Genomic DNA, 138,278 nt, shown 5'->3' on the forward strand with positions numbered 1-138,278 from the left:
ACAATATAAATGGGAATGCTCTGACCTGTTATTAAATATCCAGAGCATCTTCCATGGTACACAGTGACTGTGCATAGCAGGGGCTCAACATTTCCCCTTTTCTTTACCCAGAGCTTTCCCCATTTAATTCAGTCATTTGAAATCTGATTACATTCCACAAGGAACAGGAAAGGTAGGGGAATGATGATTCTTAATTCAATTCCCAGGTAATGCTGATGTGAGAGCTCTAGAGAGGAGCCAAATGCATTTAGAAGCACAAATGCATCAGCATCTCTGATAACACTCAGCCAAGGCTTCTTTACAACCCCTATTCATGCACGATTGCTAGAATAGGAAACAGAGGGAATATTCTGGTTTTATTTAAAAGGGTGAAACAGGGCATGTTCTCCCTGTCAATGGCTTTTCTATAGGAGTTAAGAAAAATATTCTGAGGGCATACCATGCTCTTAGCAGTTCTGATCAATAAGTATGATCAATAGTCTAGTAACTGTACATTCATAATTATTTTATGATTCTATTACAAAGGCTATTTAGGTATTTTTATAGTACAGACATTTCATTGAAAAAAATATTTTATAATCCATATAATCCTCTCAGACTTTTATATTATTCTTTGACTGGTTACTTTAAATAATCATGACTTTGAGATATTTAACAGTAAAATGTGGATGCTTATGATGTGAGCTAACAGCAGGTGAGGAGCAGGATTTTCTTCATGAAGCACTCAGCTTCACTAGGAAAGTGTTTGGATACCTTGTTTCCATAGGATGAGAATCAACATTGATCAGCAATGACTGGGTCTTACCTCTGAGCCTAAAAAAAAATGTACCCGAGTGGTGACCTGCAGGAAAAGTATTCTCAGGGATGAAGGGTCACTTTTTTAAGGGGAAACACATTTTTGAAATCATAAAGTGAAAGCTGTACTATTTTCTGGAGGAAAACTGACAGTGATCTCTGCTGAAGTTTTATGAAGCGGGAGTGACTGGGTCAATCAATGGAGTTTATATGACAGAAGTAATAATTGAGGCAGGCCCTTAATTTGGAAGGAATGTGCATTATACTCTCATTAGTGCACCATCTAGTGGGATCTTGGGGGAAACACCCGCACATGTAGCAAAGCTAAAATCTTCACTAATAAAATAGCCTGGTAAAAATAGATTGGCTATGTATACAGCATTCCTGCAGCAAAAATACATATCAGAACAGCTTTTTTCCTTAGTAACTTCAATTCATGAAAGGAATAAAATGGCACTTCCAAACAATTAATGTCAGAACTCTATATAAGTTTGGGAGACTATGTTGCCTCTCCTTTCAGCATGCTTTGAGACCCAGCAAGAACCACCCATGTGAGGTAAAGTGTAGTCTTGCCTATTTCAGGCCTTTAACTTGACACTCCATTGTGTCTGCAGTTTATTAGACTTCTCTGTTATTATTGGGTTAGGATGCCTAGTGCATTTTTCACTGCTTCAGCTATTTCTAAATTTTAACGACCGAGATCTATGATTAAGCTAATAGATCTATGATCTATGATTAAGCAGAATTAAGCTTGCAGTTCCCAGTTTCTGCAGCTCTTGCTCAGGCGAGGCTGGGCTGTGTGGAGGAGGCGGCATTCCCAGCAATCGGATCTGCGGGCTGTTTGCTCTGTGCTATTTAATGCGCACGGGGGTATCCTGCAGACGCAGCAGCTCAGCCCCGGGGCTCTGGGGAGCGTCCCTGTCATTGTCCCTTTGAAGAGGTGGGGAGGGTGCAGAGATGCCTTAAATGCTGTGCAGGCAGCCTGGAGGCTCAGCTGTCACTTCTCAGGTAGCTGGGCCAGGAGGAGCCCTGGTGCTGTGGCTGCCGCATCCTCCTTGTCCTCCCGAGCCCGGTACTGGCAGCCGCGTGAATTCATCCTTCGTTTTTCGTGCTCCTGGCATCGCTTGCCTCCCATCCCAGCTGCATATTGTGAATCTCTGCATTCAAAGGCACCTTTAAAGAGATCTACAATTTACCACGCACTCTCTTTGAATTGCCCATTCCCCTTTAGAGGAGAAACAACCCAAGCGGAAGGCAGGGCGGGCAAAGCAGGCTATTAACAAAGTAACGCCGTATTTTTCACTGTAATATTGTATCCTTGCCCATGTTTTCCCCTTGCTTCCGGATGCAACAGCAACCATGCAACACCCTGAGGGACACTCTCCCTGCCCTTCACTCTCACATTTTTCAATCTCATAGGGCTGCGGATGCCGGGGCTGCCCCTTTCCCCTCGGCAGCCGCCGGGGCCCGGCAGCAGCAGGGTTCCCCGGCAGACCCGGGCGGAGCCGCCCGTCAGGGACCGCCCGGCCCCCCCTCCCCGCCCTGCGCCGCCGCCGCCCCCAGCCGCGCCCCGGGGAGCTGGTTCGCCGGGGCCGGGTAAGACCCGCGGGAGCTCCGCTGGGGCGATGGGGGTACCGTCCGCTGCAGGCAGGGGGACCTGGGCGGTGTCCGGCCAGCCGGGACGGGGCTGTCAGGCGCGGGGAGCCTGTCGGAGGGCGGCGGGAAGGGGCTCGCTGGAGCCGGGGCCGCGCCCCCGTGCCCGGCTCTGGGGCGAGCCGGCGGCTGTGGGCGAGGCGGGGGGGGCGGGGCCGGGGCTGCCAGGGGAGCGCGGTCGGTCAGCGCGGTCGGTGGTGCCAGCAGCAGCTCCTTTCCCCGCACCCTTCCCTGTGACACCCACGGTACCAGGGCTTTGGGCTTGGCGATGCTCTCGGGGCCTACGGCCGGTGTTTTATAGCAGCTGGTGTGGAGCTGCAGGGTAGGACGGGCACCCCGGCCTTATGGAAATGCTCCCCTTGCTGTTCCAGGTCCGAGGGGAGCATGTCAGCGGGAGAAGGGGACAGTATAAACGTGGCCGATGTAAATAGTGAGCCCGGGCCTGGCGCGCCGGCCCCGGCCCGACCTTATCGCTGTTTTCCTGGTGAATCGCTCGGCGCTGCCTCAGAAACGGGCGCCTCTTCTAACTCAGCAAGTCAGTGGAAGGTTTCACTCCGCTTTTTATGCAATGCAGGGCACTACATCTTAATTGAAGACGCCCGGTGTTGAAATCTCAGGATACTTGGGCAGAAGCAATGTGCTCCTGTGCTGAGATCCCCTCCACAAGCCGTTCAAAGGCAGCGGGCTGTGCCAGCAGGGCGAGTGGAGCCCTCCTGATGGGTCATTATACTGTACAGGCTTGTGCTTTGCATAAGGGCAGTGCAGCCCTGCTGCTTGGAGCCTGGGGTTTGTGCAATTCCTCTTAATGGAAAAAAAAAAAATAAAAAGGGGACAAAAAAATTAGTTAAAATATGTCAAAATTAGAAGAAAGTGGTGCTAAATGGTGGCATTGTTATAACCTGTGTCTGTGTTTGCTTCATGACGACCCCTTTTGTAGTCTTTGGAAGAATATGAGGTAGCACTCTTCTTGGTGGCTTACACTGAAGTGAAACCCTTGAGAGAGAAGAAGAAAAGAGACCATGAGCTATATGTAGTCAGTAGCACCCTGGTAGGCCTCAGAGAGACTTGGTATGTGTTGCAATCAGATTTTGTGCAAAGGTAACTTCTCCCTCTGTGCACTTGATCTGTTGGTAACGAACAAGCTACCATGAATCGGGCTTCTCATCCATCTTCTTTTTCCCATGAAATATTGTTTGCCAACCAGCTGCACAAGAAACTCGGCACTTTGAAATGGTCATCAGGTCCATTTTCAGACTTCCCATTCCCTCTCTTCCCCCATAGTTCCAGTTCCCAGTGTTCATTTTCTTATTCCTTGCTTCGTTGTAAGGCTTTTAAATGCCTTGTGCGCTCCTAGGAAACATAATTCTCTTACTTAAGGCATTTTGCCAAACACTAATATGTTCTCTTAGGCTTGTGAAAGCTATGCACTTCCTTCACCGAGTTCATCATAAATATCAGTGTGGATGAATCAGACAATTGTAAGCATGTTAATTTTTATCCATATATGCTAAGCTTTGGTGATGCGTTAGGCCAAATAGAATTTCAGGCTTCTGTAATTTAGTTTTTCATTCTGAGCAGTTTAAATGCTGCTGCTTTAAATTGCATCCTTTTTCAACAGAATCATTTTTAGGAAAAATTACTAAAACACTGACCAGTGTTACAATCTAATAATTATTTCAGAAAACTCCAAACATACAGCTGTTAGATGATGTGAGATTGCTTTTGGTAGGTTTCAGCATCAGTAATGTGGCAAGGCTACAGAGTAGGTAGGCAGTTACCTTTTGACATCTTTTCTGTTAGTATTGATGCAGTTTTAAATAAATTTTGCTTTTTTCTACCATAAATGGATTTAAGTTTGACTTCTACCTGAAAGTGGAGGTTTTAAAAAAATAGTCTGGAAACTCTTCTTTTAGGAAGGCAAGAAGAATTTAATTTTGCTGCTACTTTGTTTGCTTATTTCTTATGCTCCACAGTGGATTTTGTATTATGGGGGCCTACAGCCTGCCTGTGGACCAGGATTTCAGCACATTAGATGCTGTAAAAGCAGAAAGTGGGAAATGTAATATCAGTCTGGGTTTTGTATTATGGGGGCCTACAGCCTGCCTGTGGACCAGGATTTCAGCACATTAGAAGTTGTAAAAGCAGAAAGTGGGAAATGCAATATCAGTCTAAATATTTTAGCTGAAGTATAAAGGAAAAAGAGACATAAGTCCAGGAAGAAATGAAACCTCCCTTATCCCCTAGCAAAAATAATGACAGATTTAATGCTCACCTGTGTCTTAAGTCAATTGCTAAGAGAATCCCTCTGTTTTGAGAGGGACTATTCTCTCGTATGAGAAACCCTCAGGAGCTGTAACAGGAGGTCCTTATCTTTTCTGTAGCTAACATTGTGACTTGCTGAAATTTTTGTCCAAGTTTTTCAGCAGTTCATCACTTTTGCTTGAGTTTTCACCCTGCTTGAAGAATTTTGCACTTTTTTTTTTTTTTTTTGGGAGGGGTAGTTTATAAAGGAAGCCACATATTGTTTAGGAGAAACTTTGTTACTGTGACCTTTATTTAGGGAAAAAAATATCCTGTAAGGAAAGTCCCATGACTTGTTTCTGGATACTTAAAGGCATAAAATCAGGTCAGATTTAAATTTTCAAGTGTTCTATGGAATGCAGTATGTATTTTTGCTTTCTGAAAGTTAGGGGTCCGTGTAAACATTCTAGGTCCTAATGCTATAATATTGCTCAAACAGTAAAACTGTTGCTTAAGGGTTCTTATCCTAATGTATCTGGGTAGATATCTGTGAGAAGGAGAATTCCTCAAATATCTAAATGATAAAATACAAAATAGATTAGGTGCTTATTAACTGTATCTTATTGGAGTCTGCAAAGTATTTGTGTGACTGCTGTGAAATCTGACATGTGCGGTGCTTGTCACATCACTTCCTTTTGTCCTGATAGAGCTTTCAGGAATGACACTGAGGAGCTGCTTAGATATGGAGACTTTCTTGTCTCTATATTCATAGCCAATGGGAAGGTGGATTTTTTGCCTGACAAACACCTTTCTAGAAGATATGTTGGTACTAAGGTTCATTTTTTGTTTTGGTGTGGAGTGACCATGTGATATAGGATCTAGTTAATGCAGAAATCATTAAAAATATATTCAGACCTTTGTAGTCTTTAAACCTCAATGTACAGTGAGGTCCTGCTTAGTTAGTGTTAATAAAATGTTCTGATTTCTCATTTCATTTGTGCCTGTAGACTCAATTCCTTGGACTTTCTACAGTAGCTTGACTAGCTGAATTGGCACTAGATATACTCCCATTCAGAGGCAGTGATGTTGAGCAGAAGATAAAATGTGCAATCAGAAACTCACACCTGACTGAAACTTTTAGAGGAACTGAAGACTATCACAAATGCAGCTCGGTTCCAGTTTGAAGGAGAAGTGTACTTCCTGCAACTGCAGCAGGCCTTCAACTTCCCTGTTTTGTAAGTTGTGCAGCCAGTCATGCCAAATACATCACGACAGAGTAGTTAAATGCTGTGAAAGTGAAAAGGTAATTTCTATGGAAATTCAGTGTCTTGATGAATGCTCCTATCATGGATGGAAAGAAGTGCTTGGTGCATGCCTGTTTTGTTTCCTGGTGGTTGAAACCCTGACCTTGTCTAGGTCATTAGCAGTTGACTTTCCAAGGGCGCAGCTTATCTGTGTTTTCAGAGGAGTTTGAGTAACTCAGCACTCACAAGTGAAGGAGTTGTGAATGGAAGTAGGGTGGTCATCTGGTTCAGATGCCCGTGTTATGGTGAGAACTAGAGGGAGAAAGTGTGGTGAAGACCGGGAGGTGATGACAGCTGATGGCTGTCCTCTTACCTCTCTTTCTGTCTGTTCCCCAGACAGTCGCTTACTCTGTCACCTCCCTGTTTTATTGACATACTCAGGAATAGCTCTGTTAGCAGAAGAATGTGCATGGAGTAAGCCCTCAGTGAATTTATGTGGCTATCCTACAAGTTTACTGTAAGTCTCAATTCTTAAGTATGTGAGTATGATAACAGCTCTTAAGAGTTGTTATCATACTTAATTCTTAACTATGTGAGTATCAACAATTAGAGAGACCTACATGTGCAGATGAAAACCTGAACTATAGCCTGTGGATTTGGTACTCTGTTATCTGACCATCTTCTTGCTATCTATTGTGTTTGGCTGTAGTAGAAAGTTGAACAATTCTTAAGTCTTATGTATTGAACAATCTGCATGCTTGTCAGTGTAGTGGAGTGTAACTTCTTTAAAGATACTTACAGTTAGCTGTAGAAATTTGCAAGAAAAAAAAAAGCAGTAGCTACTTTTGTCAAGACTTGGATGAAATATTCAGTGTATATCTCTTGATTGTAAAAGTATTCCTGAGAACAGTGTTACAGGCATCTGTTTGGTGAATAGGAATACAAAAGAAGAAAAACCAATCATGAAATATTGTTTCAGTTAATTCTACACAAGGTAGCTTGGTCTTTTGCCATCTCTTCTCCTTAGCAGTGGCATTTTAACATTACTATTAACCATAAAAGTTAAACAACTTTTAACATTAACTATAATATTTAACTAAAAAGTTTTTTAGTCAGTAGCATTGTAGTTAGCTTGATACTAAGGTATCTAGAAATAGCAATAACTTTTAAAAAAAACTGTCAGCAGTTCTGAGAAATCTTTTTCAAACTTAGTTTTAGGGTGGTTTCTTTGGATTTTATGCCTACTATTGTATTTTTCACTGAATTGGTAAATTTCCTTACTTTGTCAATACACTAAGGTATAGAGCCATTTATTTGCTGTAAAGGTTGCATGGGCTTGCTCTTGCAATACAAATTCAGTTGCCTGGAATTTCCAAAAAAATCAAGGGTTGTAATTCCAGTCTTGGCCCAGATAAGTGGGACTTAGGCTGGCTGGCTGACTGACTCCAGACTTCAGTCAAAATAACTTGAATCTGCATGTGGTACAGACAAAGGAAAGGACAGTGCAGACAGTTATCATGACGCTCAGGCAATGGTGCAGCAAGTAGGAGAGTGCAAATACACTCCCTGTGGCCTCGTCTGCAGGCAGGTTGTTCATTACTAGGCCCTGAAGAATCCAAGCAGGGCTTGGGATGGTAGTGAAGCAGCCATTTCAAAATCATGCAGAGTTTGTCTTCATAGTAGCAGCAGCTTTTTCATGGGGCACAGGTGATGTCACCTATAGGGCAGCCGGGGTGGCCCTGACCTCTGTAGTTACATCCCTGGTGAAGTTTTGGTGGGATGTACCTTGTCAGGACCAGTACCATGTCTTGGTTCCACTAGAGATCATTTCATATGACAGAGATATGGAATCAGTTGTGTTTTAAAACAGCCAGGGTATTGCTGCCTGTATTAATACAGGCATTTCTAAAGGTGAAAGGAAATATCTGGCAACAAGGACTGTTAATTGTTTGTATTTAAAAAAAAGTTTTTAAGGACTTGAGTTTGCAAATTGTAGCACAGCTGCTGTCATACTTGACAAATCAGTTGGCCTTTTCATTTCCTTCTTTTCACACAGTAAATGTGCTTTCTTTTCCTCTATACATGAAACTGAGTTTTAATGTTGTCTCTTAACCAGAAGCTGATGGGCCAGGAGGAGAGGACATTGTTTGGAAGGCACATAGTTTGGGTTGAGCAGTGGAAATGTGGGGAAGTGGTGAAGTTAAAATGTTCAACCTGTGAAGGTTGTGTGCAGGAAAACGCAGCCTGGATGAAATTGTGGGATTGTGTTGGTTGTGTTCCACTTGATTATTCTGCATTCTCACTGCAGAACAGATAAACTACCAGTTTTGTTTTGCACAGGTATTGTAATCTATGTCTTGTTAATTTCTATTTAGGATATGAGCACATGAGCTTGTGCTGAAATCTGATCTGTATGGATGGAAAAACACCCCTAAAAATGTTTTTGAATATCCAAGTTGTTGAAAAATTAATTCATATCAACAAACACAGCAGCTGAAACAGGATAAAGGGCTAATTCATAGAATTTAGGTGACACTGGATTAAACTAAAACTGAAGTTGATACAAATGATTGGTGTTTGGAGAAAACTGGTTGCTGCCTTTTTTATGGTGTCTTGTGTGATATCTGCTGAGGATTTTTTTTCCAGTGGTTACTTATGCTGGATTTTATTGGTGGGATGGGTGATATGTGGTATGTAAATAACAATATAATTGGTTTGGGATGAAATTATTCAGAGGGTTTGGCAGTTTCAGATTAAACATACAGTTTTTTTTACTGGAATGGTCAATGCAATGAAACTTACACTCTTTGATTACAGTGGGGAAAATATATAAGAAGTTTGACAAAGAATAAACTCTATCTTTGAAGTACAGTGCTTTCAGAGAGGGTAAACATTAGTATGTGGAGTTTTCTTTAATTTTCTCCCATGTATTCTTTAAGAAGATTAAGACCTTTATAATCCAGTGACCAAAACATAACTATTGTTTTCTGTAGGTAGAGACTGTCTGTCATTTCCCTGTTGTGGATGACCGTGACAGCACATCTACTCAGCCATGTCGTATGGACCAGATTTTGGGGATCCTAATCAACTAGCCCAACGCATAACTTCTAACATCCAGAAGATCACACAATGCTGTAAGTTGCATTTGTGCATGTTTTGTGTAAAATTTCAGTAATGGTGATGGCTCCACTCGAGGTGCGTGTCTCAGATTCATTCATGGGAATTAACTCCGATTCTGCCTACTCATTTGGTAGGTTAGTGGCACCCCACACACCATGGCCATTCCTTCCTTTATGTGTATTGTTAACAGTGATCTGTTAGCAAGTACAGATAGTATCACTCCGTATTCACCTGTTTTGTCCTGGCAGCTAAAGGACACTTTAAGATAGTAGGTTGATGTGCTTGCTGAGCAAGGATTGCATCAAGTATTCACTGAAGCTTGAATTTTTTAGCAGGGACAGAAGCTGTGGCCTTGCAACTTCCCCTTGTCCCTTGTATGTCTTTGATATGTAAATAAGATTCTGCAGGTTTTAAAATACCAGTGCTTATTTTCATGCTACTTAGTATTTTTTAGCCACCTAACTAGGGTATTCAAGCTAGAGGTTAATTAGGCTGCTGGGATTTTCAATCCTATTTTCCTTTTTTTTTTAATGTGTATGTATACAAAGCAAATACAACCTGATTCACAAATTATGTAAAGTATATGATTCATCAGAAGGGAGGTAGTCATGAACAACATGTGGCTAGTTTTGGTACATGTGTTTTATGTTGTGCAGGATGCAGAGTGCATGCAGAAATGACTATTTCAATGTTAAAACTTCTAATGAATTCTGGACAGTAAAGTATGTCAGTTATTATTAAAATTTTGATCTTTGTTTTGCAAGACAAATTCTAGAAGTTGATATTTGTGGCACAGGTTAGTGGCACAGATTGGGTTTTTTCCTATTTTTCTTCAGTTACATTTTCTATTTTCTTCCAGAAAGAATTTCTTAAGATCTCAACAGACAGGAACAAAGTTTGCAATTTTGCCTTATTGAAAAGTTTCTGTACTTCAGGGTGGTATTTCCACAACCTAAAGTTCACAAACCAACTCTCTAAAAGTTCTCATGCTTTATTTCCTAAAATCTACTCAGTGAATTCATTCAGTCTGATGCTTCTAACTTGGTCTTCCAGAGGCAGCTGTCAACCTGTGACAGACACAGAGGCTCCAAGATGTAAAAGGGTTTTCTGTCAGATGAAAACATAAAGTCAGTGATTGAAACTGGAGTATTGTGAAAGTTGCTGAACATAAGTAACTGTCCTGTGCTGGACTCAGTGATTCCTTAGTCTCATCTTTCCCCTTCCGTCCCTTCTCTTTCTTCTTCCGTGTCCCCTCCCCAAGGCATGCTAACAGCAAGCTGCCCATGCATAGATAGGAGATGTGCCAGAAGAGTTATCTGCAGTCCTGCTGTCTTTTGTATTTTGAAATTTAGATTGCTAAAGTTGCTACATGCCAAGACCCAAGTCCAAATGTCTCTTAGCCCCACTGCTGCATGGCATCAGAAACAGGAGCTTTGCTCTGAAAAGCTCCAGCCAAGCACTTTTCTAGTTCTGGTAGGGAGACAGCTGGATTCCATCCCTTGCTCTTCTGTAGATCTGACTGAACTGAGTAATCACTCAGCTACTTTTGCAGTCCATAGATTTTTATGAGGGTCTGGATACTATGGACATCTTGAATGTGTTTCCTGAAATGAGGTCTCTAAGGACTTATGGACTCTTTTCTAGCTTTTTTTTTCCCTGTGTGTAATACCTGTCCAACTGGGCAGGTTGGACATGTGAAATGAGGTCTCTAAGGACTTATGGACTCTTTTCTAGCTTTTTTTTTCTCTGTGTGTAATACCTGTCCAACTTCCTATTGGAATGTGTGAGCTGCAGGAACTTCCTGGTCAGATGGGAAGAAACTTGCAACCTTAGACAACCTAGTGCTAGTGAGATGCTGAACATGTCTCCTGGGCTGCAATTTATCATCTTGTTTAGGAAGGTGAGGGAAGAGAGAGGAATCTTGACCCTAAATGTACGTGTTTCCATCTAAGCAGTTGACTTGGTTTTGCACTTCTGCCTAGAAATAAGCATTTGTGAGAGGCATCAACACATTTGAATTCTTCTTGGTTAACCTGGAGGTGTGTAGATACTCTGGTTTTCAGAATGAGATTAATAGAGGAAATTAATTTCATTTCAGATCACGAGGCTACTTCAGGAGGTACCTCAAAACTGGTTCACACTTCTGCTAACGTGCAAGCAAAGTGGGAATACTACTACGGACATGGAGATGAGATGCAGATTAGTTGAAAGGAAACTGGCCCGTCCAGCTACAAGCTGGCCCTTTAACTTGTTGGAGAAATACAGAACTTCCTATATTAGATGACATTGTGCAGCCAAGATTTCGTAATATACCAGAGTTTATAGGAAGTAGCCTGGATGAGAACAAAAATCTTGAACATTTCTTCAAGATTGAATTATTACATCCTCGCTTTCCAAGTAATAAAACTGATCTGTTTCAAGAGAAAATACTTAATATAAGTACCTCACTCATAATGCATGGGCAGGATGCTGCTCTTGTATTAATACTGTCATTTCTTTCCTAGTTCATCTAGCCCACTGTTATTGATTGGCTAGGAAAGCTCCTCTCTATGCTAGTTTAACACACTGCTTCAATAATTGTATCAGTTACAAGATAACTGCAGTTTCCATTAACCAGAACTTTTTGGTTCTGGGTAATGGAAAGACCTACATTTGTGTTTGGTAACATCTTGGTTAGCCGTTTAACTTTAAAGAGCAGATTTTTTATCTGTTGATGCAATCATGCCATTGATTGTGTTGTTGAAGGTGTGTTGAGAGCTATAAATCACTTCTGCCTTGTACAAACCTTTGTTCAACTACTGCAATAAATGCTATCTGTACTGGACTGTTTGAGTTTCTTTGGAGGAGAGGGTGCTGGTGAGTCCTTTTTAGGACCTTGAAGATTGAAATTGAGCTAGTTAATGGGAAGCAGCTTCTGCTGCTGCCTGTCTGGTGAGTTCTCTTATACCTGCCTGTTTTGAGATCCCCAGCCCCAGATTATTCTGTGTGTAGAAGCTTTTCTCAGCTGTTCTTTAGAGAATGATATGCTTTGTTTCACTTTTCCAGCATTTCTGCAGAAATAAGTGATTATAACATCACTTAACATCTAGAGAACAGTCTGCTTTGCTCAGCATGAAACTCACATTTTATCAGCAACATATCTGAGCTGAGATTTAGGGAACTAGTTTGTGGGGTATTTCTCTATTACTTTTGTTACAACTGTTTCACTGAAAAGCTGGAGTTGCACAACTTAAGGCTGCTCTTGACATGCAAAGAGAGTGGAGGGCCTGAGGCAGGAGAGGGAGAGTTAGGCTCTCAGACCCACTCTTGGAGTTTTGGAGTATCCATGTGACTCTGAGCAGTGCTCTGAAGTCTGGGGAGTCTGAATCACATGTGCTCAAATGAGCTGCAGTGTTGTGTGCTGAACCTCAGTGAGGTCAGCAATGCCTGCAAGCCATGTCTCGCTGGTTTGGTTTTGGGTCTGTATTAACAGTGATGAGAAGCAGATCTGCAAACAGCTAAGGGAGCTTCAGAGTCAAATAATAAGGCCAAAGAAGTGTTTAATGAGCTAGACTTGGATAGCTGCTGAATTTCTGTCTTGCTAGAACACAATTGATGGTTAAGGTTTGATGGTCTGTCTGGATTCTAGTCCAAAGTAGCTGTAATTCTCATTCCAGGCCTATATTATATCTGTTTATAAAATCTAGGTGAGCTACATTTCATACTTTAAAAGTCTGTTGCTTTTAAAGGTGGTTGAGGTTTGTCCCTAACTTTCTGAACATGAAGAACAAGAATATGGAGGAGAAAATATGTGAAAGAATATGTAGGATGTAAAGCTCCAACCTGTCTGGCCTTTGCAGAGAGAGAACCTGTTATCAAGGTGGTTTAATCAGTTTACTGAAGGAGCAGTTGTTCTAGAACTGGATTTCACAGGTAGCACTCTCACCTATTTGTCAGCTTAATGGCAGTGCTATTAACTTGAGACAAATCTGAATGCCTTCCTTCAATATTTGCTTGAAATATTTCCTCTTGTTTGCTTGTCTACAGCAGCTGGATAGGCAAGGAATGAGTGTGATGCACAGATACAAGGTGAGCTATCAAAATATATTTGTCTGTGACAAAACAAATTCTGCCTGCTTAAAAAACTGTATTTCTAACAGGCATGTTCATTTACCCTACTGGGATATGCCTAGGAGGATGAACACATTGAATCCATATGTGATTGGTTTCTTTCTTTTTTTTCCCCCTCTCCCTGTCTTTTGGAAGGGCATAAAATGGTATAAATCTGATCTTCCAACAAGTGGACAGATGAAAGTAGCTTAAACAAAAACAAAAAGCCTAATTTAAAGACTTTAAAATATGTAACTTTAAGACTTTTCACAACTGAAGTTCAGGGGGAGCAGTTCTTTGAAATCTGACCATCTTCTATGTTTTAAAGAACTGATTCTCTTTATGTGGCTAAAAGAGGGAAAGCAATTTATTTAAAAATATGCTTCCAAGAGGGAGAAATTCCTCTTGCATTCCTCTATAGGAACAACTTCATAATTATAAATGTAGGAAGGATACAATTAGAGGAGTAGGTGTCTCTTCTGTTCAGCTGGAAAGATTTGACTCATGTCTCTGACAGGAACTGTGCAAGAAGTAGACAGCCATGCTTGTTCCTCCCCCCACATACAATAATTCTACTGCGTGTGGGTCACCAAGGAAGCAGGCTAGTATGCCTTTGTTTTGCTTTGTAGTTAATATTTTATTTGTAGCTACCAAATATGTTACTTGGAGCAGTCCCTGAAGAAAAGCAAGAGCAGTGCAGGCTAGATTTGTAACTATCAAGTCTCCACTGGCATCCTGAGCTGGGCTTTGGAGCTAGCAATATAGAAACAGTTTAGAATGCTGCCTTTTCTTGGGAACGCAGAACAAAGCCTGATATTGGTAAAATATACCCAGTCTTTGGGTTTTAAAACATTTATTTTAAAGCACTTTTTTTTTTGTTTGCAAACAGTAATCAAACTAGAGAACCTACATTAACTGTGGTAATGGATTCATATTCCTTCCCTACCAAACCCTTCCTTCACTTCCCAACTCCTCCAGGTTGTGTCAGCATTTTGTGTAGAGTTGGTTGCAAAGCCAGTAAGAGTGGCATAATCTAACCTTGCTCAGTGTTGGTTTGGCAGGTCACTGATAGAGTATTTGACTTGTTTGTTCACACTGAAGATCAGCCCAGCTCAACAAACACATTCTCTGCATGCTGCAAGGTAACACAAATAAAATAAAAATAAAATTCAGTAGCCACAATCCACATATGATTGGAAGGGACTGGCTGACTTTGAGAGATTCTTTCTCATAGGGACTTCTGCTTTCTGCTGACATCCTTTGCTGTTTGTTAAGGCAGCACAAGTATCAATTCATATAGAGCACATTCCTGGAAGGTCAGCTTAAGCCAGCAGTGATCCCGCTGTCATGTGATACCTGTCCTGTGACAGGAATTTTGTTCAATTTCTTTTGCATCTCAAGTTTTGTGTAAGCTACTATTCTCACTGAATGTTGTTAAGATGGGAGTCAAAATAGATCAATCATATGACTTCACCTATAACTTTATCTAACTGTAGAAAATAATAAATGTAGATTAGACCCTAAAAAATATTAACACTTTCAATGGATGCCTTTATGTTGTGGTTTAAGCCCAGTAGATGTTCTGCTAAAAAGGCTGAAACATTCACGAAAATCTGTATCTGTCACTATATTTGAAACACCAGCAGGTTCGCATGATTACTCTTGGCTAAAGAAGAACACAAGAGGGGCACATGAAAAGTAAATGAGATCACTGAGGTGTTGAAATCACAGCCTGTATGAAAAGAAAATTCTGTTTTGTCTATATATAAAGTGTGGCTTTGTACAGGTGTGCTTCTAAAGAAAACAGCCTCCCAGTAGAGCTTGTTGAGGCCTCTAACAGTGGTACTGTCAGAACTTTGTGGGAACATACCAGTTGAAACAATTTTTATATTATTATTGTTGCTGTTGTCCAGAATGTTTCTTGGATATAGAATGAAGTTTCTATAAAACCTGAAAAAGGCTGGTTATTTAGCGGTTTTCAGCACCATTGTATCCTTCCACATTTCGTTTTGTGGACTTCTTCCAAGGCTGAGAAATTGAGGAGAAAGTTAGTTAATTTGTGTCTTTCTAAATGCTTGTTTTTGCAATGAGGTGAAATTATGAAGCTCACAGTTCTTGTAGAAATAAACTATTTCTCAAAATAGAAATAGAAAACCTGAATCATTTCCATGCAATTCTTAAAGGCTTTTTTCTATGTAAGATAGCATATACATTTAAGGAAGCATGCCTCACAGATTTGTCTATGAATCTGGAAAGTTTTTTAATCTTTTTGTGTTTTGTCTTGTTTGTCTTTGCCTTATTTGGATGACACTGCACAAGAGGAACTGGGATTTATTTATGCTAGCAGCAGAATAGACTGAAAAAATGGTTTTTCCATGTATGCTCCTGCACACTGTTTGTGTCAATATATGCAGAAAAGGGAGAGTTTTTCCTTGACTGACGTTGTATTGCATTGCATTACAATTATTATAAACAGCAAGGTGTCCAGTGAAGATATCCACAATTTTACTGCAACTGTTGCTTTTGTTGATGGAGCAAGTACAAATGGACTGGACTCACCTTGACAAGGTAACTTTTGCAAAACAGCCTGTATTTGCAGCAGAGGAGAAGGGATGTGACCAGAGTCCTCATGCTTCTTCCTGTCTTTAGAGTTGTTTTTCAGATCCTCTCTAAGGTACTTAAAATGCCTCTTGCAGCTCAGTTTTGTTGGATTTTCCTCCTTGTGGACAGGAGACTGCATAGCAGCTTGATTACACAGAGAGCCCTCTATCAAACCTGCTATAAAACTGCTGTGCTGGGGGCTGGACACCTGTCAGGGCTTAGAATAAACCCAGGTTAGTGATCGATTGGGAGAGACCCTGCAGTAGCAGCTACTTGCTTGTGTTGACCAGTCTGTGGTGGTTTTGTCTCCTTCCATGTCAGCTCCTGAGGATGCTGCAGTAATGAGCTGGCTTCTTAAATACCAGACTTCCTTCATGGAAGTGGGTTGGGTTATGGTGTTTGTGCAGTTACTTTTACTGCAGAATTATGCTTCATTTTCATAATTTAATAAGCAACTGGTATTCTTTAGAGAAGTGCTCAAACGTCTGGGTTTCAGGAAGTTACCAGGGGCACTTTAGGATAAGAACATAAAGTGATTGATTTAATGACTTCCCCTTGGCTGAGCTGTAATAATTGATTTCATGATCAGTTATTGTGCACTATAACAATGTGTGTTTAATGTGTTCTACACCCACATTAGAAGAACAGCCAATACTTCAATCCCTCTTCACTCTGTCCTTGAAAGACCATTATAGATGGGAGTACACTAGAATGAAATAATTACAACAGCACTGAAAAAAATTAGGGCAGATCCTGAACTTGAGACATTGTTGCTGGTGTTCCTGGTCACTCTGGGGCATGATTGTATTTAGAAATGCCAGAAGCTGTAACAAAATGTAAAGAAAAGGTTACAAGATTGGATGTTTTCCCACTCTTTCAATCTTACTGAGTCTTTAGTCCTTAGAGCTCAGAGGACAACCTTCAGGCCCATCCTCACTTTATTTTCTCCTTCCCACACATACATCAGTTACTGTTTTTATGTGCTGGTGCATTCTCCTGTTTTAGAATAATCAGTATTACACACTGAATTAAGACAGAATAAAGCAAATTACTTAAAACCAAATGATTGAAATTTTTGGATTTCATTCCAATTAGGTGAGTTGCTGGGGGTGCTTTTTAGTATAAGCTGGTATCTTTTGACTGGTGTCCTGGATTTGATTCCTCTGATAAACTGTCACTCTTGGTTAAAGTAGAGTTAGCAAGATAGCACCGTGGCATTATGATTTATGTAAAATTTGCGTGAGTGAACTAGATTAATAGCTTTAAAGAGGGTCTTACACAGAAGGCTTACATCTGATGAAGATATTGCAACCAAATCAGAATCATCGAGTCATAGAAAGGCTTGGGTTGACAGGGACCTCAGAGTTCTTGTTTCAACCCCTGGCCATGTGCAGGGATGCCACCCAATCTATTGTGTTGCTCAAAGCCCCATCCAACCTTGTTGTGAAAGTTTCCAGAGATGGTCCATCCACAGCATCTCAACTTGTTCCAGTGCCCCATCACCCTTACAAGTAGAGATTTTTCTTCTGTAAACCTGCTCTCTTTCAGAATGAAGACATTCCTCCTTGTCCAGTCACTAGGTGCCCTTGTAAATGGTATTTCTCTTAATTTTCCTTGATCTAGGAATGTTTTCTGCTTTCAGTCAAGTACCCTCAGCTGAAGTGCAGAAGGAAAACACATGGAATTGGATTTTAATAAATTGAGGAAGTCTGTTGTCCTCAGGTAAAAGCAGTTTGAACTGGTGTAGTTGTAACAAATAATTCTTTTGTTCCAATAACCTGCTCTGAAAGGACTCTGAAGTTTATTGAATTCCACACAAATTAATCTGTAACTGGATGTGCTGTTTGTTGACTCACTTGTTCAGCTGGAAAGAAGTAGGAGATTTCTTCATAGTAACCCACCCGGTTGCAGCATGTGTGAGGTATTTGAAAAGCATTTCTGCAAGGTGACTGTGCTGGTGCTGTTGTCACTGCTTATTTGCCTTATGAAGCCATAGCTGGAGCATAAGGCTCACATGGAGCAAATAAAATCTTGTGTTAGATGTACACAAAGGAACACTTTGCTGATTCTGTTTATTCTCCTTCGGCTCAGGAATAAGGAAAGTGACTGAAAAGCAATGTCTTTAAATATCTGTTGTTGCTATAGCCCTGTGAACCTCAGACAGTAACTAAAACCCTGTCTGTCACTTTTTAAGTATAGGATGGCGACATAGGTGGGACCATTACAATTAGCATTCAGGAGGAGCTGTTCTGCTCCTTCCTGTGAGGTCCCAATCCTTGATGTTTTGTAAGGCAGGTTTCATTGTGCTTGCTCTTCCTGCTTGTCTGGTTCTTGTCCTCTGCAGTGCAGTGCCTCGGTGTTTGTTGCTCATGTTGCTGTTGGTGTTTCTTCCATGCACACCCAGTGAGTGCCACATTTTCTGTGCAAGCATTAGACCATAGCTTCATGAAACTGGGCAATGTGGTGGGTCTCACTGAAGGAAGCTGAAAGAAACAGCTGCTGGATGACTATAAAGCAGTTTTGTGTGATTCAAGTAAGAAGTGAAGTTGCTGCAGTGGGGTAATAAGCAGCACTCATTAAACACATTTGCCCTCAGTTTCATGCTTCTATATTGAGATATATTTTTTAGAACTCTCAGGATTTCGTTGATACATGTCATCTCCATCTGTAAAGCTGCAACAAGCTTGGTCCTGGCCACTTGGGGTTTTAAAGTTTGGTTTTCCAAATGTGAAATAGAATGAAGTTTAAAGCAGGAAGACAGCTGATTGTGGGTAGCTTGAGAAAGCTTCACTCCTGTAGCTGAAGTTGCTGGTAAGCATTGCAAAGTAAGACCTTCCTCAGTTTCCTTTGGCTAATGCTGTATATGAGCATCAGTAACAGTGTTTGGACACTTCTCAGCCCTGCCAGAGGAGGTAGGTTACCTCCACTCTGTTCTTCCTTTCCATTCTCTTAGTTGGTGCATTGTCTTTCAAGCATTAGGATTTTACTGAAGGATTTGGGTGGGATTTTTTTACCTTTTCTACTGCAGCAATGCTGTGGTGTTACACTTTGTACCGTTATTACTAATTCACAGTTTAGGATTAAGATTATTTGCACCCATGGTATTAGAGGAAAGAAGTTGTTTTGGTCTTCATTGCATTAATTTATTTGTGCCTGTATTTTAAGTTTTAAATTTCCTATGCCACCTTTTAAATGTTCTGATTTCAGGGACTGGAACCATCAGTTATGTGAACATGGATTTACTTGTAGTAATGAAACAACTTTGCAAATCTGGCTGAAAAACAAGATGACAAGGAAGGAAAGGAAACTTTCTTTGCTTGCCAGCCTAAAGCAAGGGTAGTTGTGTGATCCAATATGTGAAACATGGTTTTATCTATGAAAAAAATTGTATGTATTACAGATCAGTCAGGAACATGTTTCTGAAGTACTCCTACTTGTTCAACATTGTAAATATTTCCACTCCAACTATCTCTACTTCCATGACTCTTGTAGAGAAAAGGAGGTCTTGTATATCAGAGACTACTACTTTCCTTTTTATGTTCTCCTTAACTAGAGGAAGAGCCTTCCACTGACTAGAAATGGAATGACTGTTTGGCTTAGTAAAAATCAACATGAGCTGACTCTTGAATAATTTTCCCTGTAGGAATTCAGGTTAGGTCTTAATTGTTTCTCTGGCTCATCATTAACCATGTCTGACCTGTTTCTGAGCATGTGACCAGCCTTAGAGAAGCTGAGTAGCTTTTATCAGCTAATAGTTGTGTATTGTGAGATCTAGATCAGGAAGGCTGCAAAGACAAGTGAAAAGTCTTCTTAATATCATGGTATTGCTTCTTTCTAAGACAAGACTAATTTTCAAGTGAAAAAAATGGAATTACTAGGCATGCAAGACAGCAGTTTCCTGGGAAAAAATGCATTTTTCTTTCATGGTGTCATATACTCTGCTTCCTGCTCTGCTCAATTTCCAAAGTGGACTTGCTTTCTTATATTGCCAGCCCACAGTTGGCAAGGTGCTGTTTGTGCCAGTGCAGTGTGTGCCCTGACAGAGCTGTTGATTTCCATTCTATGCAAACATCTACCCTGATGTGCAGTGTGAAGTGGCTGCAGGAGTTTGCAGGTTGTTGCCATACGCCAGTGACTTTGGTAAAGAATGCCTGCATGCACATGTGGTGTGTGCCTTTGTGCAGCTCCTGAGCAAAGTCCAGCAGCCACCTGTGTATGCCAAGGAGCCTATGTGCTCACGTGAGCCAGTGTCTGACTTTGCACTGAAATTAATTAAAATCATGCACGAGACCCAGTCAGTCTCTGTGGCAGGATCGGTAATTCCAGGACAGGAGGGACCTTGGATTACTCCTGTCTTTTGGAACTCTTTGGGATGTTTGAAGACTTGGGAAACTGGGGAAGGGAAAACCATAAAGAATAAAGTTGCCTAGGAACCTGTTAAAGCTGTGCTGTGGTCTTGGGTCCCTGACTGTTATGAGTATGTTTGCAGTGCAGTGCTAGGGCTTTGTGATCTAGGCCTGAGCCTTTGGGACACTTGAGTACTACTGATGGACTGAGGGGACCGGAGCAGATGCTGTGTGCTGTGATCTGCCAGCCTGAACTCCCTACACAGGGCTGAAAAGCTGGTTTAATGAAGGAAGGAGGCTGTACCCTTACAAATACAACCATCAGCAGTGAAATCAAGAATTGAGGAACTTAGGTTTTCCAAAGAGTAATCCCAGGTTTTCAGCAGTTTTGCTCTTTATTGCCTGCTTGGTTCTTCTCCCTGCTCGTTTCACAAATGGAGCAGTGGAAGGAGCAAGCAGAGATATTTCTGCAGTCTAACCTTTAGTAGGAGATGCTAAGCTACCCTGCTTTTCCCTTGAGGAAAGGAAGAGATATTATCCTATGATCTAAGAAATTGTAGAGCTAGTTTTTGCTTTTAATCAGATTCTGTGAGACCTGTGCGTGTGGATGTGAGGGAAGAAGACCCTTTCCCTCTGTGATCCCCATGGTAATATCTTAAATCCTGTTAAAAACTTTGTTCATGAAACTATCACTATAAACTGAATGTCTATAGTTTAGGTGGCTTTGTGGTTATATGTATAATATATCAAATATTTGAATGAGAAGTAGCTACAGTGAGAAATCAGTAAAAAGAAGCCAAACTAAAAGAGTTAGAAGTCTATAAAGAATGTATTTTTTAGTCTGCATACATGCCAACATATTTCTATTAATAAGGAGTACAAAGACTGGATTTCTTTAACTTGTCAACCTGTAGGTATATACTGTAAATCAAGATTTCAGGAAAGTCAGCTTCTCCACTTCCTTTGTTGTACTGGCCCTACCAACTTGTTTTTCACTTTTTTATGAAGCATCTTCCGGAGTGCTGCTGAAGCTATTGGCCAAAATTTACTTTTTCTGCTCTGCCTTTTTTTCTATTTATTTACTCAAATAAGCATTTTCATTTTCCTATGAAAATATTTTTGGCTATACTTCATATAAACAATAATTTATTTTTTTCAATAACACCCATTATTGTGAAAGTTTAAGGTGGAAAATACTGAATTACAGGAAGCATAGAAAAAAAAAGCTATTATTTCAGTCCTTAGGATTTGTTCTCTAATTTTTCCCCTTGTGATTTGAAGTCCTATTAGAAATTTGCTATTTTTATGCATACTTACGGACTTCATGGTAAAATGTGTTTTAATTTTATGCTAAATTTTTGAATCACAAGACCTGAACTGCCACAAACTCTGCCTCTGGAATTGTATATCTGACCAATTTTGCAGTGTTGGCTTTTAATTTTCTCTCAGCTACCTACTTGTGTTCAGCTTTAGAAGCTTGGAATGCAAATATTTTAAGTATAGGCCATTTTCGGTGAATTTTTATTTAAAACACAAACCTGCATTTTCTTCACTTGCAGTTAAATAATGCACCCCTAGGTGGCGGTAGGACTTCGACACCGGGACTTTTTCTGTCTGTTTTGGTTTCCTTTTTACTCTCCCTTTTAAAAGCAGCTACGAGTAACCGTGCTCCTCGGCTCTGGAGTCAGAAGGCAGAGCGCTTTGGAACAAATATAGGATAATTAGTGTCCAGTTTTATACATATTAGAACTCCATATTCTTGAAGATAACACTAGCCAGTTATCTTTTTGTTTGTTTTAAAACAATGCATTACACGGGCCATGAAAAAAAAAAGAAGCGTAATTACCCCGAGTTCGTGTTAATCAGTGTTTGTGAGCAGCTGCAGCTGCCCAGAAGTGCGGGAAGGCGGACACTGCCTCGCCCAGCAGGCAGGGGGCAGGGAAGGGCTGGTCCTTAGTAGCCAAAATCAAAAATCTTCACTCATGGTTTGCTGTTTTTCAATTCAATTGAAACACAAGCTGCATGAAACCCATCTTACAGGGCTACTCCCCAAGGGAATTCTGCTAGCAGTTTATGCCATTCAGTTATCTCAGAAACACTTGCCTTAAGTATTTGATTTTTTACCTCATGAAAATGTAACTTTCCCATTTTGATGTATTCATTACCTGGGTGTGCATACAAAGTATTGGCTGTAGCAGTTGTCAGCATTGGGATGTTTTGTAAAATAGTGTAGATAATCCAGTATCATCTATACAACATTTACTGGAGATTTGTTATGCAGCAAAGATCAGAATTAATATTATTAATAAAAATGCTTTAAGGAATTGCAGTTTTACCTAACTGGTCAACATAACTCATAGCTTATTTTCTTATTTTACCTGAAGTTCTGTTTCCTACAGATCACTTCCATAGTGAATAGAAATGTACTCTCTTTTTTAATATGTTTTTCTTCCTTATGTAGAGTTGTCATTTAATGAATTTTTAACTGTGTTTAGGAAAAACAAAAATAGATAGTGAGCTAATGAAGTGAGGATCTCACATAATATTGTATCATATCTGTCTGTGTGGTAACCAGTCTGTCTGGGGAGAGCCACAGAAATACAGGGAAACTAAGTTTTGCAACGTGAAAAACTACCTATCCCTTAAGTTTCTGTCCATTTTTCTCCTTGCTTTCTCACATGTCAGTAAAATATATTAGGCTGAAAATAAGACTCAGACAATATGTTGCTTCCTGCCATTCAAAACTAATATGTTTAATGAAATACACTTAAAAATCACTGGCAGTTTGTATCCCAGACTTAAAAACATAAGATGTTTAAAATTACAATTTAAACCTGGACACATGAGTTTTATTTCCTTTTTAATTGTACTGTTAATCCATGAATGCTTTATTGCTGTCTCTTCATTGATGCATGGATTCTGAAATGTTTGTGTAAGGTTATGTTATAGAAGTCTTCCATATGGATTTCCAAAATTATATAAATAAAATAAACCAGAAGTAGAATGGTGCTGTTTATTAAAAAAAAATAAATCATAAAACCCCTGATTTAGACTTACTATAATGAAATAATTGACTAATCTTTAAATTGCCTGTTTCTACCTAAAGATTTTAATACATTCCTATCCTTCATAAGAAACCTCATGTTTTGTCTTTGACATGGCAAAAATCATTCAGTAGTTAGTTGTTCTGGGACTTACAAATGGGATCTCTGTAGTAGGTTGAAAAAGTCCTGCATATCTGTTTCTGTCAATTTATTTATATGGCTTTAGAATTGTCAAGCAAAAATGCATTAAACTGAATAGCAATTGTCTCTGCCCCATTCAAATTTTTCTTCCTCTTCACAAACAGCTGCTGAAATACAAAGAATACTCCATCAGCTTGGAACACCACAGGACACGCCTGAGTTGAGGCAACAGCTGTGAGTACTTCACATCATAACACTTCATTTCATTGCATCGTAAACAATCTCCTCTTAGGTGATGAGGTAGATTTCTCTTAGGCAGAGCGCTTGATTTCCTTGAGAAAGGTGAGCATAGAGAAAGATTTGAAACTTGGATGTTGAGATGTACTTTCTAAAAGTAGGGTAGACTGTAAACTCAAATCAGCTGATTTGCCCAAGCACATTGCCTTCAGTATCAGTACAACTATAAAACCTGTGCTGTTTGTTAGCAAAGTGGCACAAACAGAAAGCAGTATCACTGCTCAAAAACATACTCCCACACCCTTCCACCACTCCAGTCAATGCTTCCAATCTGCTTGAAGTGTCACAAAGTAATGAATATATTGGGGTGGGTTTTTTGTGAGGTGGAATACTGGGAGAGGAAGGGGAATGTCATTTTTAGTGATGAAAGCTACAGTAAGGGGTGACATTATAGAATAAATACCTACCAGAAATAGTAACATAACAGAAGTGAAATCAGACTCCAAGGCAGATGCTCTGCTGGAGTTCAGTCACCTAAAGGTGGACTTTCTCTAATATGCCTCTAGGAGACACTGCCGCTGCTCTCTGCTTCTCTGCATGGTCTTATGAACCAGTATGATTTTTTCATTAGACTCCTTTACCACATTAATCTCAGCATCACAAATGCATGTAAGCAACATGTGCTCATCCTGGCATTTTTTGTGTGTTTCATGCTTTGCTGTGGCCATTGACTAGTAGGGGGAGGTGTGTGTTGGACCAAAGTTGTGATGTTCATTTTGGTGAACAGCCAATTTTCTTCATAATAGCCTGAGTTCAGGGCCCATAACGTTAGTCAGGTACAATCCACAGGGATTATTCTACTTGGGATGGGAATAGGTGAAGAGCAACATACATACACAGTTGATGCAATAACCCAATGAGATCTAGGCATAAATTCATACCTAAACAGCACAGAAACTGTTGTTAAGGACATGCTTCAGACTCTAATTGGGATAATTGATGAATATATAGTCAACTTGCTTGAGTTTTTATCGGTCTTTCACTTGTCTGAATACTTGGCCTTTCCAAGAGTTATTTGATTATTTTAAATATTGATGCTGATGGCTTGATAATAGCTTTCCAGATAAAACCTTTTTATATATACTGGATGGGGAAGATGCCAAAGCAGGTAAAGAATTTGAGTTGCTTCAGAAAAAAATAAAAGTGAATATTGGTAAAGGATTGTGTGATAATATCAGAAGTATATTTAGATATTCATAATGACTACAAATGTATTACTGCACACAAATAGAGGAAACCTAAGGACAAAAAAAAAAAAGTAATTATTAATTATGCTGTCACACTGCAGAATACACCTTCTTCAACACCTGTCCTGCCTGGAATCCATTATTTTGTGCCTTTACAGCAAAGAAAAGACTAAAGTTTTGTGTGCTTCAGAGATGTTTTTTTGAGAATCAGTGAAATTCAGGAAAGTAACCTGATGGTCTCTAATGAAAATTTGTATTTGGTTTTAGGCAACAGAAGCAGCAGTACACCAACCAACTTGCCAAAGAAACTGACAAATACATTAAAGAATTTGGATCTTTGCCTGCAACAAGTGAACAGGTATAAAACCAAAAAGCATGGCTTGTTTGACTAATATGTTGACTCATGTGAAGTATTTGATCTACTTCAGTTCTTTATTCCTGTTTTCAAAGCACTGTTTAGTTAGTTAGTCAACACATTTGCACAATGTGGGAATACACTAAAATGTAAGAATATTTTGTTGCCGTTCAGACTTGTCCCAAACTTGTTTTTATGTATCAGGAATGAAGTAGTGTGACTGAAGTAGTGGAAATCAACGCAATGTGCTGTGCCTTTCTGTTTTTTCAGGTAGCTGGACACTTTGTAATCCATTGCAGTGATGCTGTATCTGACTCTGCCAGCACTCTGAGTGCTTCCAGGGTCAAGGAGTTGTGTGCCAAAACACTGTTCACTCACTGTCTGAATAATTTGATTATCACAGTATGTCTGTTCTGCATCACTCAGATCAGCATATGCTATGTCTTGTCACAGGCTTTTCTATTCTCAAGAGGACTAGACAGGAGCTATTACTAAATCAGCCTTCTTTCTGAGGCCTGTGTAAAATCTTTCAGTCAGAAACATGTGAAGTGGCTGTTGTGGTTAGCACAGTCCTGACTGCCCTCCTGTGGTTTCTTATCCTAGCAAAATCTGTCACTTAAATAAGGGAAGAACAACAGGATCCTAGAAAACATGGATTCAGGTTATTGTCACTTAAACCACTAGCTTCTCTGTGGGTAGTTACTAAGGAGCCTTTGAGAAAGTGACATTCTTGAAATGCTGAGTTCAAATGGCAGGCCATGTGTGCTCAGCCTGTCAAGCTGTAAACTTCTAACAGCAGTGTTAAAACTTGGGCTTGGTATATAACCTCTAGTTCAGCCAAAGAGTCTTTAGCTTGTTGAGTTTTTTTTCTGTTTGCTTATCTTGGAGTTGAAAAGTTCACAGTGAAATGCTTTACTGTTTAATTTTACCCTTTTATGAAAGCTATTTCTTAATGAAATGCATAAATAACAGATTCATGAATGGCAAATGACAACCTTTCAGATATTTGTAAGGGTTGATGAATGCATATAGTTAGGAAAATATGGTGGACGCTCTCCTGAGTGCCCAATATTCCCCTTCCCTTCACTGCATCTTAAAAAAAAAACCAAACCTGAAAGGTTAGAACAAATATTTCTGGATCTGTTCTAAAGCACTTAAGGGGGTATTTGAACCCACTTCTGGATTCATTTCAATATGTACGTACAGAATTTATGTAACATACATATGAAGTGCTCTGTTCTTTTCTGCATGCTTTCTCCCTTCTATATTCAGTCACCTCTGCATATTTTTGCATTCCTGGTGTCAAAATATTTCACACCAAAGCAGAAGATTTTACAACCAGCAGATAATAAGGAAAGTAGAAGTTTTCTAATCACTGCTCATTTCTCATTTCCAGGTGTTAAATGAAAATAAATACATTGATTTCCTCTTTAAATGCCTTAATTGTGTGGTTATGTGATCTCAGAAGGAAAGAAGGTTTGTCCATGGAATTGCAAATGGTTTTGTTGACAGCCTTCCCTTATACCAATTTAGAAGAAAGGGTATATATGCCTTGGTATTTAGCAGATTGAAAATAGTGAAGCCTTGAAAAGCCTGAGCTCATTTGACTTGGTAAAACTTTTTCTCCTACAGCGTCAAAGAAAAATACAGAAAGACCGTCTTGTGGGAGAGTTCACCACAGCACTAACAAATTTCCAAAGACTCCAAAGGCAAGCTGCTGAGAAAGAAAAAGACTTTGTAGCCAGAGTAAGAGCCAGTTCAAGGGTGTCTGTAAGTATCAGAAAATGTGCCTCTATATTCTTTACATTGGTGTTAGTGGTGTTCTGTGTCAAATCTGCTTCTGCAGTGCTACTTAGTTTATAGCTGAATCTAAATTCTTCAGAACATGTGCTGTATGATTTTATAGTAAAGGCTGCATCAAGTTGTAATAACTTTCCTGGACAACTGTTACTTTTTCCTTTCCTTTGTCACACAAAGGAATGAACTGACCCTGTGTTCATGCTGTAATCTTGCAAAAGCAACTTCTAGTACATTTTGAAATGTTTTTGCTCTACCTTTTCATATCAACAGATTTTTTTTCCTTTGGGGAAGAATGACTTGCCAGATTTCAGGGGAGTATTAAGGTGGAGAAGTGCTGAGTAGCTTCAGATTTTCCTTGTCAGTATATCAATTTTGCCTTTTCACTCTGTGCCAAATACACGTTCTGTACTTGTAAGTTGTAGAAGGCAGTTACTGAGCTGAATGCTTTTGCTTGTATTTCAGCCTTATGCGTACATAAAGAAAAATCAGGATGAAAACGTGTTGAATCATGTTTCCGTTTGACTTACTAGAAACATTGACTCCTTACAGAAATGCTGCCAGTGCTCTTTTCAGGGCTATAATGTTTTATTTATATTTTTAAACACTGATCATGTAGGGTGGGGCTCCAGAAGATAACTACAAAGAAGGAACACTTGTCTCTTGGGACAGGTAGGTTGAATTACTTAATATGCCTTTTCCTAACTCAGAATAATGAACAGCTTACAGGGAAGCAAGCTGCCCGTGATTTTTTTGGTGTTTAGAATAAAGATACTTTGATGGCATACACTGGGAGAAAAAGAAGCAGTTCACATAATGTACCTCCTTTTTTCCTGATGCTTCAGCTGCAGCCATGTCCTTTAGCTCCCCTAAGCTGCATTGGGGTTTTCTGGGACCCAAACTTAGGGAAGAAGAGTCCAACTTGTTGTGATAAGGGCCCAGTGTTTACTGGGAACTCCCACTACTTCCATATTCTTCAAGAACTGTTTCTTAGTCTCAGATTCTTTTTTTGTGGCTCAGATAGATGTAAATTCTGCAGTTGATAATTCAGGAGGAACTTTGGCCTTGTATTCATACCCAGAATTTCCAGTCAGTCACCTGCTCTGTGCAGCACTGCTCCAGCAAAAGCTGTGATGGTCATACAATTTCTGTTAGCCAGGGACAGACAAGGGTAAAACCACACATTTTATTAACTGATAATGTAAAATAATGTGCTATGCATTTAACTGTAGTTTTATCCTTCTGAATAATTTCTCATTGTATTCAATTCTGCGTGGGTATTGGTTTTGTGTTTTTTGTCTGATAGTCAACCACAAGCACAAGTGCAAGATGAAGAAATTACAGAAGATGACCTCCGTCTTATTGAGGAGAGAGAATCTTCCATTAGGCAGCTTGAAGTAAGTATAAGTGGTTTTAGAGCAGAACATGCTTTTGATGTTCCATAGAAATAGCATTTTTAAAGGAGCATGAGCATTAATTGGAGACATGAATCTTGAGGAGTTTGGGTTTGTCTGTGGTGTGGTTTCTCCCTTCAAAACTGCAAATATTGTCTTTAGATGTAAATGTACATTTAAAATCTACTGTATGAAAGCCCAAGTTTTTATATACTGTGTTTAACTTCAGTGGTTCTGCTGTGGAATAAGAGTGCTCATGTGATCACAAGAAAAAGTACTTGCAATTTTTTTCCAATATGGGCATATTGTAGAACCATTTTAAACAGTGAATATAAATGTAGCAAAATTATATCTCTCCTCACATGTTGTCCCAATGTATTGTTCAACATGTTCATTTTTAGGTGGATTTTTTTTGACATTTCTGGAAATACAGAGATTTTCTGTTTCATTTAAACTTTTGTAAAGGTTTCCTAAACTCAGTCTCAAAGTACCAGAAAAACCTTCAAAATAAGCACATTAAGGTTTGTCTTTTTTCATCCTGTAGTATAATGAGTATAATGATGCCCACCCTGGAGGAGAAGGAACAGTATTTTTATCTAAATGCACATAGATGCTAAAATGTGTGATGTACATTAATGATTTCATTTTGCAGGCTGATATTATGGACATCAATGAAATTTTCAAAGATCTAGGAATGATGATTCATGAACAGGGTGATGTGATAGGTAAGCCCAATTCAAATATTACCTCAATTTTTTTTTATTCCATTTCTCTGAAGAGCTGCAGTGTAGAACTCCCTTTTGCTGGAAAAATTCCTCTAATGACACTACCAATGCTAAAGCAAATCAGATACAGCTTAATAATGGGTAGACTGGCTGAGATGATTGGGAATAGAGTAAGAAAGAGTGCTTAAAAACATGTAATTTTCCATGTCTTTCCATTTCCTTTAAAGTAGTTTTTAGAACTGTTTGGACATAAAATGGGAGTTTATGTGGGACATTTTACTGTATTTGCTAATGGATCTAAGTGTGCAGATTCAGCAGAGAGTCCTGCTTTGCCTGTCATGCAAACAGGTTTATTGTTTTAACAAATTGTGATTGGAGAATCCATTTTCTGTGTCAATTGCTAAGCCATGCTCTTATCTATGTCCAGAATATATTTTCAGGGCTTTTTTTTTATCACCTTGACCCATAATCGGTCCATGTTTTTCTACTGAAAAAAATACAATCTGTGTCCATATGATAGAACACCAAACTAGAATCATGCCTCTTGGGTATTGTTTGGTTCATTGCCTCTGTTTCATAAACCTTAGGATTTCTTTTAATCAGAGCAGAGAGCAGTCAGTGGCAAATTGGAGGGCAAGTAAAAGATAATTTAGAAAGGAAAAAAAAATGGTAGAAGTATTGGAAATTTCTGCCTTGGTTGATATCAAAGTTTTGGCCCTGCATGTAGAACAGGAGAGCTGTTACCTGACATGAATTTAGCCAATCATTGCCAGGGCAGTTCTGGAATGAGCTCAGGCATAAGTGTTGGATGGGTCAAGCTTTCATAATACAAAGTACACTGATAAATACTGATCAAGACACCAGCATTTTGGGGCAGCTGTTTATATGCTCTCAAATATATTTCAGCATTCCAAACCTTTGTCTGGGTTATGACTTATCAAAATTTGAAATCTTTATTTTCAAAACAAAGACAGCATAGAAGCCAATGTGGAAAATGCAGATGTACACGTGCAGCAAGCAAACCAGCAGCTGTCAAGAGCAGCGAACTACCAGGTAATGCCAGTTGTGTGAATCTGTCCTGCAGTAGTCCTGACTTACACTTTCTTATGCACTTCAGATTTTGCCTAGCAAGTTCCTCAAGGCTTGAAGACTTGAAGGTTTATCTTGCACTACAATGGTATTTTTCAGTCAATATGAAATAAGCCAGTGACTTCTGAAAGCTTTGGGTTTCCTGTGAGGCTGTTTCCAGCCAGACTGTTTCAGTATCTTCTGAGATTCTATGAGAGCTGGAGTTACACCTTTACTTAAAACAAGCAAACAAAAATCCCCAAACCAACAAATAAAACCTTACACAAACAGATTCCTACTTTTATAATTCAAGAAGTTCAAGGTTGCTGTATATGGGAGAGCAAGCCTTTGGAGATCACTGGAAGAGTAGAGAGCATAGGCAGGAAAATCTTCTGAAGAAGTGGCCAGTTAGTACCAACTTTTGCTGTCTAAAATCTTCTCGAAGCTGTATATATCCAGCTTTTTTTACTTGTTACTTTGATGCTAAAAACATATTTCAAACTGTGAAGCTTCTTTGAAAAGACCTTAAAATACCATTTCTTTATAACATTTTTGGAACTTATTAGAAATAATCGGATTAGTAATTAATCTTCCACTTTAAGTTAGAGTTAGTCCTTAGACTTTTTTTTAGAAATCCTCTTATGTGTGTTAGTAGTAGCTAGGGCAGTAAATGAGTGACAAAATGTCTGAAAGACTGCCTGCTGATTTCAGAAGTAGGAGAGGGTGCATTCTTGAAGTGTATTCTCAGCGGGACTAATTGTCAAATTAAGTAAATTTTGATAACTCCTATTTTGACACTTTAAAAATTCAGGAAAAAATATAGCAGCCAAAAATTTCAGTGTGAGGTATAAATTTTTTTGGTTGAAATTTAAAATGAAAAGCTTCATGATTTATTTTGAGGAGGAAAGGATCTTCCAATCTCAAAGGAAACTTGACAAGCTTCTGTTCAGTGGGTGTTGGAGGAGGCACCAAACACTGCAGAGTTGCTCTGTATTTGGATGAAAGGACTGTGTAGTTTGCTTTGAATTTGCACTTAACTTTGCTTGAAAACTTATCCTTGTTCCAAGGTGCTGAAAAATTTCAGCAACTATGGTGTCTGGCCTGACCCCTCAAGGGAGCGTTAGAGGCCGAGGTGTGTTGGGAGGGACAAGGCTGTTGATACCCCTACAGCTCCCGCTTGTGGTTGGATGAGCTCTGTATCACTCATCTGCCCTGTGGAGTGCATTCACACAGCAGAGCTATATGGGAAAAGCCAGGCTGCTTCTGCACTTGTAGAAAGGATGTATGTTGAAATAAGTTTGCCATGCCTTGCTTAAGTAGTATTACAGGGGAAATGTTTGACTTCAATGCTTTTTTGGTAAGAGGGGGATCAGCAGGATGCAGAAGGAAGAGGTTGTAAGGAGATAACAGACACAGGAGGAAGGTACTCCAGCAAGCTGATTGAGTTCTAGCAAATAAAACAATGAAATGAAGAAATCTTAGCCTGATGGTGGGAGAAGTGGCAATGAGACAATAAAACTAGAAGAGGGAATTGTTATGAAATTTGGTGGTCTGGCTATTAGTGGTCAGAGAACTGACGGTTTCAATGAAGAACTGACACAGATGTTGTTCTTCAGAGAGGAGAATTTTAAAACCCCCAAAACATCAAAACCACCCAGGCAGAAGAACTTTTGCCAAGTACAGCACAGGCTGGCTTTACTTCTGGAACTATGGCCTAGAATCCCAAGATCTGAGTTGTTATTCCTTGGCTACCAGCAAGAGCCCGAGAAACCCATTGGGTCATTTTCTTCCATCCTTTGAAGGAAACCTTCAGATTGTATACCCTTCAGATACAGAATGAAATACTGCTGCTCGTCTTGAGTGCTTTGGTATCTCAAGTTACAGACCTGTATGGAAATGTGAAAGTTCTCAACATGCTCATAATTTGGACTTTATTGTAGTGACATCCATTTAAGTGGTATTCTAGTCATGTCTCTTTGATTTTTTTTGTTTGTTTGTTTGTTTTCTTTAAGACCAAGTTCTACCTTAGAACTTGGCAAAAACACCTTTAAAATAACTGTGAATGTAGCCCAAAATTGTAGTTTGTTGTTCCCTTCTGTATATGCACTAATAGTCTTTTTCTTTTCTAGCAGACCATTTCTGCTTTCTCAGTTGTGCAACTTGATTGTCCATTTTCCTCTCTATGCTGTCACCTGTGCTCATGTTACTTCCCCCAGAGTTCTGATTACATCCATTCATTACATTACTGTGTTTTATTTAATTAATTTATTATGTGTACCAGAAAATACCACTGAAATAATTCTTTTGAATAATATAACCATAAGGTAATGTAGATAGCTTTTTTTTTTCCTTGAACATCTTTAGATGTCTAGACCATCTTTATATGTAAGGACACAATTTAGTTAGATTGCACAAGCAGTAGGACCATAAAAGCATTTGAATATTTTCTGATGTTCTGATGTGGTACAGTTTTCAATCAACTTTGTTTTTTCTCTTTTGCCAGCAAAGATCCCGAAAGAAGATGTGCATACTCATTATTATACTTGCTATTGGAGCATTGCTTCTTGGAGTCATCATATGGTTAATTGCAAGATAAGTCTCTGGAGAAAGCTTTGTAATTTGTATTTAAATTAGGAAATTCATAATCATGGTTTGCTCATTGTGAAGCTGAGTAAAATAGTGGTTCTGTACTTCATCACACTTATTTTTTTTATAAGATTTTTTGTTTTAACCTGAGAAATAATGTTCTCAGTACTGCCATCAGTATAGCTGCCTGGCCTCTCAGAAATGGGTGCTGTCTTACCAGAAAAAAACAGCCAAGATCATAAACTGTTCCGTTAACTTAAACATGAAGCATCTTAAGGTTTAAGGGGCTAATCAAAGTAATGATAACTTGTGTTGACAGGGTTGGTAATTATCTTTTGGGGTATTGCTAAATGTTGCTGCCAAAACAAACTCCTGAATTGTTGCTTGAGGCAACAAATTCACATCTCAGAATTTATTTTTAAGTTAGAAATATATTTCTTCTCTCTTTCTCTTCCATCACATTCACCTACCCATTTGATATGGGTGGTTCAAACATAAAACATAGGTTGCTGAAGTTGATGTGATCTCTCTTTTATACCTGAAGCCTGTGAATTAAGCCTTCAGTTTGCTTGAAATCTTTTAAATATTCCATTTATCTCTATATCTGGCATCAAGTATGGTTATGTCTGGAAGCCTTCTGGAAAGGTAGGGAGGTTGAATGATGTAGTTATGTGAATTTTTTGTTCCAGTCCTTGCATTAAGAAATACTGTTTTTTATTGCACACATCTAGTATCTTTGCATCTGAAGTGTGCATGGGTGAATTTGGTTAGATGAAAATATGCTCTAGTCTGTGACTTCATAGACTTACTGGGAAGAATAGAAATTGCCAACTTCCTAAGCTGCACTTAAATGTCACTGTTCTGAAACTGCTGTGATTTAGTTTCCATGAACAGGTGCGAAATGTGATAGCTTAAGAAAAGAAGATTACAAGTTCAATTCCAAGTTCAACACTGGTATTTGAAATTAAGTTAAAATCTGACTGAAAGCATTTAAAAAGTTTGATGCTTATAGCCTTTAAAATTACCCTTTTTCCTTTTGTGCCATTTTGTACTAATATATTAAAAATGTAAAACCACTTTTTTGCCAATTAATCTATTTGCCTTTTTACTTGTCTTGATGAACTAATCTGAAAAGTGTACAGATAAAAAAGTCACTTAATCTGTATTTTATAAAGTTCTTCCATACCAGAATGATAGAGAATACACTGTGTACATGGTGAGCTATGAAATATTATTTGGGAAGAATCTAACTGTAAGCATAAATGAATTGTAACCATGCAACCAAAATAAAGGTCTTTTAAAGAGTGCACTTTTCTAGTAGTTGCTTTTTTTTCTTTTACAGAATCTGTCTTTAAAAGCACAGCTGTTTGCCTTTATGTGAATGATTGAAACTTCTCTGAACAACTCCAGAGAATTTTAGCTCAGCTGGTGAGGTGGCCCCAGGGAATCTCTATTCCTGTACTGTACTTCACATTGTTGATGAAACTTCTCCTGGGTCTTACATTCCCAGCTAGTGATGCTAATGCCCTGGGATTTTTGGTTTCAGACTACACCAGTCCAAACTAGAACAGCAGTCAACATTTTAGCTGTGTAGCTTTCTTACCAGTGAACTGTCTAAAACTGACTTTGGAAATTTCCTGGCTTTAATGTATAACAAACATATTGTGCTACTGCAAACAGGCACAGAAGGATGACCTAATCCTATTTGCCCAGGAGAATCTTTTCCCTGTTGCAATACCTCATATCTGCCTCTGTCAGTGACTGATTCCATTGACATGCTGAGGAACAAAAAGAGCTCTTTGGCAGCAGAACTTCACCTCTTACTCCTGACAGATGAGAAATTCTGTCTATGCTTGATACTCGTTACATTGCGTTTGTTCTTCTTGTTTGGTTTTCTATTAGGAGGATTCTCTACTAAAATGCATACCACCTTGAAGAATATTGTTGTTAGGAAGAGATGGTATATTTACCATCTTGTTTGATTGTTTACCTTATAAAGGGATGAATACTCTCATTACTGAGATTGTCCAGCAGTGACTGCAAGGTGGGATAGCCAGTACATAAAAGCTTCCACTATGAGGAGCTGGTGAGAATCAGGCTGGGGCAGCAGCACCAAATAACTTGGAAATTCTGCAAGTTTCACAGCATTACATTTCCCAAACCCCTGCTGCAACCTGCGGTCTCTGCTCTTCTGTGTCTTATTTGTGCGCATGTCTTTATTTCCCACATGGAATTGTCTCTTTATTTTCAGAGTCATGTGCCTGTTCAGCTGCTCTCTGGTGTTAGTGGTTGGGGCACTCCGAGGGTAAGAGTGCTGCTGAGAGTCCCCGTGTGTGCCTTGCTAGCTTTCATTCAAGATTTATTGAAATGAAACACTGCTTGTGGTGTGGGGGTGCCTCCCCCACATGCTCTCAGATGAAAGAATTCTTCCTTGAATCCTAGTGGAGGTGGGGTACTGGAGCCCTTTACCTCTGGATGAAACAAAGGGCCAGCTCTCAGAAGTCACAGGGACAGCTCTGGCAGGTATGGTGGCTGCTGCTGCTGCCACCCCAGGGGTTGGTGGGGTGGTCAGTGCTGGAGTGTTTACACTCAAGCTCCTTTACCTGTTGGAGAGACCAGCCTGCGAGACCCTAATTGCACATTAAGTATCTTGGTGCTGTTCATTTTCAAACTTGATTAGGCAGAAACAAAATGCTGGTAGGGGTTGTATTTAGAGTGTTCATGTTGGGGGGCATAAATACTCCTTTCTAAGCTGTTCTTAATGGAGCTTCTCTCTATGGTTTTCCTCCTCTACATGCATACACTCTTAAATGTATGAAATGCAACTTCCAAGTATTTAAAGGAAGCTTTGATATCTATTAAGAACCCAATAAAACATCTGGGTGTAACATGTATGAGTCAATGTTTTTAGAACAAAGATTTTGGCTGTTCTGAATTATCCATCAATATCTGTCAGATTAGGAAGGCCAAAAAATGCAATCAAAGCACCCTTCATTTTACTGAAGGAACCTGCTAAGAATAGTTCCTTTGTAGTTATCTTAACCCCACACCAGGGTGCTTTTCTGTTCTTTCTTACTTTCTCAAAGAGCTGAAAATCACAGGGGCACACAGCTTTTTAAAGGTTTTTCTTTTCTTTCTCCCTGTACCCTTTTAAATTGTTCTGATAATCAGCAGGATATGCAATATCCCCCAAACTAACTTCATACCTAGGAGCTTTCTTAAGTCACCCACCCGCACAATGTGTGTGCATTGTCAGCAAATATGTTTGGTGTCAGAGGAGTGGGCTAGATTTTGGATATCAGCAGTTTAAAACCATGAAAAAAAGAAGTAAGAGGTCTAAAGGTGGGGGAAGGAAGAGAATGACATGATGTGTTAGTGAAGTTGAACCAATACCCTTGTAGTTGATCACTGGCTTAGGATGTTTCAAGCACTGTTGTTTGGTATCAAATTTGAAAGATACGACTTGCTTTGCTTTTGTTTAATTCTGATTGAACCTCGTTGATGATTTCAAGAGCACCAGTGAGAGGAAAGTGTGGAGATCTCTTTGCTGCTGGGTATCAACAGTTGATGACTTTCTGTTTCTTATGGTACCTGTGGTGCAAAGTGGTGCTTAAGTGGGTACCATGCAGCTTTCCCTTTCAGTTTGCAATTAAGCCCAGAGCTCTCACCCAAAGCTGTTGTGGAATGAGGACTAATTATCCTCTGATGAGGTGCCCACCTGCAGAGCCTTTCTAGATGCTATTGCAATATAAGAGTTGCAAGAATAAATATCTGAAAGCAATCAGCTTCCAGGCATCTTTGTCTTTGTAGACAAAGGGTCTCTGAGGGGGCCTCTGATGCTGCAGAGGTTTCTGTAGCTCAAGAATGCAGATAACAAAGCATTTACTTTATGTATCCTGATACATGATATCCTTCATATAAAGGGAGTTATGTTTGCTTAATACTAAAGAACTCCACAAATCCAGGAATAACCAGAAAAGTTTGCAAAATTTTCAATTTCTAGAGGCAGAGAGTCAACAAGTGATGCTGTAACTTGTTTCTTAACTCATTCTAAACTTTTTCTGTTGCCTGTATTGAATGTCTAGTGTTGAGCACAGCTGTAGTGATTTGGTTTGCTCCTATCATAAGTATCCCTATTTCAAATATTAGAAAGGTACTCGGGAAGGGGAATGCATCACACTTGTGGGTATGGTGCAGGTACAGAGGGGGGCCACAACATGGCTGGAGCACCTCTTTTCTTAGGTCTGAGGGAGTTGAATTTGTTCAGCCTGGAGAAGAGTCCAGGGAAACTTAATTGTGGCTTTCCTGTACTTGAAGAAGTCCTCCAAGAGAACTGGAGAGGGACTTTTTACAAGAGTGTGTAGTGATAGGACAAGGGGGAATGAAAGTGGGTAGGTTTAGATTAGATATAAGGAAGAAATTATTTACAATAAGGGTGGTGAAATGCTGGGATAGGTTGCCCACGATGGTGGTCGATTACCCAGCCCTGGAAGCATTCAAAACCAGGCTGAACTGGGCTCTGAGTAACCTAATCTAGTTGAAGATGTCGCTGCACATTTCAGGATGGCTGGACTAGGTAACTTTTAAAGGGTCCTTCCAATCCAAACTATTATATGATTCTGCATTTGCAAGAATATCCTAAGAAATATTCTGTATTAGTGTCTGTTCTTTAATAATCATCTCTCTGTATATGAACACAACACTTCTTTGCTACTGCTGATAAAATATATTTTTCTGATTTAACCCAAAAAATAACTTAGATTAAAATGATTGTTGACACAAGAAAAATAATAATTTTGAAGCTTTTTATTACTCTCACGCTCACATTTCAAAATATGTCTTTCATATTTTAAAAAATGTAAAAGGGGAAAAGTAAAAATAAGCACAAAGAAAATTGGAAGGCACTAGCAGCACATTTCACCCCTCCTTCCTCCTTCAAGATTTATTCTGGACTGAGTTGTAATTGTGTTTTCCCTTTATTTAATGTTTGTGCAGAAAAAGTTTGGTGTTTGGCAGTACTGATTGAAGTCTGAGAGGTAAGAAGGGTGGGAAGGAGTAGGCACACTGCGTAATCCAGGAGGTGTAAATGATAATCTACCTTCCCACCTTTACTCATAAAAGCTTCTGGAGCTCACTGTAGCTGCCAAGTTTGCATCTTAGAAGGAAGGACTCCAAGACCCACAGGGAATTCCTCAGCAAGAGCTTCAGCTGCTCCCAAGTCCTGCAGGCTGGATGGACCTTTATCTAAAAGAGGTAAGCAGGGACAAGGAGAGGATCTATTCTTCTCTAAAGGAGAACATGAGCCAGTAACCTGGGGAGAAGGTAGATGTACTCCTTGCCATCTGCACCATGTTTCCTCCCTTCCCACCCACCCCCTCTCCCAGACACAGATGTTCTCAATGCAGAGGAAACTGAAACCCCAAAGTTGGGTCCTCCATATCTTGTCTTCAAGAACTTCTCTGCCACGGTATTTCTGAAATAGGGAGATGCCTCATTGTCTAATATTCTGTTCTCCAACAGCTTTTCTACAATTAGATAAAGAATAACTGTTTAGCCACTGTGTTGTCAGGGAGAACTAGGCTGAAGGAGTTTGGGGGATCAGAAATGCTTATTAAAAAGTAGATTTGTACTGTGTTTGTAAGATGACAAAAACAAGTTGCTTATCATGTATCAGCCATAGTTTTGATGTCTTCAGCAAATCATTATTTAAAATAATCAAGAGAACTTTAAATAGAGAATTAGACCATTTGTCTCTGGTTTGCATTGTTTCTGTTAGTTTACAAACTAGTCTGGAAATTCCCAAGCAGGAAAGGCTTGAAGCTCTAGGGGAGGGGAGATGTCTGCTCAGAGAGCCACTATCATCCATCTGCCCTACAGTAGCATCCCTGGAAAAGGGCAGTCTGGCACCTGAGCTGCCACACTTAAGAACAGGACATCACTAATTTTCAATTATCTCAAGTCCAAGGAGAAGTAAACAGAGCTGGGGGAGAAGAATGTATCCACAAGGAAAGTCAGCTCAGCAGCTGTCCAGAAAATCATCTCTGTCTGTTTGCAGCAGGGGGAGGCCATAGGCCACAGACTCATTTGCTAAGGCCAGGTGTACACACTCTCCTTCCAGCTGAGGGAGAGGAGGAGAGTTTTGGGGTGTTTGGGGAGTTTTGGCTCAGTTGTAAAGGAGGCAGTTCTCATGTCTTAGAAGGGGTCATTAACCATCAAAGACCTTCAGACTCATTCCTGAGGCCTTCCACCAGAGGTCTGCTCTCCGCCGGGGAGGAGGTGTTGGGGCATTCCTGCATATATCTGAACATATAATAATCCATTGAACTCCATGTTTCCTGGGGCCCCCACTGGGAGCAGGGTGAAGAGGAGCAACAGAATGCCACTGGATCCATGGGGGTGGTGGCTATCTTCCTACTTTATCTGTTTCTCACCCTCTCTGTCTCTCTCCACCTGACATTTACTGTGAAATAAAATCCGTACTATTGACTTTGGCACGTGGTCTTACCTGCATTTTAGTTTGGGCAGAGGAATCTCTCTAATAAGCATAATCAGATCTTAACATTGTGTCAATTCACCCAAACAGGAAGTAATTTTTTTTTTAAAAAAAGCAACACTGCATGACTTGTCCTGATCTTGCCTTTTGTACTGGCAACTTTTCCTCTGCTCCAGCCTTTGCCTGGCAGCCTGTACAGGCAGAACCAACTCTGCTTTGAGGCTGTGCCCACCCCACTGTGACGACTTTCTGCAAATAAGGTCAGTTAGGTTGGCTACATGATTGCTGTACAAGTCAGTAGTTCTAGGCTGGGAACAAACATTTTATTCACTCACTGTCAAAAGCATTCAGTAATGAAGCAATTTGACATCATCAATTCAGAAACTTCCATGAACTTCTCAACCAGTTATAGCCTTCATCCTAGCACACTCTTCCCAGTAAAGAGAAAAGTTCAGATAGTTTATTCCAGCAGATACTGGAGTGAGACTTTTTTGTTTAATCCCTGCAGTTCTAATTTTATGATGGAGCTGCACCTGAAAAAAGGCAAGTGCTCAGTGAGCCAAGCATTTCCTTGCAAAACAACCCTCCTGTCATCTCCTCTCCCCACCCGCAGTCCCAAATTTACGTCTGAACATTGCCACGACCATAGAAGTTTGACCTCAAGTTTCTTTCCCCTTGGACATAAGATATCCATAAACACTCTAGTTGAACTTCAACTCCTCTGCATTTTAGGTAGAAATTATTTCTCAAAAAAGAAAAAAAAATAAAATTATGAGGTTTATGATTCATCCATTTGCAAACACAGCTCTACAGAAAAAAAAAAAGAAAGGCTAAAGGGATATTTTGTAAGCCACGCACATAGACTAGAAGAGTTCTGGAAACCCAGAAATATTACAAAAAGACCACAAGACTAAGTGAAAGTAAGAAAAACATTTGAGAGGAGAGGACAGGATGAGGTAGGGGAGACAGAAAAGGATCTTTCTATAGCTTGTGCTACAGAGAAAGGCAGAAACAAACGTAACAACTGTAGGTCTGAGAAACTGGAGGTGACTGTGGAGGGTTGTACTGAATAACACTATGCAACATATTCTGGGCAATAAATGGTAGCTGACTGTACAGATGTCTCAAATTTTGGAAATTACTCTTCTATGAATAGTCTTCTGAAGCTAGCCTTCTCTACAGCCAGAAAAACCATCTTTGCTGTTGTTGTTTTATGGCTTTGGGAGGGGAAAAACAGGAGCTGTTCTGCATGTTGTGTTTCATTTGATTCCTGAGAATTCAGTAGTTTGGTGGAGTCATTTTGGCTATGACTCTAGGGAAGTGGTCAATTCCCTGAACTTTTATTAACTTGCCAGTTATTCTCTTGTTTTCTGGGAGGGCTGCATTTGGAGTAAAAATGCAATGAGAGCTGGAGCAGAAGCAGGACACATTAGGAAGGTTTGCAAAAGGATTAAGAACACCAAAGTAGTAGCATTATAGTAATATATAGAAATTGAGATATACAGCCATAATTCAGTTTGGCTATGCATGAGTTTTTTTGAGACAAATGTATGTCAGTCTCAAAAACTTAAACACTTAACAACTCAGATACTTTATTAAATCATATTCAAAATATCAAGAAGGCATAAATATTTTTGCCTTGAAAACTTCCTTGAGGCTGCAGAGTCAGAGGGTGTTGTATTTTAATTACTTCTTGTTCGTCATTACTTTTATGCCTCATCTCTTCTGCCAGGAAAGTGCTGTTGAAATATGTGTTCCCTATGCAGGTTTGTTCATTTGTGCTTTTCAACATTATTCTTTTGCACCAAAATCATATCTCCAATACTGCTGTTCCATTCTGTTGGGATGTTTCTAACAAGAACTCTGCCCCGAGCTGTGTTCTCTGCTTGTATGCAACAATTCCAATCCCCAAAGGAATGCAAGGACATGACTCTTCAAGACTGATATAATTTGAAAGGTGTGTACAAAATACTATGGCTGGTATGGAAGAGGTAGTAAAATCTTATGCTAATCTTACTTGCTGGTCTTTGATGCTAAGGACACCTTGAATATTTTTATCAGGCAACTGAACTTTTTTTTTCGTCTGACAGTTTTTTTTTTTTTTGAGACACAAATTTGAGCTGGCCTTCAGAAATTGTTTCTAGAGGGAGAAGGGAGGAGGTTCCACAGCTAAGTGCTGTGTCTTTCCTCATTAGGTTTTGCCATGTAGGTACACAGAGGATCTTTTGATGAGGTCCTTAACAAATTCAGACCAAAAGCATTTAAGGAAGGCAAAAAGTACAACATTATCAAATGCTTTACCAGGAAACCATTTGTCTGATAAAATTTTCTTTATCTGACTGATGAAGAAAAAAAGACCTGTGAGGTTTGTAAATCAAAATAAGAAAGGAGAATGCAAATTGTTTAAAAAATCATTTAACTCAGTTCTCATTTAGGAGTTGCTTGTTTTGTTTTTTCTACTTATGCAGGGTTGCAAAATTTTCCATGGATACTCATTACAGAATACTTCCCACTGTGCTCAGTAGTGCCTAATGACTATTAGTCATTATGGTGCTAATAGTACTGATTTGCTTTTAATGGGTGCCAAGGTAACTTGAGTGTTTATTCTGTGAAAGATCCTGTGGGCAAGGGGACGAAGAGGACTTTACAGGATGGCACAGGACTGGGGCTAGTCTGGGCTGCTGCATGGGAGTCGTCTTGGATGAGAACAAGTATGTGACAACTGCACCTCTGAACTGTGCTGCTTCTGAGGTAGTGATGGCGAAATAATTTATTTTAAAATCCAACAAACCAATAAGGCAAATCAACAAACCCAAAGGGTCAGCTTGAAACTCAGGCGACAGCCTAGCAGTAGGGACTGAATCCTGAGATGCTGTGGCCTTCCTACTTAGGCTGTCTTCTCCCTCGAAGAGGATCAAACAACCTGGACAAGCTCCACACCAATCACTCTATTGCTGGCTTTTTTCCCACCAGATGTAAGAGCAAGGGCTGGTGACACACAGGGCAAGATCTGCCCAAGATCTGCAGATGTTATCTGGAAAACCCTAAAGAACTTTTGTTTTAAAATATTAGTCCAGATGCAGGTTTTCTGGAAGAATAAACAGGTGACTGTGGACATTCCTTGAGCTGGCAGCGAGGTACTTCACAGAGAAAACCCAAACAAGAGGCTGTGAGCAATAAACTAGTAATTTGCAGGGAAGTCTGGGTTTGGAGTGCAACCTCACATCCTACCAGGGATAACAAGAGTACGGTGTTAAAATAACACAGATGCTTCTGAAAATGCTGAGAAGTCAGACTCTGGTCTATACTTAGCACTATGAAATTGCAGTACAGCACCCACAAACTAAAATTCATCGCATGTAGACCTTCTATTTAATTGAAAACTGAGATTTTGGCTATTGCAATGTCAGGCTTGTAAGAATAGAGAGAGAGATGAATGAAACTAAACAAAAAACGAAGTAATTATGATTTAAAGTCTGTGAAATGCCACTACTTACTGAAAATGACACATTGTGTATCTAGGTTGGAAAGAAGAGGTCAACAACAGCATTGGTATCAAATGAGCCTTCTGAGGTTGTGACCACAGATGGATGTGTACTGTGACCGCCTTTTCCAGCTTCCAGAGTGTCTGGGAAAGATGCTGAATTCACTTTTTCCTTGAGAAGGTCTAAAGCACTAAAACTCCTTGAGGAGTTTCTAAAGCAGAACCATTATGGGTCCAGATATGTGACCTCCAGAGTGTTATGTTGCCAGAAAAAAATGTTGATCTCACTATAGTGATATTTTTCTCCTGCTGATTGAAGAAAAAGAAAAGAAAAAAAAGAAGAAGGAAAAAGGTTAAAAAGAAGAAGAAAAAGAAAAAAGCTTCTTTTCCTGATAGACTTGTCTTCAAAATGCTGTATCATAAAAAAATCATGGACTGATGGAGAAGAACTTTCTGTTTACAAGGTACTTATAAATCAAGCAGCAAGGACTCCAAAGTGGTATCACCTGCAGAAAGTGTTGACTACAGCTCCTCCCAGAAGTCCCCACAAATAGTCCATGGTTACTGAGTTCAGCTAGTACAGCCACATGTCCAAAGGTTGCTTATATATATAGTCTGAGTTTCAGGCTATGCTCTCATGGGTATAGTAACAAACCTGTCATCACCAAAAATTGAAATAACTTGTATTCATGCTTTGGATTCATATTGTGTGCTCCAAGCAAAAATTATTTTAGTTATGTTTGGAATACTCCAACTTTGGTAAAGTGAGCCCTAATTTGAAAAGTTTGTGCCTAGGAATGTTAGGCAGCTGAAAATCTGTACTGTAGTTCCTGTACAGGAGCATCAGACAGCTGCTTTTCTCCTGATGTTTAGAAGAAAAATCTGCAGTAGTCTGGAATTCAACTTTCTCAAAAACTCTAGAAATCTGTCCATCATACCTACTGTTTTTCTGCAGGCCTTGCATAGTGTCTTTGAAAAAATGTCAGTGATTTGTAAAATAACTTGGTAACTGTATCCTCAACATAGACGTTTTATAAAAGAACAAGAACACAAATGTATAAATAATTCTATTAAAGTAACTCTTAAATAACCAGACTGAGTATCAAACTGCCTTTTCAGTGTGTGGATCCTGGGAGAGGGGACACAGCACAGCAATGCTTGTCTTCTTTCCTGGTGGCAGAGCCAGTTCTACTTTGTCTCATTGTTTCACACTGGAAGTTCCTGCTCAGTACCAAGGGTTAATACCAAGGGTGAGTCTCTTTCAGCATCACAGCTTGCAGGCTAATTTTTCTATCATATACCTGTGGCTTCATTTTTTTTAAAAGTTGATCTTCTGGTCCTGCATTTTTTTATTCCTTCCCAAGGCTGTTGTATCCTTGGATGTTATTGATCCATCGGTGCTATCATTTGTTAATTTTAGGATTTTCAATTTCATTGCTTTTTGTCATATTCCTTTCACTTTCTTAATAACAGTGCTTGTCATTCTAGATATAAACTTGACAAAAACATCCACGACCATGACAAGCAATTCAACAAATTCAGGAGAAATGTCCAGACATTTTCATGATGGCCCTGCTGAATATCATCTCTTGGAAATCTTACATTAAACTCACCATCGATTCAGCAAGCAAGAATCTCATCCTTCAACCTGTGTACACTTTATATGCACACATTTATTTATAAACTCCACATTTCAACAGAATTTTCTTTGCTTTAATACAAGTCATCTTGTGTGTGTGTGAGTGCCTGGGGGTGGGGAGGGGAGTGTTTTATATGCAGGAACAAAATGTATTGCATCAGTTCAAAGTAAAAAAAGCTCATCAGAATGCTTAAAAGTTTTAGAGATGGGTATTTTTTTTCCACCAAAAAACATCCTCCTTCTCAAAAGAAAGGTTACTTTTCCCATTTGCATTAGGAATTTACCACTGTCTTCAGTGAAAACAGGTTTGGGTTCAATATTTTTCTGTGTTGAAAAATTCTGGAGACATTTTCCTTGGACGGAGTAACTGCAAGCTAATCTTAATTTGTGGGAAAGACAGATGTTTCTGTGGTTGTCCAGAATATGCAGAGATTTGGTACCCTCTTTCTGCTACATTTTTTATTTTTGTGTGCATTTATAGTCTTGACTTGCTATGCCGTCTCTTTGCACAGAGGGTAGAGCATGGGGATGCTCTCCCTTTCTGCAGAGCATGTCCCCAAAGGCACCAAGATACTCCCCCTGTTCTCCTTCTGTTTTGTGTTTGTTCTGCTAATTTTAACATAAACAAGAGGGAGAAACTAAACCCAAAGGTCAATTATGCTCTCTGAATCCATCTGTCCAATTAGGAAAAAAAAAAAGTAGCGACTGTTAATCTAGATTTAGAATACTGGATGTCTATTGAGCTTTGTGAAGGTTGCACAGGAGGGATGCTCTTCATTTTCTTTCAAAAATCACACAGGCTGAAAACCTATATCTACCAGCTGCTTTCTGAATGAGATCAAGACAGAAAACAAGGCAGTGAGAGGTAGGGGGGCCAGGAAGTGCCTTCCTCCCCTCCAAAAGCAGCCGTGTTGGCTTCCACACTGTCAAATAAATATATAAGGTGCAGAACGGCAGTCGTGGGCCTAAACTGCTGCTTCCAAGGTCAGCCTCCCAGCACAGCTTTCTAACAGGAGGAATGATGATGGATCAGAGAAGGAGAAAGGAGAAGAGAAAAAAAAATTGCACTGATAGACATCATAATTGGAAGGCTAGACAGACACCTCTCAGGTCTGATACAGGAAAAAGGTGATCCTGTCATGAGTCAGGGTTTGGCTTAGGTGGTCTCAGAAAGTTAATTGTTACCTGAGAAGTGCATTACTCAGATAAAGACTTATAATGAGTTCTGGAAATGTGAAATGCACTTAGCTTCCTGGTTTTACCTTAGTGAGGGTGCTCTCAGATGCTGATAGGAGATGAGGAGCAAACAGCAAAGATCATCGATCCATAGAATGGTTTGGGTTGGAGGGGACCTTAAAGATCATCCAGTTTCAACCTCCCTGTCATGGCCAGGGACACCTGCCACTAGACCAGTTTGCTCAAAGCCCCATCCAAACTGACCTTGAACACTTCCAGGGATGAGGCATCCACCACGTCTCTGAACAACCTGTTCCAGTGCTTCAGCACTCTTACAATAAAGAATATTTTTCCTACATGTAAGTATTATATATCTATATCTCTATATCTAATATCTAATGCTAAAAAGCATTTAAAATGTCTGTGTCCTGTGTGGCAGATGGACAGACTGCTGGAATTGTAAATTACTTAACAAAGGTTTATATGAAGCATAAGCAACCATTTTAAAATGGTACTTTATCCTTAAAAGTACATATGTTAAAAGGTATTCCTCCTCACAGAACATCAGCACCAGAGCAGATACACTCAGTGAAAAGTAAAAAACCTGAAATTAGGTTAAATTCAAATGAAAGGGAATTAATTCTTTCCCACACCTGAGGAGACCTGTGTAGAAATGCCATTGCTGAGGTATCTGCTTGTGGGACTTGCTATGAATCAGCGCCCAGGATTACACTGCACCTAAGTGCCTCCTCTTGCAGAGGTGCTCGTAAAAGAGGGGGAAAGACAACAACCACAACTAAGGGAAATGAGAAACTCTTTGCTGGAAAGCCTTCTGGCTTTTCCAACTGGTCTAATAAAACTCTTGCCCTCCAGTTTTCTCTCCCAAGAGAAGTAAGAAGTTTTTATGAACTTGAGTCAAGGTATTTGGAAATTTGGCAACGTCTGCAGAAACCAGCCTGCTGATGAGGAAAAGAAAGCTAAATCACTCTGCTTTTGCCCTGAGCACAGGGCTGGATAAATATTCTTTTTCAAACAATGATTTTATTTTTGTCTCCTCAGGCAAGTAATTTAAAACATCAACAGACATGAGTCCAAACTCATCATAAGAATACCTGAAAGCAAACTAGTCTTTATTTATACTAGTTTGAGATTAACAGAACTTTTAAAATGTAGATGGTAGGTAGCACAGCAGAGGTCCAAATCTACCCTAACCTGAGCCAAAGTCAGGCTGAGTCAAGAAAGAAAGGTAGAAATGGTTCACCTCTGTACTCACTGGTCTCAAACTTTGCTTCCAGCTCTGGTGATTAATGTATATCTCTTCATAAGAAGAATTTGCATCTCCTTAGTATGCCTATCTGGAAGCAAAACCAAGTGTCTTCTCTACTACTCCCTGCAAAGGAAAAAAAATTCAAAACAAGGACATAAAATGCATAGAATGAGAATTAAAAAAATTCTAAAAACCTTAATACAATTGCTCAGTTGCAGGCATTTTCCACTTTAAACTGTAAAAACAATTTTCAAGTATTTAGGAAATGGAGCAGGGGAAGACCAAGATGGGAATAAAGCTTTAGAAACCAATACACAACTTATGCTACCTTTACATGGCTATACTGCTATTCTCCCCAGTGCATCATTAATCAACATTAATAAAATAAGCATGGTGCTTTGTCCTTTCACCTTAGTTAAGGAGGTTAAGGCAACAAACAAAATTTGAAGGTTTTTTTTCTTTAAGATACTTACTTTAAAGCATGTTTAAGAGCAGCCAGGTTATCATGTGTGCCCGAGGAAATGTCTGATGCTGACAGAGGTGGAATGTGTCCCCCTTGCTCTTCTTGAAGCAATGGACTTGGATCAAGACAGAAAAGTATTCTAAGTCCTTCCACTTTAAACTGTAAAAACAATTTTCAAGTATTTAGTATTTACCTTTGCTGGCAGTAATGTTCCCTAGGAACCCATCCTGCTGGCTCAGCATTCCAAAGACAACATCCAGTTCAACCCAAAACCTTTCCTGCTCTCAGTTCCCTGTCCACATTGAACACAAACTGAATTATCAGTGAAGCTGGTTTTATTCTGCATAGGCATTACCCCAATGTAAAAACTTCCAGCTGGATCTGCAAGATGCTTCTCTAACCCTTTTGCATTTCACTGATGTCAAAATCTGAATTCATGGAGGTTATTCCAGTGATAAAAATCATTACATTAAAAAGGTAAATAAAAGTTGATTAATTTACATTTCACAGGTGAGAGCAAAATTCTTGTTGCCCTCTGTTAGAAAGATGATGTAGCTATTGGCTATATACTTTGCAAAAAAAATTATAAGACTTTGCATTAATTATTAGTATAAAATCAATGTTCAATATTCATTAATTTCCTTCATGGAAGCTAAATTGCATAAGAGAAAAGCCAGCAGGAAACTAACTCAAAGCATGCCACATAGTACAGGGTACATTAGAAATAGGCTGAAACCAAACCTTTTTATGCCTTTGAGAAATCCTGCAAATGGACAGGACACACAGCTCTTGCTGGGCTGCTCTCTAGCAAGAACACCTCAATGCCAGGATACACCAGCAGGGATAAACCAGGTGTTGGGTCACTAGCCATGATCAGGCCAAATCTTCGTAATTAATTGACTCATTAAGGAACAGTGGAGAAGCACACACTTGAAAAACAGGATGGTATCCAGAGGAATCTGGGCAAGTTTAAGTGGGCTCAAGGGAATCTCATGTGGTTTAACAATTCCAGGTGCAGGATGCTGTATCTGACTTGAGGCAGTGCCAGCTATCAACGCAGCTTGGGGGATGAACAGGCTGAGTGCTGCCCTGCCAAGAAGGACTTGGGGATACTGGTGGGTGAGAGGCTGGACATGACCCAGCCATGTGCACTCACAGCCCAGACATCCAGTTGTATCCTGGGCTGCACCCAAAGCAGCGTGGCCAGCAGGGAGGGGATTTCTTCTTTCTGTCTGCTCTGGTAAGACCCCACCTGGAGAGCTACATCTAGCTCTGGGGTTCTCACAGAAAGGACATTGACCTGTTTGAGCAAGTCCAGAGCAGGCCACCAAGCTGATTCAGGGGAGGGAGAACCTCTCCTATGAGAAAAAAGCTGAGAGAATTGGGATTGTTCAGCCTAGAGAAGAGACATCTTAGGGATAACCTAATTTTGGCCTTCCAGTACCTCAAGCAAGCCTACAAGGAAGAAGAAGAGACCTCTTACAAGGATATGTAGTGACAGGACAAGGGAGAATAGCTTCAGTCTGAAAGAGTAGGTTTAGATTAAGTATTAAGAAAAAATTATTCTTAATAATTTTTAAGGTGAGGGTGGTGAGACACTGGAAGAGCTTTCCAAAAGAAGCTGTGGACCCACCATCCTTGGATGTGTTCAAGGCCAGGCTGGATGGGGATTTTAGCAACCTCGTCTAGTTAAAGGTGTGCCTGCCCTTGGCAGGGGAGTTGGAATTAGCCAGTCTTTAACACAGACCATTCTATGATCCTGTGACTTTTTAATCAGTACTTCAATATATGAACCACGTCACGCAATGGTTTGAGGCAGCAATGGACAAGCTGATGTTTAGTAATGGTGGTAAGAGTTTTTTAAAAAGAAAACCAGCTGCTGAATCTCTCTGGGCTTGGTTAGGTGACAGCCTTCCTCCAGAAGAGGAGGTTCAGTTCAGAGAAGGTGGTAACCTGATGTCTCCCTGTGCTCCTGCCAGCAGCATTACTTATAGGCCAAGATCAGATTTAGAATGATTTAGACTGTGTTTTCTTCATATGTTTGGTCTCCTAAAGATGCAAAACATTTCTGGTTAAGTTGCCAAAATCTCTTAATGGGAATTTTGGGAATTGTGCAGCCCTACCCACAAAGTGCCTCTTCTGCTAGAAAAGTTTTATTACATGAGTATTGTTCTTGGGATTATAAATAGCAGCAAGTTGAAAAAGGTTGGTTTTGTCACAGTATTTGTAGATCAAGTGTACAGCTCTGTAAAACTGTTTGGATGATTTATTTTAATGGAAAATATTTGCTGAAAGTTGGAAAGCAATAGGACTGCTATTCCTGCACTTCTACTAGTCTAAACGTTGCCATCATGATGGGGTGAGCAGTGCTGCTGACTGTGGTGCATTGCTGGAAGACAGGATAGCATCACCACCAGGTTTTTGTAGAAAGTCACAGGGATTTGGGATGTACAGACTTCAGAGCTGCAGAGAAGCAGCAGACTGACCCTTGACCTCTGCACAGACAAAATCATATAGTCCCATAGGAGATTTCAAGAATTCAAGTATTGCTTACATTCCAACTCTCAGCCTCCAAAATGCCAATTTTCTCTACATAGGCAAAGTAAAGCTCAGGAGGAATCTGGTGCTAGCCCCAGAGCCAGGGAATAGGGATGCCCTGGCCATTGGCTCTGCCAGCACAGGATTCCCATGCTGGGCTGGGTGGAACTGCCCACCCTCCATGGCCACTGCAGCTCACCAGAAATAGCACAGCTGTTTCCCGTGGGTGTTACCACTTCTACCAGACCCACTACAGCAAAACTCTGGCTTGTCTTGCCTGACATACTGCGGTATGCCCAAGACACTAGATGGTCCTGCTGCTTTGGCTTTTGGCAGAATGACTGGGAAGATCCCAACCAACCACAAGTCTGTGTGTGTCAGAGTTTTCTTTCTGTGCCTGTTTGCTGTGAGAGGAGCAGGGGTTGGACATGCAGGGGGCAGGCTTGTATGGGGGCGTGTGCAGCTGTTCCTCTGACAACCTCTGCAGTGCATACCCATCTTCAGCTTTGCTTCCCTCATGGCATCTGTGTCCAGGCTAGCTGGGAAACCCTAATTCTGTCTGCTGTGCTGTGTAGCACAGCATGCTGTGTAGAACAGTCCATCATCCCTCCCTGTACTCCAACATTCCATGTTGTGTACAGGCTCCTAAAATGTCATCAGCACCACCCTTACCAAACTGAGACATGCTGGAGTACTTCAAAGTGAGCATTTTGCATAAATGCTTTTGTATAAATGCTTATAAAATGCATGCTCTGGGAAGCACTAGTTGGACTTGAGTACCACCATTGTGCTTTAAAGGCAGCAATTTTGTGTAATTCAATCATTCTTTTGAAGAGTGAGTTTGTCATCTCTATGTGATTGAAACTTTAACTAGGGGTTTCTGTCATCTAGGAACATAACGCACAGTCTTATTAGAAAATTAAGAAAACACCTGCATTTAAGAAACATTCTTCATTCCTTCATCATCTTTGCCCTCAGAAAAAGTAAATGCGCTTTTGGAACTGTCCTAAGGATCCCTCCTTTAGCACTCAATTTTACAAAGCTTAGTGCCCCCAGTTAGGTGCCAAGGTCACACCTTTGGCCTTGACAGGGCCTATCACACACCAGCAATTTCTCCTTAAATTAATCCATATCCACTTGCAGGTGTTAACAATTTTGCAGAAGAGAATCTGAACACTCAGCATTTCACAATTTTTTGTTTTGTCAGTAATCTGAGTCTGTACCTTTGAAGTTACTGCTATAATTGCAAGAATGGTCACACTAATCTATTCCCTCTAAAGATTGCTTTCATTTTATCAGCAAGGTGTTTTTTTTCTCTAATTTCTTATGATGCCTTAGGTAAAAGTAAATTTTGGTGCTTATGCTTTTATAAGCATTTTCTTTTCTAAAAGTTGTTTTGTAGTTTGATGTCTCCCTCACATCACAATGGGTGATTGTATTCTAGAAACCCTAGTGACACTTGTGAAATATTGTAATGCAAAAGCCAAAAAAAGGAAGAAATTTCCTTTATGTACTAATTTGATTGGTTTTTACCGAATTAGTATGTATTTTTGGTTGTGTACCAGGCTCTTTCTCTTTCATTTAAATGTGAAGAAAACAGATTTCAAACACCATAACTTCCTTTAAAAACCAATTTCATACCGCTCGGAACTTTCAAGGGTCAATATGATTTCTTGTGGTCCCTAACTTTCCCCTTTTGGGTGCCACGCTATTTTTTGTTTCCGTCCAAATTTGCAGAGGGCTGGGGAACATTCCTCCAGGAGCATCTTGCTGCTGGTTGCTCTCGCCCCCGCCGCGGCGGTGCTGCTGCGAGCAGGGGAAGGGAAGGCAGCTTCTGCTGCGGCAGCGTCGGGGACCGCACGGCCGGGCTGGGGACGGCTGCGGGGGTGTCAAGGGACGCGAGTGCGCTTTTGAGATGTGCTTTTGCAGCCGTCTCAGTGCAAACCACTCGGCAGGTCCTCGTTTTCCACTTAAAATGCAAAAAGAACTCTCCCGACGGGGAATCTTCTGCTTAGCTCCATCCATCCATCCGCCGCGCCGTGCGCTCGCACTGAGTGAGGAGGCGGCCGAGAGTGGGGAAGCGCTCGTTTGCCTCCGGGCTTCCTCCCGTGGAATTCTTCCAGCGGAGTTAGAGTTGCGGGGAGGCCGGGGAGATCTCCTGCCCACCGCCTTCCCTCCGCTTCCCCGGTCCGGAGGAGGCTTTTGGGTCGCTAACGCGAACTCCGAGCATCTCGGCGAGCAGCCCCGCGGCGAGCGCACGGCAGGTGCTCCGGGCGCGGCGGGGTCCGGCCCGGCCCCGAGGGCGGCGGCGGGAGCGGGGGGCGAACAAAGCGCGGCCGAGGGCGTGCTGCCCCGACGGGGCCGGCGCGGAGCCGCCCGCAGCGGGGGCGGGGTGACCGGGGCACCCGGCCCCCCTTCTCCACACACACACACGCACAGACACACAGACACACAGACACACAGCCCCGCACACGCACGCCGCGCCCGGGCACACGCCGAGACGCACAGGCGGCCGCTGGTGCGCGGCGAGAGGATGCGGCGGCTGCGCCCCTGGGCGCTGGTGCTGGGCGGGCTCCTGTGTGCCTGGGCCGGTGCCGGGGCCGGGGCCGGGGCCGGTCCAGCGGCGCGGAGCTACCCGCACAGCGCGGTGCTGGACGGCGCGGGCGCCTACCGCCTGCGCTGGGGCCGCCGCGGCAGCGCCCTCGCCCTGCGCCTGGAGGTGCGCACCCGCGGCTACGTGGGCTTCGGGCTCTCGGCCAGCGGCGGCATGGCCTCCGCCGACATCGTGGTGGGGGGCGTGGAGAGGGGCCAGCCCTACCTGCAGGTAAGGCCCTGCTCCTTCTGCTCCTTGTCCGCCCGCCTTCCCCGCGCTGTCCCTCTCTCGGGACGCCCTTCTGTCCCTGCCCCACGTTTCTTCTGCAGCCTTCTTGTCCTGTATCCCTGTACCTCTTTACTTCTTCCTTCAACCCTTCGGGTTATCCCCGTTCTTCTGCGTTCCTTTCCCCTGGAAGAGATACTTCTTTTCGATCCTCTCCTTGCCACAACCTTCCCTCTAAACTTCTACACAGATTTCGTTAAAGGTGTCAGGTTTCTTTGCTCTTTATCCAGAAGATGTAACAGCCCCATTCTCTGTCCTTTGGGCACTCTCTCCTGCCTGCCCGCTGAGCCTAGACCCGCGGAGGACAGGGGTGGGAGGGCAAAGTCTCTCCCAGGGAGGTGTGGCACCTTTCCCCTCGCCTTGCCAACAGCTGGTGGAGCTTGGCCGTCCTGGTGCCGCCTGAGCTTGCTCTTTCTAGTCCCACCGGCATGAGGGCAACATCCCACCAGCTTCCAAGCCTGCTGATGTCCCCTTCTGCTGGTGCACAGCTGGTGCTGCTCCTGTTCTTGGTGTTCCTCCTCTCCTCACCTGGAAGTGTTTTGCTCCAGATGTTGGAAAGGACTTGCAGAGAGATCACTGGGAGGACTGCCAGTACATGTGCTTGGTCTGCCAAAGCAAGCTCAGAGGTGCTCTACTCTACTGGCATAATTTTCCTGGGATGTTTCTGTAGTAGTCTAGATATTGTCAGGGCTATGTCTGGGAAGAGGAGTGTGGAACAGAGGCCTTGCTGGTGCTTACAGCAAGTCATCCCCTCCAAGGGGCACTGGTGGCTGGTGGAGTAGGAGCCATGAGAGGGGAGGGGAGCCACACCTTTGGTCGCCTCTCATCAACCTGAGATCCACCCAGCAGGAGCTGCTCTGGGATCCGGGGAGCAGGGACAGCTTGTCCCACAGAAAGGGCAATCAGGCCTGGAATGACAAGCTGTCATCCCCAAATGCTTGAATGATAAGTCAGAGATGCAGTTTAAGAGCAGAGTGGTTGTTGGAATATGGTCTAGGAGAAGTCATCTGTCTTTCCTTCATTATGTTAGAGCTAGTGGATCTTTGAAGCTGCTGCTTAAATTTAAGGGGTTTTCCCATAAGAATATGAATTTTCTATTAACAATTTACCATAAGGATATAAAATGCATAATATGATCCCCCTACTATTTGTCAAGGTTTTGTAAAAAGAAAACTTTTCCAGAAGAATTGAGATTTTAGTATAAATATTTTCCTTTTAAAAATTTCTTTTACTTTTTTCCCCCCTCCATTTGTTTGCTGTATGAAGTTTAGGCAAATATTTGTCTTCCTTAAATGCAGACCAGTGATTTTCAGAATATTTCTTTCTCCATATTTCAAAATGAAGATGATTTTTCTTGAAGCATAAATAAAAGACTAATGATAGTGAAAAAACCCTCTCTAGGCTGCTCATTGAGCAGTGAGCTCTTCACTCACAGAATGAAAGGCTTTCTGAAAGGCTTTGCAATTCAGAAGACACACCTATTAACCATCAAAAGAAACCCAAGCTTTTTTTCTGGTTAGTTCATAGATCCTGTTAGGGTAAAGCAAGTCTTTTAGAGAGGCATTCAAACCTAGTGTAAAGACATCCAGTCACAACTGGATGTGAGGATCCATCACTTCCCTTGATAGTTTGTGGCAATAATGAGTCTCTGATGTTCCTGATTGCCAGGATTAGTTTGTCTTGGTTTAGCTTTCAGCTATGTATTTTCTCTACTATATTAAAAACTCTACTCCCCCTGCATACCGCCTTCATAAAGTTATTTATGTGCTGCAATTGAGACAATCAAGTCACTGCTCAATTTTCTTTTTTTGTTAAATATATAGATTGGGCTCTTTAGCATCACAGGACATTTCCCCAGCACTCACAGCACTTTTGTAACTCTTTTCAGCACCCTTCACAGGTTTTCAATATCTTTAGAAATGGCCTCGTGCTAACTCCATTCTTCCACAGGTTTTATACCCCAATATTCTGTTACGAATAAAAAAGGACTGTAGCAATGCCTGCCAATAGAAACCTACTGATATTTTTCCTGAAGCACTAATTTAGTTAAATTGTTATGCTTAGAGCTATGAGTTATTTTGTTGCACTTTTGAGTAGGCAAGAAGAAATACTTTTGTTACTCTTGCTTACCGCTTGAGGCTTGCTCCATCCCCACTCCTTCTTCAGTTCTAGGAAGTATGGTTTCTTTCTAAACTGAACTGAGGTTTTTTAAAAGTTGCTCATTTAAAATTTTTCCATACTTGCACCAACAAGGAACAGCCAGGAACAAAGATGATAAACAAAATTTGTCCAGAGGCTTTTTCTGGTCAGGCAGCAGGGATTGCTAGAAAATGAACAAATTGTTCTAGGATGTTGTTTCAATAATATCCAATTCTTCACTTTACTGGACAAACAAATGCAGTTAATATTTTAAAAATACATTCTGTGTTAAGTGTATACCATCATAATTTAGATTATTTATTAATGAAAAAGATTTTTTCATAGATAGCACCCTTGAAAGCATGTGGTTTTATGCCTAGCTGAACTCCATGAAATATGTACACCCTATAATGAATAAACTTATTTTTCTTTTTGGTTTTAGAAATATGTTTTTATTCCATGACCATCCGTTGGAAAATGTGCATCGTGGTCTAAACTCTTAGAGGGGTCATTTTTTGGTTTCTTTGAAAGTTTTGAGATGCTTGTTAGTGGCCTGATGTTCAGATGTTCTGAAACACCTTTATAGCCTTTCAATGGGCATTGAAATTGCTAGTCCCTTGGGTCAGTTTTGCCTTTCCCCCCCCCCAAATTCTCTCACCTTCTTTAAAAATAGAAAGTGTTCTCAGAGGTAAGTGTTCTCTTCTGGGAATAAACATGTAAATATAGTTAGACTACAGCTGCCAGTTAGGGTAAAAGCACATAATCCTGTCCGTGGAAGATCCATGTATTGGGGTAGAGGAAAAATGTTTCCAGATAGTTTTCAGAGAAAAGAGAAAAAATGTTTCCTCTGGCATTTATTCCTCATCCTCTCAGAGCAAGTAAACGCTATTCCCACCATCAGCAGGCAGTGTTTGCCTTGAAAAAACTCAGAGTCCTGGATATCCTGGCTTGGATTTTACTTTCTCAATTTTCAGTGTATCCTGAACTTGGGTGCAATGAGCTGTTTGTTTGTGTTGGAGCTGTATTTAATCAGAAAGGGTGTCTGACACAAGGAAAGGCTAAAACAATTTGGAAGCCTGTGGCTTAGTTTTGTCTAAATATATCAAGGTGGAAAGTGTTACGATGTCATGAAAGAAGAAGAAGTTTTTTGATGAGCATTATTGGAATGATCAGGGAATTATACATTTACAGTCCTAACATTTAAGAATTTTGATACTTGAAATGGGAACCTTAGCATATTTTGGGAGGACTGGGTATGTGTCTACATACATGCATGACTTAGTGCTTTGTGATGAGGGAGGCACCTCCACCGAGCAGAAGCAGAAAAAGGAGATCAGTGAACAGACTGTTCTCACACATTACTGAGAGCCTGTGGTGTCAGAGCAGCAGATTGTGTGGCGTTTGGCTGAGCATGTTTGAGAACAAGAAGATGCCAATGGGGGTCGGTATTGGAAAGCTGGGAGCTGTCTTTGTCTCTATAGGGAGCACTTGGACTTAGAAGAGTTCATTCTTAGCAAAATGTTACCTTGAAATATTTCCATGGTCATTTGCAGCATGTGTTACTCTTCATACAAGATCTTGGGGCAGCCTTAGATTTTGCATCTCGTTTTTTTCATTCTTTCATTCTTTTACTTTTTTCTTTTCTTCTTTTTTTTTCCTTTTTTCTATTTTTTTTTTTTTCCCTAATGCGTCTCTTTTGTGCTTATGAATTGACACAGCATGCATTTTCTTGCTAGACCCATGCCTTTTCCTTGGTCTCCACCCCTGTCTGGAATTGTGCATCCCCACCCACAGCACGTAGCTGCTGAGAGCCCCATTTTGGGGAGAGTAATCCTCCTTGATGAATGCCTATTTTGTGCAAGTTATACAAGAGGGTTGCATTGTTAGAATCTTCTGTTGAACTTGCACAAAAATAGTCCCTGCTCAGGGTGAATAGGGACTGTATGTCACTAAAAAGTACTTTATTATTCATTAGAGCCTTGCTTGTTAACTGTCACCCAAACTAAAGAATATCTGTTATCAAATGTATCCCATAGAGTTAGCTTAATTGCTCACAGGGAAGTACTTGGAAGAGATTTTAAAGGACAGAAAACAGTGAGCATTTTCAGTACTTAACGATATGCCGCTTTTAAGTGCACTCATGCCAACAGCAACAAAAGAAGTGTTTAGAAAACAACTTGAAAGGCACCAAGAGAGAGATGCGAAGCGAGTGCCACACTGACATATCTCAGTCGGTGTTTTGTTGGAGGTATTTCATGCCTTTGGGCGTTGGGGCAGAATCTCCACATGACGAATGTCTCCCTCTTGGCTTCAATGTGGGGCATAAAGAGACACTCCAGTGTACATCTCCACTGGCTGGGCGCTTTGTAGTTGCCTTTGAGAGGTACAATAGTTAGGACAAGGAAGCAACAGTTGGTGAACAAAAGATGAGAAGAATTCTGAAGCTTGTAATTTGCAGGCCTTCAGGGGACTGTTTTCAAGTGTTTGGTTGGGATTGTTTTTCTTTTTTCTTTCTTTTTTTTTTTCCTTTGTCATATTTTTTGTTCTCCTTTGGATTTTGGAAACACCAAGAAAATGAAATTTTCTCACATCTCCCCAAAAATATGGAATTGTAGCCACTGTGAGTGATGCAAAGACTTAAAATAATGAGGGGAATGATTTAATTCCTAATATAAACAAGTACCACAGAAGTAGGAAAGGGAAGAAGGGAGATTTTCTAAGGCAGATCCAGAAATTTTGGGAACAAGTATCCCTAATTGTTGTGCTTGAAAATCCCCTAAGTGTTTTTAATCTTCCTCGTAATTGAAGTAATTAAAATAATTAAACACAGAAAACTTGTACTGAATAAATGTGGCTCCTATGTGAGGAATGTTCCTTATGATAAAGTGCAGTTCTAAGATTGTATCGTGCAGTATCTCCTCCTTACTGATTTTCTTTCCCTTAAAACACTTTGCTACATGTTTTTTCTAGTCTCTTTCTGTTAGGACAGCTTTTAATCTAGCTTTGTATTTTCTGATATAACAGGAACTTAAACTCTTAAGTTAATATTTATTCTTGGTGTAAAGACTTGTATAGGGCCTTGGGACTCCACCACAATGTCAATTTACCCATGTCAATATGCAATATCATTGTCATGGGGTGACTTCATGATGTTGAATTGTATCCCCCTTCATCTGTTTAGCCCAGAAATAAGTTTTGCACGTTTCAAACTAGGTCTGAGAGTGAAGGGGGGAGAAGGAGAAGTGGTGGATTGTCTGAGGTGACAAAAACACAGAGATGAGCTTCAGCATTCCTGCTCACAGACTGTGTTGCTTGCAGCACAGACAGCAGGACAGAGCTCTCCTTTGCTTTTGGTTAGGTTTTTTTTTTTGGCTAGCTGAGGCAGAGAAGTTCCCTGGACTGTGGCTTTTCTTTTTCTTGGAACTGATTGGCCCTGCTCTGGACTGAAAATCCAGAAGAGCACTGGGAGCTCACACCTGTGGCTCACCAGGACCTGTGACACAGCATTTTCTAGCACAGGAGGGACTGAGGCGAGACTGAGCGAGCTGAGCTACAGCCTACAACAAGGACTTGCTGAATTTGCCATCTCTTCAGAACAGCGAGAGGTTTTATTTGATATTTTTAATTATTAATGTTTGTGAATACTTTGTTTGCTAAATAAACAGGTTTTTTCACTTTTCTCCCAGGAAATCTTTTCCTGAACCAGTTTGGTCAGGGGCAGCTTGAATCTGCTTTCTAGAAGAACCGCTTTGGAAGTTTCCTCCCAAATTTGCCCTAAATCAGGACAGTCATATTTCAATCTCTAGCCACTAGTGCCTCTTACACCTTCTTGTGCTACGTTAAACAGATCTCCACATTTCAGTGTTTTTGTTTGTGTGCAGAGAAAGTGGTATGTCTTATTTCTCAGGAATTTCACAAAAACAAAGGGATGCCACTGCCAGCTGTAGGCCACCCTGGGCAACATTTAACTGGATATAAGAAATACACAGAAGTGTATTCAAGTGAATAAACACTTCTATAAGAAGTATAAGAAATGTAAGAAGATTAAGAAGTACATATAAGGAGTATAAGAAAAATAAGAAGATACCAGAATTCTTCTATTCTCTTGTATAAGAAATATACAGAACTATATTCAAGTCTGAATGAGCAAAGGCATATTTCTAAGTAAATAATTGTGTTTCATGTATAAAAAAATACAAGCCCTCTTTTTGTAAAGAAAATATATGAACATGTACACACATATACAGGCATTATCTGTTTCTGTAAATACACAAATGGAAATGTGTGTCTTTGTGTATATGTTTGTCTGCATTTAAAATACAGAGACATACACAATTATTTGTTAGAAATAAAAATTTTCTGTCCTTGTCAGAGTTACTAGTGCACCTGAAGTAAATAATCCACACTCTTAGTGTGTGTCAGCCAGTTTAATTGGAGTTCTACCAGGAATTGTGTACATCTTCTCAAAACTACCCATGGGATTGAGATCCAGGTTTCCTAGCAAGGACTGAATCACTTCTGCTAATCTGCTGTGTAGGTAAAAAAGCAAAACATAAAGACCCAAATCCAACCCCCCAAAAGCCCACCCACCCAAACAACCAGAAGCAAACAAAAACTCCCTGAACAAAAAACCAACGCAACATGCCCCCACCCACACTCAAACTAATAAATTAATTACAAACAGACTGCCCATGGGGCAGTGGCTGTGAACTTATTGATCCCAGTTACTTTAGAAACTTACTGCAACTACTTGATTGCTGTTTCTGTACCCTTTGTATAGTTATTTTTTCATTTGCAGGCAATCTCAAGATTGGTTCAGTCAACTGGAATGCTCTTAAGGTGTTCTTATATAGAACAGCAATGCTTTCAGGCTCCTGCCTCAGGCTGCTGTGAGTGGGCTCTGCTTTTCCCCAGCATAAGCTCAGAGTAAAATCTTTGCCTGAAACTCAAGCTGAAATTTATTTGAGGTTGCAAAACAGTTTGGTTTGCTTATTTGTAAACTCATGCTCTGTTTGGTTCTTGCCAAATACAGTGTAAAACCAGCTTCTTTTAGGTGGTAACATCTAGTGTGTACTGGAACCTTGAGCAGCAGGATTCCATTTAAATTGAATGCAACAATAAAAAAAAGAGAAATGTTAACCACAGTTATTTTTCTGGAAACCCAGAAAGGCATAACTTGGTGCTTATTTCAAACAAATGTTTGGTTCCATTCTTTTCCTTACCGTAGCAGTTTATCCAGCCTATTTATATTAAGATAAATCTGCTCCTACGCTAATTTTCGTCTCTGTTACAGCTTCATGATCCTTTTTGCCAAGTTTCTCTTTGGTCCTGGTCATTGGCATCAGCTTGGTAATTTGGGGATTGTCCTAATGGGACTTCATGATGCTTGTATTCCCAATCATCTGTTTGTGCTGGATATTAAGTTGGGCACCTTTAAAACTTGATCTGAGAGTCGGGTGGGGAGAAGTGGTGGGATGTTTGAGGTGGCTGTATTCAAAAACATAGAGATAAGAGCATCAGCATTCCTGCTCACTGTGGTGTCTGCAGCATGGAGAGAGCAGGAGAGAGCTCTCCTTTGCTTTTTAGCTAGTTTTTAACTAGCTGAGGCAGAGAAGTTCCCTGGACTGTGGCTTTTCTTTTTCTTGGAACTGATCAGCCTGCTTTGGACCTAAAAATCCTGAAAAACACCATGAGCTCATGCCTGTGGCCCACTGGGGCCTGGGACATGGCATTTTCCAGCACAGGAGGGATGGATAAGAGATTGAGCAAGCCAAGCTCAATCTCTTGCAATCTCAAGTAAAGCCCACGAGGACTTTCTAAATTTGCCAACAGTTTTTTCCCACTTTTCTCCCAGGAAATCTTTTCCTGAACCTGTTGTGGGAGAGGCCACTTGAATCTGCTCTCTAGAGGAACTCCTTTGGAAATTTCCTCCCAAATTTGCTATAAATCAGGACAAGGATGTTTCAAATTCCATGGGTTGGCTACAGAACGAGTGAGGACAGCTCGAAACACAGCTTGTTTTCCTGTCATTTCCCATTCCTGATTTGTCCCTTTTTCCACTTTTAAGTGTTAGACTGCTTCTGGAACAGCAGTGATGGCCCAGTTAGAGAAAGGCAGCACACATGAATTGGGGTGGCTGAGTTTCTCACAAGCTGAGCCCATGAGGTGATTGCTGGATGGGGCCACAATCTGAGAATTATTTTATGCTCCTTGAGGTTGAAAGGTGATATATATAATTTAGGACGGGAAATTGATATCATAAACAAAACAATCTTGTACATTGTAAAGATCTGGGGAGGGAGTCCCATAAACACCTGTTTCAGTCTGTGATGACAGCTGGTGGGGCTTTTGGGGTCAGGCTTCCCTCTGCAGCTGTGCTTGCATTCTCAAAGGAAAAACCAGTGTCTCTTCACATCCTTAAGAAATTACTCTCCCTGACTGTTTGTGGAACAGAAATCAGAAACCATATGTACTACAAAATATATTTTTTTAAGAAGGAGAGTGGCTAATGATATCTGAAGAACAGTATAACAAGCTCTGCCTCACATCTGGAAAAGAGCGTAAAATATCTTGTAATGTCAGGAAGATTTTTCATTTTCCATATGTTATTTCAACTTTTAGGTAATGTGAGAAAGGAAATACTTAATTATTTGATGGATTGCACAACTTAGCCCAGAGTTCAATACGCCGGGTTTTTTTGCAATATTATCAAAGGGGGTGCAACAAATTTGAATGTTTCACATGCAAGCAATTTACATACATAAATCCTGAAACATATATCTTTGTTATCATGTGGCATGACCAATAACACTTCTGAAACACTTTTTGAAACACTTAGTCTTTAAATAATCAAAGATATTCATACTAGAAAAATATAGTCACTTCATCCTTCTTTTACTAACTCTTATACTTCTGTAAAGCTGATGTGTAATTCCAAAACTTTATCTTCATTAAACATATGATATATATTTTTTGTGCGTATAAGAAACTGGAAAACTTGGATGCAAGTACAGAATCAGTACATAAAACCATATTGTAGGTTTATTCACACACGTGTGAGTGTTTCAGAAATCCAGTTTTCAGGACTTGACAGTTATTGTAGATCTATTGAGATTTCATGAAATTATGGAGACTTGTATCAGTATAATCTACCCTACAAAAGACACAAGTTTTCTAGATAACTGTGTGGGATAGCAAAACCAGATCTGTGTAGAAAAAGATTCTACCATGTTAGAGCCTTTTCCTGCTTGTTGGGAAGGATAAACTGTTCCAGTACGAAGCCCATTTTAGAACTATCTGTGATAGATATCCAAGCACTGAAATGCTGTGGATTAAAACATCCCACTCCTCTCTTTATAGAATTAAGAAACTGAAACTTGTGAATTTGGATGAGCTCTGTGTTATAGTAGTCTGGAACTGGTAGAGTTTCAAACTAAATTTACATTCCCTAGTTTAGCTGAAGCCCAAATGCCCAGTTTACCCTCTCTGGGCTCTGGTAGATCCATCCTCTGTACTGCCACATTTCAAAGACCTTCAGAACTATACAGCTTTCTCCTTTGACTAGACAAAAGAGTGGAGTGTAGGCAGTCCAAATATGATCGTTTTGATTGCATTTGCACTAGGACTTTTGACAGCAGGGCTGTATTTTTATTTTTCTACTCTGAAAGGAAGCATAGAATATACATAAAAGTATAAACATATAGATCCACATAGATATATCCAAAACTTTTTTACTTTCCCAGATTGCAGATTTTTCCAAATTGTGGCTGAAAAAGATGTGGCAGATTGTCATTGTTGCCATTTTTGAGAACCTTTTGTTCATTCTGTTTCATACACAAACACATCTTAAAGGCTTTTAAACTCTGATGAGTAAATTGAGCAAAGTCTACATAGTTTGACTTAAAATCTTCTGCGTGAAAAGAGAGAAATTCATATGGTTCCTGGACAACGTGGCATTATTTTGTTTTAAAACTGGAAAATAAACCATTTTCATGTGAGAGGTTGAGCAATCAAATTTTGAGTTGTTCAGGGCTTTTTTTTTGCTTTTTTTGCCTTTTTTTTTTTTGTTTGTTTTTGTTCTTTGTTTTGTTTTGGGGGATTTTATGGTGACTTTTTTGGGTGACATAATTTGATTTTATTTTTATGATTAACATCTGGATAATTTTCAACAAAGGAAATAAAAATAGCATTAGCTACATCGAGACCAAATAATTTCAGGTGAAATCACTGAAATCAGCAAGGCTCTGTTCATATTTGGCAGCAGGGGTTGGCAGCCAGTACCTGAGCAGGCAGCAGTGTGAGTGCCCAGCACAGCTCCCATTCCATGGGGAGCAGCCTGGTCCTCTCTGGGAGCCTGGGATTTGGGGCCACCTTTACCAAAACATTCACCAGCAGCCACAAAATGGGCCTCTCTTGGTGAGCCAGAACTGTGACCTGTCTGTGACTGTCATCCAGCTGGGTGAGATAATTACACTGACAACCACGTTATCAAGGCATATCTGAGCTTATACCTTAATTACAGAACTCCTTTGCTTTATTTTTGCATTCTTGCCTCAGGCTCATGGAAATCAGGACTATATCACAAGGGGTTTTTTTCTGGCTAGAGCTGCGTCTTCTAGACTTGTGATGAAATGGTGAAGTTCACCACAAAACATTTGTGTGTGCACACCTTTTCTTCACATTTCTCAGCTTCCCTTCACACTGGTTTCAGGCAGAGACTTTGAGTCTGTTCACATGAGCAAAAGCTGCTCTTGAATTTGTGTTCCTCAATATTTCAAAGTGTGGGTGTGTTTACTAAGAATGTCTTCCTCCAATTTGAGGTAGCATTTAAGCAAAGATATCACATTTCAATAAAAACTGATGTTCACAAGGTTACAATTCTTGTCCAGACAAATGCTTACTAGAAGATGGAAACAGAGATTCCACAGAAGAGTGTTTTCAGAGCAGGAATTGTATTGTGTATGGGCAATACACTGCCTCTTTCCAAGTTCTGATGCATGGTAAAAGTGGAGGGTTTTGATCCCATAAAGTATCTATCTTAAAAGAACCATTGCAAAACAAGCCTTATTATTTCTGTCTGGAAAACAGCAAATCCAAGTGATTTCTCTAAACAAATAGAACTCATCAGTTCACTTTCTTTCAGGTCCCAGGCCTGTGTTTTGCTCTTTTTAGTGATTATTTTCCCATTTGCCTATTCTCCCATGTATGTACTTAATCATTTGTATTTGTAAGAAGTGGTGACAGGAAAAGAAGAACTCTCTGGTGTCTTGCCCACACACAGATTTCTAGGGTGGAATGAAGTTTAAGATTACAGCTCCTAAATGACCCTTTAGTGAATTAATGAAGTTTCAGTTATTTTTTTACTGCTGTCAAAATACTTGGGCATAACCTTTTACTGTTTGTCAGATCAGTTACCTCAACCCTAATGAAAGGGGAAAGCTAGAAATCTCGAAAAGTGAACAGAGGTCCAAGCAGAAATACATGATACAGAAATAAATGCCTGCTGGGGCCAGACAGTGCTGCATTATTTTGCAAAAACACCACACAATTAATGGTGTCTGCCAGTAGCCTCTTTGGCATAAGAAACACATTGCTTAGTTAAAAGACCCTTCCCTACCCCAAACTAGGCAGCAACAGCCTAAAACTCAAAGGAGGGTGACCAGAGGAGGTGCATCTGAGGCAGTGGCCAGCCCTTCCTCGGTGGCCAGGGTGGGAGGAGAGGGAGGGACAGGTCCCAGCTGCACGGGGCTGCAGGAATCCGGGGTGAGGAGGTTAATGACCTGACATTGCTGCCATGCTACTCCTTTGTGCTGGGCCTCTGCAGAACCCTGGATGGGAAGCATCTTTCTTACAAACAGCTCCCTTGCCTCCTCCAAAACCTCAACCTAATCCCAGCAGCTTTTGTATGAAATGAGCACTTTTCATGCTAGTTAAGCCGTAGGGTTTCTGGTTCCAGTCAATGTTCATTCAAGAGGTTTGTTTTTTGTGGGAAAGAAAAAAACATAGGAAAAGTTGTGGAAAAAAGGAGTGACGCTATTGTTGGTACAAATATTAAGTGAATTTCATTCTCTCTGTAATGTCTCCTGGAGTTCATGACATCGCAGTTGTGATGAATAAAGTTTCTTGGTTGCTGGGTCCAACCTGTATTTCTGCAGTTACGTACAGGCAGCATGTTGCTAAAATTACTTGAAGAATTCTTTAAGCTGTTTGTCAAGAAGAGTTTCTTTCTTGGAGATTTTGTATAAAAAAGTAGTTCAGTGCCACCTCAAATTTATTGTTTAATTAAAAACTGACATTGCAGAATTTTACATGTTTTGAAAAAGGCTTCAGAACTGGACATTGAATTTTATTTTTAATATTATATTTTAATAAAGGGCAACCTTTCTTTTATAACAGGATTATTTTACAGATGAAAATAGAGTACTAAAAAAGGACCCTCAACAGGATTACCATCTGGAATATGCCATGGAAAACAGTACACATACAATTCTGGCTTTTAGCAGAGAGCTGCACACTTGTGACACAAATGACAAGAGCATAACGGTGAGAGTCTCTGACTATATGTAGAGAGATGAAGTCATTAACACAGCATAAATGTGTATGTGGTAATTAAAATATCATTTTAGTAAAAGGACAGAATTAGAGAAATTCATTTTCCAAAACATCTGTTTGCTCATTAAGATACTTGTGCTAGATTTATTAAAGTGTTATGTTTAAATGTCAGCCTTCTTTGTTTTTGTAGTTTAATACATTATGTTCTGTAATTTCTAACAACTGTACACAAGACTGAAATAGATACCTCCGGGCCACCAAGTCCTATATCCCATTGTTATAACCATTCAAGAGAGGCCAAAATGATAAATACTTTTAAGATTCTGCACTAACTTGTAATTGATTTTAGAAACAGATATTTAAAAAAAATTGGAGAAGATATATTGAAAGGGTCTGTTTGTTTTACTTTATTCAAAACTAAAAGTGAAAAAAATTTATGGTAAAACTTTCCATGGTAAAATAATTTTCATGGTAAATTCTGGGATTGCTGTGCTATTTCCTAAATATAATTTTAAATTACATGAAGCTGATGACTTCAGTATTGGAAATGACAGAAAGGTTAGAGAGATTTGCAAGGCTTTCTATGCTTTGGCTTGTTTACTACTTCTTTTGGAAGCATTAGTATAGGAGTAAAGCACTATATTCATTATCTGTGTTTTTACAATATATGCAATTATAGCAACATGAGAGGCTGAAAATGCAGGAAGAAAACCCCACCTGTATAAACCACCAGATTCCCAGTGGATCTCTGGTTTGCACACCTGCCACAAATTCTCAGTATAATTTAGCATTCTGAGGCACTTCAGGATTTATTATAGCACTTTGTCTCAAGGGTCATTATTGCAATCTGAGAATGGTTTGCAGAGAACTGATCTGTGCAGTGGTTGTAGATTGATTTTCGGAACGTAAATCTGACCTGTAATTGAATGTTAGTTTTCCATGGTATCTAAAGACAACAATTTACTGAAGGTATCTTCACAGACTTGAGCCTGGAAAATGTCTGGGGTGGGGGGGAAACATTCTGGTTGTTGATCAAATAAGTAACATCTCTAGGAAAATGTTTGTAGTGCATTTAGTTGGTTACTTCTTTATGGGTCTGTCCTGCCATTTGAAGATATGACATCCGTTCACAACATTAGGGAAGGAATCTATCAGAGAACAGTTTAATTTCTGTGTATTTCCAATTAACCCACTGAGTATACAATGTTATTTATTTCAAAGGCTGAATTGTGTAGGTAGATGGCTGTTCCTCTGGAATACATTGTCATTTAAATACACTGATGTCACAGCTATTGTAGGAATTATAGGAACAGTGTAAGGAAGGCATTGCTCCTATCCCTTGTGGACATTATGCTGTGTGTTTTCAGGAGAGCACAGTGCGGGTAATATGGGCCTACCACCACAAAGACATGGGAGAAGCAGGTCAGAATTACCATGGATCAAATCGTGGTACAAAGAGTCTGCGGTTGCTGAACCCTGAGAGAGAGGAAGTCTCATCTGCCTCTTTGCCATACTTTGACTTGATAAACAAGGACGTAAGTTACTCCTACATGCTGTAGAAACCTCCATGCCTTAGGTTTCTGTGGAGATGGGAATAAGGTGGTAGCCAAAGCCTTGACTTACACAATGAGTAGTGTGACTTTTATGTATAGATTAAACATAAGGAAGAAATTCGTCATGATGATGTTGATGAGGCATTGGAACATGCTGCCCAGAGAAGCTGTGGATCGCTAGAAGTCTTAAAAGGATGGGGCTTTGAGCAACCTGGTCTAGTGGAAGGTGTCCCTGCCCAAAGCAAGGGCATTGGAACTGGATCTGGACGTCTAAGGTCCCTTCCAACCCAAACCATTCTGTGATTCTGTGATAATACTGTGTTTGTGCCCTTTTTATTAAGACAGGTGCCTGTACCAGACAAGGACACAACATATTGGTGCCAAATGTTTAAGATTCCTGTACAACATGAAAAGCACCATGTGACAAAGGTGAGTAATTCAAACACAGAAAATGTAGAGGAATTTAGATAATAATTACACTTCAAATCAGTTCTTGCACTTTTGAAATTTTTTTCACTGCTTACTGGAGGGAAAACAAGACCTCTTTCTATATTTGCAAATATGGGTTAAGTGTTTCTGTATGTGAGCCCAGAACCTGGCTCAGGTGTGCCCTGACAACTGCCCTGAACAGTGACAGACTCTTTTTCTTGCAGTTCTTTTCTCCTTTATCCTCTCTCCCCTAAGAAAATGATGTTGAAAATTATTTCTTTCTGTAAATATTTCTGGCAAGGACTAAGTAAAATTGTCTTAAAACACATTACATCAGGTTTCTACTTTTATATAGGAATTTAATGAATTTGTTTAAACAGATAGTAATTTTAAAGTAAAAAATAATTAAATGGTGATGTTTGTTTTAATAAAGGGCCAGGTTACCTTTTGATTCCAGTTACCTTTCTTGTGATGACCAATGTGGAGCCAGGGTACATCACGTAAGAACACACACCAGTATTTTCAGCAGTTTCAAACCTAAACATTATTTCAAAAACAGATGAACATTGTTGTTTATTTAAAAAATAATGAAAATGTGAGAATAAACATTCACACAAGGCTCAGCAGGATCCTAGGTGACTTGAAAACCCACATGCATAAACATGTTTTCCTGTAATGCATTTTGTAACCTGTTTTAAATTGAAAGCTTAAGAATGCTGAGGGAAAGATGCTTCTCACATTTCTCCCCAAAAGCAATATACCGAAGACCTTATAAAACAACAAATTCTTATTTTTCTAATATGCTGAAGATAGTTCTGGCGCTCATTTTTCTTTCTTTGAACCCACAAATGCATTAAGTGTAGAATTCTATTTCTTCTTTTTTGTTACTGTTGTCAGTCATATTTCTTCAGTGTATTCAGTAAGATTGAAATTTTAAATTAATTCAGAGAACTTAACATATGATCTCAATATCTCTATGATAAATACCAATAATTACTCTGAAATATTGTATGTTTGTGCACTTTATCACAATGAACAATTTCAAGGCCCAAATTTCTGCCTTCAGGTACTTGATTTTTAATCACATTTGAAATTGGTGACAGCTACTTTCACTGTATGAAATGGAGAATTGTGTTACAATATGTATGTCAAGATCCCTAGTTTTCTGCTTTCAAGTGAGAGACCTTCAAAATGGTAATATCAGAATCAAGCTTTCCATGTTAAATTTGGTGGAAGTTGTAGATATTTGCTGTTCTGCTAAAAGGTTCCCCAGAAGTATTCATTATTTATAATTTCTAAATTTATTTTCTAAATGCTTTGCATTGAGCACATACAGTTGCACTTACAGTTGCACATACAGTTGCTCAGTCTTTAAAAAAATAGTGTTTGGTTGAAGCTGAAACAAGATTTTAGCTCAGAAATACACTAGTTGATTTTTCAGGATAATGTTATATTTTTAATTTTTACAATAATATATAAAGAATATTAAAGTTTTAGAAATCTTATTTTCAAATCAGCATATTTTAATAAAGTTAAAAATTAGACCAGAATCCTCAGTTATTTTCCATCTTCACAAAAATAAGAAAATTTCATATTGTTGCTTAAAAATTTTTAGAGAGAGAGAAATGCATACAGAAAGGAAGTAGATTTAAGTAGGAACACTTCCTTAGCTTTTCTTTTCAGGGCCACTACTTATATTTTCCTATACGTAACGTTTTGAGATGCCACATAGAGGGTTGTTGTGGAATTGTATCTATGTGCTCTTGCAAACTGATTAAACATTTCCTAAAGCCTAGTGATACACAAAGGATGGGGCTTATGGCTACTGGGGAAGATATTAGCTGTGCAAACAGAGCCTGAGTTTCACAAAGGGGAGGGCGGATGAACTCTTTGGCCTCACCAAACTGTCCGGGTTAGTTAAATACTTACATTGATGTTGATTCTGGATTCCTTCTGCAGCACAGTTTTCACACAAACCTACACATCTCATTTTTACAGACAGAAAAAAAGAGGTGTAGACATGGTACAAATTTTTCTGTGGCATAATTGAGTCTACTTCAGTAGTGTACCTGTGAGCTGGCTTCTTTGGCCATTTCTGTGCTCCTGTGTGGTTTTGTGGAGTGCTGAACTGCTCAGTTTGGCACTTGCTGGACAATGTGTGCCATTAACAGTGTGCACTTAGCTGCACTGATGTGTAAATCTGACGATGATCTGGGGTCTCAAGAAGGTGCATCAGCCACAATTGGAATTTTTTCCTATGTTCCACTGTTCTCTGCCATTTCTTCTTTCTCGAAAATTGCTGTGAGCACTTTATAATAAAGTACTTCTTAAATATCAGTTTCATCTGGAAAGCATGATGTTTTAATGAAGGAAACTTAAAAAATTAGACCTGTCATTAAAGGTAGAGGTCAAGACTTTTAATTGTCTCTGGTTAACAAATACCAGATTCTGAATTTAAAAGGATTTTTTAACATCTATTAAAGTTGCATTAACTAAAAAATATTATCTTTAAACCAGAATATATTTAAGGTATTTACAAACATGTTTTGTAAATACAATCTAATGGTGCCTAAGTTGGGTACCTGATAACACGTGGGTCTTGGGATTCACCTGCAGTAGTGTTTTAGTTTCTTCTGTCTGCACAAGGTGAAGAAAAAACTAGTGCAAGAGATCTCAGTATTAATCAAAGATAAATTATGTCAGACCTTAGGTCTCTTCTTTCTATTTAGATAATATTCATGCTACTTTCCAGGAATCACAGGTAATGGGAAACAGCATATTTTCATTGATCAAGCTGCTCTACATGATATGTAAATTGTGCAACAGATAAGATTGTAATCAGAGGTACAATAAGGATATAGACAAGTAATTTCTCCTTATGCTGCATTTACCAAGGGAGAACATGGTCTTTTCTCCCTTGGTAAATGCAATAAGGGTACACTCAGCCAGGTTTAGAACTTCTCTGTTAAATCTTCTTTTGTTTCACATTTCTTGCAACATTCTCCTCAGGGAAGAGATTGTGTCTTCCTACATGTCCCTACAATGCCTTCTGTTTCTAATGCCTCCAGGAACTTCTGGAGAGACAGCTCATAATAACATGCCTGCTAAGAAATGAAACAGAATAAGACAGCTTCTCAATAGCTAGGCATAATAGTGACAATAGTGATGCAGAAAACAACCAAAACCAGGCTCTGAGCTGATTTTGTGGCTCTATTGGTTTATATCACTCTTCAGCTTTAAACTGCCTACCTGGCTGAATTGTGGCTCCTTAAAAATGTATTAAACTTCTGCAGGATTTCCCCCCAGAGCATTTTCTATTAACAGAATCCATTATAAGGGCAATAGGTAAATTTTGAAAATAATATAGGCAGAACAGATGAAAGGGCTTGCTTGGAGGTAATAGCAGGCATTCAAATCAGATATTTGCAGGATGGCCCTGAAGTGGTCCCAGAGTGGTGGATTTTGGCTGCTCTTCACATGGAGAGCACACAGCTGCCTGTCTGCAAACTCCTCCTGCAGCTATGTGTGCATTGACCTGTTCTGCTGCTCTGAGCTTCAGGCAGTGGTGTGTGCCTCAGGCTCACTACCCAAAGATTTTTTACTTTTCTCACATGCAGAAGTTAGCTGGGAGCTTTCTCAGAAGTAGGTTTCTTAGAAAAAAAGCATTCCACTTATTAGCCCAGATTTTCTGGCGATGTGTTTAAGACTATGTCTTACTGGGATTATTTGCAGTTCTCTGTAAATGTCATTATTCTGACTGGTCCTGAATGTGCCCTTTAATCACATTCCTAAAGAAAATTCTCTGGTTTCACCAACTCCACCTCAGGAAGAAACTCCGCTCCAGCAGAACCTCTCAGAAGGAGGGAGAGCAGGATCCACTGGTAGAGCAGACATCCAGGCAGGTCCACACACCTACCTTTGGAGGAAAATGTTTCTGTCTCTCTGCATAAGCCGTGCTGAGGACATGTTCCTGGGTGTGGAGAGCCCACACAGGCAGAGACACCGCTGCACCAGGCTGGGAGCAGGGCTGACAGAGACAGGGGAACATCCCAGGGAGCACACCCTGAAAATGGGTCTCTGCATCATCCTCCCCTTTGTAAATTGGTTTGTCTCTTTCTTTTTGCTCATTCAATTGAAAAAAAAAAATCAGGGGCAGCCAACTGGATCTTTTGAAATCTTGTCATTTTTGTACCGTTGAGGTGTCCAATTTTCATGATTGTCACTGTGTGTGGATCTGTGTGTGCTGACTTTATTTTGACAAGTTGGAAGACTATTTGCTGATAGGTTTTTCCAGCCTATTTGCTGAATTTATCTTTTCCTTGCTGTGAGCAGGCATCATGAAGATGTTTACCAACAGCAAGAAAGTGAAAATTTGTTTCACAGTCATAAGAAATACTTCCCAGTGTTTCAATAAACACAGCTTTTGCTTTATATTCAAAGCTTGTTCTTAACTTCTTTTTCTACCTGTGGTTCTGCAGATGCAGCTCTTTTTTATTACTATCTTTAGTTTAGGTTTCAATACTCCATGTTTTCTGTCACTTCAATTTAACGATATTGCTTATTCAAATAACTGCATCTGGTAAGGATTCATGACTCTGTCTTCACATTTACATCAGATCTTCCATGTGCTTGATTGTTTTTTCTGCTGCAATTAAAAGACCTTAAGATACAATATTTCTTCTACTGTCTAGATTTTCTGTGAATCCTTTAGACCCATAGTCTCCCTCTCCACCTGACAAATTGTTTAATGCTGTGTGCAAACTGCAAATTTAGAGTATACACTGGTGAAAGACTGGTATGGATATCCTACATGCCAGACGTGCCGTAATCTATTTGTGTGAAACTTTTCAGCATAGCATGCCTGTGCTGGTTCCAAAACTGTAAATTTCTCCCCTATGTTTTCTTAATTTCTTTTAAAAAGACTGTGTTTTTCTCAGGAAAAGTAGTTCCTTGGGCTTTATTAGTAATAATCCCCTAGTCAAAAACCTGTCAAATATTGAATTTTACTTCAAGAGTAGGAAAAACATTTTATGTAAAATAAACCTTAATATTGGGTAGTACGGTCACTTTGTTGTGTCTGCATGTCTTTTCTCTAAGAATAACTCATTTTTCCTTAGTTCTAAACTTTATAGGTCATTTCAAAACTAGTATAGTCAGAGAAATACTAGCAGAAATGCTGTGATCTGGCTGTGCCCAAGACCATAAAATATTTCTGATTCTGGAAGAGAACTTTTAAAATGGAACATCTATTAGAGGGCATTTGGCATTGGAAAGGAGGATAGTAGTTGCTCTTTTGTATGCCCTTAGAGGTTTTGGTTATTGTATAAAGCAGTCCTTCCACGTGCATTATTTGAACCTGCATTATTTGAACCTGCTTATGAGAATGGTGTGAGCAGGTTTAGTTCTGCTGAAATGGGGAAGAAGCCCCACACTGGGGATTAAGCTGTGTGGTCAAAATCCAGTATCACTTCAGTACAACCCATGAACACTCAGGCAACATATTAAAGACAGTAAATTTTCAGCCATAGAGAGGGGCTTCCTCTCATCTAACCTGACTTATCTATGGGCCTGAGCCAGCTGCTTAATTGACCTTACAGTGGCAAAACTCGCTGTTTCTATCATCCTAGAGGAGTTGTCAGAAATGTATGAGCTCAAGCATTCTGTGTATGGTTCAATCTCTCTCTCCACTGATGGATGAGAGAACCCAGACCAGCAGCCTGTGTTAGATAAGTAATGCCCAGATGAATGAATCAGGGGAAATATATCTCAACAAAAAAGATCAGGGGAGAGAAGAGACTGTAATAAAAGCAAAAATTACAAAATAATACTATTTAAAAAAATTTGCTTGTGGGGAAAATTATCTTCTCTCAACCACAGCACTGTGTAATTTTTTTGGCACTAAGCCTACGATGTGACTAGTGAAACAGGCTAATCATATAAGCAGAAAGGACCCCAAATTATTTAGCGTTATCTGAGAAGTGTTACATTAGGCATATTTTTATATCACCAGTAAAGTTTTCCATTGCTGATCTCCTTAGAAGAGGGAGCCTCTTTTCAATTAAAGAAAGGCCTGTATTAGAACACACCAGCAGCTGCCAGTTAATCTTCATGTTCTGTTTTCGGGCAAACTGATAAGGAAGTAAAAACTCCAAAAAACTTGTTGCCAAGGGTAACTGTGCTTTTTGACAGTGGAATGCTTTGGTAATACCAAAGACCCCAGTGTGAAAGTACAAAGGGACTCCAGTTTAAGAGACTGATTGATTGGAAGCCAGAAGGGCAGCTTGTAGCCTGCAGTACCTAAATGAGGGCACTGATTTTTAACTTGAGTGATAGCAGACAATAACTGCTTGTTACTCTCTGGCCTGAACTTTTACATTTTGCTAAATGTGATAACTCTAGTAAATTGCATCATGCAGCCTGACATAAACAAATGTTCTATATTTTCCCATGCATTCCCCTACAAAGCAATTTCAGCCCCAGTAAATTAGATTGGCAACCAAACAATCATCTTACGCTGCAGAGCTTGTAAGCTATCTGCCCTTTGATCTGCAGGGCTGGCTCTTTGGTGCAAGCCTGAATTGCCCCATTGGGCTTTGCAGTGCTAAGATTCATGTAACTGAACAGGCTGAAAATTAAAATTTTCCCAAGCACTGTCTGAAGAAATAACAGAAATGCATTATTCTCTCGTAGTCTGCTAAATTATTTCAAATGCAAAATTATTTAAGGTATTATTCCATTCTGTGACCACAGATTAAATAATATATGACCTCAGATTTTGCTGTCTTACCAAACTTTATATTTCTTACATATTTTTATTTTGTGGTAGTCTTCTTTCATTTCACTTGTATATCTTAACTATAAAAAATATTAAATTATGCAGTTATTACTGCATTATTTATTCCATACTTGGCAAGCAAAAGAACCCTACTTCTGTCATCAGCAAAGTTGAATGTCTAGTTAATTTAATCCATTTTCTTCGATTTTTTCTTTCTAAATAACAACATGCATCCATTATGGCAATGTATTGACCATGCCAGCCGGTGGTAGGAAAATATGTGTGCTGTGTGATTTTTTGGTTAAATAAAAGTCAGATGACAGCAGCCTTTTTTAAAAATGTGATCAGAAGTAAGCATGGAAAAGGGGAAAGTACAATTTTTGTGAAGATCTCTGTGTTTTACCTCCCAATTGTGAGACAATTTGTGGGGTGATCTTCAGGAGACCATTGCTATTAGTTAACCCCATTTTGTCTTGTGCCATGTCTTTATTTTTTTCCCTTATCTTTAGCTTTCTATATGATTTTAAAGTAAACCTATGACTAGGTGATGCACTGAAAAGAGAAGAAAATTGTCTGCAGACAAACATCCAGTACTTCTTATCATCACAGGCAACAAAACACTTCAGAGCAGCATTTCTCCTTAGATGAGCAGTTACAAAGCATCTTTTGTGCAAATAGCAGAACAGCAGGCTCATAGGTAGTAAAATCTCTCTTGATGGGGCTTGTGTGGATGGACCACAAAACAAACCTAGCTTGGTTCTGCTAGCATCTTGGTATTGTTTCTGAAGATCAACCATCTAACTCAGACACATCACATTGTAGCAGCATCGTAAGCAAATTTTCAATAAGGCAAAATAAATTGCTCCAATGGTATTTAAATGGAACAGAATTTTCTGTTCCCATCTAATTGAAGTATTTCTCTTCAGTACCAATCTTTTAATATGCAGCCCCAGCTACTGGTAATAGTTTCCAGAAAATGATACTATGACTCTGTCACTCTTTGCTTTCACTTGCAGCGCGCAGTAGTCACAGCTATGAACAAAGCATAGATTCATAAACTCCACATTAGCAACAGTGAGAAAATAGACAGACAATGGTCAGAAAAGGCCTCTCCACCATGCCCACACATAGCAGACTGTATTGGGTTTGCATGGCTATGTTTTGGTGGCAGGGGGGTTACAGGGGTGGCTTCTGTGAGAAGCCACCAGAAGCTTCCCCCATGTGCAGCAGAGCCAATCCCATGTGGCTCCAGGAAGGATATGCCACTGGCCAAGGCTGGGCCCATCAGAAATAGTGGGAATGCGGTGGTCATAACAGATATAAGAAGAAGAAGAAGAATAAAGAAGACTTATATTGTGCAGATGTAATTGTAGTGAATAGCAGAGTGAGAAGAGGAACTATTCAGACCCCAAGGTCAGCGAATAAAGAGGGGCAGGAGCTGCTTCAGGTGCTGGAGCTGAGATTCCACTGGAGCCCCTGGTGCAGACCATGGTGAGGCTGGGCCCCTGCAGCCCTTGGAGGATCACAGGGCTGCAGAGATCCACGTGCAGCCCCTGGAGGAGCCCATGCTGGAGCAGGTGGATGCCTGCAAGGAGTCTGTGACCCTGTGGGAAATGTGCTGGAGCAGCCTCCAGGCAGGGACCTGCAGGCCCATGAAGAGAGGAGCCTGGAATAGTTTCCTGGTAGGACTTGTCACCCTGTGGAGGACCTGTGTTGGAGCAGGCTGTGCCTGAAGGATTGTATCCTGTGGAAGAGTGACCCACATTGGAGCAGTTTGTGGAGAACACTTGCTCATGGGATGGACTCACATTGGAGAAGCTCATGGAGGACTGTCACCCATAACAGAGGCCCCACACTGGAGAAGGAGAAAGACTCCTCTCCCTGAGCAAGGGATAAACATGGTGTGACAAACTGACTATAATCTCCTTTCCCCTTCTTCCTTCCTTCCTTCTTCATTACTGTGTCTTAACTTGCTGGGACTGAAACTGTGTCTTTCTGTTTTATGAAGTGCCAGTCACAGTTTTGGTTTATAGATAATTGCTATGGCATTATTTTAATGCAGAATTTGAAAGAACCATGTAATCTGAAAATAGCCCTTGTGTGACTTCCTGCATGTCTTGATGGGTGATGAAGTCCTCTAAAAGGGTATACCAGGATCTGATGCTGGATGAGAAAATGTGGAAAGAGTATTAATGTGATCATTACTTAATTGCTTATTTGTAAACCCTCTTAAGTTTGTATATTAACCCTGCAGATATAAATTTTCAGAGGGTTATGAGCAATAGTTCCTGAGTGTTGCTCTGGAGGCTGTCATGTCAAAATCAGGAGCCCTGTGGTGACTTTATCCCCTGCTTTCCCTTCAAACTGAAGACACCAGGGTGTGCAGGTTGGTGGCTCCTCTGGGAGCTCAATATCTGAACACTTAAGGTATTTCTCACATGTGGTCCTTTTTGGTAGCCTCTCATAGAAGTCAGAATGTCATCTTCAGAAAACATGTTTCCTGGTAGTGTACTTCCGCATGTGCAAAACAAGAAAGGGAGATACTGTCAATTTTCATGTGTTCTGTCTTCAGGCACAGCTGCACGCACACTCCGAAGCAGGAGGAGCAAAAGTTTAATGTTATTTTAGCTGCATGATTAAGGGGATTGGTTTGCACTACTACAATAGAATCAAAACCTCTGCCATTTTGCCCTCAAAGAAATAGACATTACTGTGCAAGAATGGTGATTCCATGGACAAATGGGAGTACTTCACTGACTTTATTATTTCTGCTATTCAAATTGTACATTCCTCTTGAATAGCTTTAAGCTCTTTATTGGCTACCCATTTTGGCCTTAGACCTGAAGCATATTTGGTTACATCTAACTTTTTTATTATACTGTTTTCATAAGGAAGTAACAATGTTCATGATGACTTGCCAATTAATTCTGCTTGAAGGGTGTCAACTGTGCTGAGAGAATATGGTCGTCCTGAAGACCGCAACCACTGCCAGTGGCTCTGCTGCTTGGGAGTACAATGAGAATACTGCCAGGATGCATAACCAAAAGAAACATGTTTGTGCTTGACCTGAGCTTTTTATGAGATTGCTCCTCAGGGTTATAATTCTTAACTATTACTAAATGCATTATCTTAAATCTTCAGGCGTACGTCAGGCAGAAACAATGTTTTATTGGTATTTCTTTGAGCTATACTTCTTTCGGATTTAGTCTAAATTACTGCAAGTCTTTAAAGTCTGAAACTCCTTATGAGTGGCAGAGTTCCAGGTAATAAATTAGGAATAAAAATTTAAGAATGGGCCTGATAACAGAGAGAACAAGAAGTCCTAAAACCATCTCGAACTCTCGTTTTTAAACTCTCATTTGGGATTATTGTTTATTATGTTTTTTGATTCCTCTTTCTTAATTAAAATATTTAAGTTGTTCCGCAGAAATTCTGGTTATACAGTATAATTATTAGTAGGACTACATGGGGAGAGAAAGATTTATGTAAATTTAGATATATAACGTTCTCTCCAAGCTAAAAGCACAGCAACCCTTAAATTTTACCTGAAAGTACATATTTTTTTTTCCAATAAAAATTCTAAAGCTTAAAACAGAGGTATGGTAATTACTTCTTAATACTGTATAGAAATAAAACCTTAAGTGAGAGCCTTCATTGAACAACATTGTCACAGAGTAAACAAGTTCTTTTTTTACACCAGGAACAGGAAATACCTGTGCTTTGAATAAGATTTTCTATTCATGTGGTAAGGGCCTTTCCTCCTCAGTTATGTTGGAATTTTTGTTCTACCTTTAAAAGAGTACCCAAAACCAGGTAAGCCCAAATATGCTAACAATACAACTTAAATCAATCAATCAATCAATCAATCAATCAGATAATATTGTTATTTCAAATTAAAATTATTATTTGAATCTCACTTTGGGGCAGGGGGAAAACCCTCCATGCATATTAAGTACAAATCACACAAAATCCAATGCTTTAGATTGCATAGAAGTTTCAGTCTGGAAAAATCCCATCCTCCAAGGAAACCTTACCTAATCATATTATGAGATTACGGCTGGGGATGGTTTCTGTTGCCTGGGCCTTTTTCTTTTCTACATGTCTGTTTTTATTTAAATACAAAAATCAAGAGCTGTGACTAAATGCTCAGGTTACAATTTTCTCCAGCTTGAAGGTACAACAAAATGTGTATGAGAATAATTTGGGTTAACAGTTTTACCTTTGAAGGACAATTCAAGTTAAGCAGAAATGCTCCCTGTTGTACCTCAGATGTAATCATCCCTGATGACCGAGAGGGAACCAAAAGCAGTGGCTTTGCTCTATTTCCTGCAATTAACTCACCAAAATACAGACTTTTCTAAGTGTTACAGTATAAACTCAGAAGCACTTGGAATAGAGAATGATTTAGAGGGATTTGTTAGAAGTGATGACTGAATTTAGGATCTAGATTGTACATTGAGGAGAACAAAAATGAGCACTAAGCTGTGCATGTGCAAATGATCTCAGGAAAGATTAGAGCAGCAGGTCCATGCTAGACTGCAGCCAGCTGAGCGCTGGAAGTGTCTCTTTCAGCTCTAACTATTCTATGGCATTAATTTAATGTTTTCTGACAGACAGGGTAGGGTGGAGGCATGGGGAGGGTGGTCCCTGCCTGACCCCAGAACGCCTTAACTCTGGGCTGAAAGTCTGCAGCAGATTCGTGTCCCAGATGTGACACTGGTGCAGGCAGGCTCTTCTGGTAACATGAGATAGCTGCTTGGTTGTTAGTGCTAAAATCCTGGTCTGCCCTGCAGTCATGGATTCAACATCTACCCCAGCCTAGAGGCGTGTTTCCAGCTCCTGTTTTAGCTCAGCACACCTCTGGGTTTTGTGCAAGAAGCATCTTTAGGCAACAATGTCTGGTGGTTTTCTTTCAGAATATTTATAGGAAAATAAAGCCATATTACTGAGAGGTTTCTTCTGGAATATATAGATTTTTTTTTTTTTCTGAAAAAGACCTAACTTTATAAAGCCAAATATTTTAAGTATTTGCTTTTCTGAAGAAAAATCTAAAATCCTAAAGGTGATGTTTTAGATAAATATATGATAATTTCACAATTACACTTTAAAAAATTCAGAAAAAATCTTGATGAAGTCTAACAAGAAGAAATCATGTCACCCTTTGAAAAAGTTTTCTAAGTCAGATAATTTTTTAATATATATGCTAGGTACGCATTTGCAAAAGAAGTACAAAGACCAAAGTAATCAGTAAGCATGTAATAGTTCTTCCTGATGTGGAGTGCAGAGACTCTATAACTTGGTCTTTTGCAAAAATTTTCAAGTGAACTCAGCCAGTACTCAGTTTCAGAGCCATCACTTTTTTCTCTGAGTTAATCAGAGACATGGCAAGTTCATATAAATAAGTTAACCAACCACAGACTAGAAACTCTCCTAAATGTAGCAGTGCTAGCATAAAAATTAAATTTTTTCCCTCCATTTTGAGACTGAAGAATTACATTTTCTTCCCTGTGTCACCACTGTCTACATGAGGTGTTGTGTAAGGCTGAGGCCTTATTCAGAATCATTTACATGGCAATATATCTCACCATCGTGTCTTTAAAATGTAAGATTAATTTGGAACTACCTGTTGGAGCCAGAAAAAAACCCAAAACCATTATTTTCTTTGACATTTTAGTGTGAAACATTGCTGCAAGCAGATCAGAAACCTATTTTCATGTATAAAGTCAGGTTTTTGTTTTCTGACATTTGGTGGGCCGTGTTTTCTAAATAGGGACACAATGGTGAGACTATGGATATATTTGAATAACTTTTATCATATGCACAAGCAGGCATAAAAAACAAACCATGTTTATTACCATCAAAGAAATCAGAGCAAATTAAAAGGTAGAAAAACAGGAATAAGCAAGAAAGACTTCAAGGTTTCTGGAGATGTTTTTAACTTGTAGGAAATTTAACTTCTTAGACCACTTGAACTGTTTGCATTTTTCTTCTGTTTAATACATCACACATTAGTATCTTGACCCTGCTTATCATCAGCTTGAGATGCAAGGCACTGTTATGTTAAAATTTTGGCTTATTTTATAACGAAAAAACCCCAATATGTATGACAATGTTTAGACTGTGCAATAGATAAAGTGATAATAGGAAACAGAGAAGACAGGAAGAAAAATTGAGATGAGTAAGCCAGACCTGGCAGATATAAACATTTTCTTTGTTCATGTGCTGTCAGCCTGTTGACTAAAACAGGGCTTCTGTTAAAATGAGAGGTGAACAGCACACATGTAATCTGGTTTAACATTATAATGACTAGAATATTTTTTATTTTGTATTTTTTGAAAGTCAGCATTTTCACAAGTCCTCAGAGATTCAGTACCATGAAGGGAGCTCTGTAAAACCTCTCAGCCTGCCTGATGAGTACAAACCAAGCACCATGACTGTAATCCATACTTTTGGTTGCAGAAGGCAGTACCTTCACTTACATTTGAATGTAAAATATTTTAAATACCTCCTTCCTTGGGAGCCCTGATTTGAAGTGCTGGGGATTTATAGTACATCTATTGTTTTTTATCTGTGTTAGTCAAAGTGTGGTTCATGTATGTCAATTGCTCAGTTTAAAAGACTTTTTGGCCAAGCTTTCAAGAAGGGTGGAGAGGAAGAGGCAGAAAGCAAACAATCATGAGTAATGAATCATGATCTTCTTCCTGCAGGTTTCATGAAAAAAAGGAGAGGTTGTGCCTTGTTGCATGCACTTATGTTTTTGCAATCCCAAACACTTTGGGCATTTTGATGTAGGGCTTTTGTTCTCCATGCCTCTGGCAGTTAGGAAATGTCAAGCAGAAAATGCACTTTGCCTGCAGGGGAAGAAGTCACCGAGGTGCCCAGTGGTGCAGTATCTCTGCAGGCTTATTCAAAACACGGCAAAGAGATAAACCCTGACAGCTGGGTCTTCCTTGCATGTCAGCAACAGTGAAAATTCCACAGATGACCCTCAAAGAATGAGGTAAAATGGGGAAGATAGGTAGTTATATACATATTCCATTTTAGTCTCCTATCAGTTTCTTTCTTTACTTCTTTGGCTAACAAGAGGTTGGTAGGAAGTGGCAATGATAGAGGATGGAAATACATTTCAAAGTCACAGGTTTCATCATAATTAATGAAAATGAAAGGTGGATTCCCATTTTCACTACATTCCATCTAAATTACTCAATTATTGCTTACCTTATTGCTTGGCTCCAAGTGTCATTTTAGAGTCCCCTTGTAGTAAGAGAGCAAACAAAACTGTGTATCAAAAAGAATCCAAATAAAAATTAGCTGTTGACTTAAATCTGCAGAGTTTAATGAATATTATGTACCATGCTTATTTTTATCATGTTTTTGTGTGTATTTCACTCCTGAAGTTGCCCTAGTGTGCCACTTCAAATTATTTTCTTTCCATAAGTATCCGAAAAGTTGCACAAATTAAAAAACCAGTCCTGGTGACTTTTCAGGGCTGGTCCCCTATCATTGTGACTGGAGACCAGGAAAAGTAGAGCTCTGAAAATTGTGTTATCATTCATTGAGGCTATGAGTACTCTGGTTAACAGGCCACCTTGATCTAGATACTTAATTATAGATACCTACTTTAGCAACTAATTTTACACCTAGGACTACTTATGTGCACTTATGAATGCATTAATGATTTCCTGAATTTGGCCCCTTATTTGAGAAACTCAGTTTGTTGTTCATCATTACTTGTAAGGCTGGCTGGAAAACAAGATTTTGTTTATTTGAGAAAATAAAAAAAGGTTTTGAAATTTATTTTTGGCTTGGAGCAAAGTAATCTGTACAGATGTACTTTGTGGAAAGTCAGAGAGGAAGTATGAGGCAGCCTAAATAACCAATCTTTCCTATAAGCTAAAATGACCAATAGCTGAGTAAACAGGGCAGAACTCACCTGGGATGTAGAACGGCGTATTTAAACCCCTGCTCCAGTTAAACACTACAATAGAGTATGGGATTGTATTTTTTAACTTTCTTTTCTGCTGAATTTATCCTAGTAAGTAAATATAGTTAGTTGTTCTTCAGATCAGAGAAGTGTCTAAGGGCTCTGGTCCTCTTCCTTCTCTTGTTTCATTTAGCAGTACTGCTGTGAGCCTTAAGGAGCTAGCCATTAAAATATTTCTATGCACTTTGGAGCAATGCAGGATTAATGAGATTTTCCTAAGATTTTTTAAAATAGAATTTTGACCTCTCTAATATTTTCTTTTTCTTATTTATATGCTATTTAAAAGGGGGGAAATAAATATCTTTTTGACCAGATTGTAGTAAAAATGTATGAAAAGCATAACTTCACTGCTGCTCTTCATTATTAATTTATGCATCTGAAGAATGTAAGTTTTCCTACAAGATGCATTGGAAAGATGTGTAAGGATTTGTTCTAGTTTTTGTTTTTCTTTTCTTCACTAAAGAAAGCTGAGCAAAACTGCTTTTTGAAGTGCTGTAATTGTTTAGGTAACTGACACTAAAAACCAATGGCAGGATGTGAGTTTCTAATTTTGGTGATGTCCCATTGTTTTGAGGGGAAGCTGGTTTTGAAGTAGTGATTGTAAGCACAGCAGGTGCTGGGATCTCGTAGCAGCAGGCAGAACTATCACACGTTGGGACAAAAGTTCTCTTTTTTTCTTGGTAGACAGAGGCATAATATTCCCACAGCCATTTTCTTGACTAACATATACAGTATGCAGGGCTTCAAAAATCATGAGGTATGTTTCAGTATTTAATGTATTAGCTGCCATGTTATGACTGTGTTTGGGCTCTGCAGTACTTGGGTAAATACGCAGGTGTGTGATGGAGAAGAGGGAAGAAGCAACATCAAGCTGAAATGGATTTCTGAATCTTTGTCTTTCAATCTGATATATTGGAAAATACATTCTTACTTCATGGAAAACCTGACTCATCTTCTTCAAAAATACCTTTTGCTTCCATCATGCAGTAATTCACAATGATGGTAATGCTAACTGAAACAGGGATTACTGAGAACAGTATAGATGATCCCCTATGGAGTATTTTAGTCTTGCCTCCAGAATAAAACTTTGGTGCATCCGAATCAATTGGCATCCTTGCACTGATTTCTAAGTGCAGTGAAGTGGGTTGTGCTCTTCTTGGGTGGACATGCAGGTACTCAGCAGCATCTGACGTCTCCAAGAGCCCAGCTCCAATGTACTTTGCAGATTCATGTCAGCAAGGGCGGCCTTGATGCACACAGGCTCTGGCTGCTGCCTCCTGCCCTTCCTCTTTTGTAATTGATCTAGTGGTTAGAACAAAATGCAGAGAGACAAATTGTGTTGAAAATATTTTAATAATGTAATAAACTGCTCCTGCTTACCCTGTTCCTGTCCTCCAGTAGCACATGAATGTGCCTGCAAAATGAAATGGATGCAAATTTAGGATGCATGTATATTATTTTCCTATTTAAAATAACCATCTCTTTCCTAATACTGACATGCAATACTGCATGGCACCCTGCCTCTTAAGAGTTGCATTGTCAAAGCTTTACTTTTCTTGTGAAAATATTAATATTTATCTTATTGAACTTGAAGGTAGATATGATAGAATGGGATGAAATCTTTGAAAGGAAAAGCAAGGGAAAAAACCCTTTCATTTTAATACAGTTCTCTACATTCTTATATTTTGTGGAATATGATCATTCTTAAATGCAAAATAATTATTTTCAGAAGTATTCATATTTGCCCCAGGGATATAATCTCTGAGAGAGATGATTTAACATCACCCATCCAAACAGGGAGTGAACACTTACATGGAAATTAAATAATTTTAGCCTATGCAGAAATTCTGTGGTGTAATTATACTGGGGGCATCAGGACACCACTGAGAGCCCTCCAGCTCATCACTGCCACAAACAGGCTGGAGCACCCAGCCTCTCAAAAATGACTTCATGTTAATAAAGTCTTTACAACTGAGTGGATTAAAACAAAATAAATTCTAATTTCTTGTAGATGTCAAAAAAATTTCAAAGTCCATTTTGAGCTGCTGAGAAATGTGGGGTATACCTCTAGGCTCACCCTAGATTTACAGAATTTATGGCCATCTGTAATTTGAAATAGTACAAAAGAGGCAGAAACAGGGATGAAAACCTCTGAGTAGTTCAGACACCAAGCTGGTTCAGCAGAACACACTTTCAGCTGGTTTATATTCCCCCTTCTGCTGGAATGTGGCTAAACAAGATTGGGCAGGGAGAAAGAAAAGTGACCGTGCAAGACTAGAATGGGAGAAGAGAGAACAAGTAAGATTGTAACAGAGGTTTTGCTGAATGCTTTTCCTGACCCTCATTGATGCACTTGGGCAAAATGAAAATTTTGGGAACTTCATTCCTTGAGTTTGCAGAGTGTTGGGGTTACATCTCAAGCTGGGTACAATCGAGTACAATTGGAGTAATGAGTCTCCTCTTTTAAAATGAAAGTACCACAGAATTTTTAGTCCTGTCTTCACACCTGAAATGAAATAGTCACATTGAGATATGTTTTCTTTTTTTTTTTTTTCCTTTTAATTTTGCCATTGACAGGTTAAACCATTGATCCAGAAAGGCCACGAAAACCTGGTCCACCATATCCTCCTGTACCAGTGCAGCAGCAATTTGAATGACAGTGTTCTGGACTATGGGCATGAGTGCTACCACCCCAACATGCCAGACTCTTTTCTTACATGTGAGACAGTCATTTTTGCTTGGGCCATTGGAGGAGAGGTAGGATGAATGTCTGTCTAGCATGGTTCATCAATTGGGCTTTTTGAGTGTGTGTATCATCATGAAATTTCTTCCTAGTATATTAGTGATTGCCAGTTTTTAAGGATACAGGATCACAATCCCTAAATGCCTCACCAGTGAGTCCTCAACCTCCTTTTGGCCTTTCTAGTATATAGTGCAGTGGTCATCCTGAGTGACAACCAAAAGTAATGAAAATAGTAGAGAGGGAATTGATGCCTTAGGGGAGAAAGATAGCTTTGGAGCATGGAAATCTCTTGCTGTATCAGCTTGTCTCATCTGACATGGAAATACAGTGCCTCTAGCAATGACCAGTATCTGCTACCTGTGGATAATGACAGAAAGGAAAGCAGTGTCTGTAGGTGGCTCATGAAAGACACAGAGGCACAACTTTCCAAATGAAATTATACATTAATTTAATTAATTTGTTGCCTCACAAGGACCTGGTTTCACTGTTGCCCCATTAAGGCATATCATTCTGAAGTTTCTTACCTGTCCAAAGAAACATGATTTCAGTGTAGGAGAGATCCTGTGTCAGTGCAGGGCCAGCATAAGGACCACTTTGCATATGGCAGTGGGGCATATCTGCAGAAAATAGAGGCTGTGATGCCATGTTCACCCCAGGCTGTGTTTGCAGCGTATTTCGTGTTAATTTAGATTGCATTAAAGTTAATGCTTTCAGCTGACATAACACACCATGACTACCAGAAGAATCCCAGCTCTTTACACCCTTGATTCACTGTGTGTCCACCCAAATGATGGTTTGGGCACAGAGAGGGGCTGGGCTGATGATACTTTCTGGAACCTTTTTTTGCCAGCCTGCAGTCCAAAACCATCTGCAAATGCCACAGTGTGAGGAGGCAAGAGTAGTTACATGGACCCATCAAAACTTTAATCCACTAGGAGATTTATCCCTGGTGTATGCTTTGTGCATTTTTGCCATTAGCTATGCTCTGACCTAGTATTTGTACTTTTAACTGTCTTAATCTAAGTGAAATTAAAAACTCATATAAATAAGTCATCATTTTACAAGCTCTATGGAGGTTTTTGCAAGGACCATCCTGCTCTTAAAGATCTGTAGAGAGGAATCTGACAGATCTGGGTTACACTCTGGTTTGTCCAAGTATCCATTTCACTAACTTTAGCTTACCCTTATGTAGAATGAAGGTGATAATAATTTTTACTGTATTTGTTTATTTATTATTACAATTAATTCACTAATGCACATCCAGCATCAGAAAGTTGGAATCTCAAATTGAACATTTCAGAAAGTTAGAATGTCAAATTGCACATTAAAATATTAACTATACACTATAAAATGGTGCAGATTTATTCCAATTAAACTGAATTTGGTAAATGAGTTCACTTAGGAGATACTGGTATTTTGGTTTGAGTCGGTAGTCAGCTTTTGAAGTAAATCTCCCAGTTATCCCCACTTACAAAGTTTTGTTTATCATCATGACTGGTTTTGGAATTTGCACAGGCCTCTCTGGGATGAAGTCAAAATAAACGTGCAGGGGTGAACCCAGCACCTTTAGCAACCAATGGGACCTGACCAGAGCTTGTCCAGAGGAGCATTATTGGGGGCAGTGGGTCCAGCACAAGATGTTTCACCATGCAGAGCTACTTCTTTATTGGCTTGCTAGTGGAATCATAGCCACAAAGATCACCTTTTTTGTTCAAATAATTTTACTTAGAATACCGTTACTTGTACACAAAAAGCAAGTTAATTACATGCAACCTCAGTATTCCCTGGAAATTACTGCTCTTAGAAGCTGGGGGCATTTAAAATGTTGATTCACTTCTTCATAAGGGTTTTATTGTCAGACTAAGTGCTTGATGATGCAATGTTTATAAGTTTAAAATGGAATTTTCTTTTTCTGCTCAAACAATAAATACAGAATAAATAATCATAAGATCACAGGATAATGCAGGTTGGAAAGGACCTCAGGAAGTCTCTAATCCAGCCTCCTACTCAAAACAGGGTCAGAGGTGAAATTAGACTAGTTTGCCCAGAGTCTTGTCCTCTGGGCAGCATTAGATCTACAATTTTATATTGACATAGTTATTAAGTTTATTGAGCACATAATAGATATATTTTATCACAATGTCATGTTCAGAAAGCTGAAAAAGTGATATTTGTAAATTTTGTCATAAATGTGAGGATGTCATTGCAAGATGAGTCAATGTACTTACAAAGAGAAATTAACTCTTAATTGTGGCAAAAAATACCTTAACTCTGCATTGATTTCTGTGTGTATTGGTTTCCAGGGCTTCACCTACCCTCCTCATGTTGGTTTATCCATCGGCACAGCAGCCGACCCTCTGTTTGTCCTTATGGAGGTGCATTATGACAATCCATCAGAGACAGAAGGTTTGTAGCCTCACAGACTGGAAAATGTATTACACATAAGTGCTCATCCCTGCACTGCCTGGCAAACAGAGCTAATAAAAAGCTGAGGGTTATTTTTTTTCCTGATCAATAGTTCCTGGTTCACAGTGTTTCTCCCACTGCCATTGATTATTTTTTTTCTGTATTTTTTTAGATATACATCTACCTGAACAGTGGACAGTTTCTGAAGTAGAAGTATAAAAGCAGGTGTCTAGACCATTCACTGGATAAAATCAGTTTGTCTTAAAAGATAAGCTTTTAATTTGTAATAATGTTTTAAAATTGTTCTTCCTGAATTTAATTTTTATTTAGAAGAAGTAAAAGGAAGAAACAAAAAATCCCAGGAAAGTCAGAGGATCTTTGAAGATGCCTGTAGGAAAGATACTTTTTGAACTGAGCAAAATCCAATGCATCATACTATACTGGCCTTTCTTTACACCCCCATGTGTTAAAATAAAATAAATAAAATTTGCTGTGTGGGCTATGGCACTCTGCCTTACTGTCATTTCCCATCTTCATCTTTTAAATTAATTAATTTTTTCTTTATTCAGTGACAGACTCTGTGCTTTCAGTGTGTGGGATACAATGAACTTCATTTGCATCCTAGATATTGTATGATTTTTCATCAAATGTTGCATGAAAGCCCAAGAAGTCACATGCTGAAAAACTGTGCCCCTTTGGTTTGTCTCTTTGATTTGGTTGTGTCCCTAAATCCATCATTTTAATTGACTGTGCTGTGTGATAGTGTTGGTTTAGCTGAAGTGGCACATATGAAAAACTGGAAAACTGATAATGTTTTGTTTCCTTTTAAGCAATAGGAACAATTGTGCCTTGCTGGGATAGTCCCAAAAGACCTGGGAAAATTCAGGCAGTGTAGGCAGAGCAGGGTGTTTGTAATCCAGGTCATGCTTCTCTTCCTCCCTGGCAAAATACACAGTGTAAGATTGTGCCAGGAGTGCAAGAGAGCAGACCTGGGAGCTCCATCTGCTTCAGGTGGGGACAAATGAGTTCTCCTGACACAACAGCAAACCTGCCACTGGGTGACCTTCATTTGTGTGTTTTGGCACCTGCATTTTCCCAGTTTGGGTCTTGTGGTGAAAGGCTGCACTGTTTGCCTCGCATTGTGACCTGGAATAATGTTTTCCTAAGTGACTCAGACTGGTAGTGACTTTTGGCTCCCACTTAGGAGGAGCTGAAATATATTTTAGTTTAACATGGATAGTTTCACTCTTTCTGGTTTTGTAGTCCTTAACATTCACTTCTCATTTGAAAGGTGGCCTCTTTTGTTTATTAGAAACTCTGACATACGAGAGTTATGTCATACATAAATGTGTCTGACATTTAGACATTAACAACATCTAACAATTTCTGAAGCAGAAATACCAAAAGGAAAAAAGCCAAGTTGATGAGATTGTACAAATTACTCCAGGGAGGGAGTGAGTATGGTTCCCAAATGCTAAAGTTGGGATGTTGTGGGACACAATGTATCACCTTAAATGTGATTCATATGTTGCAGGTCTCATGGCTGATTATTATTCTTAATTGTCTATGCACAGTTCTTATCCTTTGTTCCTTAATAATTATATGCACTACTCCATCTTAGGTATTTTAGTAACTATGTAACAGTCCCTGCTCTGCCCCTCTGCCATTTGCTTACCTTAAAATAGACTGCTGATATGATATTGATGTAAAATTTGGCTTCAGGCACTGCTATGTCTGTTTTGTTTTTCAGAAGACTAATATAGGTCACTAGAAGCATCCTACCTTCTCTGAGATATTTGATATGTTTTTTGCATTTTTCATTTTCAAAAATGAAATTATTTCAGTAATTATTCAAAAATACAGAGAATAGATGAACTACCAGAATTTAGTTCCTGTGCAAACACAAATTAATAATTTTTTGTATATATCTTGACAAATAAAAATTATTAAAAGAAGGAAAGTATTCTAAGCATTAAGATGATAAAGGCAATATAAATTATTAATAGATGCACAAACAAACACATATGGCTAAACATATGTGGGTGAACAAAATAGATTTGTATTATTTTGACTCTTAAAAAACACAGCCTCCAAACAGCAAGCTTTGATTCTTTAAACCAGTTTTTGAAATCAAGATAAGTCCTCCAGTCAGAGCAACGTTAAAGTACTCTGTAATTCTCTTGCCTACTTCACTCAAGGTGGGGGTATTTTCTACAAGTCTGGGGTTTAGTAAGGCAATTTTCATGTTTAATTGATGTTCTCTTAATTGGAGAGATTGCAAAAGGGATGCATTGTTTCATCTCAGGTAGTCTGCAATGTAACAGGCAATCCAAAGTAAAGGGAAAATATAATTAATGGTAGGACCCAAGATGAAGAAATAGATAAAATTCTCAACTAGAAGACAACACGTGGCTTGAAAATTTTAAAGAGAAAAAAACATTTCCTGCAAATGGTTTCACTCATTTCCGCAATACTGAGATTGATTCCTTGATTTTCATATAGAAAACTTATGACATAGCATGAAAAACATTAAGCAATATGGTTTTCTCCTTTAAAAATCTTATTTTTATCCATGGCTAAGTGTGTTCTTTTGTTGCAGGCTTGATAGATAACTCTGGTTTGAGGCTAATTTATACTCCAGTTTTAAGGAAATACGATGCTGGGGTTATTGAAGCCGGTCTTTGGGTCAGCCTCTTCCACAATATCCCACCAGGCATGCCTGAATTTGTGTCAGAGGGTCACTGCACACTGGAATGTCTGGAGGAGGTATGTCCCTTGCCTGAATCTACTGGTTTTCATTCATGGAAATAATTGGAAGAGTCACTTGAACTTCTTGGGAAGATTGATAGTAACAGTTAAAAGACGTGAGCAAATGCATCTGGTGGTACATGTTGTCCTCCAAAATGTTGTCTTTTTTAACTGGGTACTTGGCATGCTCACTACTCAGGCTGCTTTATTTATTTGAGTAATAATGGATGCCACAGGGCTTGCAATGTTTTTATTTTGTGTTCAATATGTAAGCATACACTGCTTTCCATGGCAGATCTATTAATAACTTGGAATAGCTAGCCCAGGAAAAAAAGTTTAGACTAATTCAGACCTGGGCATGTGCAAAAGGCTTCTAATTATGAAACAAAAGCCTGAAAGGTATTCTTACACCAGACACTGTGGCTGAAGACCTGAACAGGTTTTACATTTATTAAATTCTTGGTTTCATTAAGATAACTTAAATATCTCTAGTCATCTCTTACTTCCATAGTCAGTGGAAGTATTGTCTAAAATCTGTGGTGACTGTATAATGGGAGATTTTCATATACTTTGTCATCTATAGGGAAAGGTTGAATTAATATTGTGGTTTACAATGAAGGTTAAATTAGATACAAAATATTGATTTCTTCTTGGTGGTGTTAAATGTTGTGTATTGTCCTGGCATTTTCAGCCTTAAAGCTCTTGAGTAATCCATTATCATGAGGCTTCTGACCTAAGGCTGTTCTTGAAAGCTATTGTGATGACAGATTATTTCTACCTTGAGCTCTGAATAAGAATTAAAGTTGAGCATACTCAAAATAAAGTTTAGATCAGTAGATCTCAGCTGGAATGGGAGTGATGTCAGATTTGTGTCAATTTGGAAAAGTTAATTTGCAAATGTTTTTGACCTGGAAAAAAACTTTTAGGTGTGTCTCTTGGCATCATTCATAACTGCACATAAATTAGTTTTCACAATAAACGTCTACATTCATTACTGTCAGCCATTAGCACCAAAATAATGGGCAGGTTTTAGTACAATTCCCTGGAAAGTCTCAAAACTATTGATAATTATTTGCAGTCCAGTTGATTTTCATTTTAAAAAATGTGTGCGTTAGAAGTAAAACCAGGTTTTTGTTATAAAAAATAATCACAGAATAAACCCTAGCTTTTTTGTACATAAACCCTGAATTTCACTTAAAGCTTTGGTTTTGCATTTTTCAGAGTGAATTCAAAATGCATTAATGAATGTAATTTCACTCTGTTTGTAGATGGCATTATATTACATTACTTTGCATTTGGGAACGCTGATGGTGTTGGTTTCTCTTGGCCAGGCTCTGGGTGCTGAGAGACCTGCTGGGATTCAGGTGTTTGCGGTACTTCTCCATGCTCACCTTGCTGGCAGAGCTATCAGGATGCGCCACTTCCACAACGGCGAGGAGCAGAAGCTACTTGCTTATGATGATGAGTTTGACTTCAACTTCCAGGAGTTTCAGTACCTGAATGAAGAAAGAACCATCCTGCCAGTATGGCACTCTTAATTCTTTCCTGAAAGTGTTTAAGAGATCACTTGCCTAACTTTTTCTCACCTTTAAGATTAAATTTGCCACAGAATTTCTTAGCCTGGCTAAGAAATAGAAATCATAGAATTCTTGGATGTTCTTTTAATTTTTCCACTACTTCAGAGTCACTAATGCATTAAAGTTTAAATGTCACAGGGGTGTCCACATGAGTCATGACAGAACTGGCTTGGTTCATCAAATCAAGTTATTATTTGGGTATGTTTGATATCCATAATAATTTGAACTTTACTATCACAAATGTTTGAACAAAGCAGATCAGAAAATCCCTTGTGTGCTGTCTTCATGCATCCAGAAAGCTGAATAATAGAAATGCCTCTATATGGCTTTACACAGCTGTGGGACCAAGTAGCTTCAGTATTTGCACACAGCAAGTATCCAGCCTTACAAACACGTTTAAAAATCAGCCAAGTCTTCTGTTTGTTTCACACTTTTTCTTGTTGGGAGTAAACTCCATCCTCATGTTCTACCTGATGTTTCACTAGTAAACAAAACCCTTTGAAAGAAGAAATCATACCACTCTATCTACTGTATTCCTGAAAATAATGTAACATTACTTGTAGAAATATTCCAACTACAATTATATTATAAAGCAGCAGCTATGCATAGGTATTGCATGAAAAGAGTGTATTTTTTGTGAGTCACTAATTTAAAAATTATTCATTCTTCTTTTGTTCTACCCAGTATCTTTTTGAAAGTTTTGGCATGATGACAGAAATTTCAGTGTTGCAAAGTCTGGGTGCTCCAGATCTGGCCAGGAGAGCAGCTTGTCCTGGTGCATGTGAACAAGCATTTTTTAAATTGCCAGTTGCAAAACATCAAAAAATTGAATTTGTTTACAATTGGAATCACTAAGGGAGACGGATCTGAAAAGAACATTGAAATGACTGAATTTCAAGTATGGTCAGGAGCCCCATGGTTTAAACTTCAGGGGCTTCTCTTCAAGCCCCTTCTCTCTTCTCCCACACTGTGAGACTTTGTACTTTAAAGACCAGAAGCTAAAATGCTATCTTTATAGTTTAATTTCTACAGCAAAACCTGGATGTTCAAGTGCAGAATTTACTCTTTGAAGTCAAATTGCTTGTAGTCTATGGGCTTCAAAGACAAAGTTACCTCCTTCAGGAAAGAAGGCTGAAGGGTTTAGGAAGAGGGCTGGCAGAAGATGACAGGTTTGCAGAGAAAGCCTGTAATATTTTTAGGAAAATTCATGTGATTATAACAGAGGGCATCTTAAAATTCAAGAACATAAAGGAATAAATAACAGAAAAACTATAAAAGGTATTTGATAGTAACAGCAAAATGACAAAAAATGCCAGCTCAAGTAGAAGATGGAATTCTTTCTCTTAAGAGAACCTTTCATTTTCACTTTATACAGAACTACCAGTGCAGCTTTACATACATCATCTGGTGTAATTCAGAGAACAGTTGAATCAGTTAACTAATAGTTTGATTTTTCATGCAAGTTCTTGTTATTCTGTCTTTCTATAAGGTCTCCCAAGAGTGTAGCCTTCTTTCACCTTGTGGAATCCAGGTTATTTTTTTTCTTCACATAGTAGCACTCTCTTCTCCATTTGGAAGCAGCAAATCTAGTCTCACAGAAGGAACAACTTTAGTGAATGTTATCCAGTCTGTAAGATATGAGAGCCAGAGACCTCACTGACAGGAACAGAGTATTCCCACTGGAAGCAGTGACACTCTGCCAGCTCAAGCTACTTCAGAAACCTCTGTCTCCATTTGGCTGACATGAGGCTGATGCACCTTCTTCCAGCAGTCCGGAGTACAGATTGTGCTAGCCTTGATCTGGAGAAACAGCCTGTAGGAAAGGAGAAATTCTCAACCTTTGAAGGGTGATCTGGTTTTTTTTAGGGAAGTATAGTGGCTGATAAGGCAAGATGATGATACCAAAAAAATCCACTTGATTATCATGATGATTTTCAGATTTGTACTTGATTAGGTACAGGGATTGAAACTATTACCAAATTGTAGATCAGTTTGTCAAGACATCAAAAAGTTAATTGTATGTGCTTGAGAAGGTAAGTATTCAGCCTTTCCCATACACATCTGTCAATGTAGTGAAGTCTTTGCCTGCCACTCCTCTACTCCCAGGCTTGGCAGAGATATAGTTGTTTTTGTGATGTGGAAAGCCTTCTTTTCCTCATTTGCCAAATATTTTTATTGAAGTTGGCAGTGTAAATTAGCCTGGGTAAAGTAGCGCTGGATGAGTTTTGGAGCAAGAATCATTTGTTTACATTGTCTACTATATAATTTTCCAGAAAATTGGATGGTAACTGGGTAACTTCGTTGCTATTTTAAAAGAAATCCAGACAACACTCTTAATAAGACTCTGTTTAAATCCATGGGAGATCCCTGAGGATCTGGGATAATATGAATGCTAAATGCCAAGGCCTTAACATATGGCAATTACCTAATCCTTCACTCTTTCAAAAAGTCATATCCTCTCCTCTGATATTTATTACTTAAGTGTTTGCTGTCATTTGTGGTTATCTGAAGCCAGTGTTGATAAGGTTCAGAACTATGAACTTCCTAAATTTTGTATTTCAGGGGGATAATTTAGTCACAGAATGCCACTACAGTACGGTGGACCGAATTCGCATGACGTGGGTAAGCAATATTTTGGTGGATCAAAATAAGTACACAGATAATATTGGGGGCTAAAACCTCTTTCATAGAACACTGTTTTTAAAAAGTGAATTTACTTTCTAATGTCTGTTTGTACATAACTATCTATTGTCTTTTCTTTCATACATTCTTAGGTTTTAAAGTCATCAGAGCTATTGTGATCTAAGTCTGATCTTTTACTTAAAGCATTCATATGACTAGTTTGTAAAAATAAGCATGTCAGCTCATTAAAATCCTCAGAAGTTAAACTTTTCTGGTATAAGGAGTGCTTTCTTCTCAACGTGTATTAACATGCGAATTCTGCGCACTCTAATGAATTATTTTTATGAACTTGTTACGCATTTTTCTCCGGAGTTGTAATTGCCAGTTCTTTTGTATTGATTTTTAGATAAGCTGTGATCAGGACCTTTTTAAACTATTTAGTTTTAACATAGAATCCAGGCAGAATGAAGGTCCTCTGGGTTGGGAAGAGGAGTTGAGAAACCACCCTTCCCTACTGAGGGTGTCCAGCTCTGGTTTGGCACAGTCTCCCAGAAGCAGCTTGATAGGTTAACAGAGGAACTGGCCATTGCAATGCAGTCACTGGGTTTTGGAGGGGAAGTAAATTTGGTTACTTGGACATGGGCTGGACTGTGCCAGTTGTCTAGGAACACATAGAGTGATGCCAAACCCACTATGTCTATGGGAGGGATATAGCTGCCTGTGCCAGCGCCTGATTCTGCTTCCTGCGGAGCGGCTGGATCCCGACCTCTGGGAAGTGAGACCTGAGGGCTGTCTGTTTTGCTGGGAAGAACTGTTCCTGGCATCCAGAGAACAAAGGGATACTTCTCCCTGAATAATGGAGTGCATGTGGGCACATGCAGTAATTATTTAAACAAAAGCAAAAGAGCAAGAATGAAGGTTTTTGGGTTTTTGTCCTGTTTTCCTGTGTGGTGACCACATGAACTCTTGGCTCATGTTTTGTTTTCTCCATTCCTATTCCTGTGCTTCCATGAGACTTGTGGAACTGTTCCAACCCAGGATTTAGGAACATACAATTTATAATCTTGTCCATGTTTACCAAGATTAATTTTAAGTTAGTTGTTTACCCCATGGTTCTCAATGGAAGACTGTTTAAGAGTCTGTTTCTTCTGTTAGCTAGAAATATTATTCTAATAACTGATTTTATAATGCATGCTCATTTTTTCTTGAGTCAGCATTATCTGTTAATATAAATAATTATTTTCCTTCTTGCTTTTTATTGGCATATGTACTTAAAACCTAAGTTTATAGAGATTCATATTCCATCCCAGCTTCCGTTTTACTAGGCAAGGCTCACTTTATTTCTTATTGAACAGATTAATTGTCCTACAAGATTTTTTCCTTATCTGTTCCACTTTTCTGAAATGTGGTAAATCTAAGTACTTCAGGGGCAACTGAAAGCAAACCTGAACTTCTCAGATTGTACACTTCAATATAATATGAGCCTTATTTTATTCACAGGTGTTTTCTCATGTCTTTTAACTTAGAAGCTATTGCTTGAGCTTCCAGAGTATTTTGTAATTAATTATGTAATAACCTCTTGATACTTGATAACCTCATGTACAAGATAAACTTGTCAAATTTGGCCTCCTGATACACCTTTCATTAGCATATAAATGCTAACCAGTGGTTTAATCTGTGGGATTCCAGGGCTACCCTGATTAAAGAAAAATCCCATTTTCAGGGTGGTCTGAGCACCAGGAATGAAATGTGCCTGTCATACCTGCTCTATTACCCGAGAATCAACCTCACCCGCTGTGCGAGTATTCCAGATATAATGGAGCAGCTCCAGTTCATCGGTGTTAAGGAAATCTATCGACCAGTCAGGTATGTAAAATCTTTATGAATATGTGCAGCACCTCTGTTTCTCTCTGTGGGATTCTTGGATCATTTTTATACAACTTTTCTTTCTTTGTGGAAAAAGGAAAAGAAACATAGTCACTGTGCCACTTGTTTTGGTCAATATGCTGTGCTGCCGTTTTTCCTGCCAAATTATTTTGCATCTTTTTTTTCTTCTGATAGAAAAGCAGTTTCTTCTTTTAAGGAAATAATACCGTTCACATTGTTTTGGGTTTTTTTTTCACCACACACATCTGTAAAGAGGCTATATATCAATGTTTTAAATCTATCAATTTATTAAAACATGTCAATGTTTCATATATAGGAAATAATTTGAAAAGGAGTATGTGAGCATGTGTTGTTGAATTTCCCTGGGTAGATTTGTTGACAGGAATTCTGAGGGCAAAAATGTGTTTCTTATAGTGCTTAAAATTAAAGCATCTCAACAGGAGATTGTAAACAGTGAGAACAGTGAAAGGGGAATGTTTCCAAATGAATGAAGCACAGAAAAATAATCAAGCACCTAAAAGCTGAATGCACATTTTGTGGTGAAAGGTGAAGTATGTTTGTGTTGTTAGTTGCACTAAACTAAGGTAATAGTAAGATTTAAAAATCAAATGGATAGACTAATAGTGTGTCATCACAAATTTTAAAACTTGTCTTTGCTTATACAGTTTATCTTAATAAACCATATAAAGCTATTATTGCAAAATAATTTGACATACAGGCTTAGTGGTCTTAGTTCTGAAATTTATATTCAAGAAAAGTTTGAAGAAAGTCACAGTGCAATCCATGTCTACATAATTTTCCACACTATTTCCATTTACAACCTCTTTTAATGGAGGGAGAACAGAGTTTCTAAATTAGTCCGATCTAAAAGAGTCTTTCTGAGCTTAGAAAGAAAATATTCTAACAAATGTATGCTCTCTTGAGTGTTCATTCATGATAACTGTACTTAAGGAAAAAATGCACATTTGGCCTGGGGAAATAAAGATGTTCTGAATAGAGTAAGTATGCAGACTGTCTGCCACAAATGGAATAGTAATTAGAAGAGGAGATTATTAATGCCTCTAGTATTTATGACCTAATCCACAATTCTTGTTTCATTAAACTCTGTCAGCCTAAGGATATGTGACCTGATCCTCATCTCTCTTGTGTCAGTCTAACACTAGAATTGCTTCACTGACTCTTCCAAAGTCTTTCTTGACTTATAAATGCAAAAAATGCAAACTGGAAGTAGGATCAAGGCATTGTGGCTCACTTTAAAACATTTTTCCTCTGTCTGGTGGCACAGACAATAGTTTAAATCATGAGGAGCAGAGATAAAAGTGATTGGGCCATAATAGTGGCCCGAGTGCCAAAATACTTGGTTAAAATCACAGTCTCTATGCCCAGATGTTGAGTGGAGCAGAATTCCAGCATAGCCAATTTCCCCAAAGCAAGTGGGAGACAGCCTACTACAAGATAACACAGATCTGTTTAAAGTATTATGAAAAGATAACTCATGCTCCAATCACAGTACTAATTAGGTTACTTGATAAAGTTTTAACTACTTCTGTTCTTCCTCTAGCTGTATTGATTTTGTGTTTGTAAAAGTTTGATACCTCCACCATGTTTTTTCCATGTTCATCTCAGTAAAGTCAAACAAGGAGAAAGCAGAAACAATGGAAAAGGTGTTTTTTGGTTGGCTTTTTGTTTGTTTGTTTATGGGTTAGTTTGTTTGTTTTTTTGTTGTTTTTTTTTGTTGTTGTTGTTTGTTTGCTTTTTGTTGGTTTTGTGTGTGTTTGTTTGCTTGTTTTGCTTTTTTTTTTTAAATTTTTCTTTGTTACTTTTTCAGTTTCCTCTACTAAAAGACATGAAATCTCATTCCTTCCCATTCCATGTTTTTGCCTGGTGGGAAATGAGATTGTCCCCATTTGTTCATGGGAAGGACTCCCACACTTGGCAAGATAGATCCTTCAGAGCAGGGCAGCAGGTCTCCCTTGCAGCCAGATTTTAGGAGTATGCCAAAGGGAATGCCCACCAGTGCATAACAGAGCAACTCCTGTGCTAGGCACAGCTCTGACCTGAGCTTGGCAGAACCATCTAGAAGCAGCTTTCTAATGGCAAAGATTTCTTGGCAACCTTGCCTGACAAACCTAGGAGAGGGTGTGGCTTTCTTTTGTTTTTGTTTTTTACAGAAGTTACAGCAGATCTGCTTTGTATTGCTTGTGCATTGAGTTTGTGGATCAGAGAAGAGCAATGTAACTCTTGAAGTCCTTCATTTCTAAAAGCATCTGGCAGCAAGCACTAATCTGCTGACAGCCTTCCATATGTCTGTCAAAATCAGTGAAACTGCATCAGTTTTCAGTAGAAGAGAACTTAGTTGAAAAGATAACTTAGTGAGTGTCATGGTTTGGCCAGGAAATGAGTTTCTGGAAAAGTCGTGGTCAAACCAATCAGTGGCCAGATTTGAAATTGGCACCTGTGGTGGCCACTGGGGATTTGGATACACCTCTGAGAACACACCGGGGTTAAAAGCAAAGGATTCCCAAAGAACTTCTTCTTTTGAGTCCGGCGGTGAGTGGAGTCTGAACCTCTCCCCTGCCCAGGTGGGTGGGGGAGGCCATGCGGCCTGAGGGAAGGGAGGCCGGAGCCCTGAAAAGTGCAGGGGTGGAGGAGACCTGGGATGTTTGGACAGCCCCCCCTGGGAGAGAGTGATAGAGACTGTGCTGGCTTGAAATTTGATATCTTGTGCCAGCACCATGGCCAGGAGAAGAAGGGGGGCGGGGCAAGGTGCCCAGCCTCCGGCAGACTGTGGCCAGGGTTTTTAACCCTCTTGGTGCTGAAACAATGGAAGCTGTAAGAAACACTGATCCTCCCCAGCTGAGAGTTTAGAGGGGACGGAGGATGGGCAGATGAGAAGAAGGCTTGAGTGAGTGAAGAAATACCAGCAGATGAGAAGTGCCCTAGATGGAGGAGATGATTGGAGTGGCCTTTTGGGCTGAACTTTTCTCTCACATGGCCACGGGACGGAACCAAATCTTCCCATAATGTAGAGACTGCACCTTGGGGAGGCAGTTGGCCAGAAGCCAAGAGTGACAAAGCCATTGTGAGAAGAAGTAGAGGGAACAGAGACTGATGGGGAGGGTGTGGTGGAGCCCTCTGCCTTCAGCAGAGAAGGATCTCTGTTCATGAGGCCTCTCGGCCCCAGGGGGTGAAACATGGGGGGACAGGTGTCCCAAGTGGTGAGAGGCTGCCACTTCTTGGTACTGGGCAAGGCATTCTTAAAAGGACCTAAGAAGCAGTTTGGATCCAGTGGTGAGAGCACTGGACATGGAAGGAAGATGGTCACCACGGCAGATTCTCTCCGGGTGGCTGCCATGTGTCACATGGAAGCACAGGAGATTCCAACTGTGTTTCCTGGGGAGGCCCATGGTGCAAGAGGGAGACTACTCTCTCTCATGAGGAACCGGGGGGAAGTTGTGTGAAGGATGGCATTGGATTGAGAATTCAGTGTTAGAGGGGATTGGGTGTTAGAGGGGTGGAGGGAGGAGGAGTGTTTTGGAGGCATTCCATTGTGGATTGTTGTGTGTGTTTGTTTCTCTTTCCCTTTTGTCTTTTATGTTGTAGATTAATAAAGTGTTGTGTTTTTCCCTCCATCCCCAAGTTGGAGCCTGCTTTGTTCTGTTTCCGGGTCACATCTCACAGTAACCATTTTGGAAATATACCTTTCATGGGGGCCCTGGCATTGTGCCAGGGTCAAACCATGACAGTGAGCTAGGCATAATATACATAGGTGTTGTGCCTTTATTTTTCTGAATAGGTTCCCCAAAAGTTTTCCTCATTCATTTCAACTTGACAGTTTTTATCTATTTTTTTAAATTAATTATTTGTTTTTCTTTAGGACTTGGCCTTTCATTATCAAGAGTCCTAAGCAATATAAAAACCTGTCTTTTATGGATGCAATGAACAAATTCAAATGGTCCAGATCAGAGGGTCTCTCCTATAATCAACTTGTGCTTAAACTACCTGTGAACGTGAGATGTTCAAAAACAGATAATGCGGAATGGTCGGTAAGTCTGTGTGCTGAAAAGGAGGCAACAATGCCACAAAACTAATTTGATTTACTATGTTTCGATGCATGTGAATAAATACCTGATTATACATCTTCAGGATGTTTACACGGCTATATTTCATTTACATAAAATAACAAATTATGAGAATGTTTTACCAGTGTTTTCATCTAACTTGAGTTCTAGAAGCATTTAAAAAGAATAGAAAAGTTGGAGCTTTAATCAGAACTTGGGATCAGTAACAGGAAGATTGAGTCATTCAGTGGGGCTGGGTCTGATCAGAAAGCAGCCATGTATGTCCAGGTGAAGTGACCATGCCAGGAAGTTGTTCTGCTTTGGCTGCCTCCGTGGTCAGGGACTTATATTAGGGTCTTGCAACAGATGATTTGAAATCCCTAAATCAGGTTTCCTCTCTGAGACACCTTCTAGGGGAAGCTTATTGACTGCATAATGAAGCCTCAAGAATCTACCTTCTTAACTTGGCCATCTAGACAGCAATGAATACTCTTATTGCAAGGGTATTCATACATCCAAATACTGAATGCATGAATACTCATGCAATAAGTCATGCTTTTTTAATGGTCCTAGAATTGTCTATAGTATTGGGCCAGAAAAATAAAATTGGATGGTCTGTTCCCTTTGTGCAACTTAGTAAGATTTTATCTTCCGTGGTTTTACTTTGCCTATTGTCTTGATTAAAAAACCTGTAAGATAGAAAATAATTCCCCAATAAATTATTATTTATTCTAAATTTCTATTGGTATTTTAACAGGACACTGCTGAGAAAAGTTGTCATCTCAAACACTGATGTGTGTTTAAAAAGAATGGCTAGTGCATGTCATATCATCCTTAAAATGGATGCTTTAAAATATATATTCCTCTTTGAACTCCTTTACAGATTCCAAATTCGAGGCTTTTAATTTTTTGAGGTTTTCTGTTCAGAATGAGAGGCAGTCTCATTGTACCAGCTTATTTCCTATTGTGATTTCAGTCCAGTATAGCAGAGCTGCTGTGAGATACTACTGATGAAGTAATTCCTAGGAAAGGACTTCTGCCTGCCGCATCCTCCTCACCCTAGAAGATAGCCCATGCTTCTTCATATTGTGTGACACAGTCCTTTCAGGTGGTGAAGAAATTGCTCCTCCTGGAGCAGTGTTGGGTTTTTCCAACATAGGTCAGACTGTTCTGCCCATTGGATGTCAAAGAAATACTGTGTGCCATAAGTAATCAAAGAGGTTCTGTTTTTTTCTAGGTATTATTTGTCCCATTTTAGACCTTCTGTGAAAAGTAGTTGTAGACAGACAGTACATGTGACTTTTCACCAGTTTTGTTTAAACTTCTTGAGGTTTTCAGCTGCTGGGTAGTAGCAATTGCATAGCCACACTTTCACTGATTATTTGTCAGAGGACAAGTTAAGATGATGAAAAGCACAGAAATTTTATCAAGGGGGATAAGATGAGGTTTTTTTTTAATGGTATACTTTCTGGAAAATGCTGTTGCTCTTTATCGTACAGGATGAAGGAAAAATACTTAGGACTTAAAGGATGTAGTCAAAGAATGAGCTCACTGGAACTGGGAGTTCTTAGCTCTTCCTTAATCATAGTTTCCTTTTTCAAATTACATGGGCATATTCTTCGAAGCTAAGATTAGGACTCTTTCCTTTCCCTTCCCTTATTAGTGATATTACACTTAAATGACCATCCTAATCAAAATCAGGGACAGATTTAACCTGAATGGCCAAACAATCCCTGAGTTGTTACAAGACTGAAAAAAATTGAAGCAGAGGAACTGAGTTGAAAATACCTTAATCTTTCTATAGGGTTGGTCTGTATTTCAGTTTTAGTTTGGTGTTGTGTTTGCTAAGATTAATTCAATATTCAGTTGGGGTTTATTTCTACAATACAGAACAAAAGCAACATAGATTAAATCCCCCAAACAAGCATATGCTGTACAGTTGGGCCTTCAAACTTTAAAGAATGTGCCCAGGAGCTTACTTTCTGCAGAGCTTATTTTCTTTAACATGTAGGGAGTAAATTTAGGAAAATCAAGCTGAGCAGTGTACACAAATGTCTGTAATTTCATGTCAAAACCATAGCAAACACCTAGTTACTTAAAATCCCATAAAATTGCACTGAGTTCTACGAGAAGAGTGAAAAATTCTCAGTATATAGAATCTGACACTGCTGTATGTGACCTTGCTTGAGCAGGGACATGGGACCCAATGACCTCTAGAGATCCCTTCCAACCACAACCATGCTGTGGTTCCATGGAACAAAAACTGGGTACACAGTTTTAGCTGTTTTGTCCATGCAAGTGTGAGCCTTGCACTCAGAAATGAATGCATTCAAATATCATCTTATATCCCTATAGCAGAGTGACACTGCCAGCTTTCGTTTTTATTTGACAGAAAGATGAAAACAACAACCAAACCTGCCAAACAACCCCACAAAGCAAAACAAGGCTACTCAAATCAACCAACCAAAGTCTAACCTTTCTTTACTGGAGAGGATGCCAGTGTATACTGCTGCTCTCAAGCTGAGAATGTTGGATATGCACACTGGCTGATCATTTGGCATAAAGTATATTCATATTTTTACTGAGCTTGATGTTTCCACAATGAGAGTCACAGCCCAAGTACAAAACTATCAACAGACTGTCAGGCAAGCTGCCAATTATCTTGAGAGCAAAAAGAGTTTTCTAATCTTATGTGACAAAACTGATAATTTTTTGCTATTTTAATTTCAGATCCAAGGCATGACAGCTTTACCTCCTGAAATAGAGCGACCATACAAGACAGAGCCAGTAATATGCAGTTCATCTTCCTGTTTAAGTTGCAGTTTATTCCTTACTCTGTTGTGTATTGTGTACATCACAGCCAGTATCATAGGAAACACTGGGCCCTTTGTATAATAATTTTTATTCATCTGTGTTCTGTATGCCATGCAAGTTCCAATGTGTTTGCACTGTTGCTATTGTAGATTTATTTTTTTACTTATTAATGAACTAAATTTGCTGGATCAAAACAAAATGTGTACATCCTCTGGAAACTGTGGGGTTTTTGGTTTTCAATGTAAAATATGTATGAAATACAGTAGGTACACTGACACATTGCAAATTGAAATCTTTTCCTGTACCATTTTCTTATACTTTGTCCTGCCCCTTTCACGTGGTGCTTTCAAAGTCATCTATGTATATGGTTAAAATTAATAAACTAAAAGCAACTTAGTTAACCACAATCAGCCTCGTCTCTGTTGTATTATTTTGCCTTGGTTGTTGATACCTGCAGGTAATGAAATTACTGCTGTATGGACAGGCCTTGCAAACATAAATTTGGGCATGTCTGGCTAACATGTGCCATAAAGCTATGGGAAGTATTCCTTCAGTCCAGACATTTCTGGGGGAAGCACACTGCAAAACCATCTCAGCTCCTGAGACGTGGGAGCTATGGGTGCTAAAGGGATGAAAAACACAGGCGGAACCCCAAATATGCCCAAAGTGAATCCTGTACAAATCCTTTGGCTTGGCTGGCATTTCTTTCTCCTGATACCAAGTAGTTCGGGGTGTTCCTTGCATCTTAAGATATTTGCACAGTGAAAAAATCTTTGGCAAGAAGTAGGCACTCCTTTTCTAGATTTGGTCTGGACAGCAGGAGCCATAAAGATTTATCTCACATTTAGGCTCTGCCCTGCACAGGGGACTGAGCCTGCCAGGAGTTATTGTTAGCACATGCTGAGCATTGCAATAGGCCAAACTGCTGATTAAGAGGTTGTTTTTCTGTCTCATATGTACAAAGTTTCATTTATATTTGGAAATTGGCAACTTTTCAACTCAAATGGTGTTGGGTAGGGAAGATTCTTGAAAGAGACAAAATGTATTGCTCCCCAGTAAAATTATTCCACATAGTAGAAAAGGACTGAACATTAATAAAAAAACAACAAGACAAAACAAAACAAAAAAACCCCATTCATTTTTTTAGCCACACTGCAGTTACAGTAAAGTATAATTTTTTCAGTATTTCATAAACACTTTTGGAGTGTGGCTGTAAAAATAACTTAGTCTGGATGCTGAGAGTGCTTCCCTTATCTCTGCAACACCTGCTCTACAACTAACCTGTAGGCTTAGTTACACACAGGCTTTGTTATGTACATTTTATGACACTGAGCCCTTCTGTGCGGTGTGGTGAGTGCAGAGCAGATCAAGAACCTGAGTTGAGATAAAATGGTTTTCTGCCTATTTTTGTTCATTAACTTTTAACCACAGATATCAGCTCTCCCTGCAGTTCCTCTTCTTAAGCAGGGCAGGCTGTTTTATGCAAAGAAATATCACATAAGGGGGAAGACAAGGAGAGGATCTGGCAGCTGTCTTCTCTGAATTTGAGAAGTAAAAAGGAAAGCGTCACAGAGCTGGTAGGGCTCCTCTGCATGTAGCCAAAATTACAATATGGCTTACAGGAGAGAGGCACTGAAGCAGCTAGATGTCTCAAGCAGAGAAGAAAGATTTAATCAAGGATAGGTTAATTTTCTAGTAGTTATAACAATCTCATTAGAGAACTTATGCATAAAGGGAGTTTAAAATGAGCCATGAATGTAAAAGTTCATAGGGCCAGATTTATCTTCCTGATGCTGTATCCGTAATTGGCTAGGAAAAACTCCTGCATGGGAAAATTCTTTATCACTGTTGGGCAGCTATTTGCTCTAAATATACCTGGAGAGTGTCATTCTTCCCTTTGGTCCTGGATAAGGTATGGAAATAGTGTATGCCAAACAGCATATGGTTTTTTTTGGGATTAAGTTCCTGAAGTTTCAGTAATGAAATGTAACTATGTAGGTGTCTTCTTCCTGCCAGAAGAGCTATGTTCTTCTGTTTTGTATTCCCAAATAGAACTGGTTGAAAAACAAAAAACAAAGAGAAGTAATGGTGAATTATAGGCAGAAAAGTCTTCTGAGTGATTATTTGTATAGATCTGTTCTGAATGTAAAAAAAGTGAGGGGCATCCTCCATCTAAGATATTATGAAGTCTAGGACACATCCTATTCTAACAGGAGTTAGCAGGGACCTTGGCCTTTCTTATGCTCAAACCCATCCCTAATTTGACCATGTTTTAACAGTTTTTCTTCAGGGAGCAAGGGGGAAAATAACAGGGAATGAAGTCAGAAAAGAGCTTTTGTGTTAGACAGGGGAGCCCTTTCACATGAAGTGTTGTGTCTCATTTGCTACTACTGCCGTCCATACCAGGTTGACTTGATTTGCAACAAATATAAAGCAGAACTAGGGTTAATTTCTACTCTGTCTGTTCTCTGATTTGATGCAGGTTCTTATCTACAGGGATTTCCTTTCCATGGGCACCCATCCTAAGAACACGTGAACAGATGGGTGTTTGTTTTTGCTATCCAGTATGGCACAAGATGATGTAAAGCAAAGCCAGCTCAGAAAGGATGTCTGTGAGAGATAGCTGCCAGCATATCAGTGTCATACACATTAAACACTCATTTTTGTTTAACCCACAAGTGTTTTATGATTTCTGGAGGAATGGAAAGGAAAACTTTGCTTCACAGGTAAATAAAAAGAGAAATCTGTGATAGAGTTCTGGGATATTTCCATATCCAAGACAGATGTGAGCACATTATTACAGAAACTTAAAACCAGAAAACAAATAAAAACAGTCTGAAATTGTTGAAAAAAAAGAAGGATAAAAGTGAGAAATGCCATGAGCTAACTCTATGTCACTGAAGAAAAGCATGCAACAAGCACACACCTAGTCACACTGCACAGGAAAAAGCTCTCAGACGCAAACCTCTGTGATTTTCTCTCATTATTGAGCTCTAGTAAAACATATGTTCTTTGTCTTTCTACCCAAACATTCTTAATAGTTATAGTTAAAAGCATATACAGTAAATACTATTATCAAGCAGACCATGGGGGAGGAGAAGATGTTTATATATTGGAAAATCTATGACTTGTAGATGATGAGCCCAAAAATGACTACGCATAATACGTGATTTTAACAATTATGTCATTCATGCTTTTCCTTGTGTAAAAAAATGTTTAAAAGTTTCTAGTGAGAAGCCAGGCACATAAATATTTTAGTGGGATTAAATATTTGGTAGATTGCATTTTTTAATGGTTGCTGAAAATCCCATTCTGTTTTAATAATTTTCCTCACAAAGTAGTCCAGTTGCCTGTCACCTGCAGACTATCTATAGGTGTACTATTTATAGTATTTAATCCCTTTTGGGTCTATTATTTATCCATTACAGATCTTCCATTTAAACATGTGGCTCTCCTCAAATATCCCTCTCATTGAAATCGACAGCCATTTGGGATTTTGCATGTGTGTAGTAAAAACAGGACGCAGGACGTCTGAGACAGGAACACGGGAGTTTACGTAATATTTGTCCCTGTAGAGGAGAATGTCATTCTCTGATCTCATTTCCCATCCTGGAGGCCCATCTATATAGCCCCATGTCAGCCCATCCTTGGTTGCATAGCATGTCATCAAGGCTGGGTGCAAGTGTGGACCAGTGCAAGGGTGAGAGGCTGAATCCCAGCTGGTGGGAGTGCAATGGTATTGGGTTTAATTCCTTTCACTGAGGAGGTCTGGCTTGTTTAAAAGAGGTCTGTTTGGCCATATTATCCCAGATGCCATAGGGGCACAAATTTAATAAACAAAATCCAGCAGAAACACTGGCCTCATTCTCCTCTTTCCTCCCATCAAGCAGAAAGAGACTATTTATAGACCAATTATTACAACTGGAGCATTTTAAGAATTTTCATTCCTTCTGCCCTTTGCCTCTTATTTCTGATTTTTGGTACATCTGTGTCTTCCATAAGGGTGGGAGAGAGAGCAAACATTCTCAAACTTTTAGCAGAGGGTAAAGCTGGGAGAAGGAAATGACAGCTGTGACACATAGAGCTCCTCTGGCCCACTTCCCCCACCCCCAGAGAGGTCTCCCTAGATCATGGGTGCCCTCACAACCAATTGCCATCCCCTCACCAGTGTCCTGCAGGTGCACTGAGGCAGGCACAGGGTGCCAAAGGGGGTGGGTACAGCCATGAAGTTTCCCTGCTTCAGCCCCTGCAAATAGTAGGTCATGCAGGCATATTTGCCCCATCTACCAAAACTTAAGGCCTGGTGCTTAGGGTACTCAGCTTGGAAAAACGTATGAATGCAATTTATGTTTGCACATCAAATCAAGCAAAAGAGACTATTTAGCTAGACTGAATTTTTAGTTTTGTGCTGTCTAGTTTACAGGAAAATGGTAAGGTACCAGGCAAACATTAGAAAATTTAATATGACTACAAGTGCGACTCACAGATGCTTCTGGGCATACTAGCAAAACACTTACTTCTAGCAAATGTCTTTTTGCTCTGCATGCATACAGACTCCTGTAACAGGAAATCTGGGCTTCGCATCTGCTCTAGGACTACTAGCAAAACACTTACTTCTAGCAAATGTCTTTTTGCTCTGCATGCATACAGACTCCAGGAAATCTGGGGCTTCACATCTGCTCTAGGAAAACATATTGCAATTTCACTACCAAAGGCAACTAATACTGTGGTGTTGAGGTGAGCTCTGAGAGACAGAGAGCTCTGCTTGTGAAACACAAACAGATTGTGTAAATGCTCCTGGAGACTCAGAGAGTTATTGGCAAAGTAAATTGCCTTTTGTGAGGCTGCTCTCTCCTTTCCTATGCATGCCTCCCATGGGTTGCATATCCATCACTTTGTAAATGCTTCCAAGTTTCTTGCATCCTAGCAAGCAAGAAACCAGCTGGGAGCTGAATGTGCGTCTCTCACCAGAGACGCCAGACCAGACTAGTTGTGGGGTTTACAACTCTGTTACAAAGTTATAGCAAAGAAAAAAATATAATTTCTCTGTCTTTTAGTTTTAGAGGCTTGAGCAAGTGTTTCCTGAGCACATTGCCATTATTTAATCATGATTTAAACTTCCCTCTTTGCAGAGATTTTTAAGAAACATAACTGTGTTTTTTGGCTAAAAAATTCTAATCTCTTGAGAGAAAACTTGGCAAAATCCAAGCTGCTAACCCCTTCCCCTGCTCTAACCTGTGAAATAGAGAATAAAATGGTTCTTACACCTTGACACAATACTGTGAAACATTTTGCATTATGAAGAAATAAAAATAATGTGACAATCTGAAATACCTATAAACCCATTCTCAATACAAGAGAAAATATATTAAAAATGCCTACTTTGTTAAGACAAATAGCATTTCTGTGAGCCTCCTATTGGTTTCATGGGGAGTTTATGCCCTTAGACTTAAAAGAAGGTGTTGTGCAGTATATTTTTCTTTCTCCCAGGCTGACTCAAGATTGCATGACTCGTTTGTCTTTAAAAGATATCTTAAGGTATTTAAGAGGATAAGGTTTGAAAACTTCTTCATAGCCTGTGCAAAACCTTGCAAAGCATTTCTGGGGAATACAGTAAACTTATATATAACAAATCTGCATTATTCTGTGCAAACCATAGAAGCTGCTGGAGTGTTGGCCATTATTTGTAGCATCATGTAATAAATCTGGGAGAAGCTATTCCCAGATTGCGCCTCTCTAGGAGACTGTAAGTGAAATGCTGAACCTGGATACATTTTTAGAATTGACAGGTTGGATTTGCTGCTGATGTAAGGTGACACAAATCCATTATAGAGCTATAGGAATCTACCTCCACCTTCAGCAGCTGAGGAGTTAGTGTTCTAAGGTTGGCAAGACAGAGAAAAGTAGGTCAGAAAGTTGAGAAAGGCATCTCAGGAACCAGACCATGGGGAAAAAATTAAAGAGAGATGTGTCCAACTGAACATACCTCCAAAGATTAGTGCTTTTTAGCCAGGGTGTAGAAGAACTGAGCTACAGAGAGAAGAGAGATGGTCACTGAATATGAAATTTGTAGGTATATTTGAAAAGCATGATGGATGGAAAGAACAAATGAGTTCGTATCTAAGGTATTGATCTGAGTTTAGGAGTCCCAAGTTCAGTAGTGTATCCATGCCATTACCAGAAATATGTCTCCAAACCTCTCAAGACAGGGTGATGATGGATAAATCTGTGAAAATGGATACCACAGGGAGACAGAGAACTGCCAGAAATGTACAGACACTGTACTGGTGTTGAAGTGAAGAAATTATTAAAGAGATTTTTTGGGAGGAGAATTAGGCAAATGAAATTATGGCAGGCTGGAAAAGACAAGGAGCCAAGTTTTCAGATTATGAAATCTGTCCATCTTGTTGTTCATCTCCTATATGAAGCCCTAGCCATCTTTTATCTGGGACAGGTATTCTTAGATTTGGCAAAAACTCTCCACTTTGAGGGACATTGTAGAAGGTAGTCTGGTAACCAGACAAGCTCTTTCCTAGAAAGATAAAACATGCTTTTTTCTATGACCTCTTTTTTCTGTAGCAACCTAACTGTGTTAAAGGCCTAGTATCTGTCTGCCAAAGTTGATTCTTAGAAACTGTTCTTTTCTGGGTTTTTTCTTTGTTTGGTTGAGGGTTTTCTTAAACCAGACTGGGGATTTTAAGAATGTGTCTCTACTTTTCTCTAAAAAGTATTTGTATGGCATTGAAACAGCTTAAGTTTTGGAAATTGCAAGGTAAGGAATATATTTCATATTAGAAAAAGAGACATACTATATTCTCTAGTCAGCCTTAACCCCAACAGGGAGAGTAAAACAGATCCATCTATACAGCAATCTCTTCAAAGTTTAACTCTCAATTTTCAAATATGCTGCTGTCCTTCCATTAGTAGTTGTTGGACTAAGGGTTGTCTTTATTTCTTTGGATTTAATTCCCATCTGGTTTACCACTATAATTTTCTTTCTCTGGCTTCCCTGCCATTTTTCCTATTCTAAGCCTAGCTAGAATTTTTCTATTCCTCAGCTACCTTAAAACAGCTAACACAAGATCCCAGCTAATGATGGTGTTACTACCAGCTTTACATTATTTTTTGTCTATTTTTTTTTTTTTTAATCCACAGGTTTTACTCTGTCTGCCACAAAGAAATTGTTATTTTGTTTCTTTGGCCCTGGTAAATACTTGCAGTATTCTCTGCTGCTCCTGCCTACAGAGTGGGATAACAGCAGAAGAAGAATTTTAAATTGTTGACCTCTGGAATGGGTAGCAGGTAGTTGCCAGTTTCCCCACAATATGCTGTGAACTTACCCCTCTGCCCACCTGCTAGCCTTGAAGCAATGGACAGCCGAGATACGCAGGCAGGAGAAATGGCTTGCCAAACTTGTGAGGCTCTTCATGTATTTTTTTGACCACATCCAACTTAATTTGCAGAGGAGGGAGGACTCTTTCCTACAAGCAGAAGGAGTAAAATATTTCTTTCCCCCCCCACCCCTCCCTCCCGCTTTCTTGGTTTCCTTTTTGATTTTGCTTTAAAACCTGAAAAAGAGAGAACCACACTGAAAAAAATAACTGCTTATTGAATAGCACTCTCTGCTGCCCTCTAAGAGATCTGCACATGCTATCAGCTCTAAGCTTTTCGATACAAGGCACACTTCATACCGGGAAGAAACAAAGAGCTAGTGTTGACCAGTCTTTTGTGCCAGCCCTAAACCTGTTTGCCTTCCCAGGCAAGAGAGAGAGCCCAGTGGCAGGGAAGGAAAGGAAGGAGGGAAGGCCCAAGGTACACTCAGCCATTAGAACCCCATCCTCAGCCCCCTTCTGGTTCAGTGCCTGCTGGTGTAGTGCCAGGTGCCAGTGCAGAGGGGAAGAGCTGAAATCAGGCACTCTCAGTGCACTTCAGAAAATACCTTTACAGAAGTAGAAAACACCCCCAACAACAGCTAAGCATCTGCTTTCTTTAAATAAGTAATTTTATTAAGTTTCTTGGCCAGGGACAAAAGCTGGAACATTTTATGTGTAAACTGTTACATCTGTAATTTATACAGTATAAAGTTATTTGCAGCGGCTGGCCTAATCCCAGAAAGAAAAGAGAAAAATTGGTACAAAAGCAGAACCAGAAAAGTGCACCTGCCTACGCCAAGTTATACTTATAAAGCAGAATTATTTTTAAAGTGTTTAATCCTCTCCAGAGCTAAAGCAATGCTGCTATGCAAACAAAGCCTCATCACTAAAGACACATAATTTATACTCACTTTCTAAGTTTAACAATGTAAATATCAGTATCTGAGAGCGTCAGGCAACCCAAAAAGGACAGGGAAAGAAAGGCAAGCAGAACCAATGAGGCAGAAGTAGAAAAGATTTAAAACTGTGATCCTGCCATCTTGTGGTACCGAGGGAGAATTACTCGAGTTCTGCAGCCGTCCTGGTCTTGCTTTTCTGGCAGTGCCCCAAACACCCATTATTGTTTAAGAAAATGATAGGCTGTGGAAGAAGGAGGTTTTAAAATATTGTAGCATTTCGGTTTCTACCTAATGGGAACTATTGAAATACTTCAAACGGTTTTATCTCCCTATTTTATTTGTCCATTTCACCTCCCCGTTAGCACACAGGGTGCTTACTCTGCATTTAGAAATGCCATAACTATTTGGGTTTGCTGAATCTGGCATCCCTAGAGGGGTGAAGCTGCTACTGCTGCTGCATGTCCCCAGGTCTAGCCAGTGGCAAGACCGATCGTGTGTCCCCAACAGGCACACGTGCACAACCATGAGGCATGCATTTTATACAAATACACAGACTGGCCCCAAAAAGCAGCACCAACAGTGACACTTACACATGCACAAACAGCCTAACCCTGTTCCCTCCTCCAGCAGCTCATGATGAAGACCCATCAGTGGGAAATATTTGCACATATGTAATGGGAATCCCTCTGATAGCTGTCCCCTGGATGGACAAGCCCCCAAGTCCCACCACCCTGCTTCATTTCCTGGTGCTCAAAAGCGCAAGGAGACAACCCCTTCAACTCCCTTGTCCTGCTCTGCAGCTAAACCAGCGTGATGCTGTCTGATAGCTGCACACTGACACACCCCAAGTCCCACCACCCTGCTTCATTTCCTGGTGCTCAAAAGCACAAGGAGACAACCCCCTCAACTCCCTTGAGGGGAGTGTGACAGGGTAGCGTGATGCTGTCTGATAGCTGCACACTGACACACAAACCCTCTCCCACTCTGGGTGCTGGTACCTGGACATGTGGCCCTGCTGCAGCTCTGACACTTACACCCCCTTAGTTACCCTCTGACACTTACACCTACACACAGAGAGAAGGAAATAATTCAGAATGGGTCTGAGTGGGAAGCCAGGACAGGATGTGCTGATGCAGTGCAGGGCATGGCCATACAAGCACGCAGATCAGCAGTCTCACAGAAGTGCTCCACTTCTCTGATGGATAACTAGGGTTTCCCACCAGCACCACACCTCTGTATTCCCTCTGTGCAAAGAGATGAGACACATAACAATGTACTTTTTTCCTATGCCGAATAAGCAGCTGGTGCATTGCTTAAAACCTTCCAGTCAGTTCTTAGAATTATTCATATTTCCCTGTATTTATTCTCTACAACTGATAAGACAGACACCTTGTACAAACCACAGATGAAAAGGCCTGAATTTGCAAATTTGCAGCCTGGAATGTGTTCTTTTTTTTTCTTTTTTATTTTTTTCCCCCTGCAATTTCATCCTTAAAAATAGCAAGAAAACAAAATCAGACAGAAGCTGCTAGGTGCTGCCCATGGAAATGCCAGCTGCTTTTCCCAGGTGTTGACAATTCAGCAGCCAAATGCCCACAATTCAGTTTCTCCTGGACAAGGATAGAGAAGGATTTGCAATTTTTGGTCAGCCAGGGAGCATTCCAAGCATACAGTCAAAAGCTCCCTGATTCTTGTAGACAGCTGCACAGTGCTCACACAGGAGTGACAGATAGAAGAGTAGTGATCCAACAACAGATTTGTCAGACATCTGTTGGAAGGACCCCAGAGAGGAGAAACTACAGGCTTGCTGATTTACTTGTTACACATTAGAGTGTGCCCTAGGCCCACCTGTACTACCTGAGTGCCCCTCTCCTTTCAGCCTTTGTGCCAAGCCCAATCCCAGGTTTCAAATGAGAGGGATACTTCAGTGCCTTCAGGGAAAAGGGATCAGAACATTTTTACTGTGTGAAAAACAATGTATTTTTAACTAACCTCTTGCTTGGAAAGCAATGAATCATTTTGGCTGATTTTTTCCACAAACAAAGCAGCCTAAAGCAGACACTAGACATGGAAAATTTTGTCCAAATGAAGCATTCAGAAACATTATACGCTACTGAAAATAGGACCTGCAAATGGGAAATGACAGGGAAACCTTAGTAGTAACTGATTCTGTTCAGCAGTTTTAGAGTAATCCCACTGGAATGATGAACAATTCAGCAAAAATGTTTTTATTCTTTTGCACCTTTTTTCATCAATGCTGATATTTACCTCTCTTCTAACTCATCTTCTGTGGACGCATATAGCAGTAGCTGAGACAAATTAATTATTTTTTCAGAAGCAAATATAAAATATTACCACTCACTGTTATCATCATGTTCTTCAACATCTGGATCACAGGGGGAAGAATTGGTAAGATTTTTCTGGATTGTGATTATTAGAAGTTAGAGCTATAAAAAACTCGAAATTCATTATTTTTTTTGAGAGTTTTGCAGGTTTATCCAGCCTCTCCCACAAAAGTTCATTCTTAATTCAATTGCAAATTTTAACAAATTCTGTGCTTTTGTAATGAAATATAAATCACCTGGAAAATGACATATCAAAATGACTTAGTTTTCCTTCTTTCCTCTTTTGCTCTATTCTCAAGTGACTTTTCAGTAGACCAGGGCATATGCCAACAATAGATTATCAATTTATTTTTAAAAATAGTAGGTTAGGGAAGAGTTATTTGGAAAATGTTGCATATTGTTTCTATTGTATTACCCCTTCCTTGGAAAGGTTCATACTTGCCCAAATAATAAAAAAAAAATAGTAGAAAAGAAGACATTGATGTTTGCACAATATGCCTGAATCCATCTGAGTGTCCTGGAGTGAGCATTCCCCAGCTCCCCTGCCAGCATGGGGCAAGGGCCTCTGGCTGCCAGCCTTCTCCCACAAACCATAGGCTGGAGTACAAAAACAAAGCCAGCTTGTTATTGCCTCCGGAGCTGAGACAGCAGGTCTGAAGGTAAGAGGGACCATTTTGTCCAGTTCTGTAGCTTTATTCAGCTCTTTTGGACTGGGTTTTGTACTGTTTTCTGTTCATCTTCCTTTTCTGTTTTCGGCCCTGTGCCCTAGTGGGTAGGTGACTGGACACGTGGGCTCCCTCATCCCTCTGTGCCTGTTTCTGTGCTGCTGGCAGTCAGGGGAAAAGCAAGTGGGCATTGCATCAAGAGTAAAATTGAGCTCATGACATCAGAGGATCTGAGGAACAAAATCCCTATTCAGGGTGAAAAACAGAGGCAATGTGTAGCCTTGACTTCCACACAGAGCCCAGCTGAGAACTGTTTCAACCAAATACAATAAAACTAATAGAGATTTATGCTATAGCTGTCAGTGGTGAAAATTCTCCTTTCTCCTTCCCACAACAGAGCTCTGGTAGTATCTGGGGATCAACAATCAGCACCTATCAAACTAACTCTCCTCTTGCAGGACTTTTTTAGTGGAGCTTTAATAGTCCTGCTCAGAGCATTAGAAAAAAAACTTCAGACTAGAAAATGCAAGACAAGTCATTTGGTGCAGTGGCAGAGGATTAGACAGTAGGCAGACCAAAGCCCAGCAGGCAATAATTTTGCTCCCTTTTTGGCTCTCTGATTCTCTAGATTTTGTTTTGGCAAATGGGAGCAACCCAGAGTCACTGCAGATGAGAAGCATCATTAGGTCAGGAGGGGGCTGCCAGAATGATCTATTCCTTCTATTCCCTGCAACAACTCTGCCAGGTACCCGTATCAGTCACTGACACTCCTCTTTTCTGTAGCTGTGGCTTCGATGCAAGACATCCTTGCATCTTTAAGATAAAAGCAAAGCTGACAAGTGTGGCAAAAGTTATGTTCAAAGGAATTTGTTATGGACTGGTTTTGGGTGCTTACTAAACATTTATACATGAGCTCTCAGACCACGTGTTTCCCAGACAATTAATCACCATCCCTGAAGATAACTATGCCCTTTTAGCTGTAATATTTTCCCTTCTTTAAACTCACATTCTTTCCTTTCTTTGGGCAAGCCAAGAAATGTCATTTTCCATTGGAAGCAGTGAATTAATTAAGCTTGTGTCTGTTAATTCACACTTTTGTCAGTCAACATGGAAAAGGTTGTTTCCTAGGAGTTGTAGAGGCTCACAGGGCTTGTTTTGGAGCCTTGTGTTTTAACTCTTCACACTTTCTGATTGCATCCTTCTCCAGAGCCCTGTGAAGGTAGTCACCCTCCAAATCAATCACACAATGCACCTCAGGAATATAGAGTTTGTCAGGAAAAGCGGCTGAGTAAGGGATGCTGGCTGCTCCTGATCAGCTGTGTTTATCTAGAGCAAGTTAACAAATATGACCGAGTCAAGATGGTGAATCTACTGTCTGTGGCAGCTGGCCAGCAGCTCCTGGGCAAAGAGAGGAGCTCAGTGGCACAGGAAGGCAACAGGCAAATGTTTGCTGTTGATACACAACTGTTAAAACAACTTACGCAGATCACAGTGGGCTGAACAATCAGCAGGGTTGATATGATGACCTAGGAAAAGGCTGGCATCCTGGTATGATATCTGGAAAAATAGATGGTTTCTTTCTTCCTGTTTTCTTCAGGCTACAGTTTGGAAAAAAAAAAAAGAAACCAAACAAAAAACAAAGCAGTCTGATGGGAAAAATATTTTCTCTGTACAGAGGCATCCTCAGAGCAAATATTAATCAATGGCAAATGCTTTCTTTCCTCTCTATTTCTCTGTCTTTTTCTCTCCTTTCATATCATCTACACTCTATTTTTCTCTATATACACACACATAGATACATTGTTGAAGAACCAACAATTCATTACCTGCAGGATGCTGTTTCTCTCACCAGATATCACAATGTGTTACTGGATGACTGTAAGCAGGACAGCAGTGTACAGCTTGAGTTGCCAGCTGAGGCTCTGGGCTGGAAGCTGAGAGATGGAGAAAAGAGAGGACTGGATATCTGACAGTCTCTAACTAGCAGTCAGCCTGAATCACTCATTACCTCCTTGAAATTTCTTGGCCCTCTGCACCTGGATGCAGACTGAGTCAAGATGTTCTCTCTGCATCTGATCTTACCCAGATGGTCTGTCATCTTCAAGTTGGTTTACACTTATTTTAAATTAGAGCTTTATCCACTCTCTTCATCTAAATGAGTTTCTCTTTTAATCACACGTGTTGAAGAACAGTTTTAAAGCATGTGAAATTGCACTTCATTTAACCTCAATTAATTTATGACCATGTAAATAGAAGACTGTAGACTGTAGAAGTCATAGAAGTTTTGAAAAGTATTATCGTAAATCAATACAAGAAGCATTTATCTTATACTATATCTCAGGGGCTATTTTAAAAGTGAATTTTGACTCTCTTTATGACAGTTGACCTGCGGCACCCACAATTAACAATAGCAACAAAAACAACAATTAAAAACAGTAAGGAAGTAATCTCAAGGTTTTGGCTTCCTGAAGTTTCACCAGACAGTCTCAGGTGATCTTTCTACTGATTGTTTAATGAAATGAGTAACTGATCATTTATCAGCTGCATTTCTTTGAAGGGAATTTTGAAGCTTTGGACTTCTGACAGACATCCAAACTGGGTGCTCAAAAGCACTGGCAAGGAGAATCTAAAATAATTTTTGAAAAATTCTTCATACCTTCCTATATATTCAGAAGCAACAATTCTGATTCAGCCTCGTGATGACTACTGACTCATGCAACCTTTAAAAATCAGCCTACAGACTCTAAATATAATTTCTTATTAAAATCTATTGCACTGTTCATGATTTCTAAATCTCTATCCTTCTCTCACTCCACCTATCTAAGGAGTGGCACATATTTTTAGGACACTGTTGGTGATTATTTCCTGACAGAGGGGTGCAACTGCTGGGATGAGCCACAGATGTGTACTTAGATTTGGTGTCTCTGCAGGTCTGAAAGGATTATAATACCAAGACAGCTGTGCCAATTTATCACAACAGAAGATGTCATCCATTGTGCTCTGCAAGCATCTGTACTCAGCATATCCAGAAGTGCTCTAGAAAGTGGCTGGGTAACACAGTGTCAGAATTTGCCAATAATAGCAAGTTTTTAAGGTGGTAAATTTGAGAGTGAACACTGAAGGGCTGCAGCAGCCAATCAGGTTACCTCTACAGTCAAAAGGAAAAGGATATCCAAAAAGTTACTCAAATCTCTCGTAATGTTGGAGGTTTTCATAAGCTTTCTACTTCTCTTAACCACTGAGAGATTTAAGGAGCCAGTTCCTGACTCATCCTCATATTAATGGGCACTAATCCAAATTTTTGTACTGATACCTCATAGAAGATTTCACCTCATTATGCCATTTCTCTCATCAAGGTACAACATGGGATTCTTTTTATTCTCTTCATCTGCAGGGTCCTAGGGACATAAGAAATCAGTAGGAGTTTCATTCATTTCTTCTTTGCGTTTTTGGCAAAATCAGGGGAATAGAGAGCCAGGTTCTCATCCTCAGTGACACCAATGCCTCTCAGCATGCCTGCATAAACACCAACAGTCTTCAATTTCTCCCAAATATAACCTCAGAGGATTTCTCACATGCATTACAAAGTTAGCACAATTGGTCTTTCAGTGCCTTACTCTATTTCTCCTGAGGCCCATGGCATACAAGTGAGAAAGGGTGGTTTGTTCCTGGCCTATTCTAGGTAATAGAAAGGTCAAATATCATAGATGGGAGACTGCACATTAGAGCAGCTCATGCCCTAATTTGTGCTGTGGGTACAACAACTGCAGCCAAGAATCAAAGTGGCTGAAGAATAGGAATGAACCAGAGATGGTGAACTGATGAGCTACGGCAGACCGTGAAAAATTGCAGCATTTATTCATGTCTGGTTCAGAAAAGGTGAGAGGAATTTTGTCTGTAGAAAACAAAATCACAAATCACAGTTCCTCTGTTGCATTGTGTCATAACACAAGAAGAGATTTGTAGCTATCCCTGGGCAATAATTTAAGAACAAAAACTGCAAATTTTTTGTAGTCAGTTTATGCAAGTCATGCCATACATTTCTAAAGAGTCAAATGCACATGTGGGTTTAAGGTCGGTTGGATAACATTTTTCTGCTTCTGAGGGATATTTTGTTTCAACTCATAAAACATGCTTCTTGTGGTCAGAGTGGATATTCTTCAGATATCTGATACAGCAGAGGAATGGTTCAAAGTTTGTCTTGTGGGTGGAGAAGTATTGCCTCTAATGATTCTATTATTCTAATTACTGAGAAAATAAAAAAGAATCAATTAATTTGCTTTAGATGTGATCCATTCCAGTGAATCTCAAATGCTTTTAAAAATCACACATGACATTCTCCCCCAGTGTGTCAATATCTGTGGACACGTGTGAGACAAAAGACGCTTCATGTCTGCCAGCTGAGACCTCCAAGTGGGATCTCAGACATGAGACTTCTCTGTGGAGAAATGAGTGTGTTTCCTACCAATGTGTCAGTCTTTCCTTGCAAGAAAGGCGTGTGCATACCTCTCTTCCTCTGCTGACAGCTTACCCCTGACCACGAGTTACCTCCTCCCAGCAGCAGAGACCTGTCCAATTCCCCTCCATTCATGAGTACCCACTTGAACCTTTCCTGTCCCAGCTGTGGAAAAACACCCACTCCTTGGCCAAGAACACCCAGCTCTCTTGGAGAGTCCAGGCAGAGCAGGCTCCAGGGCTGGCTGTGAATGTGAGGAAAGGACCATGAACAGCACAATAGCGATGGCTTGGCCCGCAGTCAAGGCACTCAGGGCTCTCCAGCAGGCTCCTGGGGGATACACCTATACTTGCATCTGGATAATCATTGAAATACACAGCCTTATTATTCCTTGCCTACCCTGGATCTCAGTACAAAGTGCACTCTAGGTGATTGATTTCTGAGAAATGTAACATTGGATCCGTGATAATAAGCTACGGGCAACATACAAAATGTTTATGTTCCACCACAGAGTCCAAATTTGTGAAATAAATATTTGTGCTCTCGTATGTCTGCGGGATCCTGCCATAGAGAACACTATGTGCTATAACGTGTTTAAGAGACACCCATGGCAGGACTTGGGCAGACCTTTCCCTAGTTGTTCCGTGCAGGATTTCCTTCAGACTCTCTTCTCATTTTCTCTGCTCCTTTGGAAAAAAACCCCTTTAGATGACACATTAACAGAAATGTATTTCTGTTAATGTGTCATCTACTATACAAAATACAAATTGTATTTTGAATAAGATATAATGTATCTCTTTGAAAGGTTGGAATCTTACTGTGCTGAAATGTACTCAGACACATCAAACAGGATCTCAGCCGAGAAACAATAAAATTCAGCAATATTTCATAACTGAAGTGATGGAGAAAAAAGAGATTAGAGGTAGGAAGGTACCACACTGAATGAGCACCTACCCATTTAGCAAGTTCTGCATAGTTAAGAAAATTTATCATTAGTGTTTGGTTACCTATGCAATCCCTACAGTGTGTCATTAAAAGATATCAAAAAAACAAATGTCCCCAAATCACCTCATGTCAAATGATCAGGTAAGTTCACTAAGAGCACTTTATGAGTAAAAGAGCAAGTGTTCTTTCCAAGAACTTTTTGCGTTATTGTTTAAGAATAATATATTTTTTACTTTTAAGTTTCCTAGAGTGAAATTTTGCTAGGGGAGCTTTCTGATCTTGAGAAATGTACAGAGAGGAAAATCATAGCATTAGGAAGTATTGGTCCCAGATTGAATTTTGTATGCACCTCTTCCTCTTCCCCTGAAAATGGCATTTTCCCTTTTGACCTTTAGACAGCTTTACCTTTTCTTTCTGCAATGTATGAAATTATCCTAGTAAAACTTTTTTACCTGTCATAAATATTTAATCACACAATTCTTCAGACTGTTGACATGAATCTAGAGTTTCCTTTTATTATTTGTTTAAAACTTATAATTTACCATTTGGAATGGTAAGCAATAACAGGAAAAATAATCTTTTTAAGGGGTGAGCAATATATAATGGTTTGATGATTAATTAATGTTTCATCCTTTTGGTTTTTTTCAGTTTAACAGACTGGCTTGTTCCTGAATTCAGTCTATGTATCTGTAAAATAATGTAATTTTGGTATGTTGTGCCTTTTGAATGGTATGGCTGTACAGTGAAAGACAGGGACATAGATCTAGATTAGAATTTTTCTTCAGATAAGAAGTTTAAACATGGCATCCTTTAGATTTGGCTTATTTCTGTTCCTAGGACTTTGATCTATTACAGAAAGAGGTGAGGGGAAATGTGACAAGCAATAACATCACCAGACTAAAGACATTAGAAAAGAGATAGTGAGAAACCCAGCATCTAGTTCACTACATGCTTAATATCCAGCCCAGAGTGATGGGCTTGTAAGAAGGCCTGATTTGCGTCCTCAGAGTCATGGTCTTGGATCATCTGACAGAGAATCACAGCATGGATCAACCAGAGGACAGATCTGCTCCTTTGCCAAGAGGAAATAAATATTCTAGGAGGGTAAGGGAAGAGGCGCCATCTTCCAGGCTTGCATGCTATACTAGAGTGGCCCTTGTGCTGAGTACCAGGGAAAGCCTAAATGCTGAACATCTCAAGTGCCTCTCAGCAGGCATGGCTGGCTCGCTGACAGCCCTCACCAGGATCCTAGCCTCCATGAGTTACAGGTACTAAGGAACGGGGAATGAAGCTTTCAGCCATCTTCTGGCAAACAGAAGCTGAAAAGTTTGATTCCCAGTGTGTTTCATATAATCAAATCCCCTTTCCAAAATTGCCTCATTCTTCAATTGTGTTGATGCTGCCTTTAGTGTGCTGCTTGCTGTCTGCTGAGGGTTGGGGAAGAAGGAAAAACTAATTTATATTCCACCACGGGCACCAAAATTACTTTCTTTGGCTCTGCTTGCAGTGGTTTTTTCTTTTCTCTCTCTGCTTTTGTACATTTACTTTTTAAGATGTGACAATGTTCATGTATCTCATGGATGACAACTCCTAGACTAACTAGCTGGAGCAACACTTCAGTCTCATTGACAGTGACAATGACCAAGACTTGCAGTTCTCAGAGCTGCTTCTGAAAATTTGTCTTGTCAAATTAGATTTTGTGAATAAATTACTCCTCAAATTTTATTCCACATCTTGATTTATGCATATATACACATATGCTGAACACATAATTTTAATCCCTGAAGTTGCAAATTCTGTGAGCACAGTCTTTGAATTTATTTGTATAAACTGCATACATTTGAACACTTAATATTTATTTTACCATGTTGCTGACTAGATTGCTGCAAGCCAGGAGCAGAATATCAAAATAAAGGATGCAAGAAAATTCACATCTATTAACAAGGAAGATTTAGAGTCCAAGAGCACAGCTTTGCTTCCTCATGCTGCCTGCCAGTGCTGCATGCTGAGCTGTGACAACCAGTAGCTCTGCCACACTGAGCTGTTCCACAACTATGCTGTCAAACCTCTCTTTTAGCATCTCTTGAGTGAGCTATGATGGCTTTATTATTTGTGAAAATTCTGGAAAATGCCTGTCTTCCTCAGCGTGAGTTTCTGACTAAGCCAGTAAAAGCAATGAAAATAACCATTTACATACTTTCCAAATGAAATTCAGATCAGAAAAGCATGGAAATTCTTGCAACTTCTACCGGGAAACAGTGAAACCACAGCAAGACCCGACCTTGACTTGTGCGATCTGTGTTCTCAGCTGAGCTACATTCATATTTTCCATGTTTTCAGTAAAAGACACATGCTTTGAGTGAATGTTTCTGCCTTGGCCCATCCCCTCTTCACACCCTGAAAAGAAAGGTCCTGTAAAGGGCCAGGACTGCCATATGAATTCTTCTCCCTGAGGGCAGAGCCCGGGAGAGGTGACTGCCCTGTGGCCATCAGCTAAAGGCTCACAGTTGCCTTCATCCAAATGTGGGAAGAGACATCCAGCACTCTTGAGCACAGAAGAAGGACAATGAGGGCTTTCTCAGGCTTGATATGTTGTTATACTAGTAGAAGCACAGACACTGGATTACAGGGTATTTCAGCTCATCACTCATCACACTGGGTGTAGGTGCTGCCTTCATCTGGGACCTCTGTGGGAATGACATGGACAAACTGGAGCAAGCTCAGTAGGGGCCTCTGAAGAATTGGGAAAAAAACCATTCTTCCTGTGCAGGGAGGTGGAGAAACAGGGCTGGTTTAGCCTGGGGAAGGAATCTACACCAGTGAGCACATGGTTGAGAAGAGGCTGCCAGAGTTTCCACCATGCTGCATGAGGGGAAGCCAAGGGAACTGAGGCTTGAGGTGAAATGAGAGATCCAGGCTGGGCGTAAGGAAAAGCTTTCTCATGCTGAGGACAATGGGATACCTTGGGCATTTGCCACACCTGAGTGGACACAGTCCTGAGCATCCTGGTCTGAGGGTACAGCTGGCCCTGCTGTGGGCAGGTGCTTGGAATAGAAATTCCTGCTCAGCCTGTAGCTCAGCCTTGTGATTCTACAATATATAAATAAATACATAATAAACAAGGATCATTCTTCAGATGTGACTGCATGTTCTAAAGGGTATTTGACTTTTAAGTCATCAATTTTTCTTTTTACTCATCAGACTAGAAAAAAAACCTCTAAATAATGGTCACTGTAATATCTTTTCTTTTTTTTTTTTTCATCCTGCAAAAGAAATTACCAAACTTTACCATTGGAGGGAGATAGTGATGAATCTTTTGCTCTCAGAGGAAGTGTGACAGTACAGGCAGAGTACATGCAGAGGGGAAAGGCAGAAGAAACAAACGGTTCCAGGCCAGGTGGTATACTTCATATATCTAAATTGATAGTAAGTTGCTGATTGCCACCACATTTGCTACTACTGTTAACCCTATGAATAGATTTTGCTCTGCAGACACATGACATAGCTGGTCCCTGCCCTGAAGAGCCTGTGACCTAAGGCTGTGGAAATAAACTTTCAAAAAGCACCCAGACTGATGTGGATCAGTGGGAATTAAACTAAAAATCTGCTGCTCAGGATGGAATTTTCAATGTTGCAATGCAGTTTTAGTCTTTTAGATGTCTTAACTCGACTGTCTGAAATGTAAGAATCCTACCCTTCTTTCACAATACATAGAGAGCTCTAAACCCTCATCACCTGGGTCAAAACAAAGCCATTGTGGTTACAAATAAATCAGAGGGAATATTATCTGAAATTCTACTTCTTCACAATCTTCAAACTGCAGGAAATTGGAAGAGGTTTTTTATCAGCTCTCTTCAATCTTTAGCTGCCTGTGCTATGCTAAATTCACCAGATTATGCCCATTTTGAGCTTTCTTCAGTAATATGAGGGCTAAGAGAAACAGGACCAGAGGAGACAAGAATGTGGAATTTAGTTCCTTTCCTTTGCCTTTAAAACCCAGATGCAGTATTTCCGGATAACCATTAAGCCACTATGAGTATTAGATGTTCAAAGACAATCTATAGCAAAAAGCAGCATTTTACAGAGCAGAGCCTTGAACAACTGTGAACCAAGTAAGAGGGGCTCCTCTCCCAGAGGTAAAAGCTCCAGCAGCATAGTCAAGCTGTCAAAAACTATGGCAGGTGAGATGCTTTCCTGGCGATGGGAATATCAGACCCAAGAGTCTGTAAAATTGTTCTTTCTCTTTCTCTGATCTAATGAACATGTGGTTATCCATTGTAGTTTATTACTCAATCAAGGAGGATCTCAGAGCAGTCTATTGCCTGGAATTTATGGTGTTCACCTCTAAATGCTTGGGACATGAAAAGGCCTTTCAAAAGAGGATGGAACTGAAATTGAACCTCTCACATTGCAGTTCAGAGCTTTTCTTGCAGTTCAGCGGGAAGAGGAGGATAGAGCTGAATATTATCTGAGGCAAAAAGGTGGAAGCACTTCTACTGTGGTGATACTTCATTAGTAGAAGTAAGAACACCTGCCAGATCAGATGAGCAAAGCAGACCAGTACTAGCCTGAGATATGTTGCATAAAGATTTAGAAATCTGACAGAATGGAAGTGCTTGCACTGGCTGAAAGCAGATGAGTAAATGCCAAGAAGGGTTGGAAATTAGACACTTCCAAAGCAATTAGGCTGGAGTTATTTGCTGTGACCTGTTGTGACCCATAGGTGAACCTGTTGTACCTGTGAACCTGGCTCAATGCTCACAGAGTCAGAAATTGAATAATAACACAAGATGATGTCAAGAGTGAGCTGAGATACAGTCACTAGCCAGATATGCATGCCTAGTTCATGCAAATATGAAGAAAAATCAGATGTTTTGTCTGACCCTTCAGACAGCAGCTTTTTGACACATTAAGTTGGGTCCTATCATGACCAATGATTGTCTCATCTGAGGAGATCGCTTACTGAATCAAGGTTTTAGACTTCAGCCTAACAAGTCCTAATACATATATTTAAATTAATTCATGCTCAACACAGTAGTTCTTGAATCGGTTCAAACACGTACATAAATATTTTCATCACAAAATCAAACCATAATACATTTTGGATTACATTTATCCATAGCAGACATTCTGTTCAGGACCGTAATTGTGTGATTCACTAATCCCAAATTAATTTGAGCATTTTTGCTGAAAAGGAAAATACTTAAAAGTGGGAAGGCTTTTCATTCCCAAATCTCCATCTGAACTTCAAGGATTCAGAAGATTCTGGGTGTTTGATTTTCAAACACAGACAATGGCATGTAGAAAGGCCACTGTTCTATTCATGTTAGAACACCAGATTTCCCAGCGTGGGAAGACACTACCAAATGCATGGTTAAATTGCTCAGCTAGGAGGAGCTCAGCTAATGCTGCTCCAAAAGTGACCACTTTAAACATGGTCTGCACAGACCTGAACAGTATCCCAACACAGCATGAATGTGCTGGAAGAGGGGATAGCAGTGGTCAGTCAAGGTATGAGAAAGAGATGAGGGGGAAGGGTGGCAAGAACCTCATACTGCTCTTGTACATTTCCAGTGGCGACATGTCCCTGAGGTGACATGTCCCTGGTAATTACATCCCTTAGGTTGATCTACAAAGTCAGCAACAGATTGTTACATTTATATGTGTGTTAAAGTTAAATTATGGATTGAATAATGGTATTTTGGGTTGAACACGCTTTCAAGGTGGGGCTTGACTGCCTGATGAGTCAAATGGCAAGTGGAGAGAGAATAAAACCTTTGGGCATGGGGACCAAGAGGACTTGGTCCATGTCAGGACACTTTGTCTGGACAATGCATGCAACATCGTGATTCCTTCCAGACTTCAGCCAACACAGACTTCCTCAGAAGGCTTCTGCAGGCAGCATAAAGGGGGAAAGACAAGTTACTGCTCCCTTATCTCTCCAGACACTTTGAGACACTGGCTGGTCTGGATCTGGGGAATGATAAAAGCAGTTCAGAGCTGCCTTTTCCCACCTATTATACTCAGGTGTCTGATATATGAACTTGGTGTACAGCAGATCTGATTCTTTACTGTGACATCCCTCACATATGGGAAAGCAATTATGAAAGGAGGGTTGGAAAGGGAGATACTGCAATATCTATAAATTTGCCTGTAAAAATGAGTGTGCTATGGTATATTGCACTTAGTTTTGATGTGATGAAAAAAACTAAGTACATGCTGTAAGCACAGAGACTTTACCTGGTGTACTTTTTTATATCTCCTATTACTCACAGTTTCATCTTCCCTATTCCCTGTCTCTTTTCCTATCTGTCCCTTCCAAAGTCAAGAGCCCCCTCTACACCGAAGCACAGGCTGGTTACACCATGCTCACTACATGGTGCTCCACAGCCTTTGGCAGCTGCTGCACCAACTGCACAGTGAGCTTGGATGAGGGGATTGCTATGGCCAAACACAGCTGGGTCTCCATTACCATATTCAAATCTAGAAACCACCACGTTGCAAGAATAACTTATTTGCCTCACTCTCATGAAACTTCTGGGTCTAGAGCACAAAACCATTGTAAATCTTTGCATCACTGGCAGTGGGGCAGTTCCACCTCTAAACACACTGTGATTTTACTGATACAGTAAAATCAGTGAAGAGGCAAAATGTCATTGCTTTATTCAGAGGTTGCTATTGGCTATTTAAGTATTCTCTTTTATGACTACACATAGAGGCTGTAAGGTCTACTTACATGAATCTGAAAGATGATAGCTTCTGAAATGACTGACACACATTTTAGGTTTGGAAATTAGAAAGTGATTTGTATTTGATGGGAATAAGCAGTTTATGTTCTGTATAAAAGAAATTATGTACCTAGAAGAAATTTAACTATGATTATACTAAGCTAAGACCTTACCATGGTTCTCCAAAGCACTATAATGCTCCTCTAGTCTATATGAGTATTCTTACAGATTTTGTAGTATTTTGAAATAAGTGAGGCATCATTTAATATTTACCTTCTTGAAAAGACTTTATTTCCTTGCATTTAATTTTGCAGTCTAAAAGATTAACATAAATACACTCAAAAGTAGGTTCCATGGCCATATAAATGGTTTTATTTTCCCAAAATTTGGGTACCTTACAGTTGCCCTTGGAATGACTAAGTCAACAGGAGATGCCTGGATTCCCAGTGCTTATGAAATTCAATCTATTTCTTTAGGTGCATAAGTAAGAATTCAGAGCTCAGATGCATGATCTAATTATGTGGTTTAGCAAGCTGACACTCACCTTATGATGTGTGATAAACAGTCCTTTCACTTAATGCAGTTCAAGACATTCTCAGAACTGAGAATTATTTCTGCCACAGACGTAAATGGCAGAGCTCCCACTGCCTGGAGTGGAATAAGTTCACTGCAAGCCCAAGATGTTTTGCTTCAAGCTGCATGCACATTGACATGCCCATATGGCATTTCTTCTGGCTCTGTCATCTCCTCCCTTGCAGCTGCTGTTTGCGCAAGGCTATGGATGCATGCCCTGTTCCAGCTGCAGCTGTGCCAACAAAAAGATGAGTGCCACAGCCTCCTCCCCACTCTGCTACTGGAAGTTACCAGCCCCTCTGAACTGCTGGCCAGGCTCGACATGTGACTTCCCATAACTTGTTTCACTCAAATAACTTGTTTCAGTCAAACATAACAGGGGCGATCTCCTTTAAATTCTTACCATTGTCTCTTCTCTTTTGGATGGATGTTGGATAGGGGCCACAGAGAGAAGGTGGTGAGTGCATGGGGATGAAAGGGTGTTGCTTCAGTGACCTGTTCAGCTGCTGCAGCCACAGCCAAGAGGGTGCATGTCCACAGCCTATGTGCAATTGCTAATTGAGTCCACTGCTGTCAAGAACCCTTATATCCTGGCAACAGAATTGTAAGGCCCAATGAATTCCTGCAGTCAAAATTAATGTAGACTGACGAACATGCTATTACTGGTTCATTTAGATTTCTAAAAATCAAATCAAGAAAAGCCATTAAATAAATGGCCTGTACTAAATTAAATTAAATTAAATTAAAGCAAGTCAGGATTCCATTTGGGATGGTGAAGCTGAACAGAACAGGAACAGAAATAAAAAGGGTTGCTGTAATGTGAGCGGTGGCTACCAGACAAACAGATGTGTTTATCTTTGAGGTATATTTTTAAAATTTGTGCTGTTTCATTTATACTTAAACCAAGTTAGCATCAGTCATATTTCTCTTGGTTTCCAGTGACAATTATTTTTGAACTGTGTGTATTGTTGGGAAATACAAAGAAGACTTAGTACAGACAGCTATACCAAGCCAATGACTAATTTTACTTCTGGATCCTTTCTGGATGACTTTTTGTGATGAGTTTCAATCAAACCGCAATTTATGCCTATGGTAGTCACGAGAACATTTTTTATTTCATGTACAGTTTCTTCCTACACTCCCCCTTAACATGTGAGACAGACTTCTTGGAAATTTAAACTTGGTGAAATGCATTGTATCAATAAATCCCAGCATTTGTAAGAAAGCTGTGCTAATCTGGAATTCAGAGCAAGGCATGAAGCAGAAAGTCAACAGGCTACTTGGCACACTACAGCTGGGGAAGAATAAGATTAAAATAAATACAGAAAGCTTCATTCCAAATGAAATATCTTTGCCAGGAAGGAGGCGAGGCTCAAAACACCAGGTTCTACAGAAGGAGAGGGTGAAGATTTGATCTCTCATGGGATCAGCAGAGAGAAGAGTGTCCCAGGAGTAAAGCTGTTTTCTGTCATTCTTTCTTCCTAACATAATCTTCAATGGGGGCAACTTGGCTGTTCTGGTGCAAAATATGGTACAAAGAAAACTTGAAATCAGTCAGTCATGTTATTGCCCTGAATTATCAAGATGGGTTAACATGGAGTGGAGCTGACAAATCAAAACACCGAGGCAGTCTTTGTTGTTGTTCAGACTGAGTCATAACTGCATGGTACAGTTTCCAGTAAGAAGTTATCTTTCAGACAGCTTACACATGGATTGCCATTCATCAAGGAATGTGGGGTTACTGTAAGCAAAGATAAACCGAAGGGCAATACACCGAAATAATTTATGATGTGGGCTTAGTGGGGAAAACAATGACTGCTGAAGGAGTCAGTCCTGATAAATTCAAAGAAGAAATGCATCAAAATGAATATTGGATGTAATTCCTGAGTCAAAGGCTATAATCTCCTTCCTGAAATTGATGTAAAAAATACTACCCATTTAGTTCCCATTCACCACCTAAAGCAGGGCTACCAGTGCTGTTTCCCAGCAGTCAAAAGTACACAGCACCTGGCTCAAGATACTGACAATTTTTGCCTATATTTGCAATTTTATCAAATGCCATTGCTAAAACAGGACAAAGATGTAGCTGAGCCACTGTGTCTGAACTCTGCCTTTTTATCAGTGGATGGCTGACATGGTGGGAGAAAAATTTGACACTGAGTGTTTCGGGTTTTGAACATTTATTTTACTCTAAGAACAGATCATAGTGCTGATTTCTTTTTTTCTACTGTATGACATTTTTAGTTTTGTCATGGACTTATTAAGTTAAATTTTCTTTATATGGGGAGATGTTTAAAATGAAGATAATTTAGAGTAAATGAAGCAGCCTCTTTGATCTCACTAGGAGCGACCAGGAAGAGACAGAATTCCCCATGACTTGCTCTGCAGAAGCCATCATGGGGAGATTAACTTTTCTAGATAAACAAATGCACAAAAATATCTATTAGATTGGTGGTGCCTCAGGGAACATCCCTCCTTTTCCATTCCTTATGGTGTCTATTTTGCACCTAATTTGCTTTAAATTTTGTCTGGTCCTGTTTTGAACTGAGAGGTTTGCTCTAGTTCCTCAGCGTGGCTCCTGTGGCAGCATGCTTCAGAAGTGCACTCTCTCCTCTGCAAAGTGACTTTTATCTCTTTAAAATTGAGTCCTGTTCTAGTAGTGGAGAATTTGGGTGAAAACCTTTTCCCTCACCTTCGCCACTTCCTAGATTGTTGTACAAACCTTACCCACGCTGCTCCCTCCTGGTGAGCCATCTCAGCCTGCTACACCTCATAGCCATCTCATCCCCTAAAATGACCTGCAAATATCCTCCTCCAATCCTTTAGGGGTTAAATGCATGAAGTAGAAAGTCCTTATGTAGTGTAAAGCAGAGGTTTTTGAGAAAAAAGGTTATGCTACATTAGCATCCAGGAGACCAATTGTTACCTAAGGCCTCTGTGTCTGGTTTGCAACACTGAGCTAGCTGAAAGTCACCATAAAAAAAACACTCACAGCCTGCCACAGCAGTGTACAAACACACACCTTGTTGCCCACTGGAAGATTTGAGGTATTTTGTTTTGGAAGAATTTAGATCTGGTGGTGAAATCAGACAGCTCAAGTCCACAATTCTTCATGGTATTACTGTTTCCCCTTTTTCAGGAAAAATGGGCACTCTACCCAGACAGCCTCCCTCTGCACAGCTAAGTAAACCATCATTGTCAGGAATGTGGGCACACTCCGGTTTGTGCCAGGCTGTGTGTGCGCTCCCTGCGAAAGCATTTCCTGCAGCAAAACAAGTAAGTGCCACAACGACAAATACTACAACAGTCAGTCAATTGACGGGCTCAAATGCTTCTTTGCCACCAAGAAGTGAATCTTTGCATGGAAAACACAGGGCCTGGGCAATTGCTTTTCCTGCATCTTATATCAGCCTTTATTTTTTCCCCCTGATCCAGATCTGACGTGAGTTGCTTCTTAAAATTCAGAGACCTGGGAGATTATTATGGCAACTCAGTGTAGTACAATGTTTAAATGTGTCCTCACTCACCCTCTATTGCATGACATGAATCAAACATACTGTTGGTTTGTCTTGGTAGAAGTATGGACCTATATGAAGAAGACAAACAGGATATGTGCTCTAATGGTTCTAACACTTTACAGAATAACAGCACCTCAAACAGAGATGGCTGTCTGGGAATAAAGCAGATATGTCAGGCCATGAACCATTGTCACTTACTTTGAATTCACACTGAAAAGTGTCACGAGGAACAAGGATATTTTGTCTCCTAAATATAACACATATAGTAATAGTACTTTTCCTAAGATAGTCTGGAAACTCAAGAAAAAGTGGGTTTTTCTCTTTTTTTCCTTCTAAACTAGCAGCAGTGGCTGTGTGGTCATTTGGTATTCTTCTGTGTAAAAAATACAGTACATTCCTTATTCCCAGCCACCTTGACCACTAGCTGTTGTGTTTCCTACATCAGAGGAGATGAAATCATTAGTACCACCAGTAATGATGCCTGCAGAAGCTCCTCTCTTTTGCCAGCTCATAGAAAGGGTCTGGATGAACTATGAAAAGGATCTACGACCCATTTAAACTCCTGGCTGTTTAAATTGGCTATTAGAGTTCTGCCGTCACTGTCATTTCTTGGCTTCCTGATGAAAGAACAGATGACTTTGCTGAGCTATCTTGGTTGAGGAAAAATGCATAAAAACAGAATTTTGAAAAAAATCATTGAGAGATAACTTTTAATTGAAACAAGTGGGGGAAATAAAATAGAAATTTAAAAAAAGAGGAAGAAAATGGTAAACCTTCAAGCATAATCCAGTGAAACAAATTTGTGGTCAGATTATGTCTTGTCACGTCGTCAAGGTATTCAACAGAGACCTGACTGTGTCAAAATATTACTCTAATAAAAGAGAGTGATAAGGTTTACATACATCATTTAATATGAATTAATGTTGAAAACTGGTTTTGCAACAAAGCTGTACACAAATAAAAAGGTTTTTTCATATTTTACTGACCTTTATCCACAGAAAATAAGGAAACCAGAAAACATAGAAAAACCCACCAATTTATAGATAGCACAAGAAACACCTAGCTCATTCTATTGTGCATTGCAAGAGTTGTTTACTTTAAAATGAGTAATGATGAGGCTGTTTTTGAAAAACAGCATTCAAGGCTGATATTTAACTCCTCCCCATGAGTGTCTGAAAGAGGCAATTCAGACTCTGGAACAAGAGAACTGGCTGAATTTCAAGAGGATGACTTCTTGGAGGTGGTCTACTGGAGGCTGTGGGCATGATTCTTCAGACAACCCTGAAAAGAGCTTCTGCATCCTTGTGAGGTAAAAAAAAAATACAGGAGACAAAGGATTAATTATTCTTTCACTTGCTGGTGTCAGAGAGAAGAGTGTCACAGACAACAAACCTCTACAAAGAAGAATGTATTATGCGACATACTATGATATTTTAATTAACCCTGACCTCAGACCTCCAGCTCAAAGAAGGATGAATGCATTTAGAAATAACTGACAAGACTTTTGCTGGGTATGTCTGCAAGGAAGCTGCTTGGCAGAGTGAGGTCCTGCCCGTGTCCAACAGACATGGAGAGGTTTGAAGGACGTGTTTGAAACAGACTGCAATATGGATTAGTTTCTGTTCCTGTTTTAATTAAGGTGCTTCTTCATTTCTGGGTCAGTTGGCACACAGGCTGTGACATCCCCAAGGAGATGCTCTGGAAGCTGATACCAGCACTATTGGTACAGTGCCTGTGTTTTGGAGCAGTGTCCTGGAAAGACTCAGAAAAAAGCGGGCAAAAAAAAGTGTTTTCTGAACTTGGTCTTCCCCCTTCTACATTCACCCACACATAAGAGGTTGGTGAAGGCTAGCTGTAATTTATCCAGAAACCAAGTGCTTTAACAGATGTAGTTCAAGATGTTAGTTACTATACAAACACATGGGTTGTTTGAAATTTTATTTTCCTTACACACATTCTGTAAAATAGAGTGTACAGTAACAATAGTTAATTGGATATTCTTATTAGCCTTACTCTTTTGTTGTTTCTGCAATACCCTGACTTCTGATATTAATGTGATTTCTTTAAAGGAACACACCACATAACTTCCACACTTCTGAAGCCTTGAGTGTTTTGAGGTCACATTGACTGAAATCTCAAAAATTATGAGATTGTATAATGTACAGCTTTATTTCTGTGGGTGTGTCTCCCATTCAGGGTCCAAAACACCACTCAAAATCTCATTTATAATGAAAAATGTGGGTTAAGGGTTTTTTAACTGGATGTTTTTTAAATTATGCTTATGAGCTGTATCTTGGGCACATTTTAAAACATCAAAGTGCATAAAAATACAGCTTGATTGCTCTTTTTTTCCCTTATATTTACCAATAGCATCTGACTGGGGAGTCTAGGAAAAAAGCACAAGTAATAATGAAGTGATACTGATGAGGACAAACACCACTAACAAAGAAAAACTAGAAAATACAGAAAACCTGATGCTGCACAGATGTCAGCCTATGCACAACTAATAATCTGACATGCAGGCACTCAGTCCTTTGTGGACTGCTTTTTCTTTTCCCAGTACAGAGAGAGTGAGTCACTCGGAATTATACAGCAAAGTGGTCATGTGCTCCTACCAATAATTTCCAAAGTACAGGAATGCAGGCAAAATTTGGTATGTGTGTATACTTACATAGTAAAAGCTGAAATATACCAAACCAGTGATGTTTCTAGAATATTTACTCTAATAATTGCTTTTTGATTTGCAGATGTTGTTGTGGGTTTTTTGTGAGATACCTACAGAGGTATGTGAGATAGTTTGCTGCCTTGACAGAAAGTTATAAATCCCAACAGATTACTGAAAGGAAGTGGTTCACAGTCTGCGCCTGGGTTGATAGTGATAAGTAGAACTTTATTGAATAGTAAAAGCTCATTACTACCCAAAGCTCAGTCAAAACAATTTCTTGACAGAAAATTGTTCTCCAGACAATGGGAAACTGTATTTGATGTAATCAGCACAAAAGCACATTGCCCTCCTTCTGGTAGCCATCAAAATGCTTTGTTTTCTTAACTTGAAAATAAACAAGCCTCAAGGAATTTGTGGTTTTATACATCTCACACAGTCTTTTGGGTGGGCTCTTTTTTCAAACCTGGATGAATTTACAAATATTTAAAAGTTGTGAAGTAACTTTCCACTCTGGTAAAGAAGAATGAAAATAAAATTCCTTTTTTTCAAAGACTTTAAACAGTCAATCCCCAGCCCATACTAAATACTTGGATGCAAACAGCTGCCATTGCTGCCTGGGAGGAACAAAGCACTTTACAAATAGATCTTAATTCAGAATGTGACAATGGAAATATAATTTCAAAGCCTACGTGGATTGTTTAAAGCCTTTATTTTCCCATCGTTAATCTGACTGAGATTATCTGATTGCTGCCTTGCAATTTTTAATCTGTAATTCAGTTTCACCATACAAGACTTATGTCTCTGGGGGGTGGGCCCAGCTCTCTTTTAAGGATGGGGGTTGTGTGACAAGGTGTTTGTGCTATTGTGCAGTGACAATTTTTCACTTTAATGCAGAGTTCTCAGAGTGGATTTTTCCCCTGAGAACAGAAAACAGCACCCCCTTCACTTGCCTTTTGCCACACATGAGTTACATGGAAGCCCAATTGATGCAGTACACATCATGAATTGTGATGCAGGCAGGCTGTAGATATACAAGATTATCCATGTACTAGAGGAGTGTTTTAAAATGACAGGGCTCTAAATTGCACTTTTGTGGAGACAACTGCATGAAACTTCTCATGCATATGGTGAGAAGTGTGCTGAAACCTACAGAAACATGCCTTGAAATGCATTATTATTGCCTGATTATTGCCATAAATACCTGATTATTGCCATAAATGCCTGATTTTTTGGGAAGTGTGCCTCAATGTCTTCATTAAGATTACAAAACCAAATATGGAGATACACTTCAGCCCAGTTTTAAGGGTTGTTCTTCCCCTTTGCAATGATTTTCTGAAGCTGTTTGGCAAAGGACTGTGGGTGGGTTCCAGAGTTCACCAGCTAAACACAGTGGAACTTCTCCAAATACAAGGAAATCCCACTGAAAAACAGCTGAAATTTTAAGATGTCAAAATTTGTATCTCCATCATTAGAAAAAAAAAAAAAAGTTAATCTCGGCCTGCCAACCTTGGGGACATGCTGTAAAGGTAGTCTGGGAGACTTTGATCTAAAGGTTGGACTTATATGCATGAGCAGTAGCATGGGGAAAGTGCCAGTGTAGGACTGTGAAGGAAGAGAAAAATCCAGGATTGAATACATGTGCTATCAGATTCTAGTGGGAACTGTGCACATTCATATTATGGTCTGGTTTGTTTCCACCCCTGGCTGTACCTTTGACTTCTTCTGTCACACTCAGACAAGTTGTTTCACATATGTGAGAGCTGGTATCCATACTGTAAATTGGCCACTATGCAGGAAATTAGCCCACAAAAGGCTCAGATCCCAACTTAATTAAAGGTTGCAGAGGAAATTTTGTTCCTCAGAGAAGAGGCTGGGGTTTATTATTCTGGTAATTATCATTTACTGCAGCTACTAGGGTCCATTTGCTTCCCATAATTTTATGCCAGTGTAAATCATGTAACATCCATGAAGCTTTTCTTCATTTAAAGAAGAAAATCAGCCTCTAAATGTCTGGACAAGATGCCACACTGAGAAGTGCCACTGAGGTACTTCTCAGCTTTTGAGGGGTGTTGTCAGCCTAGACCAATACTAATTTTTTTTCTACTCAGTTTGCACAAGCTCCTTGTGCCCTTTTAGAAAGGCATAAGAGAGATCTTGATAGCAATTGAGAGGAATAGCAAATATATGGGCCTCTCAATGAGCACTTACGGGAAACAGAGGACTTGTAACTGGGAAAAGTGACATTTTTCACTGTGCAGGAATGTGAGTAACAGAGGAGAAAGAGCCTCTGTATTTTACCTTCCTGCCAGGGCTAAACATCATGTCCCCTCAGTAAAGGATATCAAAGGCAGCTGAAGGATATCTTATTAGAACTCAATTGCCAAGGAAGGTGGGCAGGAGTGACCAGAGAAAGCTGTGGGTTTGGATTCCTGTGGAATAACAAACTCCTGACTTCCTGTGCTGCTCTTTCTCTTGGGGATGTGCTGGTAACCTGCCAACCCCAGTCTGGTAGTAACTTAAAGGAGGGCGGCCAAGTGAATAGCCCTGGTGGTATCAAAAATGATTAAAAGGTTAAAGAAACCCCATATGACTAACTGGAACCACAGGAGCTCAAGTAGACCTGGTACTCTAATAAGCAAACAGTGGCACGTTTACTTCTGTAATTGGATATAATCACCATGTGTGGACATTTTTCCTGTTTACTTCTTCAGTGTTCTTATCCCTAGCTGCTGGGGCATTCTTTCATCTACATCAATAAAAACATCATTTGCTTGAACTGTGTAAAATAAAATGAAATCCTATCCCAGACTAGGAAGTTTTTCTCCAGATCGTTTCCACCTTTCTTTGCACCTTTGATGTGTGACCCTTGCTACCCACCACCCTCCCTTTCAGCCAGCCCTCCCTGGAATAGCCTCCAAATGAAACGATGGTCCCCAGGACCAAAGAGGAGGCTGTGGTTTCCACGGATGGCTGCCCACTGCAGGCACTGCTTACTTGTGGTGTTTATTTCAGTCCCTCCTAGCTATGGTGCCTGGAGTTGGAAGGGTCAATCCGCAGTTTGGATTGGCATATTTTTAAGGTCCTTTCTATTATGAAATATTTATGAGAGGAAACAAGGTTGGACATTCCTGCAGCCAGTCCAGTGTAGGAACGCTATGTGCCTTCCTCCCCCAAACATGTAAATGCAGTCAGTTATTTAATGGAAGACTCACATACCTTGTTCCTTTACATTTCAAGTGAGCTGTCAGAGGAATGTAAACATTTATTTGGAGCAAGCCCTCAGGTAAAGGATTACCATATGCCACAGAAGGAAATTCCAGCATGCCCACCCAAATTTATGCTGTGGGGAGAGCTATGAATAGAAAGTTTGTACACTGTTATGAATATGGATAAAATACATCACTCACGGCCCGGCCATGAAAAATTGAAAAACACATATTTTGGATCACACAATATTTTCAAAAATCTATTTAAAAGAAAATAAACATGGGATCTTGTGTGTTCGTTTACTGTTTGAAGTACCTTCGGGGAAGACAGACATCAACAAATTTTCTTCCAGACCACTCACTTCTCTTGATAACAGGAGGGTTTTTGGGAGAAAGGCAGCAGTCTCATTCTCAGGATCTCTTTGTTTCTTTAGCCAGTGCCCATTTATTGGGAGTTTATGTTGTATTCAGGGTTAGAAAAACCCTGAACTTATTTAGAGGGCTATATTCAATCTCAAAGGTCAGAATTCCTCATTCTCAGCCACTTTGCAAGGTGACCTTTTCATGAGTATTTCATAACCCTTGTTCACCTTGCAAATGTGTTTAATTAGCAAATTATTCATTATTATTATTATTATTATTATTATTATTATTATTATTATTATTATTATTATTATTATTATTATTATTTTACAGCCAGACAGTACTCATTAGTGTTTTGGTATGGTCAACATCAGTTTCTTTTGAAGTGAAAAGATTTCTGCTAAATGTTTTTTAAAAAAAACATTAAAACTTGCTTCTGGGAGGACAGCCCCATCATGCAAACCAGTGGCCTCAGCAACACTGAGTTGAGCAATATGAAGGTCCTGTCCATGCTCTAGAGCTTACTACTATGACCCAAATCTATGTAGAGCTTCTGCACTTCAGACCTCCATGTCAGCCCCTTCCAGCAGAAATGTTGCACAAGCTCCTTTAGGTGCAAGGGACTCATGAAAGGTGGTCTGCTCTTCCTCTGGATTTATGTGCTTGGGTCAACTCATGAATTTTCTCTCAGGACCCTTCTTCTACCTTTTCCTTTCTGTCTTCTCCCTGCAGCATCTCTTTCCATTGCAAAGGGGTTTTTATTGGGTTTTTTTGGTTTTTTTTTTTTCATGGGTGGAAGTGACAGAACAATACTATGGTTACATGAGAACAAGTAAAATAACCTTAATATTAGGGGAAGAGGAGTGTGAGACAGTGAAAGAAAACACTATTTAACAGCAGGAACCCTTAGAATGGCATCAGACCCAAGCCAGAGAATGTTAGCACAGAGGAAGGGAGGAGTTTGATGTGGGATAGTGAGCTGCCTTGATTATCTATTTCTGTTATCCCAAAGCCAAGTCTATTTTAACTGGAAATTGCATATTATCTTGAATGAGAAACATATGGAAAGACAAAGTTACTGATTTAAAGTCTGAAAATTTGTCCTGCCTAAGGAACGACAGCCCAAACCTCACTAGGGTTAGGCAGCTGTGGCACGTAAAATCAATGTTCAAGCCAAATACATTCAAGGCAAATATCCATGAACTCCCCAGGAACAGACACACCCCTGCACCATTTTCTCCAGGCTGTTCATACCCAGGAGAATTTGAACCATAAGTTTCCTTCACTCACCTGTCCCTGCCCCCTGTTCTTATTGCTGGGTATGGTGCACCACTCCCTTGGCAGGAGGTTCGGAGTGCAGAGCAGAACCTAAAGTTATTGGCACGGACAGACAGGGAGAATGTTGTGTTTTGTGATGAAACAAAAAGCTACAGCTAAAGAGGTCCAATTTCTCCCTCCCTTCTTCCTGGTGAGACAAAAATGATGGTTTACTTTGTTAATTTAAAATCGATTAACACTTGATAATTAGAGAAAGAGCCATTGAGTAAGAGCTTTACTACAGTGTAGGTTGTCTTTTTGCCCCCAGTTGTGTCCTTTACACAGGCGCAAAGATATAAATTCTGAAATTTTGAT

General features: G+C 39.8%; 2 protein-coding genes and 1 long non-coding RNA gene across 6 annotated transcripts; all 3 read left to right on the forward strand.

The window, feature by feature from the left end:
* Window positions 1-2,310: 2,310 nt before the first annotated feature.
* On the forward strand, window positions 2,311-33,992 carry STX7 (syntaxin 7). 2 transcript variants are annotated; one of them, XM_039707484.1, is made up of 10 exons: window positions 2,311-2,391; window positions 8,927-9,067; window positions 23,439-23,508; window positions 25,026-25,116; window positions 26,746-26,883; window positions 27,530-27,582; window positions 28,217-28,307; window positions 28,957-29,029; window positions 30,000-30,082; window positions 32,601-33,992. In XM_039707484.1, exons 2-10 carry the CDS (start codon window positions 8,986-8,988, stop codon window positions 32,691-32,693), a joined length of 774 nt encoding a protein of 257 aa, XP_039563418.1. In that variant the 5' UTR covers window positions 2,311-2,391; window positions 8,927-8,985; the 3' UTR covers window positions 32,694-33,992. The 2 variants fall into 2 exon arrangements, with proteins under 2 accessions (XP_039563418.1, XP_039563419.1); XM_039707485.1 differs by lacking the exon at window positions 2,311-2,391 and adding an exon at window positions 5,701-5,924.
* Window positions 33,993-51,897: 17,905 nt separating this feature from the next.
* On the forward strand, window positions 51,898-103,307 carry MOXD1 (monooxygenase DBH like 1). Of its 2 annotated transcripts, none has more exons than XM_039707785.1 (12): window positions 51,898-52,007; window positions 65,156-65,302; window positions 66,679-66,846; window positions 67,210-67,293; window positions 84,630-84,809; window positions 87,099-87,201; window positions 89,801-89,967; window positions 91,281-91,472; window positions 94,089-94,148; window positions 95,872-96,014; window positions 99,913-100,081; window positions 102,827-103,307. In XM_039707785.1, exons 2-12 carry the CDS (start codon window positions 65,225-65,227, stop codon window positions 102,989-102,991), a joined length of 1,509 nt encoding a protein of 502 aa, XP_039563719.1. In that variant the 5' UTR covers window positions 51,898-52,007; window positions 65,156-65,224; the 3' UTR covers window positions 102,992-103,307. The 2 variants fall into 2 exon arrangements, with proteins under 2 accessions (XP_039563719.1, XP_039563718.1); XM_039707784.1 differs by lacking the exon at window positions 51,898-52,007 and adding an exon at window positions 52,245-52,567.
* Window positions 103,308-127,211: 23,904 nt separating this feature from the next.
* Window positions 127,212-131,666, forward strand: LOC120501084. Of its 2 annotated transcripts, none has more exons than XR_005627223.1 (3): window positions 127,212-127,351; window positions 130,034-130,170; window positions 131,548-131,666. It is a non-coding gene; the product is annotated as an uncharacterized LOC120501084 (long non-coding RNA). The 2 variants fall into 2 exon arrangements; XR_005627224.1 differs by having other exon boundaries at window positions 131,411-131,605.
* Window positions 131,667-138,278: the final 6,612 nt, after the last annotated feature.

Source organism: Passer montanus, unplaced genomic scaffold (assembly GCF_014805655.1).
Source record: "Passer montanus isolate IOZ18808 unplaced genomic scaffold, ASM1480565v1 scaffold2, whole genome shotgun sequence".
Lineage (NCBI taxonomy): Eukaryota > Metazoa > Chordata > Aves > Passeriformes > Passeridae > Passer > Passer montanus.

Excerpts from the sequence above, each read along its gene's own strand:
- STX7 (XM_039707484.1), top strand. The coding sequence starts at position 8,986 with ATGTCGTATGGACCAGATTTTGGGGATCCTAATCAACTAGCCCAACGC. Across the intron at positions 25,117-26,745 it reads TGCCTGCAACAAGTGAACAG|CGTCAAAGAAAAATACAGAA; the intron begins GTATAAAACCAA and ends TTTCTCCTACAG. Across the intron at positions 28,308-28,956 it reads CTTCCATTAGGCAGCTTGAA|GCTGATATTATGGACATCAA; the intron begins GTAAGTATAAGT and ends TTCATTTTGCAG.
- MOXD1 (XM_039707784.1), top strand. The coding sequence starts at position 52,277 with ATGCGGCGGCTGCGCCCCTGGGCGCTGGTGCTGGGCGGGCTCCTGTGT. Across the intron at positions 65,303-66,678 it reads CAAATGACAAGAGCATAACG|GAGAGCACAGTGCGGGTAAT; the intron begins GTGAGAGTCTCT and ends GTGTGTTTTCAG. Across the intron at positions 100,082-102,826 it reads CAGATAATGCGGAATGGTCG|ATCCAAGGCATGACAGCTTT; the intron begins GTAAGTCTGTGT and ends TTTTAATTTCAG.